We start from the raw sequence: 127,810 nt of genomic DNA on the forward strand, positions 1-127,810 counted from the left end.
CCTCCTACCATAGTGCTGGCCGCCGTCGTATAAGTGAAATATTCTTGTGTACGGCGTACAACACCAATCAATTAAATAAATAAATCATACATACTCCTTAAGCGTGGCGAGGATCTACTTGCCAGTATAAGCAACTGGGTCCAACTCAACAAAGTCAAGTTATGTTAAAAACAAAAATTTGACAAAACAAAACATTGTCATCTGAGACCAACTGAGCAAAAGCACACATGGATTGATGGAATTCAACTGGATACAGCTGCATGCTTCGAATTTCAGAAAAGTAGAACATGCTGCTGAGTCGCCAGTATAGATTGACTAAACCCAGTGTCAGATCAAATGCTCCGACTTGCTTCCGGGTGCTCTGATTTGGTTCCAGTTGCCAAAAACCCAGTTGCTCTGAGTTGCAAGGTTGATTTACCCTCCGACTTTACTGTAATCATTTTATATGTTACTATTTTACATGCAACTGCTGTCTCAATGAATGTTGTACTCATTACATGTGTTACTGTTATTACAGAGTGAAGACATAAAGACTGTGCCAAATTTGTTAACCCTGTTGCGAATGTTGTCTGCTCCAGTGTTAGGAGGCTTGGTTGTTTATGAGCAGTTCAGTTTGGCTGTGGGATTATTTGTCATGGCAGGGATTACAGACTTGGTAAATACTAATTATACAATGCTTAATCAAAGATGAACATGTGTTATAATACAAAAGACTACAGCATGGAGAGTAGAACCAGAGCAGTGACAACAAATAACTTCACACAAATGAAAACTGAAGTCAAAACTTTTTGAGTATGGTGTTTAACACCCATTAAATAAATTTAATAAATAAATTAAGTATGAAAGAAATCTAAATAAGAGTTAATGTTATGTACAAAGAAAATGTTTGGAATTTGTAAATATATGTAATATAATTTTTTTGTTCATCTGCATTGTAAAATACTGATTGATACTGTTGGTTTACCCATTCAAAAGCTGACCTGATAAAAACATCGTGTTATACGCACTACTTTATGTCCTGTTGACTTTTATATCAAATTTTCATGCATGTATCCTGTATATGGAGGGATATATCTTATTCTTTCATTTACTATTGCTTTTAATAACTAGCTAGATTGAACTGGATTGAGACCTACAACATGGCTATTGAGAGCATGTGTTAGAATTCAGCAGTTGCTAAATTGGTTGGGGCCTTAAAGGGATACAGAATTGAAGCTGATTGGTTGACAGTATAGGTAGGATTTCTGGGGTTAAATCCAGCATATTTGGTCACGCTTGAATAAAACTGCCATACCTAAAATTCACCTTACACGAGACATAGCCTTGACTTGCCTATCTCTGTCACACCAGCCAATCAGAATCAATTTTGTATCCCTTTAAGTAATGTAGTTTGTGATGTGCGGTGACTTTCTCAGGGCTCAGTTTCCTCCGCGGATAACCAGACAACTGTTACATAAGTGGAGAATCATTTTAGTATATGGAACATTGCAAGTGTGCTGTTTTAAGTTGCTCTTTTGTATTGAGACATCTTGTTATTCATTGGCTTTTTTTTATAAAACTGAAATTTATTTGGTTACCCTTTGCTGGTTTCTCTTCCAGATGGATGGCTATATTGCACGGAATTTCAAAAACCAGAAGTCTGTGTTAGGAACAATGATGGATCCATTGGCTGACAAATTGTTGGTTACTATGTTAACAGTTACCTTGGCAATGGTGGATTTAATTCCAGGTTAGAGAATCCATGTACATGTAGTCAGTATATCCATAAATTATTTTTACTCAGACCTATAATTCAGAGTTTCTTTTTACAGCATTTTTCCCCCCTATTTACCCTCTCTTTCCAATGATTATTTTCCCAAATACTAACACTGGTTCAACCAATGTATCCAAAGCTCTTGATTTGGTGACATTAATTTCCTGTGTAATTTACAGCATATTGTGCAAACTTGTACAAAAATGCACGATACAGCATCACTGTGTTTCGCCTGAAGTTTGGAAACTCAAAATGCACTTTCAGAACAACATTGAGGGACCTAAAATGGTACTGTTGAAGATAACACTTCAGTTTTTCTGTTTAGAAATTAAACAGGCTTCACAAAAAACTCTTTAAGTGAATGAATGAATGAATCGAAATGAAACAAAAGTTTGTCACCTGAAAATGCCAAAATTCAGGTGAAATACAGTATTTTGTCAGTTAACTAAGACAGTGTGCTGTTTTGCTAAACTACCTTTATTATGTGGGAAGGAAAGAGAAGCATCCTTTAAACTGCTATAGCCTGACAATTTATGATAGATTCATAATCTTGTGAAGTACAATGGATGATTGATAGCATGTTTGTACATTCATCTATTATACTCATGTCTCATGCAGCCACATGTTTCCCTTTCATGATAAATTTATATTAATCTGCCTTTCTCTGTTTCAGTTCCCTTGGTGACGCTGATCATTGCTCGGGATGTGGGACTCATAGGCGCTGCCTTCTACATCCGCTATTTATCATTACCTCCACCAGTAAGTATGCATCTATTTATCAGTATGCCCACCAGTATGTGGGCATAAAGAAAAACTGCGGACACCACACCCCCGGTAATTTTACAGCTACTAAATACCATTGGCCCATCAATAAGTACATGTCTACTTATCATTACCCCCATCAGTATTAAGTATACAACTACATGTGCTTTTCATTGCCCCCATCAGTAAGTATACAGCTACTTATCATTACCCCCATCAGTAAATATACAACTACTTATCATTACCCCCATCAGTAAGTATACAGCTACTTATCATTACCCCCATCAGTAAATATACAGCTACTTATCATTACCCCCATCAGTAAATATACAGCTACTTATAATTACCCCCATCAGTAAATATACAGCTACTTATCATTACCCCCATCAGTAAATATACAGCAACTTATCATTACCCCCATCAGTAAGTATACAGCTACTTATAATTACCCCCATCAGTAAGTATACAGCTACTTATAATTACCCGAACCAGTAAGTATATAGCTACTTATAATTACCCCCATCAGTAAGTATACAGCTACTTATCATTACCCCCACCAGTAAGTATACAGCTACTTATCATTACCCCACCAGTATTAAGTATACAGCTACATGTACTTTTCATTACCCCCATCAGTAAATATAAAACTACTTGTCATCACCCCACTACTCTTCTTTACCACACCAGTAAGTATACAGCTACTTATGACCCCCACAAGTAAGTATACAGCTACATATCATTAACCCCTTGGCCCACCCCCCACAAGCGTGTGTACATCTACTTACCAGTAACCCCACCCCACCCTCAAAGTAAGTGTACAGCCACGGATTATTACCCCACAAGTAAGTATACAGCCACTGATCATTGCCCCCAAAAGTAAGTATACAGCCACTGATCATTGTCCCCACAAGTAAGTTTACAGCCACTGATCATTGCCCCCACAAGTAAGTATACAGCCCTTGAATATCATTACCATGTAAAGTAAGTGTAAAGCTTCTAAATATCATTGGGGCCCCCGTGGCTCAGTTGATAAGCACGCTAGCGCAGTGTAATGACCCAGGAGCCTCTCACCAATGCGGTCGCTGTGAGTTCGAGTCCAGCTCATGCCGGCTTCTTATGTGGGAAGGTCCATCAGTAACCTGTGGATGGTCGTGGGTTTCCCCTGGGCTCTGCCAAGTTTCCTCCCTCCATAATGCTGGCTGCCGTTGTATAATTGAAATATTCTTGAGTACAGCGTAAAACACCAACCAGATAAGTTCTAAATATCATTATCTCCACCAGTACATATATACCTAGGCCCTACTTTTCATTACCCTCACCGGTAAGCTACTTTTTGGTAACCCCACAAATAAGTGTGTGTGCACAGATACTTATCAGTATCCTCAATGTCTTACATTTTCTTAGATGTACAGATTTTTTTTTTTTTTTTTGCAGAAAACAGTTTCCAGATATTTTGATCTGACACTACCCACAGCCAAGTTATACCCTTCAACATTAAGCAAGGTAAAGCAGTACTGTGATCCTTCAACAGTTTTACATGTTTGCAATGTGTTTATTCAAGCATATTCTAAAGGCATTTGTCTGTGTAGACTGGTATATATACTATACTTTTGGTGAAGCCTTGAAATTGTCCAATCAGACCAATGTAGTTTTGTGTAGAAAAATCAAATCAAAAAATTGATAAATTGCACTGAAAGTTGATCTCTCATATGCGAAATATGACACATATGGTGTCTTCAGCATGGCGTTGCAGTGAGGCAGCATTGAAACCAACCAACTTTTATGGGACATTAAATGATGCAAAAAGAAATATTGTAGTTCTGAGCATTTAATTTTATTTTGTGTTTTACGGGCAAGGCAACAATAAAAATCCGAAAATGGAATGAAAAGTGAAACTGACATTCCAAGTTTTATTTTGTCTGATCTAAATATTTTATGATTTTCCTGTTTCTCAAAGGTTTCCTGTCAGGTGAATATGTCGTTAACAGGAAAAATTACTTGGAAAGTTTGTGTTTGCTAGAAATTCTACAGTTTTAAAGTTTCATTTTTATTGTTATACCCTCTTCCAACACGTTTACGAAAAAATTTATTCAGCTGTAAAACAACAAATTAAATTGGTGAGGCCTTGCTCTCCCATTGACCCCATATCAATGATCATTCCAGGTGAACACAGCTCTCCAGCTCTCCCTCGTGGCTCTGACACTGGCTGCCCCTGTCTTTGGTTATGTAGACCATAATTACCTACATGCCTTGTGGTAAGACAAACAAATTTTGAATAAAGCGGGGTCTGGCTTTGCTGGTTCATTTGGCTAAAGTGTTGGGTTAAACGTCACATTGAAAAGACCCTTGGCATTACCAATGAGGTCTCAGATGCAAATCCAGCTTTTGGTTAATCATGTTTACTGGTCTCTCATTTTTGAGGTTTGTTATTTACCTGGCAAAGGGTGGTGTTTTACTTAAGGCACTATGCTTTCCTACATAAATGACCACTGTTGATTAAATGAAAAACAGTTGAATCGGCTAAAACATATCTTTGGTTGTGATTGGAGTTGTGTCCCTTTACTAGAGACATCAGAATGTGGGTAATTCACCAGAGAAATGCAGGCATGACAAGTCTTTTGTGTAGTTGTCATCACTGAAGAAGCAGATAAGTGGGTTATCCACAGATCTAGCCTTAGACTATTGAGATAATGGTTCAAATCCGGCTCCTTGCTCTGCTGCAGCTTTAGTTTGAGACTTTTGACAGGTACTTGGTGAGCTGCTATGGTTTCCTTAGGGTTCTACCTCGTTTCCTCAACCCACATATCTGACTGCTTTTGTCCTATTTGTGTTTATGAAATAGTCTTAAAGGATACATGAAGCACTTTGTTTTTATTTCTTAATGCAGGGTATAAGTGTGTGCCCTAACATGTAAAAGTATATAAAAATAAGCTTCTCGGACCTCAGTCCGTGGCTCAGTCGGTTAGCGCGCTAGTGCAGCGTAATGACCCAGGAGCCTCTCACCAATGTAGCCGCTGTGAGTTCAAGTCCAGCTCGTGCTGGCTTACTCTCCAGACGTACTTGGGAAGGTCTGCCAGCAACCTGCGGATGGTTGTGGGGTTCCCCCGGGCTCTGCCCGGTTTCCACCCACCATAATGCTGGGCGCCGTCGTATAAGTGAAATATTCTTGAGTACGGCATAAAACACCAATCAAATAAATAAATGAATTCTCGGACCTCAGCTGGCAGTCTACAAATTCAGTAGTTCACTGTTTTGACATCAATGGTGATGGGGTTAAGAGTCCAAATGTGGGGCGCTAGGCTGGTTTTGCGTTCCTAGTATGTTCTTCTTTGACGTAATTTCTGAATATTTCTGACTATTGATGGGAAATATACATAAAATAGAGGGTTACAAATATAAATTTTACCTTAAAAAATGAAAGAAATAGTGTTTTTCGTGTTTTGTTTTGTTTTTTTTGTGGACAAATTTTGTTGCAAGTTCCATAAAACCATACTCATTGTTGTAAAGTACCTTTTCACATATCCTTTAAGTACAGCATAAATTACCAGTCAGATATAATAAAATAAACAAATTATTGGTTATCACAATTATTATTATTGTTATTTTTTCAATGTTACAGGTACATTACTGCAGCGACTACCATTTCATCAGGACTTCAGTATGTGCTCAGCGCCAAAAGTTTTTTTAAAATTCTCCAGCGAAGCTCTGGTGGCGAGAAACCCTTTCAACATAAGAAGAACTGAGCACTTTCTATTGTGCTCTTGCATTATTTTGTGTACAAACTACCTTATGCATGCATGTATCTGGTGTATATTTTCTGAAAATCTCTTACATTGAAAATCATGATGAATTTTAGAATGTGTACTGAAAGACTGGAATTTGGTTTGAAATGATTGGACTTTTTATTCCTTAGCCAGCATTGACTTGTCCATCCATTTTATATGCATCTCTATTGTTTCGTTTTTTTTGTATGTTTTTTTTTTTTGTCAAGACTAGTTTTAATGTAACATTATTCATAACCATGGATTATTTTTATATCTTACACAATATTTTTTACCATTTGGCCTCTGGAATACAGCACTTAAAATGCCAGTTAATCAGTGAAAATGATGGTTTACAATGTTAAGTCAGTACCTTTTCCTGTATCTGTTAAGACCAGTGAACTTAAGACTGTTTTATTTTGATGCTGCTTTTTTTATATGTATTCTTATTGTTCAGTGCATTTGATGGCCCACAATGTTAGGGAAAAAATTTCCTTTTTATTTTATTGGGGACCTCCGTGGCTCAGTCTGTTAGCGCTCTAGCGCAGCGTAATAAGCCAGAAGCCTCTCACCAATGCGGTGGCTGTGAGTTCAAGTCCAGCTCATGCTGGCTTCCTCTCCAGCCGTAAGTGGAAAGGTCTGTCAGCAACCTGTGGATGGTTGTGGGTTTCCTCCGGGCTCTGCCCGGTTTCCTCCCACCATAATGCTGGCCGCCGTCTTATAAGTGAAATATTCTTGAGTACGGCATAAAACACCAATCAAATAAATAAAAAAATAAATGTTTATTTTATTCAGTATTTGTTGTTATTCAACATATTTTATCACTAGAACTGCCAAACATTTACATACCTTTCTTAAGTTTATTTGTAAGTATATCCATGCCTTACGGTTGAGATAAGAGATGAGACATGTAGACATGTAGCCCCATGTATATCTTACTCAAATTACGATGTTGTATATGCCACAGTTTTGCTCTAAAGAAGCAGACAAATTACATGCACAGGGTATATATCTTTTCTATATGTTTTAAATGACTGATAGAAGAAATCAATTTGAGGTTTGTGATATGTATCATGTACATGTGTGAATACAAGGAATTTGTAAATACATGTACCTGTACAACCAACTTGCCAAGTTAAAAGGAAAGAATGGTTTCAAAGACAGTTCAAATACCTTTACATATGTATGTGTTTTAACTTTTTTTTATTTTGGTTGAATAAAATGAATTCTAATGTTTGAATTCTATGGCAGGATTTTTGGACCGGGTTAATCAGACCATTTTTTTTTTTTCATTCCTGCTACAGTAGTCGTTTGTAACGTTGGAATAGCTTTCTCTCGTGCCTGAGTAAATGTCACAAGAATTTGATGAAAATATAAGTACAAAACTCAGTTTCACACCACTGGTATCAAACATTAACAGTATGGTCTGTAAAGCCAACCATAAAATTCAAGTTTTTAATTGCATTTTTTTCAGCTAAGAAAATCTTAAAAAATATAAATAAAGGTAGTTTGGGATAAGTTTCATTGTCTTTCTGCACGCTTTTACTTTGTGGGGGAATTTTTTCAGTTCAAAGCTTGTTTTAGATAGCTTTTTAGACAGCTCCATTGTTTGAAGTACCTTGTGCATGTTGTAGCCTGTTCAGTCTGGAGGTTGTATTTATTTATTTATTTGATTGGTGTTTTACGCCGTACTCAACAATATTTTACTTATACCACGGCGGCCGGCATTATGATGGGAGGAAACCGGGCGAAACCCATGACCATCCGCAGGTTGCTGACAGATCTTCCCACTTGCGTCCGGAGAGAAAGCCAGCATGAGCTGGACTTGAACTCACAGCAACCGCATTGCTGAGAGACTCCTGGGTCTTTACGCTGTGCTAGCGCACTAACTAACTGAGCCCTGGAGGTTGTAGGAATACAGTGTGTTGTTATACAAGAACATTGCCGGATACTTCCCATGATCTTAATAGCTGAAAGATGTAACTTCCATACTTCCTGTTCCAGTATGGATTAAACCATTTATCATGTCCTGTGCAAAAATCCATACATGTCTTAATTACAGTGACCTTTACTGGTAAAAATACAAATAAGGTAAATTCACTGGAATGAAGGTAGTGTACAGATAGTTTGCAGTGTTCCAAAATTAAAAGAGCGTAGAAATATTACCTGCACAACCTGTTTAAAAACAACAGAATTATGCAGCTTGGTGGTACATTGAAGTTTACAAGATTTTGGCGAACATGCCAATCAATGAAATCAGTTTTAGGAATGAGAAGTAGAAGCTAGAAAGCTGTTCTTTGAAATACTTCAAAGCATTTTTTGAAACAAATGCCAGTGATAAGTCAAGACAAATTATTTTCTCCAATTACCCTATTAAAATGACCTAAATTTCACCCACAAAAGGATATATTTAGAGGCAAATAAATTTCACTGAGTATTATTTTTGGTGCTGAAACTTAGTTTTCCCAGTAGAATATGCAAACAAGCCTCAAAACACCTTTCTAAAATCAATAAAACTCTCAGAATCAGGACAAATGAGCAAGTTTGTCATAGACGAAATTTCTGGTCATTTACAGTAATTCCCATATGAAATTTCCATGTTAACTTTTCTGCCTATGTTTTCAAGGGTGTGAAAAAGAACAGCTTTCTACTTTTAGGTTTCATATCTTTGTGCCAGATCAGTATGAAACTGTGCCACATGGCTTAGTTGTAATCTTGTGATGGTTCCAGTACCAGTATTATTGGCCCTGGGTAAAAACCCACTCTATTGTATGTGTACAATATTTATTCTGTACAGCAGAACTGCTATTCTATTGTATAAACATGTATATATAATATTTATGCTTTGTGGTTAAAAGCTCTAAGTACAGCATTTGAGCTTTGTGATGAATCAATATAAGCCCCATTGAACATAAAAAACAAACAGGATTGTGTTTTCAAATTTATTTGTCTGCCATACAAACAGAAGTTAAATAGCAATGCTGATTGCAAATCAAGCAGGACTGATCCAAAAACATGATTAATTTCAAGTAAATGTGTGTGTTTAGTTGTGTTATCTTAGCAAGAATCAGCCAACAGATCACAGTTAAAGCAAGCATTTTGGAACTATTGCAAAAGCTGTTCCCTACCAGTTGATCGGTCATAATTACAGCTACATATATGTAGCAATTCATGAAAAAAACTGCCATAATTTTGTTGAAATAGAAGAAACATCCCAAAAGTCAAGCTTAATCTGTAATCTTATCTGAGAGAAGCATTGTACAGTGTTTCAATTCAGAAAAAACATCTGTTTCAAAAAATGTAAAATAAGGTCAAAATAAAAACAAGATCTGGGAATTGCGGTAAAGCCATCTACAATGTTCAATTCATAATGATGAATTGATTCATACAAAAAAAAAATACAAGACAAACTGATGGAACAAGGAAGTTGTAAACCTTCCGTCCCCTCCACAACTGACAACCAACTAACAACACAACTGATGCATATATACTGGCAAAATTTAAATACATTTATGCAGAATTTCTTACACTGTGGCAGCTCTAAATAACTACAAATTTCCAGCAGAATTTTGTACATAAAACAATTTCATGATAAAAAATGAAGGTTGTTTCAATCTGTTTCATTCAAACAGCTCTAATTATTGCCTTTCAATAAGTATCCGACTCATACCTGTACTAATTTTGAATGGTAACATGCCCAGACAAGGCCTATATTTTGTGAAAGATGATTATATATAAAAAACTTCAACTTGATCTGCACTGATCGATTTTTATGCCAAGAATCTCCAGCAAAGCCTTTCACCTGAAAACAAAGGGGTAGAATTACAGGTGATAGTGTGTGGAGTACTGAGTCGTAAAGTATAAAGTACTGTAAAAATGTAAGTTGTAAAAGTACTTGTAAATGCTTGGCACGTTACATGCACAAGTATTTGCATAGATACCCAAATCAACAATATGCACATACTGGTGTTGTATCGGCTGTTTCCATATAATAAGGAAAAATTGATTTACAATAGTTTCTGTATGGTCTTTAGGATTTAGAAGAGCTGAGCAGTGGAATAGAATTACAGTTTACTCCACTACTCAATGGTGACATACTCCCTCGTCCACAGAAGCCTTCTGTGGACGAGGGAGTTAGTATGTCACAGTGCAATGACTCAGGGGCCTCTCACCATAAGTGAAATATTCTTGAGCATGGCGTAAAATGCCAATGAAATACATAAATCAATCACTCAATAGTCTTTAACTTTCCCATGAATCATATACAGTATGCAAATCAGCTTGGATGACACACATGTAACATGATGCAATCTTTTGGGATTTACTTTTTATATACTGTGTGCATTAATTAGTTATCTCGGGTACACTTTACTCTGAATAATGCTTCCACATTTTTAAAGTAATTTTTGTTGCCACAGCAACTTGTATCAGAGGCATTTATTAACATTTTCAAAATGTATATTTTCAATCAAGTCAAATTTATAAATTAGGACCTTCAGGTCCATCTGCAAATCTCACTTAAAATGAAAATCTGAAATATTGCCAATAAACCTCAATCAGACATTTACTATTCACAAAAAAATCACAACGTTACTTCATAAACTGATTTTCCACATGGGAACTCCATTAAAATCTTCACATTAAAATGATTAATTCAAACAACCAAATATGCATGTAAGTACATGTACCTATAATAAAGGAAGACCAGCCCCAATGGTAAATCTGCCTATCAAAGTACATACATGTATTTCCTCAACAACTGAATATGACACAAAAAAATATCACAGAGCTTGGAAATAAACAGTACATGAAGTTTATTCATATATTCAGGAGAGAACAGACTGTTAAGCAATGTCCACATAACAGATAGGGGAAACCATATTGAATGAATGAATGAATGAATGCTTCAGGTTTAATGTGGTACTTAACAATTTTTCAGTCGTGTGTAGGTGTGTTTATGTATACTGTATCTTCTTGTGGCAGAGTGAGTCCATTGGGCCACTGAAGTATAATGGTAATTCTTCAACCTTTTCGCATATTCCACAGGCATTTTTCTGAGTTGACTGATAAAATCATACTTTTTTTGTGAAACTCAATGCCAATCTAACCAATGTATTTTTGTCACCAAAATCAAATTAAAAGTATGCATAAATTGCACTGAAAGTTGCTCTTTCAAATTCGACAAGGTTGAGGAAATAGGGTATACCAAAGACACCACACATGACACCACAACCAGTCACATTATTATACCTGGCCAACCAGTCGTTTCCTTGCTCTAACCTCTTAGTGCTGAGAGCCAAGTGACACAGCAGCCAGTTCCATTTTTAAAGTCTTTGGTATGACCAGGCCTGGGTTTGATCCCAGGTCTCCTGACTCTGAGGCAGACAATCTCATGATTAGGCCACCAAAGCGGTCAAATCCCCTTTGATATGGCCTACTTATGAACCTATAGCTTATCAAGCACAAAAGTCTCCCCTGAACGAATACTGGAGTATGACCTATAGAGCAATTAGCATGCTGTTAAAGTATACAATATCACATATTATATAATAGAGGTATAAACAGATATATCTGCGTCTATTTACTTACAATATATATCAAGCTTAAAGATGGTAAAAAAAACTCAGTGTCAATTACTACTCATGATAACAAGAATCACAAAAGCCAATTCATTTCTTTTAAGCACAATTGTAAGAAATAAAAGCTTCATCAAACAGGAAATGTCTATGATTGTAACCATTTTCCAGATATGGCTGGAAAATCACATAAAACTTATACACTACACAACCTGTGTGTTTATAAGTAATCAATAATTTCCAACAATTAATAAATAATAATAATGATAATACAACAGTCCATACTTAATAGTTTTGTTTCTACTGTCTTAATAAAACATTCACCTAGCACACGCATGACTAAAACATCAAACTATGGTCACAATTTTGGTACAGTAACACGATTACCCGATTTAGATGTACGCAGACATATATGACATCAAATCACATTTTCAGACTGCTTGTCATTTTCCCAAATCATAATTCAGATCCATTCACAATGCAACTACACATTTGCTGACAAGCTACAGTGTATGTGCATTCTGATAGCTTTATTTACTGTAATGCTTCTAATTTTTAGGACACATATTAGTCAATTGTGCTGAAAGCAAAAATTTATATTTGTCCTTTGTTTTTTTTTTTTGTTTTTTTTTTTTAGGAAAAGTATAAACATGTGTATGTTACAATTACATATGTATGTATGTATGTATGTATGTATGTATGTATGTATGTTTTCATGTTACAATTACAAGTACACTGGCTAAAATGATGTCCCAAAATCACAAGAATTAACAAAAGTACATGCATTCTGTTATTTAATACAGTCATTTGATAAAGACTTCAGATAAAAATCATACTTCAACAAGCTTAAGCTTAGTAATCTGAACATGTAAGGAGTCTGTCATTATATTCCTGCCAAAATGTAGCACTTTAGCATTCAAATTTGACGCCAGTAAGACATTTGTCATGTCTACTCTGTCATTATTCATTACAAGATCGGCCACAAGTCAGTAACAAGAAATCAGCTACTCGTTTTGTACTTCACTAATTATATTTTAATCCACGTGTAATTACCATCCCTGGACATACTAATCATAATAAATTAGACTCAAGATCGTAATCTCAAATGTATTTTTTAGTCTTGATTGCAGCCTGCTGGTAAATACTGTAGTTCATTTACAGTTAATATAATGTACATGTATTTACACTCAAGGTCATGGAAGCTATGTGTGCTGACATCCCCATCTGCTTATGTATTTCACATGATCTACATACTTTAGTCCAACAAGTACAAAGTTACAGAATGAACAAAATGGAAAATTTGTCGCAAGTACTTATCAAATCATATCATCTTTGAATTCAAAAGGCATTCAAATATCAAAAAAAAATGATCATTTTTGCCAAGGATGACAATCAACCAATTTGGTTAAAAAAAATTACAGATCAGATACATCTATCACAGAAAACCAAAATCAATGTTAATAAGACATTTTATACACTTCTGATTAAATTCTATGTAGTTTTGCACCTCACTCAGAGCTAAGATACTTTTCGTATGTTTGCAAGGTGTATATTCAAGGATATTCTGTAGCCCTGAAATTGGCCAATCCAACCAGTGCAGTTTTATCCTCAAATCCAAAAAAATGCGCATAAATTGCACTGAAAGTTGCTCTTCCATATGTGAAAAGGTTGAGGAAATATGGTACTTCAGTTTTAGTTGCTGAATATTAGTGTGGCTGTTATTATCAATAAATACAAAGTGCTGCATAGGCCAGTCAGAAAAGTGTCAATTTTTTAATATTTCCACTTGGTTAAGAGCACCTTTGCTTTCATTTGCACATTTCAAACCAGTTTTTTCGCAAGCGAGTTAAAGCGCAGCTATATGGACATAACTGCTCATCAGCACAATGTCCTTCAGTAAAATATGATGCTTTAAACTTTCTGGTATCTCCAGCTCGTTCACGACTTCATGGATGTGTCTCTTGTATGTCCTCCTGAAGAATGTCTTACAGAGGTGGAGCAGGTCTGGTGGGGTGCTATGTTTACACCTGAGCGCCTCTAACAAAGTCTTGGTGGTGGTGTCAGGTTGTGGGAGAAGACTGTCTGACAGCCATTTTTCCTGCCAGATGTTATAGCCTGCAGCCAGCAAAATCCAGATCTCTTCTGCATAGCCGTTGTCAAGGGCTACCCATAATGGCGAATGTGGCTCATTGTAGATTAAGGTGACGTCATGTTGGTTGGAATGTTGGTCAATTCCGCACGACGCAACTTCCAGGTCGACATTTAAGTGCACAAGGTAGCGCACCACGGGGACATGGTTTTTGAATATGGCATTCCACAATGGTGTGGTGTCGAAACGGTTACGAACATTAGGGTCGGCACCTTCACTGACCAATCTTTTCACGCTGCGCAAACAGCCGTTGTACGAAGCATAATGAAGGGGTGTGTCTAAATCCTTGTCCATGTTATTGACGGCACAGCCAAGAGGAAGTAGCCTTTCCAACACGTTGTGATGGTTACTGTGGGCAGCCAGTGCCATGGGCGTGTTTCCATCTTGTGTTCTGTTGTCATGCTCAGCTCCAGCCTTCAAAAGAAGTTCCACACTCTCAATGTAGCCATCCCAGGCTGCAATATGCAGAGCTGAGTAATTGCAGTTGTTGGTAGCATTTACATCAACCTTGTAATCTATCAACATCTGAATGATTTCTGCACAGTCTGTATAAATGGCAATCTGGAGGAGTGTGAAACCGTCCCGAGATTCAGCATTTGGGTTAGCTCCAGCCTCCAGCAATAACCTTGTAATGGCCACATCATCTACAATGAACAACAACAATATATCTAGACAATTTTTATCTTATGCTGATTAAAATATGCAACCTGTATGCTCGGAGCAAACTTGTTTTCTAACTTTAAGCACGAGGTCACAAAATAGATCTGTACACAAAATTTTATCCAAAATGAACAGTATTTGAGAAAGCTAATGCACAGAAATCAATGACCAATGAGAATCAAAGAAATTATTAAATATAAATCCCAAGCCAGGATCCAGCTAGTCTGAGAAACTGTAAGATAAAAACATGGGAATACCTCAGTGTAAAAACACAAAAACACGGACAATAATTGCAACTACCAGCATTAATTTTCTTCTCCTAAAATGACATTTTACAACATTTTTACTACTGTACTTTTTAAGGGAATGAAAGCACAATGTAATTCAAATTCCTTAAAAATTAAAAAATCAAAAATTACCACATATGTGTGTAAACAGCTTTAAACTCATGAAGATTCTGATTTACAAAGACAACGACTTACTTTGATGAACTGCAAATAGCAAGGGGCATTGATGATTCCTATCCATCACATTAACATCGGCTCCATACTTGATCAGAGACATCATCATGTCTGTTTGTCCGTTTGTCAGTGCATCAAACAGCGCTGTTCTGCCGTGAAGGTCCATTTGATTGGGGTAGGCCCCAGCTTCCAGCAGACGTGCGACAGCTGTTGTTTCGTTGACGCCGGCTGCCAGTTTCAGGGCAGTTTCTCGGCGATTATTACATACATTCACATCACAATGAGGGCTGCTCAGCAGGATTTTGTACATCATTTCGTCACCGACTTCCACGGCCTCCATTAGGGGGGTGTGTTGACAGGAGAGCAAGTTAACATTGGCTCCATGCTTTAATAACAGTTTGACCATGTCGTAATGGCTGTGCCGTACTGCCAGGTACACTGGAGTACAGTTGGCTTTTAAGGTTGAGGTGTTTATACAACATCCTGCCTCTATTAGGAACTCCGTCAAATGTGCCATGTTTAAGGCTGCAGCCATATGGAGTAGACACTTCGAGATGCGCCTTTTTTCTGAGTTGTCAGCAGAGAAATGTGGGCATTTTCCTGAGCGCACTAGTTCCGCAAGAATATGGTTGTCTTCACTTTTGGCTACGAGCACCTCTTCAAACAACCGCCAACAGGAACATAAAGCTGCAGCCTCTGCAAACAAAAGTAACATTTAATCTGAAAGGATTCCTCTGATTTGTATTTCACCAACGCCTAAAAGTTCATCCATTTAAATGCCACTTGCATTTGCCAGTGGCCTTATGTCGAAAGAGTCCCTGTCCCAACTTCTAACTTTTCACTTCTCCTCACTACTAACCATTTACATGTACCAATGAGGTCACAAGTTCAAATCCACCATACACCAAAACTCTCATGATCATTTCATCAAAAAAGCCACCTACTACAGTACACATGTTTGCATGTATCCTCTATTTGCAGATGTACACTGTAGTTCTAATAATTTCTACTATCATTACTAATTACTAACTATCATGAATTTTATACTAACCGCAATGCTGAATTTTCCTGAAGCAAAATCCGTTCTCCAGGGACATGATAAAACTTGAATGGGAATTAAAGAAATGACTGAATGATTTTCCCTTATACAAACACGATGGCAGTCAGTCTTAGCAAAGGGGGAGAGTGAAGTGCCACTGACCTTTGGTAAATTAAGTACAAACTTTCCCATGTACGTGATGCATACAGATTCACATGCAATACTGGTGCAAGATATGTGGTCTTCAATGAACTGAAGACTGTGCGGCCTTATGAATGCCATGAAACCCTTACAGCCAGTGTGAGCTGGGGGATCTACAAACACCCTGTGGGGGCCTTCATAGCCGAGGTGGTTAGTGTGCCAGCGCAGCTCAATGACCCAGGAGCCTCTCAACAATGCGAGCACTGAGAGTTCAAGCCCAGCTCATGCTGGCTTCCTCTCCAGCCATACATGATAAGATCTATTGGCAATATGCAGGATGGTCGTGGGTTTCCGCCATGCTCTGCCTGGTTTCCTCCCACCATAATGCTGGTCACAGTGGTATAAGTGAAATATTCTTGAGTATGGTGTAAAACATCAACCAACCAAATAAATAAATAAATAAATAAAACACCCTGTCCAAGCCTTGGATTGAGCCCCGATTTCCTGTGTTCTATAGTTATTGTTAGTTGTGCGCCTTACTCACTGAGCTCACACAGCTACAGCAGTGTCTATAAGAGATACCCAAATATTTGTACATACCTACAACAATATGTTTGTTCAGCAATGGTCTATACACAGCTTTTGAGATCTCTGTGAGGATCACACTCTCCTGGTTAGTCTTGATAACCGTGTGTAACTCAGCCAGATGGGATCTCTCCTCAGGTGTTAACTCCTCTACAACTGAAAAAAAAAAAAAAAAACAGAAATATTTAAAATCTTCAAAATACATATTATATGTGTTTTTAACATGTTTTAGAGATAAACAACAAAGCTGAAAAGTCTATTTTAATGTATAGGAAATCATCAGCAATTCCTTGGAGCTGCTGGCAATGTCAATGTTTGCTTGAGAATATTTCTCATGTCCTTTAAAAACCCATTTCACATGACATGCTTGCATTAACTAAGTACAACAACATATACAAACTTGTTCCAACAGGTAGGTCTGGCTGAAGACAGCTGCTGGTCACATCATCATATGATTGCGAAAAGAAATATAGTGGATCCTGAAACAGACAACAATGGACATAATACACAATATGAAACAGACATTTTCTAATGGCAAAACATTGACAGGCATTCACAGTGAATTTAAAATTGGTACTGACCATATCAGCGTTAAGCAATGTACTAAATGTCCTTAAACTCACAGCGATTGCATAGGTGAGGCTCCTGGGTCATTGTGCCGCACTGGCGTGCTAACTACCTCAGTCACAATCATGGCTTGTACAGTGTTCATGCAGTAGGACGTACAGTACCTTGTGGAACAGAACTTGTTAAATATTTCGTGGAACAGAACTTGTACAGTACTTTGTGGAAAAGAACTTGTACAGTACTTTGTGGAATAGAGCTTGTGCAATACATTTGTGGAATAGGATTTGTACAATACTTTGTTGAAGAGAACTTGTACTGTACTTTGTGGAACAGAATGTCAACAATATTTTGTGGAATACAACATGTACAATATTTTGTGGAACACAACATGTACAGTACTTTGTTGAACAAAACTTTTACAGTACTTTGTGGAATAGAACTTGTACAATACTTGTACACAAACTTTGGCATCTATACTTACATCATCAGAAAATGCATCTTGAAGGTCATCCATTGTATGTAACTGAAAGAATTAATCAAGTACATGTATGATATCTCCATTAATTGATGGGTGCTAAACAATCTAATCGTTCATACATATATGATTCTACAAAGAGTATTCCCGGAGACCTAGACATTCATCAAATATACAGGCTGTTGCAAACTTTGCAACAAAGGTGCATATGTTACAGAACACCCACTTACTTGGGTCTGTAACTGATGAGCGTTTAGCACTTGTGATACAACACAAGTCGTTGATTGTCACACTAAGGCAGCCCGACTACTAGTTCTCTACGCTCTAAAATTAAAGAAGTTTATCACCATTAGGTAACAATGGCATCATTGGCTTATGGTTCACCAATCACATGTAGTCCATTATCTTGACCTTTGATACCTCCCCTGTTCTAACACCACACATCAGGTCGAACAGTTACTTATACCATGATAAATTCCAATTGTGATTGCTGAAGTTGTCATAATCTAGAAACACTGTATGGTCACTGTAGCAACCCTTTATTCCATATGCATTTTTAATCCATCTCCACAAACTGGGAAATGTGCCATTTCTATGAAAATACAGTGTTGGATATTGTGATAGTGTTAGTTTGATCAAACACTCGGGTAAAATAGTCAGTCATATAACTGGTCTGAAAAAAAAAAGTTTGTTGTGAGTTTCTTTCTCTCCAACTATATCTCTTTTCATTCCTTTCTTTTGCGAATGTGGATTTGTGATTCTGTGAAAACTTCTATGGGGGCAGAATAACCTCCTCAGCAAAAAATCTTTGCTGTGACTGTTTTAATTTGGACCTGTCGTCATAGTCAATAGCACTTCTATGAAAAAGGAAAAAAAAAAAAAAGAGGAAGCACATATTTAACTGCCAAAACGCTTACTTTATGTCCTTAGATTCCCTAAACAGTTATAGGCACAGCAAAATGTCAGTAAGGCAAAACACAACTTTATAATTATTCCATCTCAAACCATCACTTCCTCTACGCAGGTGATCTTGAGTTCAAACTTTTATGAGGGCATAATTCAGTGAGCTTATTCAGACATTTACCGTGTCGGTCTACCAACCGCATGAATGTTAGAAACATAAAATAAGGAGATACATCTAAGCACATTTAATGTTGTTGAATTATGTGGGCTGGGTATTCATAATGTGCATGGTAGTTCGGTGACTTGCACTTCTTCAATTCCAACATATAGGTTACATCAACTCTGACTTCAACAGGTCAACCATGTCTATGTACGACAACAAGAATGGCTCTCACTCAGCTTAGTTTCTGAAAACTATCACTTCTGACAAATTGACATTCATTCAGAAAAGTAAAGAATGCATTTAAACTTGGGTGACTGATGTACCTGCGTTTAAGTAAGTCATTTCTCCAAGTCCAGCAACCTGACTCTGTCATGAAATATTCAACCATTTGCAGTGACATTTAGTTGTTAATTGACACATTTGCCAACTCATATCGCCATCGATACACGCAAGTGATCCTGGCTACAGCTAGACTGTCACATAGAATTAAACACTTTCACGAAACTTTTTAAACCAATTTTTCGTAGCTTTCTTCGGAAAATACGTCAACATATGGCCAATGTCATTAACGAAAAAGTTATGTGAAATATGACATACCAAGTTTTATGAAAAAGGCCCCAACAGCAATCTACAGGTAACTTATCTAGATCGTTTGTTCAGGTTAAATAACCCTCATCTGGTTTCGACTGAAATGACACTGCGTAACAACCTGTCTGCTGATTTCGTTTCGTAAGTTAGTAACAGCGAACAAACTCAACACAAGCTGGGCTTGTGGTCTAGTACAACAACAACAGGCCTTACGAGTTGTCAAAAACATAATAACAGTAGAAACAGTAAATGTAGGTTTTGAGATTTTGTGAACACGCTGGATCTAGAACAACAACAACATTCTGACATTTCATTTCAGAGAACCCACAATGTATACCTGTCAAAGTGCCAGTGTCCCATGTGAAATGTACTGCAAGATACTGGATCTGAAACAATGTTTAGACACCTACTTACACAGTGCTGTTGCCAGTGTGTCTGTTTTCTAATCGAAGTTCGATGTGGTCAAATCGAAACTCGTCCTTCCTCATAGAAGCAATAAAATACCAGGGGAAGTAAATCTGCCAGTAAGCTGTCAAATCCAAGTCTCGCGGATTGCAGAATAGTAAGTTAATGTCCATTGTTCGAGTTGATCTTTAGAGTAAAATGCCCCCGACAGGTGGGTTATATGCTCATTTGTGGCCAACATTGATTGAAGAAATAAATAAATTAAAAAATTAAAAAATTACACGTGAAAAAAAGAAACAACGTTTTCTCAAACACATTTATATAGGCCTACATGTGTGCTGCAAATTCCGGTGAAACCGAATTATATTTCCTGAATTAAATTGATTGTTTCGGTTTTCATTCTTTCTCTCATATCAAGACAGTGTTTGCTAGAAACGGTTCATTTTTATGACATTTTCATATAGTGCAGCCTCACAGACTGGAACAGCAAATGGCATGTGTGCTCGAACGAGCAAATGCCCCGGGTAGGTAATACCAAAGACTTTAAAATGGTGCCTTTTCCTCTATCGGTTGGTGCCCAGCAATGGGAGGTTCGAGCAAGGAAACAGAACTGGTTGGCCCGGTGTCAGTATAATGTGACTGGGTGAGGAGTCATGTCTGGTGTCTTCGGCATGATACTTCAGTGACGGCAGCGCTTTGGTGAAATGAAAAATTATTAAGTATGACGCAAAAACATACATATATGCATATACATATATACGAACATACATACACACATACAGACAGACAGACATACTGACAGACAGACAAATATATATCGGTAAATTGGAGAGCCGGGCCGCGGTGAGTGAATGAATGATTGAATGAACACGCGTGTCTTCTTGTGGCAGGGCGAGTCAATACCACCAAAGTTCTGTCGCCACTGAAATATCATGCCAGACAGCAAGCATGATAACCCACCCAATCACATAATACTGACACCGGTCCAACCAGTCATGTTTCCTTGCTCTAACCTCTTCGCGACGAGCGCCAAGCGAGACAGCAACAAGTACCACTTTTAAAATCTTTGGTATGACCCGACTGGGGTTTGATCCCTGGTCTCCCGACGCCGAAGCCGACACTTTAACCCCATAATGGTGGGGTTTTCTCATAAATTATTTTATATATAAACAAACAATAGAATAAACTGGACAGAGGTTTACTAGCAAGATTAAAGTTTATTCAGCTGGTAGAGGACACTGGTTTACATACCACAAGTAGAAATAACACAGCACACTATTTCCTTCAAAACCACGTCGGCCCCTACAGTATCATCACAAGATAACAGGCTAGAGTTCTACTCTATGCGTTTAAACTTCTTCTATTATACTGAAATTTAAATTTCGGTGTCAAAATGATTTCTGTTGTTTAGTAAGATTAACCGCCTAAAACATAGTGTAGGTTAATTATCTTTCAGGAAAAACAATTTGTGCACCCGCAGAACAAACATTTTCCAATTTTCAACTTTAAAACTGACTAACTTTATGTTGTGATAAAGAGACTATGGTTTGGTGCCTCAGTAAAGGAATTCTCATCACCTGGGATCATAGTGGGAAGGAAACCTGAAAATACCGATTGGTCATTTAACATGCAGCCTGCAATGGGTTGGCATCGCATTTTATGGCAATGATTCAAATTAATTTTACCTCTAAATTAATTGGTACCCGTATTTGTGACAGACAAGACGTTTAATGATGATGCGGTCCAGGCCATCGTTTTCTGCAGCATATCAATGTAATGTCGCGAATGACATTTTCTAAGTCAAAGCATATGATAATGGCCACGAAAGCACATATACAGGCCACGCCGACATATCCAAGACCTTTGGCCGATGGTCGATCGTCGGGGGCGCTCGAGTGACGCCGTCTGTACGCTGACGTATTAGCGAGGTTTAATTTCAGTTTTTCCATCATCTCCTCGACGGTGGCATCCCTGGGGATAGACCAGGCCTTCTCGGTTGTCATCTCTGACGTTGTCACAGTTTTTGCATCCGATGGATTGGACACTTTGGGGGACGACACGTGACACTTGCAGTGTTTAGATGGAACTGTGGACACTACGAGAAATCAATGAATATAATTTCCAAAGGCTTCTTAAAGAAAAGCATACGGCAGAACAGAAGCTTGTTAAGCGTTAGTAATAGGATGTATCTGTGCGATGAAAATCAAGTCCCATAAAGTAATATATAACATATTGCCTACATGACATACACATACTTTTCTTTATGGCAAATTAATTTTCCGTATCTATATATAGTCTGGTGATTCGTTCTACACATACTTTACATGCGGAATAATTCAGCAAGTATAAGACTTGTGTTGTCATAATCATAACCGTTTCACTGAGTATTGATTGAAGCAGGTGTGCGTTATATAATTAAACACTCCCTAAGAATCAGTTCAAAGTATATTCGGAAAACCCATGCTATACTCATGCATGAAACTATATTGGCCTATGCCTAGTTACGATATACTCAACCGGTATTTAAATCCAACTGAACAGATGAGTCGTACGAAACCGTCGTTGGGTCGGAATCTGGAGAAGTCATCTTGGCCAAGGATCCCTTAGTTTCAGTTACAAAAGCCTCCAGAAGATTCAACGTTGACGGACTTGTGCGTCCGTTCGGCGTCGCGTCCGAGTTCAGCGTTGCCGAAGTGGTGGCTTGATCGTTGTCTTCTGGAGTCATTGTGTAATATGGTTGTACGGCGGAAGTTGTGGACGCATCGGTCATCGCACTGACAACTGAAACTGTACAAAACGATGTCTCAAGGCCTTGTTTGCTTTGCTAACATTTTACATCCTGATTCCCAAACTATATTGTCCAAAAATTGCACAACCCCTCTTGCACTCAATGGACCAGTTCAAGAGTAAAGACAACTTATCTTCTAAGAAGTGTTTATCTTTCATTGTGGACTGCTTATACGTTTCAAAACATGATAAAGCACAGTTTTTTTATGAATTGATGGCTTCAGAATTAAAAAGAAGGAGCCTCTCGTCAGCGCAATCGCTGCGTGTTTAACGAAGTTCATTTCATGTTGGCGCTCTCTCCGGTTGTACGTGGGAGCAGCAGCCTGCAGATGATTGTGGGTCTCCTCCGGACTCCTGACTGGTTTCCTCTCAGCATACTGAGATATATCCTTTGTATAAGTGAACTATTCTTGAGTATTCGGCGTAAAACACGAATCAAATAAATCAATAAATCAGAATCATAAGATATGTTCTTATATGGTATATGCCATCAAAAATCTTATGAAGAGAGTCATCAAATCATTACGATTAGCGCTATCTTGCGAAATGGCACCAAGTGACTCAGTTGTCAAAAGCAAACCAAGCTCATACATTTATACGACAGTAACGAACAGACGAAGTACCATTGTAGCATTCCTTAAATAAGAAGTCCATTATGAGCTGTGTTGTGTGGTTCTTGTTAAGAGTCTCCAGATTGGGAAGAAGGGGTGAGGCAGATCTGTAGAAGACGCACGAGCCCTGCATGTATGTCCACACCCAGCACTGCTGCCCTTCAGCCTCATAGTTAAGACACCGTTCCACGCAGAACGCTCTTGAGCCATTCTGAGTGAAGGCTGAAGTATGGTCCAACGTCACGCCGTCCGTCGCATAGAACACATTGTCCACTATGCCTTGACCGCGATATGCAGTGAATGTACAGTTGTTTTCTGTGTAGAATAGAGTTAGATAAACATGTCCCAAATATCACACAACTGCTTACAAATCGCATTGCTGGCCATAAGCAGCGTTTTTGGTGCAACTATAATGATCTGGTAAATAGCGTTGTTTATATTGAAAAGAAATGTTGTAAGCAGTTCGCTATTTATTATCTTTAAATAAAATAAAAAAAAGAATATTTGCCTCAAAGTGTTTTCTGCTCGCTCATGAATTCTACAGGGAGATGACTCATTACGTAACTCTTAATCAAAAGTTTAATCTTAATCAAAGTCGTGCGTTCGAATCCAACATCCGTGGTTTAGTTGCAGCTTTACACCAGATGTTTTTGTCGAATGCATCTAGAGTGACGGCTATATCGTGTGTATAAGTGAAATATATATAGCCTATCATAGGACTGCAATGCTTATATATATATATATATGTATAGAAGACATATGCTGTCCTTCCATATGTATTTATACTCAAACGACCGAAAAGGGAATCACGGAATGCAATTCCTACAACATACCTGTAGGAAATTCACAAATGAACGGTTTTCTGCTGGCACAGTTTTCTTGTCGCCACACTCCATTGAGGTCACCCGTCACACATAAGCCGGCACACATCAAAGGCTCAGGTAACGGTTCAACCCACCCTGTCCAGTTACCCGTCATCAGCTCACCATCCGTCCATGTGTAGTGTAACTTCAGCCCCAACCAGTAATCAAACCTTTGAGCATCACATCGGAACAAAAATTAGTATTTTAATTTCATTTTGATGGATCCGATGATGCTTTACGTTGTAGCTAACTATAAACATATTTACGACATGCAGAGACGTTAGGAAGACCATCTAAAATCACAGAGAAGCGAAATTTGTACTAATCATTTCAAATAAAATAGCGGTCCCGCCAGTGAAATGCGTGTAGGGCCTATATACCTAGCTCATATGGTATCCAAGTACAACGAATGCGTGTAACTCAATTTATTTACTTTTATTTGTTTTGGGGTTTTACGCCATGCTCAAGAATATTTCACTTATACCACCGTGACCAGCATTATGGTGGGATGAAACCAGGCAGAGCATGGCGGAAACCCACGACCATCCTGCAGATTGCTAACAGATCTTCTCATGTACCGCCGGAGAGGAAGCCAGCATGAGCTGGGCTTGAACTCTCTGTGCTCGCATTGTTGAGGGGCTCCTGGGTCATTCAGCTGCGCTGGCACACTAACCACCTTGGTTATGAAGGCCCCCACAGGGTGTTTGGAGATTCCCCAGCTCACTGGCTGTAAGCGGTTGATGGTATTTATAAGGCTGCACAGTCTTCAGTTCATTGAAGACCACATGTCTTGCACTAATATTGCATGTAATTTATTTGATATTTGGTATCCAGGTACAACGAATGCGTGTAACTCAGTTTATTTAGTTATTTGTTTGGGGGTTTTACGCCGTACTTAAAAATATTTCACTTATACGACGGCGGCCAGCATTATGGTTGGGGAAATTAGGCGGAGCAGGGGGAAACCCGGAAGAATGCACAGGTTGATGTCAGGCCTTCGCACGTATGGCCGGAACAAATCAATTAAAGGTAAACTTATATGCATAAACGTTTCAGCGGATCTATGCAAAAAACATGGTAAAATATATGTCTTCGAGAAATTATCGTGGCACCTGCACATGTTACAACCAATCCGGTCATGCAACCACAAATGCAGCCACACCTGCAACCACACCTACGACGAAAAAACTTGGGATAAGGTATGTTCCAGTAGACCTACCATATATTTGCATGTTCGGAATACGTGTACAAGCGAACTTGTTCAAAACTAACAAACTGTTCTGTTATAACAGACGAATGTTTTCCTGATTAATATCGACAGTATAGCATATCTTTATTGTGTTATCAAATCTGTAATTGTTATATATACACGACGACCATGGTGATTATTTGCTAATGTCAATATAATTAAGTTCAACCTACAGCAAAAAAAAAATCGCATGGTCAAATTATACACACGTATTCTGGGATACAGATTAGCTATCGTTTGACTTTCCATATATAAACGTTGAGACTTACATAAACTGACCAACATGACGTCCGTGGGTCAGATTGGCCGTAGCAATAGCTTTGTTCACCATTTTGGTCTTGGTGGAAGTGTCTACCTTGATCAACCGGCCACCCGTACTCTCACATACCTGTAGAGCCCGACCCCAGCTGACCATTTCTGGGTGGTACACAAGGTGGGTCAAGGAAGAGACATTTTTGGAGGTCACACAACCTATGGTCAAAATATCCACCGTTAGGTCAAAACATTTCCAAAAATCATAAAAATGCCATCTGCCACTCTTGAGGCACGACTTTATCCACTTGAAGGTGAGTAGGTACTTTAACGAACAGGACTGGTGTTCGATTTACAGGTTCCTTTACCCTGAACGTAACTTTTTAAGTGCTATATACATAAAGACGTAAATGCCGATGGCCATCAATATATACATGCAGCGTTATACCAGAAAAAAGTCCGGTTTATTGAACCACTTATTAGTACCGTATACAGCGTACAAAATGAAATACCTATGTACAAAATAAAACAAACATCTCTAACTTACCACATAAAGGAAGAAGAAAGGAAATCATTCCAAGCACTAGTACAGTCACCATGATGCATATCACACATCGGACAGCGTATATAATGAGCTGACAAAAGACCATTGAGCTCTGGATAACTGGATGTTGACATCATTCCACTAACCGAGATTCCACTGCCCATTTGATGTCAACAGTATCGTATCTCGGAAGTGTGTGCCGTATCTCGGCTGGTACTAGGGATACCAGGGGACTAACCAGAGTTTGAGATGATGACCAGGACGCCTCCAAGCGACTTGTGAACTGTTTTCTGAATTATTAATACTGTATGAAAGCATAAGGTTCTACAGAGCTGCGCAGTAAGAACCTATGACCGCTTCGGTGGCCTACGGGTTACAGCGTCGGCAATGAAGTCGGTAGGACCGGGATCAAACCCGGGTGGTGTCACACTATTGATTTTAAAAATGGTACTGTTGCCTCGCTTGGCGCCCAGCACTTAGAGTTTTGAGTAACGAAACGGGACTGGTTCACTTGGTGTCAGTATAAAGTGACTATGTGGGGTGTCAAGTCTGGTGTCCTTGACAAGATACTTCAGTGGCGCCAGCACTTTGGCGGCATGTACTCGCCCTGTCACAAGGAGGGTATATGTACACACACCTAATGACCTAAATTACATATACCAAGGGACTCAAGATCAATTATAATTTAACTTAATATGTGTGAAGACACGAATGAAGGGGAAATTTGTCCACGCCTTTCTTTCTCCAGAATTTGCTCTGATTCCGCTTTCGAACCATAAAGTTCACCTCCTCTTCGTTTCAGTTAAATATTTTTGAGTCATATGAAACCTCAGTCAAGTAATTAAATGAATAAATAAATTCAAGTCACATTTATTTTTTTAACATTTGTATCAATATCGAATTGGACTATTATCCAATACTTATAGTTCTAAACTATTGGTACCTATTGTTATGTGCACGACTGCCGTCAGTTTCTAAATATAGCTTGTCACTGTTTACATATGCTAAGTTCAGGGAGTGCAGTCTGCCTCTACCTTAGAATATTCCAGAATGCGCTCAGTTCGGTTCCTGTTTGTTTACATCAAGTGTTCAGGAATTTTCTTATCCTGGACAATTCCACCAGGCTATATAAGACGGGAGAGAACGGAGAGACGAAGAGAACGGAGAATTATAGAGAGTTTTGGATGCTTTCGCTGTGTATTACTTTAGTAGGCCTTTTGTGCTGAATTTTGGTGTCTTTATAGCCTCTGGCTTTGTTATATCCTATCTCCACCGAGCACTTGTTCAGTCTGAACTTGTATGTTTAATTTGTGCTCCTGTATACACAGTGCTTATTAGTACACGGACCCTATCTGTGGAATTTTGTGTATATTTCGTCATACACTCAGTTACACTGTGCATTTTCCCTCTTGTGAATTTGCCTCTGAGCATTTATGCCTGTGTGGTATATATTGTGGAATATATGCGTCCGTTTGGACTTGACACCGTAAGTACTTTAGTATTTGTATAGATACTGCTATCCTTTCTTGTTAAACTTAAGTACTTTAGTATTTGTATAAGTCTTATTATCTGTTCTTGTTAAGCTAATAAATTGTTGTAAAATAAAATCTGCTGGTTTTGGTTACTTTTTGTGCGGCTAAACTGTCCTGTATTTCGAACAAGCCATCTCTTTATAATACAGACAGTTTGGGTCGTAACACTATCAATACACGACCTCTGAGCATACTGTGCATCATTTTTGGCTTCCTCTCCGGCTGTACGTGGAAAGTTCTTCCAGCAACCTGCGGATGGTCGTCAGTTTCCCCCGGATTCCTCCCACCATGCTGCTGGCCGCCATCATCCAGTGCTTACTAAATCAGAGTAATGGCCTTAGAGATTAGCATCACCGGTATCCATTGAAAAAGAAATGCTTGCGTGTCCACACAAGCCCATCGGCAGAGTGGAGTCACACGTATTGAAAGGGGCAATCGTGCTTGGTTTTGGTAGACTACCGATACTGAGTGGGGCGTTCAGTGCTTAACTGCTCTCTTTGGCATGGTATTGCAGAGAAGCAACAAAATAAATAAGTTGGAAATAAGATCGGTCAGGTTCACCCAGAGGCAAGAATGAATAATACGCATGACCGAAATAATCTCATAAGCGATGTGAAAACAAAAGCCAACAAATCTCCGGGAAACAGGCTCCATACCGTCACTGCTAGGCACAATTTGAGGTATCGGGTATATGCTCAAATATTAGTCAGTTTTAATATTTATTTGTTGTTCTTTAACGCCTAACTGAATAATTTTTCTCTCATAACTGTAGAGGTGACGAAACACCGACGGCTACCTTTGGCGATTTGCTGGCTAACAAGGCCAAAAGCACATGCGACGAATATGTCAAAATGGTGGAAGTAAAGTGGTCTTATACATGAGCACACCGCCGGCTGCTTATTCCATTTTCACCCACGCCAAGAGTACAACGAATTAGGAAATCAGAAAATTGCATGTCCAAAAATGGGACTGAACCTTCGTAGGCCTCGTGTGATCTTTCGATTGGAAGGTATGCACCTTCACCACAGGATCTCTGAATTAATCCATGAACCCAAATCTGATTAAAATCAGATCGTATGTATATCGCTTCGCTAAAAACACCTTGCTATCGAAACGATCTACATACGATCTGACTTTAATCAGATTGTCCCTGAGCCAGAACTCTACAATGTATGCACTACACGCGTTAGGTATCTAATGGAGATTGCGGTATTCACATTCACTACGTATTTTCACAACTTTCGAACTTTCCAACGAGTAACATGTTAAATTAGGGGAAAACAGACTGTCTTCAGTGAACTGCATATAAGACTACACAAAACGCCGTCGCCTTCTTCTTGTCATAAATCAGGGGAATCTTGAGGGGAGTTCCTACTTCGAGAATGGGACTGCACCAATATGTCGGCTGTTCAGGCATTCACTAAACAAAACTTTTCTTTATATTTTCAAGGCAAAACTCATTTTCAACATACTAACTAATTTTGATCGCAATTCCTTTGAAAATACTAATATTGCTGAATTCCCAAATCACACAAAAACATCAATGTGCCATGTAACTCAGATAAGAAACGATCAAGTCTGTCTCCTCAGTGGGACTTGTTAGCTGCTGATCATTGCCCTACACTCTAACACTCTAAATTTATTTTAACTTGGTCTTTCACGTCGTTAACAAAGAATATTTGAATTGCCCTATTTGGCTCAAAATTTTACATGCAAAAAACCTTTTTAGATGAAAAGATAAATTATAATTTTGCCATAGGGTATATTCCTACCTTCAAAATGACCCTCAAAAAAGTTCTGACATGAATAGAACTCCTGGATTCGGGCAAATATTTTGGACGACATTTAATGTCGAATACAGCATAAGCTGTCAGGGTGTAGGAAACTGGAGTGCCCTGATTCTCAAGGTACCCGAAAAAACACTTAACAGCTCAGAGTATTTTACTGTGTTGATGCCCAGAACAAATTTTGTATCCCATGTACATGTAGCACATACAACTGTATTTATTTATTTATTTATTTGATTGGTGTTTTACGTCCAACTCAAGAATATATCACTTATATGAAGGCAGCCAGCATTTTGGTGGAAGGAAACCGGGCAGAGCCCAGGGGAAACCGACAACCATCCACAGGCTGATGGCAGACCTTCACACTTACGGCCGGAGTGGAGGCCAGCATGAGCTGGACTTGAACTTACAGCGACTGCATTAGTGAGAGGCTCATGGGTCATTACAATGTGTTAGCACACTAACCAGCTGAGCCACGGCATACAAGCGTTAGTATCTAGGTAATATCCATGTGTGTTGTTGTTTTAGTTGAGTTCAGTAAATCAGCTAGAATTTCTAAGAATTTTTCAACAAATGCTAAAAGAACTGTGTCCAGTTTCACAAAGATGTCGTACATGTACGATAATCGCACATACAGAATATGGGTAGGGTAACAGTGACGTACAAAATACTGTACAACAAATGTACGATAAAAAAATGTTGTATCTTGCTTTGTTAAACTCAGCCCTGTAGAATAGGAGGGTGATTAGTAGGTGAAAAATAACACGAAAATATACATGATTTACTGTATATCCCATATTATTTATGCTTTTTCGCCAACCTAGTACAACATGGTGATCAGTAGGTGAATAATTCCATGAAGTCCAGAGGAGTTACTGTACATCCACGTATTGTGTATATATTTGGTATCAAACAGATATCTACAGGATTGTTTTGGTGGCCTAATGGTTAGAGCCTCCCCTCAAAGTCAGAAGACCCAGAAATCAAACTCGGGGCGGGTCAGTGGGTCATACTAAAGACTTTAAAAATGGTGCTTGCTGCTGCCTTGCTTGGCTGAGGGGTTAGAGCAAGGAACATGACCAGTGTAAGAATATTGTGACTGGGTGGGGCATCATCTCTGGTGTCTTCGGCATGATATTTCAGTTGTGGCATGGACTCACCCTGCCACAAGAAGACACAGATGCATCTAATGACTCCTCGTCGTCATATAACTGAAAAATTCATAAGTACAACATTTCAACCCCAAGCATACATGCATGCGCATTCATAGATATCTACATGTATTTGCATGCATATCCCACATGTCTGGCAATACTAAATGTAACTCACTTCTAAAATCACATAAAAGCAACACTTATAATAATCACAGACTAAACACACATTGAAGACAATGTTATAGGTGTAAATTTCCTGTACATCTGAAAAAGGTCCACACCTAGGAAGGCTTCCTGTCACGTCCCAACGATAAACGGTGTAACTTCATAACTCTCATAAGCAAACTCTTCATTGTCATTTTCATCAAACATCAGTCCAACATAATCTATTTCTAGCTGAAACGGTCCGTCATTTCCATCGGCTTGCGTTAATCCAAAATATGAGACTTTGTTCAGTCGAATTTGCTCCTGTTTATCCTGTATTCGTCCTTTAGATGCCATGAAGAACTTCGAAAAAGGAATCTGCAAGTACACAATAACAACACAAACAGAACTAAGGTATTTTCTCTCTATTTATTTCATTTGTTTGTTTTGTATGATTATTGTCTTAATGTCACACTCAAGAATTTCCCACTTATACAATGGCAGTCAATTTTATGGTAAGAAAACTGGAACGCTAAGGGTAAACCCCAGACCTCTGGGAAGTATATACTGACAACCATTACCACATGACATACAGGTATGCACACGTATCTATGGAAGACAAGTTATCTTCAATGAACCCCAGTGTGATGATTCTATCTGTTGTTAAGAGCAATGATTAGTTTTGATAATCCTGGGAGTCCTTTTGCAGTATATGTTTGATGTCCCGGATGTATAACAGTGGATGCGCTAAATACAAACTGATATGTATATTAGTCTGTAGAAAACGCCCATTTAAAGTAGACAAAAAACATGTAGTCTAATGTAAAAAAAAAAACACAGGGAAAACTAATGCATTTAATTAATTTTTTAACTTCAACAGAATGATTTTATGATCATAATATGGATATTCTGTACGTTCACTGTTTACCTTGGAGGTTTGCCAATAAGGTCCACCTCTGGTGTACAAGGTGAAGTTTATACTGGTCATGCCAGGTGACATCATAGTAAGTGCTGATGCCAATGGTGAACAGGTAAGGACGTCCATCTCCCCGTACCCTCAAAACAAGGTGGGTGTACCTCGTCCAGTCATACGGCTCTTCTCGTTGGAAAGATTTCTGTACGCAAAAACAAAAATTGCAGATTAAAAAGTATGTCTATTTACCGAAACACATGCATTGATTTAGCTTTGGGTTTGAATTAGAAACACATTTCAGCACACTGTCTCCTTGTAGCAGGTCAATTTAAAGACCAACACATCTATGGTGTTGCTTCACTCAAATGCATGCTGAAGACACCAGACGTGTCACACAGTCACAGTATACTAACATGGGCCTAGCCTCTTCCAACATGTCTAATGAGTCCCAAATATTAAAGTATCAATATTAAATTTTATAATTATGGACCTGAGTCTACCTGGTCTACCAGTGGTAATTTCAAGAGAACACTTAATCTAAAATTTGGATTCTGGACCGGTAGATCCAGGATCAATCCCTGATCGAGTCACACCTAATACTTTAAAAGAGGAAGTTGTAACTTCCTTGCTTGGCATTCAGCATGAAGGGGATAGTGCAACGAATGGTTGACCCGTATCAGTATAATGGCTCGGGCGGGGTGGCTTACTTGCCTTCGGTAAGTCATCTCAGTGAAGCAGCACTAAATAAAAGAGCGGTGGAAATCCGTCCTGCAACAAGGAGGCACATTACACGTACATGCACCCTAAGGATTCCTTTGTCGTCATATGACTGAAAAATTGTTGAGTATGACGTTAAACCCCAAACACTCACTCACTCACTCTAAAATTTGGAGGGTAAATCATATGCTAAAGCATGTGTCATGTATTTAAACAACAAACATCTTCTTGCCATGATAATATGCTGCATTATTGCAGAAGTTGCAAAACTTCCAACCTGTGGCAAGTTACTGACTAGCTTTTCCACTAGTGGCATGTAGATATGCAAAACATATAGGTGGAAGACAAGTTGTCTTCAATGAACGTCAGATTGTACAAACTGCTGCACATGTGTGGTTGGTTGCTTTATGTCACCACAAGCTGTGACAGTGGAGGAAGCAGAGTCTACAAATTCCCTGCCCAACGCCGGTGAAGAAACCCCTAACTCATCTGAACCAGTGATTATTTATCTGATTGTGTTTTATGCCGTACTCAAGAGTATTTCACTTATACAACTGCGGCCAGCATTATTGTGGGAGGAAACCCTGGACACAGTAATTGAAAGGCAAGCATCTTACCAACCAAACCATGACCATTTCAAAAACATGATACTCTGATTTTTGAGTCACAATGCGATACATGACTGAATGTGTAATAGCCAATTCTGCTCAGTCAGAAAAGTTGTAGTTTAGTGTAGTACCTTGCCTGAAATGAGCTCTGCTCTTGCTGTGCAGAGGAGACGGGGATGAAAAAGAAAATAGTGTAAAGACTTTCAGAAAATGGAGAAAACGTGAGTTTATTGGTGGAATTTGTCTATAGGGTATGAAGTGTTTTGAATATAATGTTGAGTACAAGTGACAGTTGTAGATGTAGGCATGGGTTTATTTTCTTCGACAACTATGACAAGTCATTAAAAAGCATGTCATACTCTAACTCTCTTGGCTATGCCACTCGAATCTGTGTTACATATTTGCAACTATTTGCAAACCATGATGGCCCTTTCCCATCAAAACTCATCACAGTCATATTCAGAGCTCAAATTTACCAAACACCACTCTACTCTATATACCTAACACTTACCATATTTTTGGGTGACCTCAGGTGGCAATATCCAGCTTTGTTTACAATGCCGTCCTTGGGTACTTCAGTGCAAATGTTACCCGAGAACAAGGCGTGATTGTGTCTGCTGAGTGACAAGTTAACAGAACTCTTTCCTTCCAGCAGATCCTGGTCACTCGTCACAACCCAAGAATCTAAAGCCTCTTGGGAGTTAAACCTTTCAAAATACTCAAAGTCTTGGTGATAACGAGAGTAAAATCCATCACATCGCAACTTGATCACTATCTCCTCCTTAAATTTATTAAACTCCGGTTTCAGAATTTTGAATCCCTCTTTTAGCATATCCGTCAGTTTCATGGGTTCTTTAGTGTTGTAGCCACCTTTCTTGTCTTGTTCAAAGAATGTGGCTCCGCAGCATGGGATGACAGTTACTCTGTGTTTGACGCAGCATAATGTATTTCTTGCTGCCGACACTCCACGCAGTGACTTGTACATTGCTGCCATGATGGAACAGCTGATCTCCTATTTCAAATGCACCTGTGTGAAGTAAGGAAATAAAACATAATTTTACTTGCAAATTAATAAATATATAATAACGCTCATTGGCCTAATGCAGTGCTTCTTTTAAGATTTTTGGACCAAATGTAAAGTACATGACTGGATTTCTTCTTTTATTTGACTGTTGTTAAAAGCCATAATAAGAATATTTATATTTACCATGGTGGTGATTTTTATGGTTGCGGATATCAATAAGTTCGCTTTCGACCATATCTTGGCTTATACTAAACATAGCCAAATAATGAAAGACTCAAATACACATATATAAATTAAAACCACCAGAAATTAACATTAATCTAATTATGTTCAAACACAATGGCATGGGCTAAAACATGCACATCTCTTTGTATTTCTCCTATACATGATTGTCTGTTGTAACGCAACACTCATGTTTTAATGCAGGGCACCACATTTGAGATTTCTGAAAAAAAAATTATAGTTACTATCATATTAAACAGGTAAAGAAATGTAACCATACACCTTAAACTTTGGATGATTAATTTGAAACTCTTGTTGTCAGAAATTCCCAAAAATGTGGGTAGGGCACCTTAAAAGAATGCACAAGGTTTGTTTTGCGTCATGGTAAGAACGTTCTGCATGTTCATGTCCATGCCATTGTCTTACAAGATAATGCTATATCATTAGAATGAATTTAATTAGCGTAGTCTTGATATGGTCTGTATAAGGCCTATACTGTGTGCTACTGAGGAGTATTTTGATGGGCTTGTTGTGCTGTGTAGAGTAGAGACAAATGAGCAGTCAAAAATATATATTCACATTTTCTGACGAATGTCACATCTCACACTTAAATGTACTACCAGTCTACGTCCATATTTTGTATTTCTGACATTCATTCGGTCGGTAGACCGACAAGGTAAATGTCAGAATGTTAAGTAAACAGAGAGATCATTTGGGTCGCTGAATTAGGAATAACTAGTGCGCCTGGTGTAAACCATCGACTTTTGGCATGTCACGAACAAACTTTCCCATGTGTGACATACAGATATGCACACATAGGCCTATCTTTAACGCACGTTATAAAAGCAGATTTCCTCTGCATATTAGTTGACTCTAAATGTACTGCACGCTTACCAAGTTAACTCACCAAAGCATGAGCTTCCTTTTTCGTAACATGTGAGAGAATATGCATTGGTCGCGTGAAAATCTGAACTATACGTTTTATTCGGACGTCAGCGTCACGTATGAACTCGCGAACAATAAATTAGTAAACGCTTCAACAAAAAAGTTATTGGGCAAAAAATAATTTAGTCTAATAAATGGTGTAAACTACTGTAGACTTTCGCACGCCCCATAAATGTTTATTTTATTTGTTGTTGTTTTTTTTTTTTCAGAATAAATTTAAATGTGACTTTTAGAGTCTAGAGATCGATCTGGGCCGCTAGAAGGCGCTAGGTGATGACAGTTCCGTCTGCAACCGGACAAGAAAGAGGAAGTGTCTAACACATTCTCTCCCCCGTCCTTCTATTTTACAGGTTAGTGTAAAGGTTTTGTGGCGACCGTAAGGGATTGACATCATTTACTGACAAATTAAGGAGATATTTGGAGCCAACTTAATTAGTTTTAAAATGGGTAATCGGGCCGGATCAATTCAACTCCAAGAGGACGAAATCCGGGAAATTCAAGAAGAAACAGGATGTAAGTACTCACCCTTTGTCAGTTTATGTTTTGTAATAAAGTGTTGTGGTCAGTTATGGATATAAAATGCCAATTATTATGTTATGTATGAGGTTGTAAGCTCAGGCACAAGAGAGTTGGTATCTAAAAAATTAAAAGAACTTAATATTTCATTTATGTTACATTAACAGTGGACTTTCAGCTGCTTGACTGCACCGAGTTCACAATGATGTATTCTGTTATTTCAAAAAATTGTTCTGTAAACTGAAAATGAGATACACCCCACACATATGAGTAATATTTGCAGTTCAAAAGAACCTCTGGTGACAAGACAGCGTTTGAGCTCATTATAAAAAAAAATATGGGAAAACTAGCTGAAAATCCTTCATTACTCAAAATTCTACAATGATTACTACATTGTCGAGGTGTGTGAGGATTCCCAGATTTCTGGTACTTTTGGACATCCTGACAGATATTGGATGCAGAGAAGATGGGGACACATGCATGTACTTTCACAACAGTTGTGAAAAGTCATACAAAAGAAACTATTTAAAGTTATATGAAGTTTTGGAGAAACCCCTTCATATTTGGAAACATCAGATTGCTAGAAGTCACTGTCATTAATAATAACCGAAGAAGTATTTACAACAATATTACCTGAAGTACATGCATGTGTAAGTAATCAAACACACATGGGCTAACCTACCAACAACCTGATGGGAAGTTTTTGTTCCTGCAAATCCTACAACAATGAACATAAACCAAGTTACAGAAGAAAACAAACTGAACATATTTCTGGGCATAATCCACACATATTGGGAAAAGGCCAGTGGGCTGACCGTTGGGGAAATTTTAATTTAAACTGCACATTTGGAGGAAAATTGTAGCAGGGATCTGAGTATTTTATGCACTTTACAGTTGACTTGTTGACTTTCCTACATCACATACCTTAAAGGAGAAGAAAACTTAAAAACATGACACTATAGACTGAAAAGAGCACATTTTTTTCTATCTGGTGGTGCCTGCTGCATAATTTTGCGATTTTTCTGATTTTTCCTCGCCATACACGTAAAGCCTGAAAACTTCAAAGCTGGCGTAAATCACTGAGCCCATCGTGTCTTCCATCTTTAAAACCCTGTAATTTATGCTGGGGGTGTGTTTCGTCTCAGTCAATGAGAGTCCTTAAAACTGCCGGCTTGGTTTTGTAAACTCGAAACCTACGTCCAACATTCCGGTTTCCCAATCGTCAAGCGGAAAACAAACTGTACTGTTCGCTACCTTAGGGGAAGAAGAGTTCTACGGGAAATGTATGAACTGCACTTCTCCTCCTAACACAGAAAACTTCAGGACTAGTTCTTAGGCAAAATGGAGTCGCCCACAGCAGATTTTGACGCTGACCTTATTTATAATTTATCAACTTGAGGTACATATTAGAATTATTTTATGGCATACACCTGCATGCATACTTTTTTCAGTGGTATTTGATTCATATTTAAATTTTCTTCCCCTTTAAATAAAAACTTGTGAATGCATAGCTAATTTAACCAAAATCAAGTTCTCAAACCTCTAATTCTCATGTTACACATGCATCTGTCACCGATTGTCCAAACAAGGAAAATGTGTGAATATCTGAAAAGTGTATGTTTTGGGAATCGGAAACCAGTCCACAGTTGTGATATTTGTGGTTGCAAATTGGGATAAAGAATACTGTAGCAGAAGTAGATTATGCCCTGAATACAAATATTATACATGTATATTATTGGTGTGGGTAATATCAGTATGTACTGGTACAGATTTGAACCGTGCATTTGCATGTATATATTTCAGTTGAATTGTAGTCTTCCTTCATTTTCAGTTTCACACAATCAGATTGTACGACTGTACAGTAGATTTACAAGCTTGGATAAGGAAAACAATGGATCACTGAGGTGAGAGTTTTCTTTTCACTTTTATGATGATGGTCACTTACAGGCTGGAGAGCCTGATCTATACAATTTTGAACCTGTCCAAAGGGTTTGGGTGTCAGAAAAATTTTCATATCTTTGAGTGATTTGCATATGCATGTACATGTATAAAAATGGCAAAACAGTTAACTTACGGCTTTATGAATGACAGTGGTGCCCAAACTATTTAACTAGATCAATTCCCGGCCATGGAGATCTCTCCCACTACTAGTGATGTATATCATACTTGTGAAATGCCAGTTGTCTGTACTGAGTCTCATTTAGAATTATGCAGGAATGCATCGATGCCCCAAGAACAGTGAAAGCTGGAGAAATGGGGAATGAACAAAATTCTTAATTCTAGACTAAATTTGATGTTCATCTATAATGTTAATTGTGGAATGGAAAATCCGTGTACAACCCATGCATTGAAATTGTAGGTATATACAATGTATGAAGAAACACACAGAAGCAAAACCTTGATTTCTGGCAAATTCAATAAAATAAATTTGTATATTTGGGTTTTCTGCATCTTCTGTATTTTCGTAATTAAGTTTAGTGAAGAAGTGAAGATGTGTTGATTTAAACCCAGCCTTTTACAGGGAATTGTCACCATTCGTAGGGGCCTCAATGTTGACAATAAGAGATTAATAGTGTGTGTAGAGTTGTTTGTTCAGTCTTACATTCAGCTTCTTTTAACTTCCTTTAATATGGCAGTAAATTTCTTCAGTAAGCTAAAGGTCATTGATTTTCTACAGGCACTGTTCAGCCATTTGAACTAAGAAGAAAAATAAAATTCTGGAGTAAGGCATTGAAAAGCTGTCAGTCAGTGAATGAAGAAATGAATTCTAACTGGTAAATTAAATTGTGCTTAGTGTCAGGCTTTGTAGGTTTATCATGAGCTGGCGAGTTAAACTATCTGTTTTATGCGGAGAATATTATACGTCTCCTTGCCTGGGCCATAACTCACACAGGTTGAAAGATACATTTTAAATTTAGATGAATACATATGTGTGTAAGTACAACAGTTATATTGGTGGGGGGGGGGGGGGACAGTGATGATGAAATTGGTTTTTCATTTTCTATGTTTTTGAAAACTGCATAGTTGTTATTGACATATTCATGTATATAGGTAACTTCTGTAAATTGTTACATTTCCTGGTGTGTCACTCATCAAGACCTATTGTAAATACTAACATTCATTAACTGTGGTTTGTTTCAGTCGTGAGGACTTCCTGCGCATACCTGAGCTAGCCATTAATCCACTTGGGGACAGAATTGTACACGCCTTTTTCAATGAGGGGTAAGAGCTAGAGTGTTACTGTAATCAGCTTTTCAGGCAGTCCTGTACATGTAACAGTTGTGAGGCTAAAACAACATTGGCTCAAGATCCAGGTCGGGCTCCTAACTCAATATTTACTCAGCATAACCCTGCTTTCCTGGCTAAGTCACATCCTGGCCTGATAACTGATTATTGTACCTCACACAGTATACATGTATTCAAAAACATGTACATACAGGAAACTTCCTCACATGCAGGATCTAACTCTAAGTATATTTAAACATTGGCATGCTATAAATTGCCACATAATAGACTGTGACTTTGTGTATTGCAGTGCAGGTTTTAAATGCTGCAGAAAATCTGTAGAAGAATGTAACTTAATTTGTGATGTTTTCCTTCGAAACACAACTGCTTGACAGTCCGTATGTCATGTCCACCCTGGGATTAACATAAAGTTTTTTGTGTATGTGCAGGAGAGTTTAAAAAGTGGGTTGCGCTCTGTTACAACTTTGATCTTTGCCTGTGAATGATGTGTTGTAAAGACTGAACTAAATCCTGCATGAGAGAAGCTTCTTCAAAATTATAACATGACAACTTTTTCATAAACAACTAACAAAGTGGTATCAGCTAATGAATAAAAGCTTGACTTACAATTTGTATAAGTATAATCTTGTTATAAAGCAAAATTTCCTTGTTTCGTCTGTCTGTACGTAGATAAAAATGTATGTTATTGACATTAAAATTTGGATTTTAACAGTAGATGAAATGACGTGAGGACATTTGAGTAATCAGCCTGGTTGATAGTAACATATATGTGGTGGGTCACATCACAGAGCATGATGGAAAAGTACATGTGGCTGAGATATTTGGTTTCTTATAGTTGTGTGAATGTCTGAAGAAAAATCTATGTATATAATAATATCCACAGGCTTGATCATAGTTTAGAAAGTTAGTCAATATTACCACGGTATTCACCATTCAGTACTTTTATCATAATCTGATTCTTTCAGGAATATCTTGTGAGTACACTTGTTCATTGCAGTATATCGTTTCTTTCCTAGAACGGATGATTCTGTGAATTTCCGCCAGTTTTTGAGAGTCTTAGGAAGGTTTCGACCTCTGAAAGCTGCACAGGAAAAGAACAAACTGAACACAAGAGAAGAGAAACTGAAGTGTAAGACATTTTTATTTTTTGCAAAATATTTATTACACAAAAGCATCCAGGAAGACGAACTTTCAGTGTATTTCTAGATATTTTCATGCCTTAATGTTAACTTTGCATACAATACTAACTTTTGATCCAAATTATACATTTTCATAATGTGTTTCTTCATGTTTTGGTGGAACACTGTCTGTGGCTAATTCATTTTTAAGTAAATGTCCTAGACATATCCTTATTATTCAGCACAAGACCTAATATGACTTCTTTAAGAAACATTCAGACATTGATGTAAGATGACTTCCAGATTTTCATGTATAAGATTAGACGCTTTCTGACATTTAACAAGCAAGTCTTTGATAGTGTTGCCAACTAGAAAGTCAGATGCTATCCATACATGTACATGTACAGGCCCTGTGATGGGACACCTAATATGGCAAGTGAAATGTAACACATGTATCATGTATATAGGTCAATATTCTTTCCAGTTGCCTTTAAGATGTATGACTTGGATGGTGATGATAAGATCTCACGTGATGAGCTACTGGCTGTGCTGCACATGATGGTAGGAGCAAACATCTCAGAGGAACAGTTAGGGAGTATCGCTGACAGAACCATCACTGAGGCAGACAAAGATGGAGATCAGCACATCTCATTTGAAGAGTTTGTGTCGGTAGGTTGATATTCTCCATGCTAAGTGTACTAAATCAACGCTCCTCTTTCAATTTTTACAATTGCATGCCCTCAGAATAAAAAATCATAAATTTTAATTTAGTCTAATTGACGCAAACGTCCCATTTTTTTTTTTATACGAAGATCATGCATATGTTTTAACTGAGTGATTCATTATGACATGTAGTAAATAACAAGACCTGGCTCCAGTTTCATGAAGCCCACTTAGCTAAGTAAGCCCTTAATTACCATGACAGTGCATTCGACTATTAAAGGGCTACTTAGCACTAAGTAGGCTTGTATGAAACTGATGCCAGAACTATGTTGGCAAGTACGTTGTACATATATCTGTTCCATCCGGTATATCTAAACTTTCACAGGAATGGCATTGTATATACTTATTGTATTTGGCCTATATTTTGACATGAAATGTACTGTACATGAAATTCACCCATGTTTAAGTTACTCCTTTTGATTGATTCTGAGAGTTCTGTTCATGTGAAAAAGGCATTTTGAGGTGTGTTTGGATGGCAGAATGATATCCTACCAGAGAAATGTAGGTCTAAGAGTGTGAAGTAATGAAATTTATTTCCTTCAAAAATGTACTATTTTGAGCAAATGTTTAGGTCAAATACAGTAATTTCACTTGTAAGTTGCTTTTGTCCTGATATAGTTGTTTTGTGTTGTTGAAATTATCCGTTGTTAAACTTGTTTTGAGGTACCTTTGTCATTTTGTGACATTTGTGATTTTTGTACATTTGAATGTAAATACGCCCCGTTGTATATCTATTTGCAGGCCATGGAACGTGTTGATGTTGAACAGAAAATGAGCATCCGATTCCTCCACTAGCTTGACAGCCACAGGATTTTCAAATACTTTTACTTGGAAAATGTACATGACAATTCTAGATCTACTCATCTATATCATTACTTGACCTAGCACAGACAGGTCTTATAAAGTGTTAAAGTTTAGTGATAAAGAATATTGCTCAGAGATTATATGCTTACCTTGGCCACACACTATCACTTTTCTCTCGCTCTTTCCTTCTTCTTTAGAATCCTCTGAACCATAAAATACTTAGCCTTGTGAATTGAGAGATTACAGAGTAAAACCCGAGAATTATATGATTTGGTGGCTGTTTCATGTGAAACTAAACAGACACGCATAGAATGTGCTGTGCATAGGACTTTATATACCAACCTCATAAGGAATTCTAAGACTGTTATACCACCTGGACATTCATTAATAATGTAATGGAGCACTGGCAGTTGTGCTTCTCTCAGCAGATGCACGAAATAAGGATTTTATTATGAAACATGTTGCATAGATGATGGATATCGTCAACTCTCTGTAACAGACATCCTGTCAAAGCTGCAATGGGATATTCAGTATCAGTAAAAAGACTTAAAATGTACCATTTGGACTTCTACCGGTATCCCATTGGTTTGCTTAAACATATTAATCATAGGGTACCACAGTTTAGGGACACGTATATAAGAAATTTACATACTTGTATGCATTTGGTAACCTGGATTCCATAAATCAGTTACTTGGGAACAGTTAAAGGTAGTGGTACATTTGCATTTACTCACCAAACAATGCTAAATGGCATATGACTTTGGCTGTTATAACATATGTATAGTGTAAAGTTCATGTTTGTAATGGCTTCTTGAGGACTTCTTTAGCCTTGGCAATGTTCTTCCACTGCATGTCAGAATTGTAAATGCAGGTTTAGAATATTCTGAAAAGTATTGCAGAAATTTGATGGTTTAAATCTGCTGTTTAGATCATGTGGGTGGAGGAAACCCTACGACAAAGCGAGTTACACAGTGCTTGCGTGTGAAAGGAATTTACATGTACCAAGCTTTTGTATACACAATTTATCTTATGTGATTGAATATTTTGGTCATATTGAGGATCTGTATTGTTAAAACTGTGCGCAGGTGGGTGTGTGTGTGTGTAGCAAAACTTGTGTTTTACTTTATAGATGTATATTTACAGAAAAACCTATACAGTCTTTGTTGTTAATTAAAAGAATGTCCAGACAATGTGACTCATAAATGCACATGTTAAGTAACCCGATATTACAGACCTAACAATGTTTCACTACCCTAATCCAATAATTTAAGCAAAATTGTCTTAAGTGTTAATATTATCGTCTTTCACAGATATCACTTTGCAATGAAAACTTGTTTCTGATTATCTGATTATCATCTGTCTAAAATACTTCAGCATTGGATTCTTGAGATTGAATCACTTGCATATAAATGTATGTAGTACTAAATGTACGTTACCTGTAATGATAATTACTCCAGCGTATATAAGGTATATCATTACGGTGATATGTAACAGCACATGCACTCTCTTTATATTTGCCTTCAATGTAAACCATAAAAAATAACAAAAACCTGTGAAACGATAATTTGCAGGTACAATTATGTCAGAACTTCATACAGTGTAGATGATCATACAATATAGTGTAGATCTTCATAAGTTAATGCATACACATATATCCTGTTACAACAAGTTTTATCAACAGGAACCAGAAGGCACAGTCTTGAGCAAATGTAAAAATCAACCATTTGGGGGGTGGGGGGGGGGGGGTGTAGTGAATCCATATCCACATTAACTTAGCAAAGTATTATCTTGTTTAAATCGTGTGAGGCAAAAAAAATGTACAAAGGTTGTGAAAAGGAAGTGTATGGGAATGTTTTAGTGGTTTCCAATTGCTCTGTGATATGTGTTGGATGGGTCAAAAATAACTGAGATTGTTGGCTATGTTTGTGTCTATGATGTTTACATAAATCATTATAATGGGTATTTTCTATATATAAAGGTAAGGTTATTTGAAGTAGATTAACTTTAAATGTTTAAACATATTCACTTATCCCTGAACTGTTTTCTTTATGAATAACTACATGAATAATGATGGAATTAATGTTTTCCATCCTACCACCAACACCAGGATGAATCTTTTTCTTGTATGTAAAATTATAGATCAGAAATCAATGTCTGACACAAACTTTTTTATCTTGTTAGCTTGAGCGTGATTTCTGATATTCAGTCCAAAGTCACTTGGTAGATATAGTTGCATGTACTACATGTGATTTGGTGCTACATGTACTGCACAGTTTTGCCATATTATTTTTGTCACTTTACATTCAAGGAGAACATTAATAAAGAACTAGTGTATTGTTAAAATTTCCTTGTTTTTATTTTCTATTGTGGAGTGACACCATTCTGAATTGACATGACTTGAAGCTGTAGCTGTGGCTTCTTTATCAAATATGAGGGACATTGCAAAGTTCAGCACCCAGTGAAAATGGATATAAAATATTTTCTAATCAGCTTGTCAATGGCTGGTCAACTAAGCCAGGATGTAGTTAATGTAATGGGAAATCACGCTTCTCAACGGGAATTTTATTCAGAATGGGAACACGAGCCTATGCGATAACATGCAAATCTAAAACGTGATTTGGCTTTTAATGACTGATACGTCACTAAGTCAGCCTAGATCTGTATTTATTTGGTTGGTGTTGAACACTGCTGAAGAATTTTTAACTTGTGTGATGGCAGTCAAGTTTATGGATGGAGAAAACCAAACCACCACTTTCACTATGTACTTCCTGACTAAAAAGTGCTCAAGTAGTTCAGTGCTGGATGAAGTCATCCGTCAGGGGCGGACCGGCAGCAGTGAGAGGAACACTTTGGCTAAAATGAGTCGGTTTAATACGTGTGTACATAGAATCATTTCTACAATGCCAAGCACTTCATATTTTTATTGCCAAAAGTTTATCATATACTTGAAAACATGCCTTTTGGTTTAAAAATTAAAACCTATAATGCAGCCTGTAAACGGTTTTGCACCACTTGACTCGATTTCCAAGGCTTTTATGGAGTTTTCAGAGCAGTGCAGTGATGTGATGACGTGAACAAATCTTAATAAAGTAAAAAAATTGAAACAACGCAATGGTATAACATGGTATAAATAATGTTTTATGTTTCCAGCAAATGAATTATAACAATGGAGATGATACACTCTATTGAACATTGGCAACCTAGATTTATAACTTTTTTTTATTTCAACACAAGAATGAACTTACTTCAGACATGTAGTGTGACAGCTGAGAAAATCAGGAGTGTATTGAACAATAACAGATCAGCACACTAGAGCCTAACAGAGAATGAAGCATGTAGAGATTTTAGCAATAGCAGTCACACAATACATGTAAATAAAACATAACAAAGCATCTGCATGAACTCCTTAAACACACACATTGACAAATACAACAATATACATGTAACAATAGGTAACTTTCATATTTTAGAAGGTTGGGCCATTTTAGAAGGTAAATGAAGCGTTTAAATACATTATGTGGGGATGGGTGGTAAAGTACCACACATGTGAGCAGGATGGAGAGTTAATACATTTAATACTCTGTTCTGTGATGGGTCAGTTGGACTTGAATCAGGGGAGAAGAAAAGTGGCTTTTTTTAAGACACAACCAAGCCAGACATGTTACAGGTTCTGTGATGGGTCAGTTGGACTTGAATCAGGGGAGAAGAAAACTGGCTTTTTTTAAGACACAACCAAACCAGACATGTTACAGGTTCTGTGATGGGTCAGTTGGACTTGAATCAGGGGAGAAGAAAACTGGCTTTTTTTAAGACACAACCAAACCAGACATGCTACAGGTTCCTAGTTACAAGTGAGACTTACATATGCATCTGGTAACAAGATATTCTCTCAGCAGAATTTCATAATCTGAAATACCTCTACTTATATTTTTTTTTTCACTGAAGTCATAACATGAAGTCAAATATTTAAATTCTGAGACGAACTTCCTACAGCACATTGGTAATGTATGTTGCCAATAACTTTCTGTAAACTTTTCTATTCAGGTATGAATAAATTTCTTGTGAACTTTATTCATGTGCACATGTGCTTGAAAAAGCGAATATGAGGTAATTAATATGGTCCATAAAGCTCACCGTAAAATCACTTGACAGCATTTAATTCAGTGAAAACAATAAAATCTAAAAGAAAATAGTTATTTTCAGATACAGTTTTCAATTGTCTTTGTACAGGTGTCTACTGCACCCTCTATTTCCCTCTTAATGTTATGAAGGCTGCAATTAATAAGTAAGGAAGTAACCAACTTAACAACTCATATGCACAGGCCATTATTAAGTAAGCGTTAATAACTGCGTCTTATAATAGGTCAGTTTGACCATAGTGAAGGGAAGAAAAGTGGATCCAAGAATGACCAGAACTTACACAGAAAATCTGTATGTTAGTGGGAAACTGTTTTGTTGGTAGGAAGGCTGCAAACAATAGGTAAGGTCCACAAAACTTAGCTACATGTAGCATCCCAGATGCGCTTATCATTTATTTATTCGACTGGTGTTTTACACCATACTCAAGAATATTTCACTTATAGGACAGCGGCCAGCATTATGGTGGGTGGAAACCGGAGTCTGAGGGGAAACCCATGACCATCCACAGGTTGCTGACAGACCTTCCCACGTACAGATGTGCTTATTCACATACTTCAGAAATAATCAGGGAGTGGGTGCATAAACATATTCCTTTGTGACATAATACCCTCATAAATAAAATACACATATATATATCAGCGGAAATTCTCTATTTACAAGTATAGTGGACATTTGACAGTTGATCAAGGTTTTGATTACAATTGATAGATGTACTGTGTATTCATTGGTGCAATATGAACCTGCTACAACGTACGTCACTGTTATAGTCAGCTTCTAAGGATTTATCTGGTACATAGTAAGCTCCTTTATCAGGGATAAATAAAAAAGATCATTCGTCAAAAGAACGTCACATCTTAATAGCATAGTTGTCAAAATAAGTATCTGATCTAGAGCACACCAGTATATACTACAGAAGATTTGTATTGCTGACTGGCCTACACATACAGAGCAAGCCTTCCCACTTTATTACACTGCGGAACAGAAGACAAAATCTACACACAAATACCTGGCCATAGCTGTGATCTGAGGATTAAAACTGGTTCAGGTAATGATCATAATAATAACATACCCTGAAACACATGACACATAAGACTAATATATAAATACAAATAAGAAAGTATATCATTAAAACCAAAGTCCTGAAATCTTTGGAGGAATATACTATAAATGATAGTTGATAAATTAACAACTTGACATTAGCACAATGTTTTGTAGTTGATGTTAAGACTGACGATTTTGGTGTGAGCTATATAAGTGTTATGCTTTGCTCATGAGAAGTGATGTCTGGGCTGGAGGATGTGTTAACGGTTAGACTTGGAGGACCCGTGACAAGGCCTTCTGTCGCAGTGTCCGTCTGCCTGTTTGTATTGATCATGTGGGTGGGAAGGCTTGGTGATGGTCGTCATGAGGAGCTGGACACCGCTAACTTCTTCAGGTGGTCCATGAATACCTGTAAACTCACATCGTCTGTCAACACTGGTGCTCCAGCATCCTGAAATCAATGAGCAAGATAATATCAATACAATATCAACAAAGAAAAAAAAGCCAATTCAAGCGTAAATGTGATTGATAATAGCAATTATATAAAAGAATGCAGCTTTGTATATATTATATGTATATACTTGACAATTCAATCAATGCCAATATAGGGCACTTCAATGACAGAAGTCTACATTGCAGTTTACCTATGTTTTCAGGTACTGAGAGAACGAGAAATTTTACAAACATAAACACATATTGCTTTTGTTTTTTTTTTCATGTAACAACATCAAAATTTTGTCTGCACATATGCTAGTCACAAAGTCATGTGCTTCAACGGTACTTTGATGAAAGTTTACGTTATGCTTTATCTCATTTTAGGATTTTTAATAAGATTTTCATTAACAAAGTGAAAACAGCAAACCTGAAAACTAATACTGTATAATAAAAAAAATACTGATATATAAACTTAAAAGATATTAAATCTCTTCCATGTAATTGTATACAATCTGAACATGAGTCATCTTCATGCACAACTACTACAGAGAACATTACATTCATAGCTGCTTTCTTATGATGAGATAAGATGAGCAAATTAAACATATTGAGGCTTAATGGCCTAGACATTCTACATACAACCTGCACCCCTGCCCCAGGCTATTTACATATACCTGTACTGATGGACAAGACAATGGGACAAGACAAAGCTTAGACGAGATGCGTGTTTACAATTAGTTTCTGTAGAAGGAAATGTTATTTCTACTTTTCAAAAGGTATAAATGTTTTATTTTTGCTAAGCATTCTTTTGACAAAATAATGTTACATGTAAACCTAGAAGCAGTCATTTGTCCTCTTTCAAAACCTCTAAATATTTTATCCTAACTATGTACTCTTTAGATAAATTAATCTTACGATTAAACCTATTAACAGCAGTCACATTTGTACCTCTTAAATGATTAAAACATTTATTCTCCCTGTGTAACAGTTACACTGACACTAGTTAGATAAAACCGACTTAAGGCTGACTCATGGTCTTTACCACAGTTCAAGCCTTGAATGTTAATCAGTTTTGCCCTAAAGCTAGAGAAATGCTTTACCTCCCAGCCCATGACTTGTGGTTTTTACTCACGGTTACTCATGGATATACATCACTATGGAGATCTCATGACAAAGCCTTTGTTTTCTTTATAGTGAGAAGATGTATGGGCTTGTCAACATGTATAGTACAATTTGTTTTTAGCTCATGATTTTAATACTCAAAATCCCCTTTAACAAAACCTAATTACATGTGCATTGTACTTAAAAGTTTTTGAAACTGCCAATGCTACACAAACTGTACATTTTTAACATGTGTTGCTTCAGCAGTTACAACTTAGCCTATGACAGCAATGTAGAACAGGAGTCCAATTAAAGTTTTCAAATCAAATTCTTATAGCAACTCTATGTAAATCTCAGAATATGACATTATGATACAAACGGCAGAAATATCAGTTCAGCTGTGCTTTGTTGTGAACAAATCTACCTGTTCTAATTTAAAGATTTTATTTTCGAAATCAACTATTACAAGTTTTTCTACATAAAGACATCTGAAATAATGCACATTCAGAACATGTGAACTTCTTGTATACGAATTCAGTAGCATATCTAAGGCATTGCAGAAAATGGCATATGCCCAGGGCACCACTTGTGGTGGGACGTTCAGAAAGTGAAAAAAATTAATTCCCTCAAAGTTATGATCTGGCATGCGAGAAGCACTAGGATGGCCACCTATAAATTATAACGTAAAAATCGTGTGCTTGTGACATGGCTAAATACCTCACAGTAGCACTGGTAAATTAACTGAAAGTCAGACAGTTCTCCCCTGCAATCTAGGGAGAGCTTCAAAGTTAAGTAACTGACCAATCATATTTAGACCAATTCATAGCGAAAGAAGGGAAGGTGCAGTCACAATTTTCATGTCGTACCATAATTTGTTCGTTAAAAGATTAATGAGCTTGACATTAGGCTGAAGCCGCTGAAATTAAGTTATGTAAAACACGGTCTGCAGATGTCTGGACAGTGGCCAGGCTTCAGTGTTTGCCACCTGGTGTGATTTACCAATTAACATATACTCTGCAATCTCTGCATTATTTTTTTTTTCTCATTTATTTTAGTAACAGACATATACACATACACTGTACATAGACATGTAAAGCATGATTTTGCATAAAAAATTGAAACTTTCGTACAAAATGCAAGATGCATAAGCATGACATCACTGAACTAGACAGCATGAGACTTTGCCCACCATACCATGCAGTACTGGCCAACACATGCCTTTATAATCATGTTATATCAGATGTCTGCACCATCTCCTCCATGCATTCATCAGGTATTCACCATAACCATTAACAGCATAAAGTTTGATTCTATCTAAACATGTAATCTACACCACTTTCCTTTAACAAGGCTAATATTAGTACTGAGGACCACCAGGTTAAGCACTTTATCCCAGTTTATAATTCCACATTACAGGAACTAAAACTAACTATATGGCCAGTTCACATATCTAACAGTTGATGAACTTAACAGGGTGTTCCAAAGGTCAATTTTAAAAACCTTGCAGGGTATTCTACTGTGTACAAAGGTTATCAGTCGGATATACACATATGTCCATAACTATTTTAAGTGTAACATGTCTCCCGATTGGTGTCTATTAGTATCATGTGCTAGATTTGATGTCTAAGAGGAACAAGTTCCACATTTGATGTCTAAGTGTAACAAGCCAAATCTGATGTCTAAGTGTAACAATCCCCAAATCTGATGTATAAGTGTAACAAGCTACAAATCTGATGCCTAAGTGTAACAAGCTCCAGATTTGAGGACAAGGTGTGACAAGCCCCAGATCTGAAGACAAGGTGTGACAAGCCCCTGATTTGACGACAAGGTGTGACAAGCCTCGAACTTGAAGTACATGTATAACATGCTGCATAACTGGCATCTTAACAATTAGGACTCAATACATTTTGTATCCTCTGGCCATATATGAAGATTTCAAGCTAGAGACATCTCGACAAAGACAACTGTATGTGGAGTTTACTCTTCAAATCCCAGACAATCCACAGGAAACCCAGCCCATACATCAGGAAGTAACAAGGATGACACAAAACATGAAAACATAAAAAATAACTGGCTACAAACCCCTGAAGTGCTAGAAATACTCGGCTATGTGCAGAAAACGAGGAAGAAGACATAGATCATTAGCACAGTGTTAGTCTAATATCACATCAATTCACGACTGCACACAAGGGTGTGCAATTTCAAGGTCCTAGATTTAGAAATAGGACGTGAACAAGAAACAGTTTAGTACAGTGCAATTCAGCTGAATTTAAATGTCTTTAAGAAAATTTAGTAATGGACACGCTTTCTCAGGGTTTATTCATGTAAAATAGAGTGTAATAGAGTGTAAAATAGATATGAAATTGATAAATAAAAATGTGAAATATTATTAGCTTTAAATTTTTTTGCCCATAGAAAACTGAATACATTTTCTCATGTCCAAGAGGATTAAGCTCTTATGCCATGACAAATCATTATCTGTATCAATGTTTACAATCACAACACTGACAAGTGATCCTGATAAAAGAATTCCAGCATCACTTTTCATTGTAACATTTAAAGATTTCAATACCGTAATGCCAGTTGGAAATCATGACTACTGTTATTCTTCAACCTTTTCACATTGTTCATGGTATTTATTCATGCATACTAACACGGCACTACTGCATGTAGAGTGATAAATCATACTTTTTACCAAGACCTACAATTGGCCAAGCCAACCCGTGTAGTTTTGTCTAAAATATCAAATTAAAAAAGAGCATAAATCTCAATGAATGCTGCCCTCACATATGCGAAAAGGTTGAGGAATCAGGGTAGTAGAAAACAAATGAAAGGTTTACAGTACAAGCTAGGTCAAAGGCTTCCTCTGGGTAGTATGGTGGGTGCGTCACTAGTTCACCAGTGGTTTGCTTGTAGTGCGACTAATGAACACTGAATGACTGTTAATCTTGTTGCCATATTCACAGACTTCAGCAGTAAATCTGCACGCTCAGGGCATAAAGCCTGCTACTAGTGTGACAGTAGTAAACTAGTGGTATGCTAGAAGCCTGCTTCTGCTGTGCCAATGGAGAGCTAGTTAGAAGCCCACTAAGTGCTTTTAGCCTGCATGATACTGTGCACATATAGTGTGCATCTTCAACATCAAAAAAACAACAACAGCAAAATATATTACTACAGTTACACGAGCCCATGCTGTTAAATCAGGAACAGACTGACACTAGAAAAAATTTCTGACAACACTAAATGTTATTTTAATCTACTTTAACTTCACTAGTTTGAGCTAACATTAATATCATCAATCTCAAACAGAACTTGCTGATACAATGCTACTCAAAAAGGGTATTTCATCCAACTACACATTGCACACATCGATGATAAAAATGCGTTACTCGATAACAAAATTCAGTTTTAAGTGAACAAAGTAGTAATAATAAGAGTAACTCACCTGTCCATATGCATACATGTTGTTGTGCGTCTGGGATGGGTTGACCTTGGATAACAAGAAACGGGCCTAGAAAAAAAAGAAAAGAATAAAACGTTATTTTAATAATGTTTATCATAAAAATTTTTGATGAAGGGTCTGTCATATAAGTGGATTTTTAATTCTTACTGCACAACTTTAAGAATGCTTTAGTATATGGAATAACAAATTTTTAGCACATCTTTAACACCCATATGTACAAAAACCACCAATGAGTATCTATATGAAACCACTTTTACAACCCAAAAAGTACTTTTATAGCACTCATGGTATTGTACATGTACTCCTTACGTATTTTAATGGCACACCCATTAATCTTAAATCTCTACTGTCGGCAAATTTAGATTCTGTATAGATATCCACCAGGGTTTTAACTGGCATACTTGTTTTAGTGACAGCAACGAGGAGCTTACCTGTGATCCACCAGCATCTGTGTCTATGTAACGAGGCATGGGGAAACGTGTCTGTAGGATTTCCTGAGCATCATCCACAGGGGCATGCAATAACTGTTTGAAATTCTCATGCTCTGGCTGGTTCTGGTAGCCTTGTTTTCTCCATAACGATATTGTCTGTAGAATCAAAAATGATCGATGGTTAAACATGGAGAAGGAAAACAGAGTGGCTTGGCTACGCATACATATTTCATACTGCATATCTGAGAATGCACAATTTTGTAATAGACAAGGGAGTCGGTTTTTCCGGATGAACAGCAGAACACCAGTCTAAAACACACATGGCTTGTTCCAAGCTTGTGACTTTCATTCTTGTTTTACACAGCAAAAAATCTTTCTTCAGTGTCAGAGGAGGGTAAAATACAACAAAAACTTCAAGATCATCTAATCTGTGAAAAATGTGGACTATCCCAGCAATTTTTGCTGTAAAATGGCCACAAAGCCTAGAAGGACATGAAAATTATAAAAACATGAAGACTGGACAAAATAAAAAGGTGAACCTTCTGTTTTATCATTATTCAGTTTTTGGATTTGTTGGAGTAAGCAGGCTCGTAAAATAAACAGAATTGGTATTGTCGCCTGGCGCCCCAAAATACAGAATTCACATGCAAAATTGATCCATGCATGATGCTGTTAGACAGTTTCTCTAGGCAGACAATGTTGGTATTGTTGAGAGATTTATCACAAGATATTCTGGCTTACCTCTCCATGGTATATGACAATCTGGAAGAATGTATCCATGAGCAGGATGCGATCAGGCTGTATGCTGCTGGAGTCCAACAGAACCGGCTACAATAAAGATATATTTATGACATAAATACCATATTTTTCTACGTAATTCTTCTCTATTTCTGCATTACTATTCAACACCTGAAAATCTTTGACAACAAGAAAAGAACTAGTGGTGACTTGACAGAAGCTAGTGTACTTTGAGCCTTAACATGAAATGCTCTCACTATTCTACTTTATACCAGGAGGGTCTTCAGATGATATAAAGGGAGGTAATCATATTTACAATATCAATTCAGCATTCACTATTAATTACCTTGGGTAACTCAGATTCACATTTTTTTTTTTACATGCATGGTTGCTGCTTAACACCATACTGAAAAATATTTACCTCAAATGACACGCTACATACCGATGTTAACATATATATGCAGCCAAGTCCATTGTAAACAGCCACACCTTCTCAGGTACACAGCAATCAGAATTAGGTAAGTCTTCAAGATAATATAATATGTGTAGCCTACCTCTGGTGGTCCACTGAAGGAGTAGGCATACAGGATAGGCTGAATCATGATCAGGCACTGGGTCAGGTCCTCTCTGTTCAGCATATGTCTGTAACAACAACATTCGCATGGTAAGTAAGTGGATTAATGTGGAAGACGGTAGAATGGGATATCGGCACAAGTCCGATTGTGCCCCATTTACATCAACTTAGTCACACTGAACAATCAACTGTAGCCCCAACAGTTTGACATCCCAGTGAGCAGACCATATACATTTGTGTCATAGACGAAACCGCAGTATACAACATGTCTGATAATGTGCAAGTCCTGATTCAGTGCAGCATCACTGGTTGAGAGAGGAAAATCTGTTGGTACACCTACAATTTGACAACTACTCCAATGCCATCAAATCATACATGTAGTTACTTGTGAAAAATCCCAATCTTCAAAATGGTAAACCCCAAAATTGTTGAACTTCATGACACTTGAATAGGAAATATCCTGTCTGAATTTAAGCTCAGATATCAGTCATATAACAAGCTGACTGTTATTTATTTATCTCATTGGTGTTTCACGCCATATTCAAGAATATTTCACTTATACGACGGCGTACTAAGACAACACAATCCCCCACCTAGAATTCTTCAATGACACCCACTTGAGGAGACAAGCCTGAATGGTCTGGCAAGAACCTACAACTTCACCAGGGCATGAACACAGGGGCTGCAAACACACTGCTCAATAATTATCGGATATTTCTTAGAAAACTAATGAGGCTGCAAGTCCAATTTTCTCACCTGTAGTAGGATGTCTCATCAGGACTATTGTTGAACACCTGTAAAAACTGGGACCTTCTCAAATGAAACATGAACTGAGGGTACAGGGAGAAATTCTCGGAGAAGCGGAAACTGTTAGGGTCGTCCTTGTGATAGTCACCAAACTTCTGACACTGTCAAACACAGGTAAGGGCATGGCATATGTCATTGCGTCTTATTAGTTCATATTTTGGCATTTGATTTTAAACTGCATTGCAACTTAACAGTAAAAAAAAAAAAGCGTAGACCTTATTTTGAATAATAATATGCAGCCATTCGAATACTTACAAACACACATAGAGACTTCTGCCAAACATATTCTTTCATGAAATATTATATAAAGCAGTATCTTTGTAGAATTATATATTTTCTAGATACTAAATGCTGCCTACTCCATCTGAGTGATAGCATTGCAAAGTGCCTCCAACAGTGAATGATTATGACTACATCAGCAATATTTTAGCCGTCTCATGACAATGCCTGCTAAGAATTATTGTATATCTTTTCAAGTGAAAAAGTGTTTCAGTTTCCTTCGAACGTACCAGCCTGATAAGCATCCTGTCCAGCCAGCGTAACACATCAGGTCCATCGTCTGTCTCTGCCCTGAACACAGCTATCCTGGCCATGAGCACGGCAGCTGCCTCCTGGTCAAACCCAGCAGAGATGTGCTGGATGTTAGTGCTGGCATCAGCCCAGCTGAAAACAACAACAACAACACAGCTTACAGTCCCGTTAGCAGCTAAATTTCTCAGGGCAAACAAATTTACAGAAGAAACCCACTTTTTGTAGCAAGCAATCTCCCTATTACTCTTATTATTCATATATAAGTGAAATAACATAATAACATTTCCTTCAACAATAACAGTGTTATTTCACGTCAGATATAATCTTTGTTATTACATTTTGATATTTCACACCCAAACATCAGGACATCAAAAAACGGAACATTTTGTTTTATGATACTCCACAGAGTCATACATGATGTCGTGTACAACTTCATATACCTGTGAAGGCCTACAGCTAAAATATTCAACACAAAACATTCAAATACACAAAATCATCACATTATCAAAAAATATAAAGAATAATTAGAAAATACTGTAATGCCTGCTGAATGGCATAACTATTTCTCTCATGAAAGATACAAATGATAACCCCCATGTTCATTTCCACCTCCCAGAAGAGCAATATTTGTGGTACTTGACCTTCACTCTTCTATATCCCATATGTAAGTCAGTATGTTACCTATGTCAAACATGAACTTACTTCCTGGCCACAGTGGTGACCCTAACTCTCTTCTGACCACTGGAGTGCTGATACTGGGTGATAAACTGAATGTAGCCTCTACCCCCTTGTGGAATAGGGGCATTATGCTGAAATACAATAACAATCAAACATAATGAAAGTGAAACTGCAACGTACAAGATTGCCCATCATCGTTGCCTACCTACATTCTGCTAAACTGCTAATGGTTCAGGATGAAATGGCAGTGAGTGCCTTCTTATTCTTTGTGAATACCATTTCCTTGCTTGGATTAATGCTCTAATTTACAAATCATTTAAGGTCAATTATAAGTGCTGTATTGCACCTAAAGTCTGGTATGTGAAAATGCACACTCAGAGGCAAATAGGCCTTAAAATGATACGTTTTGATGTGAGAAGTTTTACTGATAAATAATTAAAGTCTAACTTCAAAAAAACTTTAAAGGTCCTATAAGGTGGATGAAGCAACACTTGCCACTTAAAAAATTCTCAACTTCAGTTGAAATACAATTAGAAACTGTAACATAAAATTATGTGTCAGCACAGACACATTAGCTGAATTCAGATTTACAGTTAGAGGACACACCAGTTGTACAGAACATCACATTAAACACAGTCCTACCACTAGATCCCGTTTAACTACAGCAAAAACAAAATTCCTTCATACATCTATAATGGCTGTACTAACCTGACTGACAACCTCAAACGCTATGGCCATGGTGGAGTTAGGGTAGATCCCGCAGAGCTTCCACTGACTGGTGCCCCCCAGGCCCAGCTCTGTGTCTGCCACACAGGGGCCCTTTATACCCAAAGAGACACATGGGCCGATAGCACCCGATACCTTCAACTCCCGGGATGTCTGGAAACAGAGATATGAGAGGATAACTGAAAGACATCGTCTGCACATCACACTAAGAAACAGGGAAGTCACTGGTCTTTTGGATAATTAGAAAGAGATTGTGTATGTAAGTTTATAGGGAAAGTCACTGATATGATTTTCTATTACATCATTTTGTACAAATTTTGTATACTGTAAAGTACTTATTATTTGCTGGAATTTATTTTCGCAGATTTTCTCACAAAATATGTTCACAGGAATTAATTTTCGTGTATTTAAGAGAATACTGAAAACAGAGCTTAAAATCTTAAAATTTTTCAAGATATAATAAGGCTAAAATTATTCAAGCAAGTCAAACAAGTTTCATCATGGGTGGCTTTAATCTTCCTTTGTTTCCTGTCGTGTCGCTTATCCTCGTGATGTGGGTCAGAGATTAAAACAATGAGAGATGGAGAGCCACAGCCAGTGGGATAGTGTGTATCAAAGCGACATTCAACAGAAGCCAGCACGTGCTCGCATATCGAAGATTGATCAAACTAAAGACAAATAAACTCTCACTTTGTTTTATATACACCAAGCCTTAGCACCAGAGTTTCTATATATTTAAACCATAATTTCCCTACCCTGGTGTTAAAAATTTAAAAAAAAAAAAAAAAAAAATTCTTAGCGCAACTCCTGTCACCCTGGCAAAGATTTCACTTCCTTATTACTACTACCTGTAGTATATGATTCAATATTAGATATTTTTTTCGCTGGAATTATTTTTTGCTGTAAAGTAATGACCTCGAAATCCGTGAAAATTAGTTCCACACAGAAATTACTTAAAAGTAATTATATAACAGATACTAATATTTTACATCCATCTGTTTTACGTTTCCCTTTGTCAAAGTTTCTTCAAGACATGCCTTTACAATTTGAAAATAAGTCAACAGTATGTTGACTGTATATGTTAGGAAATGCACGAAGAGTGTCAGGTTACCTTGACCTCCAGGTTGGCCCCAAATGCCATCCTGAACTCTCCCTTCCCATCTTTGGAGAACACTCTCTGGAAAGTCTGTTTGAACAGGGAAGTGTTAAAGGAATCTCCCATCACCATATGACCTCTGAAATGAAGAAAATTACAATTAAATACTGTACTTCCTGTCTGGAAAGCATGGCAGAGACTGCTAGAACACACACACACACTCACACACACATATATATATATATATATATATATCTACAAAAAATCATTTAGAGTAGACAGAAAATGGAGAAAATTGAGAAGCTGAATGTCTGTGAGCTTGACAAGTCCCTAAAGGAAAGAGGTGTTATTTGTGTGGAGCACAAGTAGAACACCATGAGACAGATGACTGGTGAATTAATTTAATGACAAATGAGTTCAAATTGGAAAGTCCACTATTATTATAATATGCATACACAATGTCAATCTGAATGAGTGGAAAAAGTACGCTTCACTTTTGTTGTGCAACAGATGATATAACACTTCTTACCCTGTGTAATTGGGGCAGAATTTCATCTCATGTAGGCCTGTTTGATCCAATGCACAGGAGTAGATGTCAATCACATGACCATTCTGAGCTGATCTATTGGCTAACGCCTCATAGTGCTGTGGATGAATAACATGACATGCAGGCTATGATACAAATTTTAACTGGTATTTCATGGTCGTATTTGATATATATATGGCATTCCTGAAATCAATGAAAAACAATACAGACTTCTTAAAAACTGGTGGTACTGACAACTTCTGCACTCCAGAAAACACTGCAGCCATGGCTCAGATTTAAGAGAAAAAAGTAGTGTTTTATAAAATGACAACAGTCTGTGTTAAATTCACATAATGACATTTCAAACTCCAAATATTTTCTTCATGCATTTCATAACACTGAATATAAACACAACTGCAGCCATTACAGTTACATTCAAAGCTTTTAAATGTACTAACAACATCATATAGCATTAAATCTGTAACACACCCCTTTGTAAAAAATACAAAAGAAAAAAAAACGCTATGAGAAAGATAAACAATAATCCAAGTTACTCACTTAATGATTTATAATTATTTACTTTTTGACAGTATAATCTTCCTTATCAGCTAACAGACAATGAAGATTAACATTTATGCTAAAACAATCTGTGATGTAAAGCTCTAAACGTAAAAAAAAACAAAAAAATTGGTCTGAAAATCAGCTGCAATTACCTTCATTGCTTTCTTCATGTACTTGCAGTTGTCTTTCTCAATGTCATGATGAGATCTGATTGGATGTTTCAACTCGTCTCCAACAACCATACCAGGTCCTTGGGTACATGATCCTCCAATGAACAGCATGATACGAGCACCTGTGTTAGGGTAGGTACACTGGAAAAACAAATCAAACCATATATTAAACAATTTACAGACTTAGTATCTAAGGCTCTAACAATCTAGAGACGATATATCTTATTCTATTAACAATTACCTGACTTTTGAACTCACCACAAATAAACTTTCTGAATTCCTTTAAATGTGATCCTTTTTTATTTTTATTGATGAAGTAAACAGAGCCAAATCATATTAGTGTCCAGTACAGAATTGGCAACTGACAGACATTTTCAAAACCATAAATGTCAAAATGGCCTAAGAAAAGTAGCCATACACAAAAATATTGCTTTAGTTAACCATAGTTATTGCTACAAGAAAAAAGAAACAAGGAGCAAGAAACAAAGAACTGCATCTCTGGCGTCGACACTAAATGGTTTTAATTTCGGTGTAACAGGTTTTATAAAAAAACTTCAACTATAAAAAGTCAAATGTAACATCACATTACTATTTTGCATTATTTTCTAAAGACATTATTCTGTGTAGACTGATAAAATTATACTTTTCTTATAGTCCAGAAATTGGCTGATCAAACCAATGCAGTTTTGTCCATAAAATCAAATTAAACATGTGCATAAAATGCACTGAAAGCTGCCCATACATGTGCAAAGGTTGAGGAATTAGGGTAACTAAATTCATGGCTACAACTGAAATACAAAAGAAGATTGAAACTTGATATCAAACTAATGACTACTACGCATTAAATAGTATTATGTTACCTCTAACAATCCAACAGCAATGGACAAAGCCACTCCAGTAGAGCGTAGTGGTCTCTTCCCTTGGCTGACTGGCCATGGGTCTCTTTGTAGCTCTCCCAGCAGGTCGGTTAGACTCATATCACACTTGTGCACAGGCTGCAAGAATCTGTATGGAGAACAGACAAAATGGAATGTCACATAAATAACCTAAGTACATTTTTTTTAGTATTAACAAATATGTACAAAAAGGCGTAAGAAATTCTATTCAGTATGGTTCTATATACATACACGTACTGTTTTTCACCTAGAGCACAGCATGTAAAAATGTACAAGAAGACCATAAAATGACACTTTAGATGCTAACATTTAAGTTTTTTAGAAATTAAAGAAATTAAACTTTGAGAAAAAATCGTCAGTGTGCCTATAAGGTGGATGAATAAAATAAAATGTAACATTTGAAAAATGCTGAACTTTAGGTGAAATATAGTATTTCGCAGAAACTGAAAGTGCTATTTATCTTGAGTACTGACCTATTAGCTGGGAGCTGGAACTGTTGCTGAGGGTTCTGAGGACCACGGGGCTGCTGGGGAGCCCCTCCTGTTGCTCTTCCAATGCCCAACATTTCCTAGAAAAAGAAATTCAGAATAAACCAAGTGTAATAAATAGATACATTGCCATAAATCTCCAAATATCCATGAAACATTAACTTCATACTGGGGTAATACTCTACGATGTTTTTTCCTAGTTTTTGACAGGGATGCGGGATGACTGGAGATTATCTCTGTACTGAACTTTTTGCTGTTAGTTATCATGTTTGTTTATTGCTTGATATGAAATCCTTTATTCTGGTTATATCTTGACAGTATTACATTGTAACATGCTAGATGCAGCTTCAGTGCAGATATATACTGGAATAATAATGCTCCTTATTAGATATGACATCCCAGCCAGACACAGTGTGTCAACAAATACAGTACTCAACAATTAAGTGTGATGGTGGCAAAGTTTCAGTCTTCCTGACTCAAGATTGAACCTTGCTCTCCTGCGTACAGGACGCTTGACATCATAAAGCATCATCTAAATGCATATACACACCTGAATTTGTTTTGCAGTAAGGTCCTTAGTACCCCGAAAAACATAACTTTTGGAACATCCCTCGCATCCTAATTCATGGACCTGAACCATTTTACCAAACGTGACCAATCCAATCAAGGCATTAGGAGGTAACAAGCTCAGTGACATTTGCAGAGATTCCTGAAAAGTACACGTAAGTACATGTTTTAAGATCGCAACAACAGGAGTTAGATTTTATGTACAAAATCACATACCTTGTAATACAGGTATACTTGTGTAAAAAACAAATCCACATTCCCACGAACTTACGTGAAATGCCAAATAACTATAAGGCTGAGTTCATAACAAAGGCACAGGTGGTTTAAGTTATCTGAGCAATGTTTAATGCCTTACTCAAGAAATTCTCATCTATATGATGCAAATCAGGTTACCAGATGGATAAAACCAGAGTGCCCAAAGTAAACCACTGCTCATGGTAGACTCTTACAAAAGTGATCTTGCATGCAGCCAAATTTAGGAAAACACTTTTTGCATGGTGCTCTTATTATGTCCAGGACTACGACTAAAATTTTATAAAAAACTATAATGAAACCCACCTTCACAGCCTGAAGATCCTCCTCGTCCATGCAAGTGTCCAGCACAATCAGGTAAACTGGAGGATGACAGGTGGCTCTCTGAGGACATATCACTACATTAACCATTGCTTTTAATCTTGAACTATGAATGTAGCTAGAATGAATGAATGATTATGGCTTAACGCCACACGAATGTAGCTAGAAATTCATTTTATAAGATACATATGAATTTACTTATTTATTTAATTAGAGTTTACACTTTACTCAAGAATATTTCGCTTATTCGTCGGTGGCCAGCATTAAGTTGGGGAAATCCTCGACCATCTGCTGGCTGCTGGACGGTCTTCCCATGTATGTCCAGAGAGGAAGCCATCAGGCTGGATGCTAGCATGCTAATCACTTATCTACGAAGCCCTTACACCCCATCTCAAATTTGAATTTTTATGAAATACAATTTTTTTGGTCACATAAGCTCTTAAAAGGTTTTAGCTTTCTACTGGAACTTCCAAAAGAAGGGTCTTACAACTGATATCCAACATGCCCAATGGAAAGAAGGTTCTTTCATCAATCACTATCATCACTCCAGAGCCACCCAAGAACATTTACTTACTGTTAGGGTGTATTCAATAGTGGAAAACTGTGGTATCAGCTCTGCAGGTTGATGTTGTTCAGATATGGCTGCATACTGAGGTGGAAACTGTTATTCCAAAACACACATAAAACTGTATCAGACAAAAATAACAATAACAATATCTTTCTTAACTCGGTAGTAGTATAAAATCTGTCACTTGTAAAAATGAGGGTTATGCGTTCATTACTGACTGACACACTTCTCAGATGTTCATGGAGAAAATCAGATTCTTCACAAAATTTACATCACTCTATCATGTGATAGCAACCACAGCTTAGCAAATCCCTTAAATCTTTACGCTCATGGTTAATGCATTAAATCAAGCAACAAGAAACAGTATTAACTTTCTAAAGGGCTATTTTTCTTATCAGTGGTTCATACTTACTGGATTTCTTTGATAACAAAAGTTGCAGGCCCATATTTTGGCTCTGTAATCCACTTGACTGAAAAAACAACAATTTATGATTACAACAGATCCTCAAACCTTTGACTTAAGAAAACTGGAAAAATGCATTACATATGGTTTATAGTAAAATATAGATATGTAAAACAGCACTATCCAAGTGATAACCAGTACTGTGTTACTTGAAAGAAAGATTCCATTTGAATGAATCACTGCCACAGTTTTTCAATAAAGCTGCAGAGAAAGAGAGAGAGAAACAAACTGTACCAGTATGGGTTTAACACAGCTCTGCACGTTGGTCTGGTGCACAGGACAGGGTCATATTGAATGGGCGGTAAATCTGGCCTCTCTTTAATGGGAGTAAAAAGACAGGACAACGGCACAACCATCCGAGTTGCTTCTAGTCGACTTGATGGCCAAACATTCCAGCTGAAACGCACTCCGTCTCTGTCTTCATTTTGCTGAATAAATTCTTGATAGGTGGCCATTTTTTGCACAGGTCTGAAAGAAGAAAAATACCCAAATTAGAAAATGTGTGTTCTAGACTGGATGAAAAATTAGGAAATGTTGTTGCTAAATGTAGCATGAGCAATAGCAATCAGTATGTTGTAGTCAACAGGTCAATACTTCAGTTGGTTATACGTGGTAGTGAATCGAAGTCGCAATAGGATTAAACCACGCCCTAACCCCACATAAAAAGATGAACAGAAGACTAAAATAATGATTATTCGCTGGAATGAATAAATAACTGAACGGATAGCTATGGCATGTTCACCATATTTTCGCCAAAAACGGAAAAAACTGAATGTTGTTGTTGAATCGATAGTTTGTAAGCTGTTCTGCTTGAGCAATTCACTCAAGAAATGTGACTTAAATACCTATTATAAGACCAAACATAACCACTGAAAACATACGTATCTTACCTGACTTTATTGACGGCGAATAGCCTGGCGTGGAAAAAGACACAGTCAACAAAATGACACGCTACACGACGACGTAAAATTACACCGGCTTCTTGCCACGTATGACGACTTCCGGTTCTCAAGCTCCGACGATCCTAAAATATACAACTAAGACAAGTAACGAAAAATGACCCAGTGTTTCAAATATTTTTTTCTTGACAATCTCCTAACTTACGCTTCCTTAACAAGCATTCATAAATTCGATTTACTATGATTTGTTGTTGTAAAATTAAATGGTGATTTAAAGAAAAAGTATTTATCAACTTAGACTCTTTAGTTTATACATTCTAATTTCGGATATTTTAACAACCCACAAACAGCTGGTGGAAGAAAATGTGGAGCAGAACTGTCAAAATGAATCTGGTTAAATTGAATGGTTATCACAACGCATGTTGACCAATAGTCAATGACATCCCTGGAGAGCTGATTTATACCTTTGACCCTAAAACGTTATTTATTATATCACGTGCTGCGCATGTGTTGTCTGCCTTAATTTGTAAGTGCCGTGAGATTCACTGCGCCATGGCATGGCCTAAATGTTGGCCTACATAGCCACTTGCAGTTTGAAGTTTATTTGTAAGTTTCATGAGAGGATGATTGATTAACCAGTGCCAAAGTTACCCCAGCAACCAAGACATTGTAAGGTATTAAGGAATGAATAGACTATTTTCCAGTGTGTTCAAGATCAGTTTTCATAGTTGCGGAATGTAACTGTCTGTATCGACCAACACAAAGTGTTTGGAGAGTTGCGGGCAATAGCTGCTTCTACTGTGTCGGATCGACGGTAAGCCACATTTACCGTATATTCACACATGCATTAAATCTGCCCTAGTGTAGATTGATGTCATCTGAGTGGTTCCCATGGTGTTCTGAGTCTCGCCAAACCCGAAACGATCCATGACAACCACACAAATTCACAAAATAAATACATTTTCAGACACTACACCCCAGTAATGGTAATTTATATAGCCTACCACTACAGCTAGGTAAGTGCATGTATGTAGCCATCTTAAGTACTTTGTGCTTTAGAAATGATGTCAAAATCAAACATGTTCTATGATAAAAAAAAGTTTATATGTTAAAATTATTTTACACATATGAAAGTGTAACAATATTATACCGTTGCTTCATCCCGCAATAGACAAGTAATTGGTTCGTTAATACCATAGAGGTCAAATATTGAAGAGTAGGCTATCGCAGTATAAACACCAGGGCCCGGTTGTTCAAAGCTATAATTAAGTTTCAGTTCATAATCTTGCAGTGTTAAGTAAAGAAGTGTGTAGAAAACTCATAGTAAAGAACCATTTGTACATGTATACACTACAGGTTATTTAGAGATTATAGTCTTGCAGTTTTTTTAATTTTTGTTCTTCTCAGGATGCTGATGACAGATGAATTGATAGACTTGAAATTGTTCTTGGAGCGCAATGGACATATCCAGCACAGCTGAAAGCCTCAACAAGCTAACTAATTGTATTGATAGCCTGTTACACCAGGCAAGAAGAGATTTGCAAGGTAATTAATGAATTGTCCAGAGAATTGAATTATAATTAACGAGATGTAATATAAATTTATGTCAGAGATATGACTTAACAATTATTAGTTTGCCTCTGATATCTCATGCATTAGATTGTGGTAAATATCATATCTAAACTTTACTTGACCAGTTTTGTAGCTTACATAGATATCTTCTGCAAGCATTTCCGTTGAAACAGAAAGTTCTTATGTACACTTTTATGTTTGAAAAATGATATTTACACTTTTATGTATGTTGCACAGTTTGTGAAGTGTACCGATGCCATTTATTATGTACCTGTTTTTCAGCGTAGCATTGGATGCTAAACTGAACTATCAGTTTTGTACTTTCATCCTTTTAGATGTGTCAACAGAAGATTTTGTAGAAAAGAAGATTTCCAGACTCTTTGGAGTGGTTAAAGCATATAGCACATGCTTCGAAAGGTTTCGTCTGTTTTGTATTTAATTTTGAGTACTGGTGATGGAAAAGCTGTGGAGCCTGATGTTCAGTAACATATAAACATAGATAATGTCAAAATTTACACATTCAGTCACTGGCTGAAATCACTGAAAAAGCTTATTTTTCTTGAACATAATTCCATTAAATGATCCAGTGTCTGATAACCGCCATCCTCTTTCGACTGGTGGCTGAAGTCACATGCTCAGTGGTGTGCTGTTTTGTCGTTTATGTATAATTGTGCTAAAAAATACATATACGTGTAGTTTAGTTCACATGCACTATTGTATAACATATGTTATATATGTTATATTTTTTTCCGATTTGGTAAAGTTGCAATATATAAACCAGTAATTTGTACTCTGTTGAATTTCAGTCTTAATGTGACAACACGGTCGGCAATGGACAGAAGTCTACAGAGGCAGTTCAGGTATATGAATAAATACTCTACTTATAGCAGAGTGTTCACCCCTTCTATCAGATACTAGTACTAACCATTAACCCATTAATGGGCTTGGTGGGAAATTACAACTCACAGACAGAAAGTGTTCCCATTCACAGAGTTGCCCTTGGTGAATTTGAACATTGTGGAGAAACGCATTGTATTTACATGTAGATAGATATGGCTGTTAAGCAGTTACCTTAAAATGACCTAAATACCACACACAGGAAGTAAGCAGCATGATTTCCCACCCAGGGTAAATTATGTTACTGTTAAACAATTCTCACTCAAACAAAAGCTATATACTGTAAATCTTCAACTTTTTTGACTTCTAAAGCATTTTTTTCTGTGAAATTTATGCATACAGTTATTAAGAAAATCACATCAGAAATGATTTTTTTTGTGTCACACAAGATGAAGCGTTCATAAAATTGTGCAAATTACTTCCGTACACCCCTTACTTCACTCAGAATGTTTCAAAATATTGGTGGCAGTGGTGGTTGAAAGGGGTTGAGGAATTAAGGTACCACAATTTATCACCCCCAAAAATGCTATGTGAAGTGATTTATCAACCAGAAAAGTACCCTGTATGCCATGAATTCTCACACGGGAAAAACTTGTTCTGTGATTTACTACTTAAATGCTGCACATGTAAATATGAATTTATGACCCCAAAAGTGGTAACTTGGTAACTCCATCAATGAATTTTTAATCTGGAATGCTTACAAGGCCATTGGATATGCGATATTTCAGTAACAGGAAACACTGTGTTGAATCACTAGTACCCCACACTCGTTCAACCTGAATGGCACAAAGGCATAACAGGGATTGGTGACCTCACTGTGGAAACAGATGCCTCCTCAGGCTATAGAAAAAACTCACTCTTGATTGGTTAAAAGTGATAACATGACAGTGTTTTTGATTTTATTGATGTGTGTAAATTTGCTTACTTTGAACTGTAATATCTCAGGTTATAAGTCACAAAAAGAAGTTCGCTTTTTAAACTTTGAGTGGGATACTATTTCAATACATTTGCCGTTTGTGGGAAGGTCTGTCAGCAACCTGCGGCTGGTTGTGGGTCCCCCCAGGGTTTACCCGGTTTGCTCCCACCATAATGCTGACCGCTGTCATAGAAGTGAAATATTCTTTAGTATGATGCAAAACATCAATCAAAAAAATAAATAAATAAATTTCAGTACATTTGATTTAGTGTAGTCTTTTCCTTGTACACATATATATGGTATACTTATGCAACTCTTTAGGACTTATGTAGATGAACTGACTCAGGGGACTGCTTCATTTAATAGTGAGGAGGATGGTTCTTGTGTTAAGGGAAATGTTAATCCTGCTTGTTTCTGAGAACTGGATATTTGTATGTAAATGCAAATGTGCTTCCAAGTTAATGAGATTACTTCACACTAGAGCCTTTAGTCCTTACCTGATAAAGGTGCAACTTATGATTATAGACATCAGGAGATTCAAGAGAGAGTGCAGCACTTGGAAGAAATAGAGGTATGTAAAATACATGTACATGTAGATTAAACTGTTATCTTTGTGGTGTTTTTAATTCATTTCATTAATTGTTATCTTTGCTAATTGTCTGGTATTTCAACATAGTCCAACATGGTGGAATTTTTTCTTTCTAGTAGTAATGGCATTTTCTGGGAGTAAATAGCAAAGTGCTGAAGTACATGTACATAGGGGTGCTCAGTTTTGGGTGAAGGGAAAGGAAGATTTGTTTTAACTGTACCAGAATATTCAGCCACTCAATACAGGAAATTGCTGACTAGGACTATTTTAGAAAGCTTAATGTAAAATTAGCAAAAAGTAGTTGTCTGCATTTGGACAGTTACATGTTGTTTGATTTCCAGCATTCACAAGTCATACTGTACAATATACCTGTTTGTACATGCATAGCATGAAAAGCTTAAATTTCTTTACATATAATTGAATACATTATTTTCATTTATAATATTGCCTATCCCAGAAGATGCATCAAGACCAAAATTATTCATTTGCAATAATGCTTCCTGTATGTTAAAGTAGCTTTAAAGCAACTGCATACATTTGTAATAGGTTACAGGTAATCTAATTTTGTAATAGGTGACAGAAAATCTAATTTTGATTTTAAGCGAGACTGGGACACTTTCTTGAAAGACATAGACTCAAGTTTATATCGGGATGAAAAGGCAGCAGTGACATCTGGTGAACCAGGTCCCATCTCCCTCTCCCTGGAGAATGCTAGATCAGGGGAGAAAACCTCACTAGCAGACTACCTTGGGTCATCTGCTTTGATACTGATACTGCTGCGTCATTTTGCCTGACTACCGTGACGAAACCATGTGGCACAGGTCCAACAGAATGAGGTAAATAGTTAATAGGTATATTCTCTGAGTCTGATACAGTGCCGAATTCAAGAGAGGTATGTGGCAAGAGTAGGGGTCTGCAGATATTTAATATACTGGTGAATTGTTTGTCCTTATGACCTCTTCCCATTAAATTTATCATGAAAAAATCGTGAACATTAGTTTTAAGTACCTGACAGTGAGATAAAAGTGACCACATTGCTGGTGATGCTTTTATTAAATGTTTGAGGGCTTGTATCGTGAAAAAAAGTTCTTCTTTAGTATATGTACAAACAGTACACAATTTACCACAATTTGGCTGGAATATTGCCGAAGTGGCGATAAGTTGTAATCATTCATTTATTCTTCTGAGATAAATGCAAATTATAATATGGTATCCTGCCAGCCTTCTGCTAATCACCACGTGAAATGTATAAATGTATTTATTATGACGGGTATTAATGTGGAGTTGAGCTTACATATGTATACTCTGTGTCTGCTGTATTGATGTGGAGTTGAGCTTACATATATGTACTCTGTGTCTGCTGTATTGATGTGGAATTGAGCTTACATATATGTACTCTGTGTCTGCTGTATTAATGTGGAATTGAGCTTACATATATGTACTCTGTGTCTGCCGTATTGATGTGTAGTAGAGCTTACATATATGTACTCTGTGTCTGCTATATTGATGTTGAGTTGAGCTTACATATATGTACTCTGTGTCTGCTGTAATGATGTGGAGTTGAGCTTACATATATGTACTCTGTGTCTGCTGTATTGATGTGGAGTTGAGCTTACATATATGTACTCTGTGTCTGCTGTATTGATGTGGAGTTGAGCTTACATATATGTACTCTGTGTCTGCTATATTGATGTGGAGTTGCGCTTACATATATGTACTCTGTGTCTGTTGTATTGATGTGGAATTGAGCTTACATATATGTACTCTGTGTCTGCTGTATTGATGTGGAGTTGAGCTTACATATGTATACTCTGTGTCTGCTGTATTGATGTGGAATTGAGCTTACATATATGTACTTTGTGTCTGCTGTATTGATGTGGAGTTGAGCTTACATATATGTACTCTGTGTCTGCTGTATTGATGTGGAATTGAGCTTACATATATGTACTCTGTGTCTGCTGTATTAATGTGGAGTTGAGCTTACATATATGTACTCTGTGTCTGCTATATTGATGTGTAGTAGAGCTAACATATATGTACTCTGTGTCTGCTATATTGATGTGGAGTTGAGCTTACATATATGTACTCTGTGTCTGCTATATTGATGTGGAGTTGAGCTTACATATATGTACTCTGTGTCTGCTGTATTGATGTGGAGTTGAGCTTACATATATGTACTCTGTGTCTGCTGTATTGGTGTGGAGTTGAGCTTACATATATGTACTCTGTGTCTGCTGTATTGATGTGGAGTTGAGCTTACATATATGTACTCTGTGTCTGCTATATTGATGTGGAGTTGCGCTTACATATATGTACTCTGTGTCTGTTGTATTGATGTGGAATTGAGCTTACATATATGTACTCTGTGTCTGCTGTATTGATGTGGAGTTGAGCTTACATATGTATACTCTGTGTCTGCTGTATTGATGTGGAATTGAGCTTACATATATGTACTTTGTGTCTGCTGTATTGATGTGGAGTTGAGCTTACATATATGTACTCTGTGTCTGCTGTATTGATGTAGAATTGAGCTTACATATATGTACTCTGTGTCTGCTGTATTAATGTGGAGTTGAGCTTACATATATGTACTCTGTGTCTGCCGTATTGATGTGTAGTAGAGCTTACATATATGTACTTTGTGTCTGCTATATTGATGTGGAATTGAGCTTACATATATGTACTCTGTGTCTGCTGTATTGATGTGGAATTGAGCTTACATATATGTACTCTGTGTCTGCTGTATTAATGTGGAGTTGAGCTTACATATATGTACTCTGTGTCTGCCGTATTGATGTGTAGTAGAGCTTACATATATGTACTCTGTGTCTGCTATATTGATGTGGAGTTGAGCTTACATATATGTACTCTGTGTCTGCTATATTGATGTGGAGTTGAGCTTACATATGTGTACTCTGTGTCTGCTGTATTGATGTGGAGTTGAGCTTACATATATGTACTCTGTGTCTGCTGTATTGATGTGGAGTTGAGCTTACATATATGTACTCTGTGTCTGCTATATTGATGTGGGATTGAGCTTACATATATGTACTCTGTGTCTGCTGTATTGATGTGGAGTTGAGCTTACATATATGTACTCTGTGTCTGCTGTATTGATGTGGAGTAGAGCTTACATATATGTACTCTGTGTCTGCTGTATTGATGTGGAGTTGAGCTAACATATATGTACTCTGTGTCTGCTGTATTGTAGCACCTCCTGGAGGAGGCTGGTGGACGTGTGCTCGTGGTGTCATTTGGCTCTCAGACTGGGGCTAAACATTGGCTGGAGGATACAGGCTGTCCCTTTGACATGCTGCTGGATCAGAACCGAGAGGTGAGGCAACTAGTGTCAAATTTTTTTTTTTTATCACAGTATGCGGAAAATGTAACAGATATTTGGGTCGGCCGGTTCGTCTTTGTCATGCTTTGGTTTCCAGGCTGTAATTTTCTCCAACATTGTCATATTTTCATAAAATTTTTTGTGCAGTTTCGTTTTTTCTTTCTGTGCATAAATTTGTATTTTTAACAATACCCTTAAATTAACAATAATTGCATGAAATTTTGCCTGATTTTGATAAAAAGTGGTGGCTACCCAGATCAAGTTTGATAACCAGCTACAACGTAGACCCATGCATAGTTTTGGTGTATATTTATAAACATGGAATATTAATTTATAACTTTTCTTTTCATAGTTGAGAAATTTGTGATATCATAAGCTGTAAAGAAGGCAAACACACCAGTAACTGTAACAATTTTATATTTGTTGTTACAAAGTTGTAATGAATGTTTGAACTCTTCAAACTTTTTTTTCATGAATTTGTGCAAGTCAAGGCTAAGGGAGTTATGGCCCTTGATGCACCTTCTTTCTCATATACACTTATACTGATGTGTATATAAATTGTCACTTCAGGTTTATAAATCATTTGGATTGAGAAGATCTATCTTCAAGGTAAATATTTAGACAAAAACGTGTATTTATGAAAAATAAATAATTTTTCAGAAAATTTTAGTCCTGAAACTCTCTAGTAGTTGAAATAAAAGAAAAATGCTGAAATATGCCAGAATTGAATTTCTTACATATACTTGTAATAGCAATATAAATAAAAGTGAATTATATTTATTAAAATCAGTATTTGCAAACAAATTAATCCTTGTCCTCCAACCATTGGTATCTCAATGACAGATTTAAAAGTAAAAACTGACTCATAACTGGGAGGGGTAGGGTTAATTCACATTCTAGCCACAACCGGCATGTCTTGCATTGAACACAGGTATGGTGTATCTCCGCGCTGGTGTACTACGCCGAGCAGATGGCTGCTGGGAAGCCTCCCATCAAGCCATACGAGGATGTGGAAGACGACCCTCACCAGATGGGAGGAGACTTCATCCTAGACAAGGACGGCATGGTCAGACTTCTGTACTGCTCTAAAAACAGCTCTGACAGACCCTCTGTAGAAACTCTCCTCGATGTCCTTAAGGTGAGCAATAACATCCAGCTGTGAGGACCTGATAGTTAGTGAAAATAGGGAGATAATAATTGTTCTTCACCTAAAGTTTGAACTGTAAACATGCACTTTCAAAACACATAAAGGCCTTTAAATAATAATCTTAATGCCAATACTCATCAAGAGGCCCTAAAGGTGTATGAGTAAGTCAGAATAAGGTAAAATGAGTCATATGTGAAAAAGACTGAACTTTAGATGTCTATTAATTTGTCCTGTAATCTGATTATCTTTTGGGCCTTAAAAATTTAATCCAAACTTTTCATCAATCAAATCACATCATTGTGAGCCATAATAAGCTGGTTGTTATGGGATGACATTTGCACATCTACAGCAAAGAATTCACATACTGATACACTATTTATCAAATGATTTGTGAGATGTCTCGAGGCCCTGCTGACCTTCACCATGTCATCAGTTCTCCAATGAGGTTGCCCAGTTTCCTCCCACCATAATGCAAGTCGCAGTTGTATAAATGAAATATTCAGGAGTACAGTGTAAAACACCAAATAAACATCAAAAAACAACAAATATCAAATAAATAAATTCAGTGAGGTTGTGGGTAATCATTCTGCTCCCTCTTGATTAGTTTCTGTTCATGTCAGGAGATTTATCAGATGACATGTGGCACTGGTTTTCTCTAGTCTTCCTCATCTCCTCAAAATATGTGTGAAAATTTTCTTGTGCTTGGCATCAAATAGCAATCAGATAAAGAAAAAAATAAACAAAAGATTGAAACCAGGTCATTTAGGTCACATTGGAGCAGACTTGCAAGAAATACATGTAATGTAAGCCGGCAATAGTTTTTCTAAACATATCTATAAATTGTGAAGCGTGAATGCATGTATAAGGTATCTCTTTCATTCATATTCTTTATAAAGTATAGCTATGAATTGAAGAAACTTGATTATGTTTTACAGGATTGCCATGGAAAGTCCAACACCGCAGAGCCACCCAAGACAGAATAATAATGGACATGGTCATCTTGTGTTTTGATCACAGTGAACTTCAATCAGAATTAATGAATGCTGATGAGGAAACTTTTCTAGACTGTCAGCTGGATGCTTTCTTGGTTAAGTTCACTAGTGCATGTCAACAGCTAAGAAGTGGCTTGTTCAAATGTTGTTGGTAAAACAGCTTTTGAATCTTTTATCTTCCCATGTATCCTAGACAGCTTTTCAGGCAGATTCTGTACATGTGTAATTAAAACCATAGAAAATTTGTAAGGGGTAAAAAATGTCATTAGATTTGTAAAATGTGTAATTACCAGGTGAACTGAAACACACCTCTAGTGCAGGTAGGGTAATTAATATATGTAGGATGGGAAAGAAAGACAGACAAAATTTATAAATAAATAAAAGTAATGATATTGCGCATGGTCCTAAACTCCCAGTACATGTGCCACAAATAAACCTAGGTAACACTTGCTGTGAAATCAGAATTTTACGAAAGCGATAGCTGAGCAAATGTTAAATTATTTTGTTGTACAATCCTGACACTCAGCTTGCATATTCTGCTGGGAGTGTGAAATAGAATGACCCATGATATGATTAAATTTATCTATGTGGCAGCGAATAAAACTTGCATGAAGCATACTATCGTCTACCTGAAAGTCCATGGTACATTTGGTTAATATTAAAGAAACAGGTATCATTGATAACACTGCTGATTTAGAACATGTTTGTCCTATTTTGAAAGTTATTAACTTTTGGCTGATAAGTCAGATCAAGTTAATTTGCATTGGAAAGGAATGTATAATATGTAAATATCCACCGATGAATGTATCATTTGTTGTGTGTGTAGTATAGGTTGTACATGATAATATACAAGAGGATCAGTCAGAGTAATGAAATGTTGATATTTTTATATAATGCCATTCATGAATAAATTGAATTCCCAATTCATCTGTGAAGTCAAGTCTTGTGATTCATGCCAGTAATTTACTCCATTTGGCTAGCATAGCATTCCAGTTAGGCAGCACTATATGTAGGCCTGCCGTCTATCAACAGTGAGGCCTGTCTGCTTCATGGAGACACCACGAGTGTTGAAATAAGTCAGTAAATCCCCAAGCAAACAAAAAGTTCAGGTAACTGATAAGAAAATTGTTCATAGATTAACAAAATGCTGATTTACACCATTTGTGAACAGATTGATTTCCCAAGGCACCTTACAAGTCAATGTTGTGCCACTCTTTTTACCATACTTGATTGGCCTTTAAAGCTGTGCTCAAGAATTTTTCACTTCCATGTAACCTCTGGCAAGAAGCCAGTGTGCCCAGAATAAACCATTGCCCTTCACCAGGAACTTAACAAACCTCCAGTTGCAGAAAAAGTAGTGAGAGGTGGATTTGAACACCTGACCACATTGTAGACATTATAAGTGCTGAAAAGAGACTGATTAATTGGTGTTTAATTATTGCAGTACCCAAGAATTTTTCACCTGTATTATCCATACATATGATTTGTGTGCTTTGGTGTTATGTCAAACTTAGCAATTTTTTAGTATTATGACAATGAAGGGTCATTAGGTGTGCAAACATACTGCATCCTCTCCTGGCAGGACATGTCCATGCCGCCAAAGTGATTCTACCACGGAAGTATCATACCAAAGACACCAGACAGGACACCCCACCCAGTCACAGTATACTGACACCAGGCCAATTAGTCCTGCTTCCTTGCTCTAAACTCTCAGTGGGGCAGCAACAAGTGCCATTTTATCTTTGATATGACCTGACCTGGGTCTCTGAATTATTACTTGATGCAGTCATGGCAGTCTTGTTTTGGAGTAGATGGATGTTCTAGGCAAAGATTGTCATGATAGTTGGATAAAATGATTCCTGTCCAAGACTCTACTCAGTGGAAGTCAACACCTACTGAGCCAGCAAAAGCCATTAAAGCATCCCCATATTTATTTATTTCATTAGTGTTTAACGCCGTAATCGAGAATATTTCACCTAATATACAACAGCAGCCATCATTATAGTGGAAGCAGGCCTGGCAGATACTGGGGGAAACCATGTCCATCCAGAGGTTGCTGGCAGACCTTCCCACTCACAATGAAGAGAAAGCCAGCATGAGATGGACTTGAACTCATAGTGACGACATTCATGAGAGGTTCCTGGGTCACTGCGCCATGCTGGCACACTAAGCATCTCGGCCATGAAGCACCCAAACATCATGTTGAAAGTTGTAATAATGCCAATGTAGCGTAAAGCTATAATCAGCAATTTCAGTTCAAAAATACAGGATATACATATATTTATTTGGGCTTTGATAACACATTCATTTAATCTGTACAACAGCTGTAAGATTACTGGGTGTGTGAACTTGGTTTCTCATGAGGATATTACTGCTTTCTGCCAAACTTTGGTCGAGGTGTGATCAGCAACAGTGAGAATGTTACTTCAGTAGTATTTGCTATTTGACCGGAGCATTGTTTAATGCCATACTCAAGAATTTTCACTCATATGGTGGCCGGCAGTTTTTTAGTTGAAGAATGCCGGAGTGCCTGGGATAAACCACCGACATTTGACAAGATACTGACAGATTTTCCCTTTGGGGACATCTGCACATGTACACCACACTGATGGACGAAAAGTTATCTTGGAAGCATTTTGGCCACTTACTGTCACCAAAACCCCATGATCAGTAGGACTGGAGGAATCTACGAAATTCCCTGTCCAAGATAGGGTTTAAACTCACAAAATGCGAACTGGTCTGGAACTCAGTAACCGGGGAGGAAAAACTGGCAAAAACCTCCAATGCCAATTTGAAAGCATACCTATTTCATAAAAACAGATTCACCTAAAAGGTACAAGCAATTTAACAAATGCTAAACTTTAAGTCTGTCAAGGGTTGTGGGATGATTACTGACCTATTAGATACACGTGTACATGCAGCTAATCAACAAATGAAGTATCATTAACATATACAGAACTACTAGTGCTCTGAAACAGCTTACGAGGATCGTCTGGGTTAATCTATAAACAAATATAATTTTTATCCCGTTTACAAAGTAGGCTTTGACCATTAGACATGAGTGGAAAGAGAGAGTGAAAATGTACCCTGAAGTAAATGCTTCATGCCATGCCCTAAAAAAAGTTAAGGTACACAACATGCCCAGTGATTAAGTGGACAATTCCAAATGGTTATAGATGAGTACAAAGTCACAGCTTAAAGTGTGAAAAACCCCAAACCAAATTCTTGTTGCTTAAGTTACTGTACTGAAACCAGTTTCACAAGGTAAATGTAGCTATATGTACTACTTTATAGTAGTACCATCTCAAGTGGATACTACAAGAACTGTGAAACTGTTTCCTGGTGTACCCTATGTTTTTCTTATAGTCATAGTTGTATAATCCAGATTATTTTTTTTGCAGGCACTATGACGGATGTTCAACTTATAACTTCTCATTTATAAAATACATACAGGAAATTACTGTTTTCTGTGAACAGTTTTTACAACATAAAAACAACTATTACAATATGGTGGATTACATTCCTTTGCCTAAACATTAAATTGTTTTTAACATAAATACAAGTACCATTCTTATCCAAGAGATAGAGCTTTGCTTAAAATAGTATAATAGTAACAGAAACAAATATCAACATCAGACAAACACAAGCAGAAGAGTACTACTTTTGAAGAGTACTTCAAAAATACAACCAATCATCATGATATGAACCCAGCCCTTTCTGTAGCCCAGTTTGTAAGAGTTTCACACTTCCTGCTGCCTGTCTGATTGTGGGCCTGTAACCCAATGGGGAGTTTTGGGGAGAGACCATCAAAGATGTTAACAAAATAAATAGACTAAAACATCTTTCTCTTAAATTAATCGTAGGTATATCTTTCCAGGTTTGTTTCACATTCAGGATACATTACACTGACGTTATCATCTCAAAGGACATCCATTTGCCCAGTGGCCTAGGCTACCTGTAACAAACAAAAATGGTAGCCATGTAAATACATTTTTTCCTTTCTTAGTATTAAACAGTTTGAATCTAAATTCAACGCCTGTCCTAAATATTATCCTTAAAAATGCTTTGTAAGGAGTAACCAAATTCTCTCTGTATCAGTATAAAGAGGATAAGTCTCTAGCAAATTTTTTTTTTAATTCTGACCTACTGAAAAAGATAGAGATTTTACAAAAATTAACACTGCAGAAAATACAAATCAAGAAATTCTATCAAATGCCCAATAAAAACTTTAAGAGCATGGTTCTTTTCTAGAGGGTTTGTTGGGTTACCCTAACGAACATATATGTATTTATAAACATGGTCAAAACATCAGCTGGCACATAAACAGGAAGCTGGACAGCATCACACAAACATTGACATTTGCCAATACATTTTAAGGCCAACTCTGACTCTCTGACACTTACCACAAATAAAACATCTGCCGTATCCTCCATAGTATGCGTCGGGGTCCCCTTCAATGTCAGAATCTGGGCTTGTAAAGCCACCATCAACGCTATCCTCATCAGTGTCCTGACTAATCTCACTGTCGCTACTGAGAACTATTGGTGCCATAGATCGTGTGCGAGTCTGAGTTGCTCCCCTTGCAGCTCCCGTGGCTGTACTAGAAGACCCTCGTCCACGCCGTCTGCCACGCCCCCTTCTGCTGCCTGCCCTTCCACGGCCAGATGTGGACGACGATGACTGATTGTTCTCCTCATCAAACTTTTTCTGCTCAGCTATGAATGGATACAGAAGAAGTGAGAAAGTTATTGTGTGTCATCTGTATAGTGGACACGACTGTGCAATTTAACAGTTATGGTTTACTGTAAGGTATCAAACACTGACTTAAAGGAAATGTTAACCTTGTCACGACCTTTATGTGTGAAATCCACGCAGAATCATGAGATCACAGGTTTATGGGTGGAAGAAACCAGGCAGAGTCTGAAGATGACAGGTTTATGCGTGGAACACAGGCAGGATCTGGAGATCACATGTTTATGGGTGGAGGAAACCAGGCATGGTCTGAAGATGACAAATTTATGGGTGATGGAAAATAGGCCATAGAGTCTGGAGAAGACCACTAACCACGCCTCCAGCCACAGCAGAATAACAGAGAGTTACTTTTTCCTTAACAGTACTATAAAATGTTTACCCTCTCTAGATTTGGTCATTTCTTTCCTCCTCTCTTTTAGCTCTTCACTCAGCTGATCTACCATCTTCTCTATGTAACTGTCCAGAACAATTGACCGAGTGAAAGACGTGAATGGGGCACGGCAGATTGGGCATTCCTTCTTCCTCTTCATCCATTGACTAATACACAGCTGACAGAATGAGTGGGAGCAGTTTAAAGAAGCGGCCTAAAATGTTTAAAAGTTTAAATGTTAGAACATTTGTGCATGAACATAATATGTATACATAACACACCCTAGTATATAACTACATGTTGCCCTATAAAAACATTCTTAAAGTCATAATCACTTTGTATAAATGGGCCAAAAAATGTCTCAAAATCTGAGTTTGATATGAAATTATGAACTGATTTTGTGGACTGACATAGATACATGTATTTACATTCAAGATCCAAATTAAAGATCATTTCATTTTGTTCTCAAGAAAACAAAAAAAAAGAAGTCTCACATATACGTATTTTCAACTTTATTACATTATATTTAGTGAATTAGGTTTAGCTAGACCTATTCATGTTTCTACCTTTATAAACAATTCACTGCAGATACTACACTGCAGTTCTGTCTCCATCAGGTCTGTAAAATTGGCCAGGACATCTTCTCTAGCTCTTAGTGCAGCCTCTTTTTGCTTAGCATTCTCTGACTGAGTATCCTTTAACTGACTTTCTAGAACTTTCTGTTCTAATTCTTTATTAGCTATAACTTTAGTCAGATTCTCCCTCTGGCTCACAAGCTCCTTTTCTAGCTGTTTATCTTTCTCCTCCAGAGCACGGTCCATTTCTTCCTGTAACTTATGCTCCACTTTCACTTTCTCTGCGATTAATGCTTCCCGCTGTGCAGTAAGTTGCCTCAAAAGCGCAGCCTCCTTTTCTTTCAGCTTTGCCTCTAGCGCCGCTTGGAATTCTTGTACTTTTCTACTGATCTTCTCTTTCTCATCTTCAAACTTTCTCTGGAAATTGAAGACATTGCATACATTATGAGGTTTAGTACAAACATAAACTATCAAACCACCTATACAGGAAACAATAATCAGGACAAAGAAAATAAAACTACACTGTGGCCATCACATAAACTCATATTTCACTTATTAGCTACAGCAAGCAGCTCTATTCATCACTCTGTATGTCTGTCTGGCAGTCAGTCAATCTGTAGGTCAGTAAAATTTTTGACATATGTCTTTTAACAAAGACATAATTTTTGCAGCATGTTGCAGCTATTGTGAATTTGCACCCCTATCAAGCTTGATCGTTTTTTCTCTCACCCACTCACAGTATATTTTAACCCCTGCATCCAAACTGCTTTTTTTACCAGAAATTGTCCCAAAAGGTGTCTTTATCATGATAAAAGGAAAACTAAAAATTGTTGCCCTATCCACACCAATTTTCTAAAATATTCAGCCCTTTCTCTGTCCGCCATATATAGCATGTATTTGTATATTTCTATCGGGACAGATCAAGCTCCTTGGAGCTTTACTCCCGCCATATGTCTTTTTAATCTTGTATTAGCCTTATCGCATTCTAATATTCGTGTGTCCCGAGTAATATTTATAGCATGGTTCTGTGAGTGTCTGTTCGGGTGATCCCCGTGCTTTGATAAGAAAATTACAGAGCAGACACGAACAGACGAAATTGTGTTTCCTTTTTTTCTTCACATACATCTAATATATCCTGTATATTTGTAGTTACTATAAGCTAAAGCGATAAGGCAAGATTTATGTATATGTATATATAGATATGGTGAATAAAGAAATCTGAAATCTGAATCTGAAATCTAAACAATGACTCAGAAATGTCAGAAGACTTACAAGAAAAAAAAACAACAAATAATATAACTTTTGCTATTTCAGAAGCGGTGCTTGGTCACTCAATAAATCAACTCTTAATCAGGAATTCTAATGAGACTGTGAGAAACGCCATGTTAGGCAGACCAAAAAAAAAATGTTGCTTCACTCGTACTTTATGTGTATCTGACTAAAATGCAAAAGAGAGTTAGGCTGATGTCAGTTTTGAGTAACAGAAATAACTAGGGCCTGGTTGGTTAAAATTGATAACATGGTGGCACTTTCATTTTTTTCAATGTGCATGATATTGCTTATCTCAGTAATGCAACATTGCCAAAAAATAAAAAAATGAAAAACAAGCATGCATGTTTGTACATTAGGTCTAGCGTTAAACATTTGCTCCAAGCAGTGTTATGAATATATCTCTTTTTTGAACAGACAACAGCAAGAAACGGTGCTATGAATGGTCATGTACTTTAATCGACACAAAAAAGCAGCGGAAAGTCACTCACTGACTCACTCGGTGATAGCATAAGAGGTAGTGTAATCTATGTTGTTGTTGTTTCGCCACTAATTTCTAGCCACAAAATGACAGTTCCTCTGATAGTCCTTAACAAGTCGATGCGCAGGGAGTTATTTTTTTTTTGCTGGCACTTTTTCTGCTTTTTTCACTACTGTGAAATAAATTTATTCCACCTACATCTCATAGTTATCAATACAGCCACTTTCCAATGACATGTTTTGAACTCCTGTCAGTATAAGTAACTAAGATACCTGGTTGAGCTGTCAATCATGCATATTTATAAAGGAAAGTTTAAGACTTTGAAAATTTAAACTTAATGACTCGGTAAATCAAGGTAAATGCTGGACATCGCTAGCTTGATTAAATGAAGATGACTAAATGGTGACAACAAAAACTTCCTGAATACCTTCATAAAAAAAAAAAATCATACCTCTTTTTCCTCCATTTCAGATTTCATTTCTTCCTCTTTTTGAAGCAGCTCTTCCACAATCTTCTCCTGTTCTTCAGCTTTGTTCTTTTCTTCCTCTAGCTCCTGTTTTATAACTGCCTCAGCAGCTTCCTTCTCCTTAAGGAGCCTCTGCATCTCGGCTAACTTCTCCTCATATTCCTTTAGCTTCTGCTTGGCAAGTTTGTCCTGTTCACTAAGCTGCTCTTTATACTCTCGAAACGGGGACCAGTTCTGCTTTATTCCACTTCTGCCCGCTGCATTAATATCCTGCGAGCTTGATACATTATCATCCTGATCCGTTAAACTCTGGCTGTCAATGGAGCTTTTAGAGCACCCAGCAAGGCGAGACTTTTTCAGATGAGAACTACCTGTGGTAGAGTCCACTTTGTCTGATGATCGCTTTACTGGTCGTTTGATACGGGCAGCAGGGAAGTATTTGTACACGAACTCTGAAGGCATGTCTGAACTTGGATTGATTCCAAACTGAACGAGATCCCCCTCTCGCAGAGGTACACCCACATTGGCCTGCAGTCTTTCTCCATTGACAGCTACTCCATTCAAACTCTGAAAAACCATAAATGAAGATCACACCAAAAGCTGGAATAATAAGGGCAGCAGGCACCTTTTGAGGCAAAGCAACTGAATATTCAGTGGTTAAATGGTTATCTGACACTACAAATATTGGTTTATGATACAATGTCAACTGATCACCATAACCCATTCCCTTTCTTCCCCTTTCACAGGATCTATAATAAATTCATTTATTTATTTGAGTTGTGTTTTACACGAAATATTTCATTTATACAATGGTGGCCAGCATTAAGGTGGGAGAGAACCGAGCAGAGCCCGTCGGAAACCAACGACCACCATTATGGTGGAAGGATGCCTAGCAGAGCTGGGGCAAACCCACGACAGTAATAAATGAACCATCTCTAGCACATGCACAGCAGATGAGTATAAAATTGACTTGCCACATTTAAAACTGAACAAGGTTGAACAGTTAGTTTAGAAATACTCTAACCTCTTGTCATAAATAACTACCTGCAGATCTACAGTGATCGGTTTAAATGAAATTGCATAAATCTTCAGATATTGTTGATCTTCTGTAAACCTTCAACCTTTTTGACCTCCAAAGCACTTTTTTCAGTGAAATTGATGCATATAATAATTTTGCCAATGTTAAAAAAACAAAATGTTAGTTTGCGTCAATAAAAATGCAACCTTCATTAAACTGTGCGGATTATTTCTCTACACTCCACAGTTCTCTCAGAACAGTGGTGGCTGAAAAGGTTGAAAAATTAGAGTAAACACACAACCACTGTATCAAAACAACTGGAATATTTCTCTGAATAAAGGCCAGTAAGACTTGTGGGCTGGCTAGCCTGGTGAAAGAAACTTTTTCCTATGACAGAAAGGCCTGTGTGTGAAAACCACATACAACCACATTGTGCCCATGATTAAGCTCAAGTCCCGCTTGTATGAAGCCTTCTTAACGTTATAAGCACATACTGACCATGGCAACCAGCTATGTAGGCATTACGTCGGCATGGCTGTTACATGCTCGTAACATTAAGTCGGCCTTGTACAAGTTCTTGCCGGATTTTGAGAGCTGTATTACTCTTACCACAGTGTTTGAAGGTGTATTACTGACGGTTGTTTGGAAAGTAGAATGACATCCTAATGAAAAAAAAGTTTCAGCACCTGAAGTTATATTTCATGACCTTTACTAATTTGCCTCTAAAAGTGCTGTACTGGGGGAAAAATCAATATTTCTGAAGAACTTCTTGCCCACCTTGTTGTCTTGTATGAACCAATTTCCATCTTCTTTCCTCTGGAGAATGGCATGACATCTTGATATCATGTTGCTCAAAAGGCAAACTGTGACATCTGCTGATCGTCCGATCGTAATCTGCAACATAAAAATTGTGACATCACACAGTCACTTGTGATTTCTTTTTATCTAGTGTTATTAAATTGTGTAGCCTCAATGTACATGGGCCACATCTCCTTTAATCATTCCCCATCCTATTCCTACATCAATCAGAGGTTTCTTCACACACACTTTTCAGAGTAGAATATTGGTAGACCCAGTGTGTTGTCAGAATCTAAATATCTATGAGTAATTTTGTATATAGAAGTTTCACAAGGCTGTACACACATTAATTTCGTTATGAATACAATAACCATTACCATTTGTGCTTACACAATTCAGATAATTTGGTTGGCTATTTCTCACATAATTTTAGTAGGTACATGTATATGCTGCTGGCATCTCTATTAATCTTTTTTACACAATTCTACTTTCTGCCTATTTTTCAGGCAAAAATTAGGCCCAAGCTTACCAACCAAAACAGCAGCTGAATAGTATTGAGTCTTGGAATATTAGTTTTTGACACTAGGCTCTAGATTACTAATAATAAATGACAATGGCAGTGACTGGTTCGCAGTTAGAACTTGGAAGGACATTTACCAGCAACTAATGCCAAGAATAGAGTATTCAGCGATGTTGAATATCAAACGGAAACAATAAACCGTGTTTCTTTAAATTTTAATCTAAGACTAGCAAGAGAACCTGACAGCGCCAAGCACTGAGTCAGTGAGTGAGTGGAAGACTGCTCTTGTTGATGAGCGTTTAATAGCTGTGGCAATCAAACCTTCGTCGAGAGCGCAGAACAGGCAAATTCGACAGATCTGTATATACATTATACACACGATGCCCACCTTTCCCTCTCCATCTAATGGGATAAACCGAGGCTTTTTGTGATTTTCTCCCACTCGAATGAGACAAGGTATAACTTTAGTTTCCATTTTGACGTTACTAAATTCGATGATACTGTTAAAAGTCACGTCTGATCCTAAAACCCGAACAAGGATTTCAATTAAATTATAAAATCTCAATATTCTGGCATATAATACAAACGTAAAGAACTTAAAAACTGAATAAAAGATTTTTCACATCAGGCAATTGCAATTCTGATCCTTATGTAAGCAAATAGAACTGCCTGAAATACAGTTAAAGTCGGAAAATACTTAAGAGCGATATTTAAAAGAACCCAATCTGTTGAAATCATGTGACCTCCAGCTATTTCTTGACTTCGCAGGCATTTGACGTTTGGTAGGATAAAATTTACAAAAACTAGTGTAAAATGTCTGGTAAAGAAAGGATAAACGTGTTCCCTTCACGAATGTAAGTATGATTATTTTTCCTGCCATTTAAATTTGACGTAATCATGGTATTTTGCTCTACAACTGTTTGATTTGTCTGACTGGCAGTGTGACACTGACACTATCTGATCGACACTAACAGTACTACAGTAACAAGTACCACAACAGAAAAATATTATAAATCAGAAAAATGAAATTAAAAAAAAAATGAATGTGTCAGATATTACCAGACTGTCATCTCTTCGGTTTATTGACGGTGTGTGATTTTATTGAAGAACTTCAGGTTGTGTGCACTTGCATGTGTTGTATCTTAATTATGACACATATATTTCAGCTACACTTACTACTGTGAACGTAATAATAATTTAATTGTTCAGACCATTTAAGTGAAAAGTGAAATGAATATTATCGATATGAATGCATACGCCAGTTTGTAATCATGAGCACCTTCTGTGATTTAATGTAACTTGGAAGAGAAAAGGAGGTATTTCATAGCAGTCAGTAGGCCCTGATTATTACATTGTATCAACGCTTAATGTTTTAGTATCCAGAACTTTTGACAGATGGAGGATTATGTCATGTTTTAAGCTGCTACTTGAAGCTCTATAAGTTGCCCTGTCTGTGAGTCAATCAGTTTTTGACATCCAGTCTTTAAACACCTGCCATTTACACACATGTAAATCTACAGTGCCTGTATAGAGGTATTGAGTGGAAGACAACATCAGCTCATGCCAATTTTGTTTCTCATTAGTTATATGAATTTTTACAACTGCTCATCAAAGGAAGCTGGATTAACACATTAATTTAGGCCAAATTAAGCAGATGCACATGTAAGTCACTAGCAAAGGTGATACATATGCGGGTGGTCTGTCCAACATATACATGTAGAGTCAGTTTTTAATTACAGTTTCAAGTTTACCTTTCAACCATTTCTTATGGGCAGGTGGCAGGGATTTCTAATTTCAGCAAAAACCCACATTAGCACTGTGAGGTCACATGTTTGACACCAGTGATCCGTTGATTTTAAATCAGGAGAAATGTCAGATACACGTACCTGGCAAGATTTTCTAATCTTCGGCTCTGTTTCACAAACAAATCTGATATTAAGTTGTATTTTTCAGAATTCTGTATTTTTGATTTGAAAATGTGCGCTGGCTGATAACTAATGTCGTTATTCTTGATGCAGGGCTATGGCCATCATGAAGGCAAGACTGAAGGGGGCTCAGAAAGGTCATAGCCTGTTGAAGAAGAAAGCAGATGCCTTGACCATGCGTTTTCGACAAATTCTCAAAAAGATCATTGAGGTAACCACAGACAATAAAAGTAACATGTAGATGATTTAAAGCCAAGCAAACTGTTCCTGTAACAGGAAAGATTGCTGGAAAGAGAGAGGAGAGTGAGCTCTGTGTTGTCTTACATAAGGCCTTGTAGCAGCTGTTCTAAGTACAACTATTAAACTGGATTCTTATGAGTAGAATCTCATATTACAAAGTTGACCTGCCACCGTCTGAGACATCTGATTGCCTCAAATTGTTATATATTTATATATAGGCTGAGGTATACAATAATTGCAAGGTTGTATACAGGGTCTCATTGTGTTGTTCAAGGATTCTTCTAAAAAATAAATAATAACCAGATGGGAACTTTTTTAGGAACTTTTTCACATATATACATGCATGAATTTGACATGTTTTCTTGTTTGGTTGCATAGTACATAATTTCCCAAAAAATCATGTAAGAATATGGTATGGTAGCTCTTTGTCAATGCCTTTTTAATTTAGCAACATTAAAGGACAGCAAATTCATTATTTGGTGTAAATGCCATATTGCTTTTCAGACAAAAGTGATGATGGGTGATGTGATGAAAGAGGCATCATTTTCATTGGCCGAGGCAAAGTTCACAACTGGAGACTTCAATCATATGGTTCTGCAAAATGTAGCCAGAGCTCAGATAAAAATCAGATCTAAGAAGGACAATGTTGCAGGTACAGAGTATATACATTACCCTATTTCATCTAATTTTTTTGGACACCTGGTATGCACATTTCAACCAATATACATGTATATGTAATTGTAGTAGGAATTTTGACTTTCTTTTTTCTCACATGGTTAGACCATGTAATGAACAACCTGCTCATATCTTTACTGTTCCAAAAGGAGGGTAAAGAAACTTAATATTGTACTTTCCACACAACTAATATCTGTCCGCAAAATTGGGATAATTAGGGTAACCTACCATCCGTATACGGTAGACATTGTAAATGTACTTTGTCACATGGACACACCATAAGATGAAATTGCATGAAAAGTATAATTTTTCAAATGCATGCTATAATGCACTGATAATCACCTAAATTATTGACCTGTTTAGGCCTCTAATCTGATGCTTCAGAATAAAGTTTGTTTAAGCGCAGTTTTACAATGTTCAGATCTATCAGATACAGATAATTTCAGCGGCTGGGAAATTCAGTGGAGATAACCTGTGTTTGCCTTAAAATAATCCTGTATAACTAAGCTACTCATTTTACCTGATTCTAAAAGTTCAGACTGTTCTGTTAATCTTATTCACATATAGGAAAAATTTTCAACGTCAAAAGAAACACTTTATGATGTTTATTTGCCTTTTAAATAAACATGGAATTTTTAGATTCCTCCTAGAAATATCTCCTCTCTTATGCTCTAGTAGACTTTGTGGCAATAAGCGACTGACAGCCACAAATATGGCATACAAGGCTGTACATCATGTGAGAAAGTTTGTTAGTAACTGTGGTTTCCTCCACCCATTGCTAGGATATGGTTGCAATATTGCTGACATGGCATTTAGCTATACCCATTCATTCACAAGTAAAACTGACAGCTATAGTACATGTGAAACTGTTTGAGTATGGCGAGCAGTGTCATTCAGATGTGCTCATCGGAAGTAGACATGACAGATACCTTTTTTTTTTTTAAATGGCTAATTTTAAAGATAGGGATTTAAAAAAATTAACCTTTCGAAAACAATTTTTTCAAAATTCCATTAAAAATTAAAGTGGGTCCCTTTTGTGGAGGGTTTGTCAGGTTGCAAGAGCATATTTTTACTGATATCCCAGTCCCGCTGCATGTACATGTGATTGGAAAATCTCTGTTGAATGTTTAACTGATGAGAAACTCATCTAATTTACAAATAGATGCTTTTTCTTTGTTTTAGGTGTGACCTTACCAGTATTTGAACACTATATGGATGGATCTGACAGTAAGTGCACCAATATATGCTTTTCAGGAGCCACTTTAACAACTTTTCCTACTCATATTTTCATGTATAAATAATATCATAGATGTCTTATGGCATTGTTTTATCTATGCAGTTGCGTCTTATGAAGTTTCCTGACCTACATGTATACATCACTATAACATTGCATGTATCAGACTAGTACTTTTTCTGTAGTTAAATTTTAAGGCTTTTCATACCTTATACTGATAATCATAGATACATCATATATTATTATGCAGTACCTATGACTTCCTCTTCAGTCGTATGTGGAAGGTCTGCCAGCAACCTGTGGACTGTTGTGAGTTTCCCCCATGTCTGCTCGGTTTCCTCCCACCATAATGCTGGCCACCATTGTATAAGTGAAATATTCTTGAGTACGGTGGAAAACACCAGTCAAACAAATAAATAAATAAACAGTACCTATGAATTTTAAATTATTATTATTATTATTCTCTGCCTTAATATATTTATAATCATCCTACCCATGTACTGTGTTACAGGCTATGAGCTGACAGGCTTATCCAGGGGTGGTCAACAGATTGACAAACTAAAGAAGAATTATCAAAAAGCGGTCCAACTGCTAGTAGAACTTGCTTCCTTACAGACGTCTTTTGTAACTCTTGATGAGGTCATCAAAATCACCAACCGCAGAGTTAATGCCATAGAACACGGTATGTTCTAATGATTTTTTTGTCGATAAGACCAAACCCAATTTAAATTATTGTTTTACAGGAAAAATAAATCTTTATTAAGAGGACGGTGTAAAAATAAGACTTGAAAATCATCTAATTTGTGAGAATTGTGGACTATCCCAGCAATGTGTCTTGTGGTGGACATATTTACGTGAAAAACCTGAAAAATTGGAAAATATTAAAAATACCAAGATCAGACAAATTGAAAAGACAGATTTTCAGTTTATTTTTATTTTAGTTTTGGGTTTTTTAGTGTCATCTGCCCTGTAAAACACAAAATACTGAAAGTTAATGTTGCCTAAGTACATACATGTATACACATGTAGCTGTAAATTATATCTACTTACAGAAGAAAACACACCGGTACTTGTACATATAACTGCGAGTGTAATGAATGGCTGATTATAGCTTTGTCATAATCAGACTATACTGTGAACATTATTACCAAGGAACTGTTTTAAAATACATGTCACTTCAAGAGTATCATGTTTTCGTAAACTTTTTGAAAGCCGCGACAATAAACTTCTGAAGAAGTCGGCGTGGAAGCCATGGAAGGCAAATGGGGTAATCCTGTTCGCGTATGACTCACTACGGGCACTCCAGGAGGTCTGTGACATGTGTAAACTTTCGTTTGCATAGACTGTGTACAACAACAACAATACTGTCTGTCAGCCAGAATAGCCGTGTATGCTTCACCATGCCTGTATGTTTGTAGAGGACAAGTTCTGAATAATATTTATCAGAAATATTAAGTCCAAACCATTAAAGACAACAGGTGCGTGCCATGTGCAGGACTGTATTTGTATTCTCGCGAGAGCATTTATATACTGTATATGTGTACTTTCTCTATGACTGGGAATTTGATCAGGGCAGTGTTCCACAGATAGCAACTGAGCTTAATTTGTTTTGATCATATAGTTAATATATATATATCTTAATATGCTTAGACACCTTTAGTAGCTCTTCCCTTCTGCAGGTGGCACGGTCATGGCAATGCGAGATGTTTGTCTTAATTTGAATTCTTTGACACACAAGGGGTTGATTCAATCCTAGTCTCAGACAGAATTGTTTAGATTCCCCATCCAATAAGTGATGAACAGAGGATTTGGTTGAAATACTTGTTAGCAGTGAACAGCGCCAATATTGCCTTTTGAGTGTCTTCCTTGGCTGAGGTGGGTAGCATGCTAGAAGGTCGCAATGATGCTGGAGCCTCTCACTGATGCAGTGACTGTGAGGTCAAGTCCAGCTCATTCTGGCTTCCTCTCTGGCCATGATGGGAGGTCTTGCAGCAACCTGCGGATGGTTATGGGTTTCTTAATAGGGAAATATTCTTGAGTACCATGTGAAACACCAATCAAAAAATAAGAAAAAGAAATAAGATCCAGTTTCCACCACCACTGGCAGATTTCTTGTGAATGAAATATTGTTGAGTAAGGCTTTGAGCATGAATCAGTGAATCAGTCAATGAGTAAATCCTTTTCTGCCGTTCTCTGCAACTTCATTGACTTGCGCTTCTGTTTCAGTGATCATTCCCAGGATTGAGCGTACCTTGTCGTACATCACAACAGAGTTGGATGAGAGGGAGAGAGAAGAGTTTTATAGGTAATCGCTTTCAGCTCATTCAGGAACATTTTACTTCACGTAATTTTATTTAATTGACACACATGTAATGTATTCATGGCGATTTCTCTCTGGAGATTGGCTAAACATGCATCGTTCACAGGTTTCCAAAACTTATTCTTTGGTGCAGAGGCCCAGACTGGCTCAGACAGATAAAGGGCTGCAACTGTCAGGCTCATGACTTTTAAGGTTGCATGTTCTAATGCAGGCTTTGCTTTTTCGAGTGGAACTTAAGGTTCAAGTACCTGACAAATATTGGTGATTTACTTAAGGCACTCAAGTTTCCTTTGCCCATAAACCTTATAGCGTTCATATAAGGGCAAAATTCTTGAGCTTGTCATTAAACACCAAGTGAACCTGTGGATTGTTGTGGGTTCCTCTAAGCTCTGCCCGGTTTCGACCCAACATAACGCTAGCTACCATCATATAAGCGAAATATTCTTAAATGTAAAACACCAGTCAAATAAATAAATCAAATAAACACCAAATGAATCAGTAATTTTTTTTTTTTGGTGAATAATGATGACAATACTTTAAAAAAAAAGATAGAAGTTGGTTTGGCACATCATGTGAAAAGTTTTATAGAAGTGGAACGAGACAGAATTTTGCTGTGACTATTAAGGGTTACAACGTGTGCTGTTCGTCCTTAGGTTAAAGAAAGTTCAGGAGAAGAAAAAGAAGGTGAGAAAGGAGAAGGAAGCTGCAGCTTTGGAATTAAAGATGCAGGGGATACAGATGGAGGAAGCTGCCAACTTGTTAGAAGATGACAAAGATGAAGACTTACTTTTTAATGATTGATAACATATATCAGTTATTTAGCACACTTACATGTGAAGTTCACACCAGACCTGTAATACTGAGTATTGCTGTCATAATGCACTGATGTAGTATCTGCTGTAAACAATACTAGTATGTCTAATCAAAGGAAGTAGGTTTTTATGTATACTATGGGTGATGTAGTCCAAGGACGAGAGTTGATAGAAAACAGTAACTGAATTAGAAATACCCAAGATATAACACATATAATATCAGTTGAAAGACATTTTAGTGTCTGACAGTAAGATCTCTGGTTGAAAGATGTATATTTAATGTAAATGGGAGCGTTTTTGCGATGTCATGATACCACATGATATTCACAGGAAGAAATTAGCCCCCTAAGTTATGCTGATATATACTATAATGTAAAAGTTAAGCTGTACATTTTTTCTCCTACATTTTCAGTGTTACATTATAATCATTGCACTTTTCCAATTCCATACAAAATATGTTGTATGACGTATTTAAAGATCAATTGATTCTAGTCATAATTAATCCATGTCATTTGTACTGGTAGGTTCCACAGCAATTTGAACACTGTGCTATGAGCTAATGGTGAAGCAAGAATTTAGTAGTCTTGAACACCTTGGCATTAGACTTACATGTATGCAATGTTGAATGCTGGCTATGCAACAAAGCGTTATGGCAAAGGTGAGGATGAACAATATACTACACAGCTTGGGACCGAAATAACTTGAGGGCTATAAGGTTCTCTATTGCAATGAAGTGAGGATGTCACAATGCCAGCAGTAATCTTCTCTAGCAAATTAAGTCACATATTCTGATGTCATATCGCAGTGGTTTGCTTAATCCTGTCTGTGAATGCTTCTCTAGGCTAAGAGTCACAGTGTTAGCTGTAAGTTCTTGCTGTAAAACATTTTACCATCAAAAATTATTTAATTAAATGAAGGTGCCATTTCATGAACCACAAGTGGTATGCGAGCTGTTGCAAGGGCATAATCATTTTTGTACACTGTACTTCCTGGTTAATAAAGTGCAGCATGTCGAATCGGCCATAGGTATTGTGTCGCCATGACCTGTATGTGCTCATAGTGCTACATGCGCTTTGCCAAACAGGGCCTCTGGTTGGCAGTGTACAATAAAACACAACTTGACCAGACAAGTAAATTGTTATATTCAAGTATATCAGGCAATTGTCAACTGTATTTATCATCAGATAGCAAAGAAAACACATCCACAGGTTGTCCACATGTTATCTACATTTACTTTGTTTGTTTGGCAATAAAAGGAATTGCATATGAGTGAAAGCCTGTCATTATTATGCATACATCAGTGTGTGCAATATAAACGCACAGTATTACAAAATAGATATGTGACCTAGAGATTACTTTGCAATTTAGAAACAGATTTATTCAGGCATTTTCTTACTACTATGGATATCTTTGAAGTTATTAAGGTTTCTTTTATGTAGACCTACATGTTTACACATAAATGGGAAAGGCACTGCCACAGAATAGAGTTTCGAGTTCCAAATCTTTTTGTTGGTTAAGGTAAAAACAGCCCTACTCTATCACCTGAAAAATGTTGGGCAACTGTTGTTAACATTAATTTACTGATCACTTATCTCGCCATGTTCCAGAGGCACAAATCCAGAGACATCTCTTTCCTTTAGGAACTTTGCAGATTCACAAACATTAAGCTTCTCAATTTTCTGCGTCGTTTGTAACTGTGATCAGTAATACTGGCCTAACATTTTTCACAGGTCAAATGATATAGTAGGGCCCTTTCTACCTTTGGCCATTAAAGAATTAGAACTTGAAACCGCCGTCCTTAGGGAAGATATTTCCAACTTGCTGTGAGCCTGCTTCCTTATGTGAGGGCAAAGTGATTAAAAATTATACTGGTCACGGACTTAATTCAAAACGTAAAATCCCCATTGAAAGCTCTACAAGATGACACTTATCTGTGAATTTAATGTCAAATTTAACAGCAAAGATTCCATCATTACATCTAGTGTTAATTTTTGTACTGTGTGGAATCAACCCTGAATTCCTTTGTGTGGGAACCTGCGAAGCTCCAATTACTTCAAGATTGAGCACCAGTTAAGATGGGGCCTAGTGGTTAGTCTCCTAGAGCAAACATGATGACCAAAAAGTCACTGACCAACGTGGTTGCTGTCAGCTCAACTCCAGCTCGGGCTGGCTTCCTGACTGCTGGTACCTGGAAAGGTTTGTCAGCCACCTGAGGGTTTCTAACCCTGGATCCCACCATAATGCTGCCTGAAGGCACAGGAGTGATATATTCTTCAAATAAATCACCAGTCAAACAAACACAACACTGAACAAACCCATTAAGATCATTTTACAAGTCAACCATACATATTAGAAAAAGCAGTGTTAATGGGAGACTCGAGGACGAGCTACACATAAGTCCAAATGACAGTAGAATGCATTGCTTTCTTCTGTGAAGTCGCAGTGCGTGTGTACTTCATGTATGTTTATGATAACTCTGATCTAATAAAGGAAAGAACAAATGGGTTCACAGCTTTGGACGGTCTTGATACAGACGGGAAGGAGTTTACAAGCTCCCCCATTATTGCACGGGTCCAACCTTTTTTGGCTGAGCAAACTAATGGATTTTGACAAGAGTGCGCTTGCCCTGAACCAATGGTTCAACTGCTCATAAAGTCAAATATTCTTGAATACAGCAATAAACAACCATTAAAAGCGGCCTCCGAGGCTCAGTTGGTTAGCGCGCTAGCGCAGCGTAATAACCCAGAAGCCTCTCACCAATGCGAGCGCTGTGAGTTCAAGTCCAGCTCATTCTGACTTCTTGAGCATGGCGTTGAACACCAATCAAATAAATAAATAACAACCATTAGATATATATATATATATATATAAAAGTGATTTCACACACACAAATATTTCAAAAGTATAGTTTCGTGCTCCATCAGGTTTACCTAATGGAAAAAAAATGCCCTCTTAAATTTTCCACAAACACATTTTTAGTCTACAAACTTCAACCCTTTTATGTGATACACATGCTTATATAAAAACCATTAAATACATGTTACAATGGTAATACAATCTGTCATACATGTAAAACTGGCAACTGACTGGGCAAGACAGTTTACATTTCAAGATGCCAAGGTATCCAGGGTAAACAAATCTAACTATAATTATATAAGCATCTCATGTACCTGATCATGAAAGATAAATATTAAGATTATCTTCATTATGAAGTCAAATTATGTGACACATAGATGACGATTCATCTCATGCCTAAAATAATATTTCCAATTTTCCACAATGATATATATATACATGTTATATAAAAATGAAACGAATTATTACGATTATTTATGAATTATTATTATTACTATTATGGCCATCAAGATCTTCCTTCCATCAATCCATCAACACTAGCAGTATGTTGGGCACTTCTCTTCAAGACTGCCTTAATCCCCCTGAAATGGAAAAAATATAGCTACTCTTAAAACAAATAAAGAGAACTCCCAATCAGGATACTTCAACCATTGATACAAATTTGTTTTATTTATCTGAGTTTTGTTAATTAAAAAAATTCAAGATGCTTTGACTTATACTATGACAATCAGTTTTATTTGTGGAGGAATCCAAAGTGCCTTAAATGACCTAAATTTTCCACTTTTTCTTGATTGTGAGAGTTGTATTGACTTGAGAAAGATGTTTTGAGCTTTGTTTTGGAAGGTAGGATGATACTCTACTTGAAAAAGCGCAGAGAATAATATTTTAAGACATTTATTATTTAACCAAAAAAGCATTTTTATGGGCAACATTTTAGGTCATTTGTCTGAGTGCTAAAGTCACTTGCAAATGTCACTGTTACCAATTCCATTCATTCCAATGCTTACTGGTACATTAAACGTGAGAAAAAGCATTATAACATTATTTAGTATAACAACATTTAACACAAATGTCTGTAATGTTGTGAAAAGTATTATGCACTACAGTTGTTATACTGAACATACCCATTCATCTTCATCAGCACCCTCATTGTCCGCCTGAGAGGATGGGTTATCCCCCCCTGCTCCACCCTTCATTGACATGATCTTGTCAGTCCACGAACCCCCACAGCTTCACCTCCAGCATAGTTTGACACCGTCACAGATTGAGTATCTACCTTTGCTATGTTATCTACAAAAACATCAAGCATTTTTTTTTAAATGGGACGTATTCAGAAATATAAGGTTACACACAAAACTGAGAGTCCTTGAAATGTTACATTCATCCAACACTACATGTATATCAAAAATTTTAAATCATTACTTGTTAATATGTCCCAAAAATTCAATATCTTCCGACATTATTAAGTTCAAGGTTTTTAAGCAGACAATTTATTATAATAAAATGAAGCAAATGACAACATAGCTTACAGATAAATGGTGAATTTCCATCTGTTTTGACCCTAACTTCGTCATCCACATCAAGTTCAATGTTCTGAAGAGCAGACTCCTCAATCCACAGTGACACACAATTTGATGGACAGTATGACGTTGTGACAAATGTCAGGTCGCCTGATGTCAGCAGTTTTTCTGCTTCCTTGTTTGACACCTTGTCTGTTTCACCTTTAGACTCCACCTCTGGTTGAATATAAGAGATAACATCAACTACATGTATCGCATCTATCCTGATGTCTTATAAATGAAAATTTCAAAACTTCTTGAGCACGGTCAAATCAAAGTCAAATGAGCCAGAAAGAGTGCTTTCATTGAATAATCAGACCACTGTGGGGTTGAGTATTAAAAAAATTACCTTCCCTTTATGACAGTTTTAAGTGACACTCATGCCATGATGTGTGTTATATGCCTAAGCAGTGGGCCTCTGTGGCATAGGAGGTTAGCATGCCATTATTGGGGAATGACCTAGGAACCTCCCGCCAATGTGGTCACTGTGAGTTAAAGCCTAGCTCATACTGGTTTCCTCCCACTATAATGCTGGCCACCATCGTGTAAGTGAAATATTCTTGAGTACGACATAAAACAACCATCAAATAAATGAATAAATAAATCAAAAATCATTACTCAGCGTGACTTAAGAGAAAAATTTGGTTTGTGAAAGTTGGCCTTTGTAGATGGCTAACATCTACACCGATCAAGTAAATAAATAAATAAATAAATAAATAATAAATACACGCCACCTACAAATACAAGGACATTTTGATACCTTTTAGAGGTATCCAAATTATATCATACATTCAAAAAGCCCAAATTATGATGAATTTAACTTGAATGTCTGAAAGAATTTCCCTGTATTTAGGGTTACTGATTCTACAAATAATTACAAGTAACTTTAATGCTATAATAAGACATTTATATTAGTTTCAAGTTTCAAAATCAATGAAACTGTTTCAGCACAAATTAACCTTCTAAAGCCACCCAAATTAGCAAAGCTGAATTTGGCATTCTATACATTCACGTAAATGCACACATAAACGCACCAAATGTGCAACTTAACTATTTCATCCACCCATCCAAGTGGATGGTTGAAATAGAAAAGTAGTGCCATTTCGACTTTTCAAAATTTGTTACATGAGAGACACAGAAAGAAATGAACTGTTTACACCCTGTTCAAACAAAACAGCATCAAAAGAGCTATTTGGGCACCCTCTTACAGACTTTACCAGGATTAATAAATCATGAAGTTGACCAAAATATTTATTTTCAAATCTAGCTTTTTCAGATCATTACAAAATGAATAATTTTAGCACTTAATTTTAACTTCTGACCTACTACTAACATCTTCATACTTACTGTACGAAGAGGGTAAGTAACCAGTTGATATTTTTTGCGTTTGGCTGAAGTTTGGTTCAATCTCTTTCCCTGAGGAATCAAACTGTCTTCGATGGGCTTTGCTGATTTCCACATGGAACACAAAGTACCTGAACTGAGAATACAAGCAAAGATGTTAGCAACCTAAAAGGCACAACTTTCACAAACTTTGTATATTAATCAATTTTTCCATAATTTTCCTCTGAAGTCATGCTGAATAATGATGTTATTGATTTATTTATTGATTTGATTGGTGTTTTACGCTGTGTTCAAGAATATTTTTTCAAATGAAATTTCAAGTACACATTTATGTTGATAATAATATTGTCTTGGAGGTAAGTGTATAAAGAACTTATATATGCTGCAATGTCAATGTTTAAAACAAACCTTATTTTTAGCCGAGTCTGTTAAACAAAAACGAGATCTCTGTCTGATAACGGCTTCAAGAAGTAGGCCATTTCCTCTGAAACCAAACAAAATTTGTTATGAGGAGTGGGCCTTCAAAAAGTGATCAAAACTGCCTGTGTACAAATCAGAAATTATCAAACCATATATTATGCACTACTGATCACCTGTCGTGCTTGTGCTAAATGGGGAGATAAAAGATGACTTTTATATAGGCTGATTGTTCATGGTTGTTCTCTAGAGCTAACTTACAGTTTAAAACAAAAGTATACAGCCTAGATACAAGTTCAACAGCAAAGGTTTTATGACCAAATTCTACAGATTCAAGTTATTAGTACTTGTGCTGTGGGGAGCAGGTTATGACCAAGATTTTATTTGATTCATTTTTTTGACGTGTTTTATGCTGTACTCAAGAATATTTCACTTATACGAAGGCAGCCACCAATATGGTGTGCCGCACTTGATTAGTCTAGCATTTCATCCCGTTTTCTTTTACAGTCTTTGCGTGTGTGGGCGAGTTGAGAGGTAAGACCCAAAGTTGACACCACTTTTGGACTGCAGCCATTATTTGGAGAGGAGTTATTGGGCATGGCGTGAATGGATGTATGGTTAACCATTGGTTCCTCCTGTGGCTTTGACACTCTGCCAGCCCAATATAAAGAAAAGAGTTGAAGTAGCCACCTGGGCCTATGCTCCACATGCTTTAGTCCATGACATTGTCTTACAGAATAATCAGACAAAACTAGAGAGGTTATGATTAGTTTGTATTCTGGATAATTTCTGTATATTCTACATATACTGATGGCTGTTATGATGGGCTGGTTGTTGTGCTGTGTAAAATATTAAATATAGATGTAACCCATGAGCCTCTCACCAATAAGTCACTTTTGCAATTCAGATGGCCGCCATTTTTTTAACAGAAATGTTGCAGGGTCTCACGATACGTGGGAGCTGGATGCTAACTTTCACTCAACGGCCTATGTTTTAACATAGGCGCAGCATGTTTGCTACATTAAATACCTGTTTCGTTGAAATTCTGCATTGGAAGTCGTGTCCCCATTTGCAGTAACTTATAGTCAAAACAATGGAGAAACTGACAACGCCAAGTAAAAAGTGTCACTTTGAAAGCCTGCCGTTTCATTTGCCATGAAAAGCAGAAATTTCAAAGGCAACTGTCCACGAATGGGTACCCATTTGATCACGGCTGCTTTCTTGTTGTGAGTATAGTGGCGTATGTCCCGAAATGCACATGTCGCTGTGAGTTAAGTCCAGCTCATGCTGGCTTCCTCTCCGGCAGTACTTGGGAAGGTCTTCCAGCAACCTGCAAATGGTTGTGGGTTTTCCCCAGGCTCTGCCCAGTTTCCTCCCACCATAATGATGGCTGCCGTCCTATAAGTGAAATATTCTTGAGTACGGCATAAATCACCAATCAAAAAAAAATAAATAAATATAGACGTAGACCTACTGCTCGCTCTCTTGGACTGTGATTACGTATACTATCCGTAATGACCCAGGAGCCTCTCACAAATGCCATCAATGTAAGTTCAAGATAATGGTTCCCTCCAGGTCATTACTGGTAAGACTGATCCTAAACAATTATCCAGTATGCATGTCAAAAGGTCTAACTTGCCTAATAGTGGCAGTGGTAATTGTATACAGGATTCCCCTCACCGTGAGGACTATGTATTCAAACATGGCGGTTGGAGTTGGAATTTATCCAGTTTCTATCACAGTTTCATGCTTGTGTGGGTGTCACTAGTAATGACACATGGGAATTATTTGGTGCCCAGCAGTAGTATACTGAAGCCAGCAAGGGAAGTACAGAGGTGTTCAAGGTAAGCTTATAGGACAAGACAGGGCTGTGATAGTATACGTAATCACAGCCCTACAGCGCCAGCCTAGCTGGATCTTAATTACTTTCTAAACGAGGCCACGTTCCACACAGACGGCCAGTTGACATTATTGACGGGTACACTCCGTAGAGGTTTGTTATCATAAATCCGACTCATCTCTCAAAATCTTCTCTTCTTCGTTTTCATCACTCACTTCCTGACATCTGCTTGGCTGCTGTTAGACACGGCCTCTTTGATTGGCTAGACCTGAGGGCCTCAACAAATCAGCCAAGGCTTTACATATGCGAGGTTATATTCAAATAACAACAAACGCACGTGTTTTCGTCGACAGCCAGAAGACGTTTACCACCCTACTGGTCCTTTCCCCGTCTTCCCTAGAAATACGGTTTGAGTTCTCTGTGCTGTTGGTTGAGAATTCCAAGTATGCGAACGTAACTGATGACAGGGTATTGTATTTATCTTACCTGAAAATCGGACACAGACATGGGGTTAGGCCTATATTTTTATATACGTAATACCGGTACAGTAGGTACGTTGACTTGTAGGCCTATATTGGCCGACTCCAGAATTAATAAGCTATTCCATTAGTTACACATCAGTCATCTTTCCAAACTTAATTAATTAAAATAATTTCTTTTTAAAAAATGTCTCAAAGATGAATAAAAAAAGTTTCAGATTGTGGGCTTTTAAACTTTCTTCATTCATCGTAATACCATAATCCCCAGTTTATGGTTCCTTTTAAGGCATCACATAAAAAATTCAGGTGCTTTTTTATTTCCTTTCAGTCGCTCACACACACAAGGTGCGAGTTCAAACCCGATCGTGGACAGCCTCTCATGTCCGTGAACCTATAGGTGACCTCAGTTGACGACATCTAAATGTTAGAATTCAGATTGTTAGGGTAGGCTACTGTAGTTGCGTAAACCAGATCTGCAGCCAAACGCTTCCGTGGTTCTGTTTTCTTGTAAAAACATGGGCGTACAACTAAAGCTTGAGCAGATTTTGTTTCGTGGTTGTTTTTCAGCTGCGTCACAAAATTGTGGTTAATAATCCTGAAAAAAAAAAGAAAAGAAAACAATCTGTGGCATCGCCCAGAGGACCGATCCCCAAGATGTACATCGAGGTGAACATTTATATATCGCTGTTATTTATCCTTAATCATGCCTGGCTGAGGCGCAGTGACACAGAGCATTGAGGTCTCACTCACTGTGAGTTCGAGTCCAGCTCATGCTGGGTTCCCCTTCGGCGGTAAGTGTGAAAGTCTGACAGCAACCTGAGGATGGTCGTGGGTTTCTCTCGGGCTCTGCCCTGTTTCCTCCCACCATAATGCTGGCCGACCGCGCATGAAATATTTTATAAAATATTCTTGAGTACGACATAAAACATCAATCAAATAAATAAATAAATAAAATATACCAGTATATTAAAGACAACAAATTATTTATCTAAGGGTGAAAATTCAATTGATGTCGAATGTATTATTGGGGTGTTTAATTCATACCTTTCTTCAGCAGCCAGCTGCAGTCTTTCAAAAATGATTCCAGATAGTACATATAATCCTGTGGACTATCTTTCTGAACCCATATGACATTTGACTTTGATCTATAGATGAAGTTATGTAGTTACATAGTACCGGTAGTTCAAATATCACAGGCACTTTGAAGTTATCCTTGTCGGGCATTGACGGCATTAACATGTCAGCCTTAAAATTTGTTGCCATTTATATTACTGAACCTCTTAACCAGTTTATAAATATATTCCTCACATCAAGACTTGCCTCGTTACAACGCACTATAATAAATCTAGAATTACCTCCATTTATAGTGCCGGAGACAGTAATAGATTTAAACATTATATAAACCAATTTATGGTCTGCCTTCGTTTTAAAAAAAAAACTACAAGTTTAGGGAAAAGAGTAGGTTTATTTCAGTACCTAATGCCTCAATACGAATGACATCATTTCATCTTGTCAACAGGGATTTTGATGCATTTTTCTGTCTGTTCTCTTTAAAGTGTACATAAGATCAAAAATAATGCTTCAGCTGACAGGCGGAGAACTGTGTGTAAAAATACTTCAAATGATTTTTTTCAGCAAGGAATTCCTCAAAAGCAATTATTTTGCAAGGTGAGTATTTGAGACTGTATTTTCCAAAGGTTTTTCACATCATTCTGAGCACCTAAAATCCAATTAAATTTATTAGAATGATCCTGAGGAAGTTCATGACTTCCTGTGTTTTTACAGGAAATATAATTATTTTAAAAATTTTCCGCAGACAAATACGGGAAACTCTCCATAAATTTACACAAATTATGATGGAATTATTTCTTCTTTTTAACTTTGTGCTTTCTTGCTAACAACACCGGCACTTCATATTTATCAAGTAATTGCAACGAAACTATAAAATGACTCGTGATATTAAAACAATAGTTATATATACAGATAAGCTGTCATTAAATATCGAGAAAACGAAAGTATAAATATAGTTGTAAAACCTTTCCGAAAAGCGCTTAATTCAAACGATCTTCCCAACGTAACTCTTCAGTTATACTACTGAAGTCGAATTCAACGTCAAGTTTCTTTGACAAACGAAAACTGTACACAAAGATGGGAAACTGAACAACTGTCTTTAGAATATTTTAATATAACGTATAAATTTAGAAAACGATCTATCAACAAAAAAGCTCAAACTGGATGTTCTGCAAAGGCGCTCAAACGCAACTAGAGATAAACGTTATATAGCTACACACGCACATAGCTTTCACTGATTGTTATTTTGAACAGAACAGTCATATAATTGTGCCAGGGATACTCCATCAAAAGCATTCACTGAAAGTTTCTTAAATTCTACAATGAGTATCTGGTTGGCAGATACGGGACACCGCATTCAGTACTTCGGACTATCTGTTTTATAGCTGGGTCATATTCCGTTTGAAGCAGCGTTCGCACAGTGCGATTTGTTGCCTCGACCCGTCGAATTTGTCAAACGGAGTGAAAATAGAACATGTCTATAATTCCTTAGCCGTGGTCAGACAATGCAGTTTGTCGAATGCTACAATCGCATCAATTTCATTTACAGTAACCGGTCATTTTTTCAGATTCTAGCTGTAAACATGGGTTCAAGGCTTGACTGATCTTTATATATTTATTTATTTATTTGATTGGTGTTTTACGCCGTACTCAAGATTATTTCAATTGTACGACGGCAGCCAGCATTATGGTGGGAGCATTTGACTGGTCGAGAGTTGCACTGTTTGCATGCGGCTTTAATGTACGCAATGGACTAGCTCAAGGTTGTCTAAGCATTCATGTTTCTTACATTGACCTGCTACAGTTTCACTCAAAGCGGGACTGAGATGTCTAAAGATTTTTATTCGACTTATAAATTATTAACGGACTTATAGAGTTGGAAGTTTATGAATTGGATGATGTAATACCTAGAATATCGAATCATTGGAAACTGGTGACTGCTTCTCTCCGTTACCAGCTTCATTTACTATTTATTCACCATGTCTTACATATCTCTGTGGATATTCGTGTTTTAAGTTGTTTTTGGAAGTGTCTTGCGAACGTCTATACTTGGAACGCCCCCCCCCCCCCCGTTCAAGGTTCACGAATGGTGTACTAATGTCGCTGTTGACACATAGTTTCAGTTTCTCCAGAATTGATAATAAATGTGAAAAATATAAAAAAATAAATTGTAAACCCATATAACGCACCGCAGTTGGTAGGCCTATACAGGCCTACTCTATTTTACCCTCAGGTTGGGACGTAAAAATGCACTTTCAGAAGCACACAGTAAAGACATGAAAATGATACCTTTGATACCAACACTTAAGATTTTCTGGAAGAAATTAACCAACCTTCACAAAAAAAACTTCTAACGTGGTCTTATAAGGTGGATGAATCAGCCCGAATCAAGCAAAATGAAAAGTACTAAACTTTAGGGGAAATGCTGTAGTCGTCATATATCCGACCAAAATTAGTCATCACTCGTAGGCCCAATGTCACAGTTTTTTAACACATTCAGCATGTTGCCCTGACTACCACCTAAGTCCTGCAACGCATTTCCCCCGAGATGTATATAGTTAGTGACGTCAATGTGCTTAGTTCAGGTTTGTTTGTTGATTTTCGTGAATACGTTCTCGTGCTATACCATACCTTTGTTTCAAAATTCACATTTCACATCCCATCGCCTCTTACTTCTAAAACACGTCTGATCTATACACCTACAGCGCTATAGTACAAAGTGCATCAGAACAATACCTTCAGAAGCTGCAATTTCCTACACGTGACTTTCGTTCGTTTTCGTCGGTGGGATTTTGGGCACATCTAGATGCGTACAGAGGATCGTTTGTTCGCATTGCCCTTAGAATACTTGTGAGCACCTCTAAAATGTGTTCATTTTTACGCAGACTCTACGTAGACAAGCAAGTCATTAGGCCTACGTCTGTAGAAGAAGTTGGAAAACCCAGCAGGCGTTTGTGACCACACCAGAACAATTGTTATGTTAACAGCTCTCTTAGCCCACTCAACTCTACACGTCTAAGTATGACATTATACTGTGCAACAAATAGTGGAGGGCACTTGACACAGTGCATGAGACACGACTTATTTCCTGGGTGGTTTAACAAGCCTGGTAAAACCAGATCCACGCGGGCGTTGAAGACAAACTTATACTGTCTTTACATCTATTGTGAGAGTGTGTCACATGTGGATCACACTGACACAGCAGATTTGAAAAAAAATTGAAACAAAGGTTTTCTAATCAGTTTTTCTCGCCCACCTGTAATCGTTTCGACATACATACATGAACACAATGGGACATGCGGTAATTATACTATCTAATATAAAGTATTCTCTGCTACTTAACTTCTAAGGAATCAATGTAAGCAACCAACTAAAATCCTGTAATACAATGTACACTCATAAAATTATTTTTGTTAATTTTAACAGCAAGTATGTTATCTGAGTGATGCTGGAATGTTCCATGTTATTATAACACAATATTCTGTCATACAGACCATAATGTCCTGTTAGTCTAATAGACTCTTAATCTTGAATTAACAGAATATGTGTGTTGTATTGAACAGAACTATCTGCTGCCTTAGTTGACTAGATTTAGATTCTAGCATCACTCACACAACAGACTTCTTAAAAGTTAAAATCAATAAATTAATTTTTTGAGGATACATATTGTATGTACTGTTTATATGCACAATCTGTAACGAGATGACTCTATCGTTGTACAAGTCAAGCAATGTGAAGCAAATCAGATTGTAAGTGGGAATTAACAAAAAGTAAACTATAAATAGTCCTCGACGCAACGTTGACAGCATTGCAAAACGAGCCATACTATTGACTTGGCAGAATATGCCTTTTACAGTTCATTAGATTAGTGAATAGTTTGTAGTACCAGCTTAATATACTTTTAATTTACAATCACAGATATATATATATATATATATATATACTTGCCAACCGGCCTCAAGACATGCAGTCGAATTTTCGAGATGAGGTGGTCCGCGATCGTCGTGCGTAGACTGTGGTTACATAACGCTTTTTCTTGTTGCATGGCAACTTTATTCACTCTGGAATGCAATCTACCTGTTTTTTGAAGTATATATAAATACATAAAAAATTGATCACACTATTTACCGACCTTGGAAATTGTCAACATTTTGTAAGTTTTTTAACAGGCATTTCTTCATATAATTAACTACATGCTTATCAAATGGTGGGAAAAAGTGACGGTAACCATGCTTACAGTAGTTCAGGTAGTGAGCATTCAAACCATTACTCTTTTAGTGACTCACTGTATACAGTTGTGGTTTACCTCTTTTTACGTTTGCACATACATTACGTCAAATTCTGCAACAGCATGCATCACTGTACATACAGGTGCCAGAAACTGATAATGCTGGCGCCGTGGGCGGTTAATGAACATCAACCAATCAAAACTTCTCGTATTACGTATTCGTTCCACTTGGACAAAGCATCTGCTTGAAGGTTAAAAAAAATGGGGGTGACCTCATGAAATGCTATATAAGTGTTAACTGGATGAAATGAAAGTCAAAAGCCTGCTGTTCACCTTTGGATATATTCTATCTGATCTATCAGAGTAACAGTTACACACACACTAGGTGAGTATAGTTTTAGGTTCTATTTAGTTTAATGGTCTGTCAATATGTACACGAGTTGTGGGCCTATACATGTGTCCTCAAGACATGATTTTATTGAGGTATACAGACTTAAAACATACGTCAGCATATAGCGATACAATGGATAGAAAAGATTAGCAAATACTGCATTTGTCAGACATAAGCGTGCGTCTATCGACATGTGTCTTCTGTAGTTAATAATATGTTTTAGTGTACAGGAAGCATGGTTTTATGAAAAGATCAGAAGAATCTTGAATTCATGTTTACAGCTAGGATCTGGAAAATGACCGGTTACTGTAAATTTAACGGTGTATCATGGAAGCATGGTTTTGTATAAAGATCGGGGACCGCTATGGCTCAGTGGGTTAGCGCTCTAGCGCAGCGCAATGACCCGGGAACCTCTCACCAATGCGGTCGCTATGAGTTCAAGTCCAACTCATGCTGGCTTCCTCTCCGGCCATACGTGGGAAGGCCTGCCATCAACCTGCGCATGGTCGTGTGTTTCCTCCGGGCTCTGTCTGGTTTCCTCCCACCATAATGCTGGCTGCCGTCGTACAATTGAAATAATCTTGAGTACGGCGTAAAACACCAATCAAATAAATAAATAAATATACAAAGATCAGTCAAGCCTTGAACCCATGTTTACAGCTAGAATCTGAAAAAATGACAGGTTACTGTAAATCTAACGGTGTATGAAAAAAGCATGGTTTTATGAAAATATCAGAAGAGCCTTGAACTCATGTTTACAGCTAGGATCTGGAAAATGACCGATTACTGTAAATTTAACGGTGTACGAAGGAAGCATGATTTTATAAAAAGATCAGAAGAGCATTGAACTCATGTATACAGTTAGGATCTTGAAAATGACCGGTTTTTTGTAAATTTAACTGTGTACGAAGGAAGCTTGGTTTTGTAAACAGATCAGAAGAGTCTTGAACTCATGTTTACGGTAATTTAGCCATTCGTGAATGTATGGGTGAACAAGACATGTATATGATGTATATATAATATTAAAAATTGTACAGTTTCAATCAATCCATCGGCATTTTGGCGTAAAAGTTAAAAACCGTGTACTTTTGTGCACCTATACTGAATACATGTTTTAAAAGTGCTTCTTCTCGACGTTAGTGTAGGCGACTTTTTGAATTTTTTAATTCTGTGCATCACAGTTCATGTTTTTCCTTAATGCCTCATGGTCATCATTAGTACTAAATCGTATTTCCTTCGGGTTGTTTAATTGATTTTGTATATTTATTGATAGATGTTCGACGCCGCGTTCTAGAGAGAAAACAACACATATGCCTTCTCTTATAGGAGTAGCGCAAATGGATGGTAGCCAAAAATACTTTCATCAACGGCGATTAGCACACGCAAGGATTTCCTACGAAATTCCCAAGACCAGAGATTGTGAGAATAAAACAGAGACAGAGGAATATAAACTAAATGTTTCTTAGTGCCTCTGAACGCTAGTGTAAATATTGGGACAGGGTAGATGTCAAGCTACCATTTGCAAAAAATTCAACTTGCACTTTTTCAGAACTTTTTGTGAGTACGGGAATGATGGACGTCGTCCGTTTATTTGTACGTCTGTCTCTCCGTATAAGATGCCTATGCCTTTTTTTGTATAAGCAACCCCTGCAGCAAACAAAGAACCCTTATGTAACTCACATATCTGACAGTCGGAACTTTCAAGATGTACCCAGTCTCTTTGTATTCCACATCATTTGTGTTCCACTTACTTTTAATGAAGCTGGACCTAGCGAATTTCTAAACTTTTTGGTTATTCATATTTGAGCCACGTTTCTGTGTAATTATTTATCTCCTCTTATAAAGTTTGTGAAGTCATATATTTTGTAGTGAACATTCTTAAATCACAGTCGGTTTCATACCTGACTCTTATCAAATATAGCCCCATGCAAGGGACATGGACACTTCTACTTTTTTGTGTGATAAAATAAATAAATAAATAAATAAATAAATAACATATACAGGATAAATTGCTAAACCAACGTTTTTAGCTTGTTTTTTTTTTTAATTATTTTTGTTTATTTTTAATGAGACCCTGACTGGTAATTGGTTGGTCAAAACATATCTATCGTGATATCCGTAACTGTAAAGCGCGTCGTGATTGCAGTATTGTCTGGGAGAGGCTTTTCTTAGTAGACCAACACAGCTTCATGGCCCACTTTTCACACTTAATTCAGGGCAACCTACAAATTGCATGTCATTTCCGATCAGCTGCCCCATATTCAACTTGTCCTTCCACTGCCTATTCGGTTCGTTTAGTACCTGCACCGGATCCAAAACATTATAGTGAAGTTATTATATAGGACAGGACATTAATGATCAAAACTGGTACCGTACTCAACACCTACCTATCCCTTGGTAACCCCTTTATCTCTGTCGTAGTGTTGTGTCGATTGATTATTTCTTAGGCCCATATAAACCTTGATGTTGATCACGTTGGTGAAAGTTTACATATTTTAACTTTTGCATTCTAATTCAGAAACGGTTGCGAATTTTATTTTCCACAAGATTTCTCTATGAGTATTTGTTTTCCAGTCGAGCTGCGTTATTAAGTGTGTCATTAAGCCTGTAGATAACACCGACACTGTATATGCCATCAGACAACTTAGCAGCAATTGGCTATAGCACCGCAAAGACACCCCCCCCCCCACTCCCACCCCTTGACAAATGCAGCCCGAGGTATATAGTAACCTATAAATATCACTTGTTTTCAGTTCGAATACAAATCCAAATTTCAGGACGACTTTTATGAACTGGCTTTGTATGCAAAGCAGGATGTTTCTAGATTAAAGATCCGACTTAAGAGTACATCTGTTCTCTAAACCCGGATATGAAACCTTCCTTATTTTAAGACAGAGGCACACAGTGACAACACCGAGCGCTGTGACTGGCTTCTGCGTCATACCTCTATAGGCTATATAAGCACGATTGTTGTACGTTACGGTCAGTCATTTATACTGCCAGTCTCATTGAGTACGGTTGAACACATATGCGCCTGTCAGCCGAAACATACATATACCAGGTAATTCATTTAATTAACTTCCATATTGTGTTTCAGAGTAGTCTTTTGTTGATGTATCAGTATTTCATCTTTTCATATTTTGTTTTCGTTAGTACAGTTTAGCTTAAATACGTCATAAAACCGGCCTTGTTTGCTGCTTGCTATTGCTTAGCTCACGAAAACTTACGGTAGTACATTATTGCGGGTGGGTAGTGGTAATGTTTAGGGAGTTGAAGTTACATGCTTTTTAGTGAGTTTTGAGATGGTTTTAGGCAGTTATAATTACATGCTTGCGGCCGAGTACTGGTACAATTTTTGGGCAGTTATAGTTACATGCTTTTTGGTGGATTTTGATACAGTTTTAGGCATTATAAATACATGCTTGCGGCTTGGTCGTGATACAATATTTTGTAATAATTGCATGCTTGCAGATGCAGTACCGCAACTTTTGTATATAGGCACTTACAGTGACAAGCATTTATGTCTTAAGCCACGATCCCTCCACCTCTTCGAGGGAAATCACATCTAGGTCAAAATCTTCATCATATCAAGCGCACTAAACAGGCCCATTTATACGGACGTGGCTCTATATATCTTCATGAGACAAATAGAATACCTACTGGTATATACTGTCAACCATAGTCGCTTAATTCACGACCTTATCTCCATGCCACTGTCGGCTCCATTAAACTATCTTGTTGGCCCTAAAATCGCGAGTTCGACCTCAAAGACATGGCAAAAAAATTTTCATCTGTATTCAACACAGCGGGGTTTACTTTAGAATTTTCACGTACTTATACCTATTGCGGAGACGTTTACACGTGAACGTCTTTGAAGGTGTATAACGATATTATAATAAGTTAAAGTAGGTCACCGCGAACTTAGCTTAATGGAAAACATAAGAACTAAAATATAGTGTATCCCATAACTGTCTTAGGATATAGCACGCGGCGAGTTACCAAATTGTCGTCAGCACTGCATGGCTATCAAATTTATGTAAGGAAGACTTACATGTATGTCTTCGTTGTTAATGCATTTATCTTATTTTGACATATAGTTCCTCTCTATTGTATTACTATGCCAGGAAGATTTGTCTAATATTTACATGAAATTGGAGCGCTTTTTAACATGTAAAATTTAATTGGTTATTTATTTGATTACTGTTTAACGCCATACCCAATAATTTTTCGCTTATACGATTTTAACATTTGATAATGGTAAGTTTTCCCTCTATCTGGTATCGGCATGCTACCCGGATATCCATTTTACTGCACTAATTTTACTAAATACGATCTACTCGGCATTATTTGTAGAGCATGATGCAATAACTACAGTAATTAACATCATATTGCATCGATGTGTCAGCATGCTGTACCCATGCCATTGTCAGATATGCAATGTGTACTACAGGGTTTGACCGCTATTAGACGCTATAATAAGGCGCTATTCGAGTTTGGTCACGCAAGCGTCCAAACATGAGTCGCGAGTTCGTAACGCATTTCTGTTTGTTCTTCTTCCTAGCTTTTAAAACAGTCCTGTTTTCTCTATTAACTGACAGATTGCTTTTCTCGCGTGCCTGTTTCAGACATGTTGAAGTTACACTGTTTGCTGGCCGTGTTCCTGGTGCTGGTGGTAGCCAGGTCCACTTCTGCCTGGTGGTGGGGGCGCAGAGGTAAGAGATCTTTTACATCACCTGTAAATATACATTTATATGTGTTTAATCAGTATACATGTTTGTAATAGTCAATGAAATCGTTTAGAACATATAGAATAAAGTACACTGTATGCTGAGGTCAAGTGTTGAGCAATCACATAAACTCTAATATATCTAACCCATCTGAACCATATAATGGTGAGACAAACTCATCTTCAAGGTAGACCACTGAGCAATGAAATAAATTCTGATATATTCACGGTAAGCCATCGATATATCGCAGTGCGATAAACCCCAGTATGTACATGGTAAACCATTGAGCAGCGAGATGAAGTCCGGTATCTAAACGGTAAGCCATTGGGCAGTGCGATAAACTCTGGTATCTACACAGTACAACATTTGTGATATGAGATGAAGTCAGGTATCTACACGGTAAACGTTTGAGCAGTGAAATAAACTCCGGTGTCTATACGGTAAACGTTTGAGCAGTGAAATAAACTCCTGTGCCTATAAGGTAAACTCCGATGTCTATACGTAAACTGTTGAACAGTGAGGTAAATTTCGGTATCAGCACGGTATACCATTAGGATTAAGTACGGTATCCACAAGGTAAACCGTTGAACTGTGAGATAAAATCCTGTGTTTATAGACAGTAAACAATTGAGCTGAAGAATAAACCTCGATATCTACACGACTACATATATACTATGGGCAAGTGGGCTTATAGTATTATAATGTTTCTGGATTGGATACATTATTTAATATTTCTGCTCACAATAGTATTTTAAAACTATAATTCCTAAATAAATTCAAAATCGTCAAAGACATCTGTGTGTAAATGTAGGACTAAATATGATTAAAGACATCAGTAAACTTGATAAAATGTTACTCAAATAGCATGCATAGCCCTTATGCAATAAACAACTTCACGCGCGAAACGGATTCACAATGGAGTCTGTAAGTATAGAGGTAGAGATTAATGGTGTTAACTGTTCCTTGGGAATTATTTTTGTATGGCAGTTTTCTCCAAACAGAAAAGCTTTAAAATTCTTCCATTTGTTTTGCGAACAAGGCCGTTCTAAAGAATGCACATATTCGACAGGGTTAGTTCAACAGTTGCTTGTGTCGATGCAACTCATTTGTTAAAATTAGCCTCAGTTTGTTTAAACAATCAGAGGCATTGTATAAATTCAATTTAGAGCCATGCACTGGGTCATTTAGACCCACTTGTGTGAAGGCTGATAGCATAGCACGGCGGCGTAAACAATGGGAGCATATGAACCACAAGCCTGCCTGTCTTTCTGTCCGTGTATGTATGTACGTATTTATGTAGGGGTGTGTCGTCCAGCCAGTCTATGCTGGGCGAAGTTATGCGCTATTATTTCTTAGCATGATATACAGTATAATTTAGCACAAACTTTTTAAAAATTATTTCTACGTGAAATCTTTTATTGCATGTTAAAACATGCAATTAAAAAGAATTTTACTGAACAGCTATGAAAACGGTCTGGCACGTGACTTGACTCACGTACATGTATGCGTATATATATTAGAGGCCATGATACTATGAAAAGTTAAGACAAAGTGAGATTTCTCTAGTACAGGGGGTAAAAGGAACATCCTGAGAAAGTTATATAAGAGCCAACACGATATTGTCACGGATTCGTGGATAATGTCATCGGTGGCGTTCAAAATGCATATCGGTGATGTCTCCATGGAGTGGCAGTACAGCTGCTTCAACCTGCCAGACTTCACGTGTCTCTAACGGTACTAAGCGTGCCTTATGTAAGAGGGCTGCCCCGGCATCGCCGCAGCTCCAGCTGAATCTGTCAAATGCCAAGGGTTTGTCAGTCAGCGCCCAGTCTCACTTCTACAGCTTGGTACTGGGTAAATCTTTTCCGGGCTGGAATTTCTAAAGCTGTTTGTTAACTCCGCCCGTCCTCAATCCGGTACAAGGCACTGCTGTGTTTGTTTTAGCATATTCCGTTCACGCTGCAACAACCCTTTTGTGTACACCAGCTTGCCAGGGACAGCTGATTCTTTTTACTTCGTTGTATAATGGTCGTGTGACGAGTTTGAAAGTCATATTTCTTAATTAATGCTGGAACAGTGCAAAGACATCATTTGAAAATAGTTTTTTAAATGCCAGTGTGAGCAGACACATAAAATAATATATTTTTGAATAACGGGCAAGAAGCTGATATATTCACCTCGTCTTAACATTGACATTACATTGTCGTTTAAAGCAGCCTTAATAAATTGCAGCCTAAATCACTGCATTCTTTCTTACTTAATTCTGCTTAAGCCATGGCGCTAGGGGGTGTTTATGTTGCTACGTTTTAAACATATTCACGAACAGTTGGAATAAAACCCTAACTGGAGTAAACCAGCAAGAGACCGGGTTTCACCGGTAATATGTGTGACTGTTTGCAACCTCTCACACTGTCGTCACTGCACTGGTTTTACTCTCTATGGTATAGTCTTTATTTTGTTTTTATTTATTTGATTGGTGTTTTACGCCGTAGCCTACACAAGAATATTTCATTTTATACGACAGCGGCCAGCATTATGGTGGGAGGAAACCGGGCCGAGGCCGGGGGATACCCACGACCATCCGCAGGCTGCTGGCTAGTCTTTAATTATATTTTATTGGAGCGTTAATATGGTTAAGTTACCTGTTGTGATCGGATCGGCAATTTTGTTGCTGCTTACTGTAAATTTTTCTCCATTTGATATGTTTCATTTAGCATGCAATGTGCGATTTATGAGGTGACACGAACACGCCCTTTAAATGCTTCGAATACCATTCTTATTTTTAATAAAGCTAAACGTTCCATATCAGTGAATTCACGCCTTGTGGTTGAAAAGGAAATGGGGACTGTAAAGATGACATCATATTCGAATCGAGAAGGATATAGAAGCCTTTGCTACAACCGCAAAGTGTCGTGCACTGGCTAAAACAGTGCGTTGGGCTGATAATAATAGGTATTGGTAATATAATCATGATACAACTCATCATCCTGAAACTGAAGCCTTATTTGCTTATTAGTCTGTCTCTGACTCTGTGAAATCGGTTCACACACACACATATATCGTTGTTTTCACCTTGTTTTGTGATTTCTTCATTTGCCCAGATTGCCCCCAGTTACCGCATTGCCCCATGACATGTGAGAGTGGATATGTGAGCTCTACTGACTACAACGGTTGTACCAAGCAGCTCTGCAAATGTAAAGATGTCTGTGAGGTAATGGAAATGTTTTAAAAGAATTTCAGACGCTTGAAACAATTTATGTCGAGGTTAGCGAAAATAATTATGCGAGCGAGACTCGAACTCACTAGTCCCGGTGTCCAGCCCCACTGATCCAATAAATGAACCGACTACGGTATTCAAAGTGAAATACTTTACTGTATTATGTAAAGGCGATGTTAGATACCCAGAGTTGTGTGTTCGAATCTCGCTCTAACACGTTTGGAGAAAAGTTCTTCCAATATCGGAATTCAAATATATCAAATTCAAACAATTCCACACACATGTACCATCCCTTTGTATTTATAATTCCAACGTTTAAGCATTCATGACCATTACAAGTATATATTACTTTTTGTTGACTGACCTTACTGCATAAAAAGTTGTTTCCAGACACAAGTGAAGATGTACTAGGGGAATAATAAATCATGTATACAGAGATAATGATATTTGTGAATGTGCTCGATTATGCTCATACTTTAGCCAATGTTTTCACAGTAAAAAATCATTTTAGTGGTATATGCCTATATCGTCTTATTTTTAAAGTCATACAGTTAAATATTTTTTGGTTTTGCAGCGTTTTAATTGCCCCACTAATTACGAGATGCCAGAAAAAATTCCACTGCAAGAAATGGGGTGGATGTTCCGTCTATCAACATGTGTCGGTCAGTATCCTTAAAGTAAATTGATGTATTGATTTGATTTATATTTATGCCGTGCCTCAGAAATTTACAACTCAAATTGACGGCAGTCGGGTTTATGGGTAGAGCAAACCTGAGTGCCCGAACTATTGCCAGGTGCCTGACAAATTTCGCGAAAAGCAGAAAAGCTGGATTCTAGTCTGCGACCCCATTGCCCAATATAAAAGTCAAGTCCGACATTTGTGTACCACTGGCAAACCCATGAAAGCGCGACCAACAGGTGCCTGTCATTGATATGTGACCCCGTCCCTATTTTACAGTACTGTACTGTACGAAAAGAAAAAAACACGCATATATTACAGCTAGCTAGGATACATGCTTCAAGGTGCAGGCGCTTGTGCGCGGTCCAAGACGATAACTGGGCAAGACCCCCGTCCCCCTAACAACTTCAAACCAATTCCCAAATAAGGAATATGTAAGAAATAACGTATAAGTAGGAAATAAAGCAGGCAACATTTAAGAGAGAAGCAGTCATCAGTTTCCACTGATGTCAATATTTTAGGCATTGTATGAAGCTATATCCAATTCAAATTTCAGATTCCTATTCCTTGAAAGTTTCCAGGTCAAGTTGATTGTAACTGTTCATAGAAGCACCAGGTCGATGTTACAAGATGGATGCGTATGTGCCCCTACAGGTTACAACTTGGCACTAGAGAGAGGGCCATAGATTTAAATCTGGGGATTCATGGGTCATTCAGCGGTGACCCAAAACCATCATTTGCAATGAGAAATAACCTTTGCAATAGCAAACGTCAAAGTAATCAGAGACTAGAGCTGCTTAACAAACCTCCTGATGTAACTGTACTCTTGACAGTAACAAAAACTCCAGATATTTATGTAAATTTTGTTTTGGACTTTTCCAGCTGTACTTGTGTTGAACCCCAAAAAGGGTCTGAATGCAGACACTACTATGCCATCAACAACTACAACGTCCACAACAACAACTACAGTTTCCACGACAACCAAACTCACAGTTAAGCAAACAAAGCACAGACAGATGCCCCGGTGAAAGTCTCATCACCCAGCAAAACAGCGGCACCCAGCCCTGTGCCAGAGCGGGGGTCAGCATCTACCTAGATGGCGCTGTGGTGCTCAAGATGTCGGATCAAGACCTTGCCCAGAGTCCTACCAATGTGAATTCGCTGGTAGAGGAAGGTCATTGTGTTGTCCCATTCCCGAGACCTCGACAACCACGCTGGGCACCCACCACCTACCACCAAGCAGCACCACAGCGGCCCCTGACACAGCACAGGTGGAGTCCGTCACCCGGAAGCCGTTGACTAATACCCTGTGTCGCGATGGAGCAAGCCCCACCTGGCGGGCTGGTACTGCGGCAGGGGTGGAGAACCCTGTCCCAGCTCCCACAAATGCCTCATCCACCCCCGCCGACCGGTTCGCTGTCTGCTGTCCCATACCAGTTCCCGATGACGAACCTACCCAGGTGCCCGTATCACAAAAGAGACTCCCAAGTATGTCCATTCTATGCATTTTTTGATATACAAACTCCGTCGCACAGTATCGGAAATGATTAAATTGCTGTTAGATAAATGTCATGCAGCGATGTTAATCGCAATTTATTAGACGTAACTAGTCTTGAATTACTCAACATGCCATGAGGAACAATTCCAACCTGGACAAGCTGTGTAAATCACATGATTCCCTGCTGTTACGTTGTGCAGTGCTCGTCTGTGATGTATTATACAGGGTGTCCCAGAAGTCGCCATATTGAGGTTGTATGCTTGGGCTACAGAGCGGTGTGTTGCCCCATCTCTTCCAAACATAAAAACCAATTCAACTCTTTCTGGTACTGTTAGTTTATTAGCCATAATTAACGATGAAAGAGAGAAACAATTTAAAATCAGTATTAAATCTGAAACACAGAAAAAAAAATGAAAATTATGATGGAGCACGACTTCTGTGACACCCTGTACAGAAAATGAAGAATCATGCACTTTTGTAGTATTTAGATCTATGCCATTTACTCTTTCATCTGATCTTCAGAATGATCAGAGTCTTTACAAAATGTGATATGCCGAAAGATAAACCTTTTCAAGCTTAACAGTATATAGGATCAAGGGAAATAATATGCTATTGGTGAACATTTCACATACTTTTTGGGGTGTTTTCATGGGAATTGGTTATAGTACAGTTTAGGTCAGTACTTTTGTTTATGTCCCCGGTATGCAGTGATCAGTTGATTTGCTTCTCTCTTACAGTGTGCGAACAGCCCGCGAAAGTCGGTATGTGCAAAGCCAGTCTGCCAAGATGGCACTTCAATTCCAAATCAGGGAAGTGTGAGTTTTTTCGGTATGGAGGATGTGAGGGTAACGCCAACAACTTCAGTTCGCTAGAATCCTGCGAAAATGCATGTGGTAAGTTTATAGAATACTCAACCAATTACCATCAAAACATATAAGACTTTGTGTATATATATATATATATATATATATATATATATATATATATATATATATATATAAACTGCTTTATGTTTCATTCATACGTGCATGATCAGTCCTTTTCATCTGTTTTGCAAACACTCTATTCGGCAATACCGACGTATGTCTACATGCATTTCTAATATCCATGGTCAATCAAAAAGGGCTTTCTCATTGATCGCATCACATATAGCTTTACATATGGCGGCAAAATGAAGCGAACATGGGTTTGGAAGAGACCCAGTCAGCATGTCTTAAGTGGCAACCACGCATCAGACTAAAAATTCAAATCAGAGTTAAGCCGTAATCGGAACTCGAGCCAAAGATAAAAAACAAATGTACCTGATTCACGATTTATCTGCCACTGACCGTGCATGTGTAGCATAGCTTGGATGTAAGCAGTAACCCATAGAATATAAGGACGACAATGCAATTTCTGTTGATAGTAGGCATGTGGGCATAAGCGACATTTAATGCGGTCGCTGTGAATTCAAGTCCAGCTTATGCTGGCTTCCTCTCCGGCCGTACGTGGGATGGTCGTGGGTTTCCCCCGGGCTTTGCCCGGTTTCGACCCACCATAATTCTGGCTGCCGTCGTATAAGTGAAAAATTCTTGAGTACGGCGTAAAACACCAATCAAATAAATAAATAAATAAGCGACATTTACAGTTTACTGGTGTTTTCAAAAAGGATTTTGGACGACAATGTCAAAGTTGATAATATCGCGTTTGCAGCAAAGTTCATGTAAGAGGGAACTATTCTCAGGTTTTTCAGCCCAACGATCATTGAAACATACACTATTTCACGAATTGACCATTATGATCAAATTGTGTGTTCATTACACAATGCTTATATGTACACGTATTCTGTTAAACAGGAAAACCTGGTGTCAGCTATTGCTCTCTCCCTCCAGTAGTCGGCAGATGTCGTGCAGCGTTCCACAGGTTCTATTACGACTCCAATGCTGGTGCTTGTAAAGAGTTCACTTACGGTGGATGTGAAGGAAACGGCAACAATTTTGTCTCACCTGCACAATGCGAACAGTTCTGTCGGCCAAAAACTATCTACGTATAAGAGTATTTATATACTTGTCATGGTTTGGGGGACTGGATACATGTGACAGGAAAGGAAATTTACGACTATCAGTGCGATGGACTGAAATTATGGCGTTTTATTGTTTTGGTAAGCTAACCTCAACGTCCGCCATCAACTTTAAACCGATGAAAATATGAATGAAATGAAAATGTCATAGATACAGGAAATAGGCTACTGGGCACCTGTGAAAATGTCTAACATTGGTCAATGGGGTGGCATAAATTCACAGAATCCAGACTTCCAAATGCTATATTAATATGCAAACACCCGAAATTGCTTTTAAAAGCATCTGTATACTTATGAATCTGTTTTCTGTACGCTGTTAGGCCGTATTTTCTTATTCCTCTTCTAGGATTTTTTTTATGTCTGATAATCACCACTAGTCTGACGCCACCAATTAAGGTGATATCGAATGCATTTTTTGTAGTGTTCTAATTTTCGTTTGTGTGCTTTTTGCAGTGTCCTCAGATATTTATCATGCAACTTGTATAACTATTATCAGTTAAGCATGTAAATTATCGCATACCAGCATATAACATTTAATAATGAGGTGAACTTCGTGAGACAAAATCAACATGCTGGATGACCTAACTCATATTTATTTATGATCATGTGTACATTTACATAAATGCAGATATACATTTGTCTTGTTAAATCCGGTGGAGCGTGCATAATAGTAAGCTTCTGAATTTGTTGCTAAGCTCGTATGTATACATAGATAACGTCATAATCAGTGCTCCGCGGGTCGGATGTACACCATTGCACATGTGTAAAAAGAAAAGTACTTGAGTGTTAGGATACATTGATCTATGTTTTTCATGTATATTTGTAAAAACAATAAATGCGTAAAAAAAACTTAAATTCTTCATGTCCTTGCGACAAATAGTTGAATTTATTTATTATGTATTTTTTCAGTTGCATTCAGACTTGTCATTGGTTTGTCACTGGTTTACTAGGTGCATGGTTGATAAGAGTTTACGAATTAGAACCAACTGGAGGGAATGGGGTGGATAGAACAGGGGATATAGAAAAGAGTAGACTGCGTAATTTAGGATAATTTCGTTCCGGTTGACATGCTGGGGTCTCATCAACATCTGCTTTTATCCGTCAATTCCTCAACAATCAAACATATGTTTGTGCGTAATAACTAATATAACCCTTTGAACTGTATAGGCAGATAGTCAGTGTATATGAATTCATCGGAGAAGGCAAGTCAACCACATCCTGAATTGCTGTTCTCAGGGCCGGACATAGCCCTTTATGCTTAACTCCGTAATGCAATATGGGCCTGGTTAAGTTAACCCCATGTATGTGTTACAATAGGAGCACTGACGTTTACGAAATTCTGGACCTACAGCACGTGACTGAGTGAGAACCTTCAGGAGCGGCGGCATCACGTGCATAGAGTGACTCTAAACCCGGATGCATATATACGCACAACGCCTGAAGTTTAACTGTATTAACCAGTTTATGGGTCCTGACAAAATCACTGTAATTGCTTCGTTTTCCCCCAGGGACAATCCCTAGCGTGACACCTGATTTGACACACATGTATTAACCAATGAACTTGCCATTTTTTCTCACTTCCTTTCTCATCTGGCATTACGGAGTAAAATGAACTGAACAGAGATTTGGTGACCTTGAGCCTCAATACATTCAACAGGCCCAAGGTTGTATGTGTGCTGTGTGCAAACGCGGATATAAATTTAAATTTATATATTAACTAAATATATACAGAATATATAGACTATATATACACATATCCATTATTAAGTTATAACAACATGTTGCAAGACGTCCTTTTTGACAAACTGAATTTTGTCCAATGGGTGCCTTCTTCGTGGAATTTGCTGTATCACTTCCGGTGTAACAATTGTCTGGGTGGGGCAAGTTGTGATCAAGCTTGTAAGATCAATCGCCACAAGGCACACGGGACATTGGTTCATTCCAGTCCCCGGACAAGAAATCGATATTCCTGACCCATTGGCCTATGAGCTCTCAAAGGAAAATGAGCAGTCAACAGCTCCTATATAATGCCGTTTAGCTAAACCTCTAAGTGTACAAAGGAAACGTCGGATATCATTCACCTCCACCGTGCAATATATGGAATACGATTTGAATGAGGTCGCGCTGCGGCGAAAATCTGCCACATGCTAAAAAAGTTAGGTTAGTTATTTGTTCTGGAGTATACACGTGGTTAAGTCACCAGGTAATCAAATAAGTAAATATGTAATCTGAATAAGACTCATGCTGTATGTTTTCGTTATCGATTTTGATTTTAAACCAAGTTCTCGCAGTCACTGTATAAAATCTCACATTCTTTTGCTCAAAAATGTTGATATCATATGTATAAAGTTTCCAGCGAAAACTTCCACACAAGGAATTTACAAATACACAAAACTATTTACTCCCGGAGGCATCGCCCCTAGACCCCCATGAGAAAATTTCTTTGGGCAAGATTCGAGGCATGCAACCAATCGACCCCAGCTGTTTGAGTTCCTCACTTCTTTGGTCCTGTCTGGATTGACATGATGCTTTGTAAGTTCGGACTTGCATCACATATACCCAATACTGCTATTAATTAACCTCATCGCATTAAAAGTATTTGTATATGTGAACTTACGTGCTAACATGAATTAATAACCCATCATTCATGTACATCATCATCAAGATTGCCTAAAGACTCTTCGTCATCATATGACTGAAAAATTGTCAAGTATACGACGTAAATCCTCAAGCATGCATACATACATACATATATACATATACACACCCCTACAAACAGACAATAAAGATTGCGGTTGCATCTTTTTCTGTCATTCGTTCAGGCACCGTCTGTTTTCTGCGGTTTAAAGCCTATTAGTGTCAAGGCGAAAAAAAGTGGGAACAAAAAACGAAGTTTCGAGATAAGAAAGCCGAAATATTTTTTTCTTCGAAATTTCGACATTCTTATCTTGAAATTTTGGGTTTTCTTTCTGTTACATGAACCTGGATTTATCATATCAATGAGCAGGTACACAGTAAAAGAATATTTAAAAATTTAACACTGATTTCCTATATGTTGCACTCTATAAAGAAAATCTCGCTGTCATACGACTGAAAAATTGTAAAGTATCAGGTAAAACCAAGAGCATACTTATACGTACATAGAACATAAATTTTTCTTCGTCAAGACATAAGAGAGATACAAGTGGGTGCACAAGTGTCTTGAGATTTTTTGAGCGTCCAGAATCTGTGACTCTCTGCTTCATGGTTGTGTTTAATTCCTCTTAATCCAGAGCTAGGGGCTGCCTATTCATCATGTTGAATTCATCAAAGCGCATCTGAGATACAAATTTTTCACAATACATTAGGCAGGTATACATGTAACTCAAGGCATGTACAAAACAGAGAAAAAAAAAAGGATTCATTCGTTGTTAGTGTATACATTATAATATCTACCGGAAACATATGTGGACTGACTACCAGCAAACTTATATACTAGCATGGCTCACGATTTGAACACTGATTTCACTCAGTCGCCTGGAGCACACCTTGCGTCTTTTCAACATCACTGAAAACTGATGACTGCATGACTCCGTCACAATTTCGTTCTTTATATACATTCTTAGTTCTTTGGTAGTTTGTGTTGTACGTCGTTTTGGGAATTGGCCTTGCGACCTGGAAAGTCCATATTGGTTGACGGCTGGAATACGAATATCTGTTTCGACGCATAGATTCTATGTTGCATGCATGTTCACATTGATGCTTAAATATAAACATATGCAAGTTCGCACAATATAAAGCTACATACCAAATATTAAATACATTTATTTATTTGATTGGTACTTTACGCCGCGCTCAAGAATATTTCACTTATACGACGGCCGCTAACATTATGGTGGGAGGAAACTGGGCATAACCAACAGGAAAGCGACGACCATCTGGAGGCAGACAATCTTAGGTGCAACCGAAGAGGATGTCAGCACGAGCAGGATTTGGACTCACAGCGACCATATTGGTCACAGGTTCCTGGGTCATTGCACGCGTTAACCATTAGGGAACGGAGCTCCTCTACCAACTAAAACCCTATCTAAAGCGGTTTTCGTTCTTTTCTGATGTTAGTATCATGAACTAGTTATATGTGATCCACAAAACAGCAAATCCGACTCGAATGAACCTGGTACTCTGAGCGAAAAGTCTGGGCCAACTGACCCCAAAATTTGAGTTATACCCTTGAGCTAATTCAGCTCAGAAAACTGAGCCATACGACCACATCAGCTGAGTTGTGAAACTCATCTGGATATATTGCTGACTCAGATGGTTAATCGGAAATCTCACAGGAGTCTCGTGACTCAGCTAATTTGGTCATATGACTCAATTTTCTGAGTTGAATTCGCTCAACTGTATAACTTTGATTTTGTAGTCAGTTTTGACCCAAACTTTTTTTTTAGTGTATAAACAGAAATACGGGAAAAGGTTTATCGGCATTAAAAGCCGCATCACTGAAAGCTGATTTCTGCTTCTCTCTACATGAAACCGTCATATAATTTCGTTTTGTTGGTTCTTTAGAGGTTTGTGCTGAACGTTGTTTTGGAAAATGATCTTGCTGCTATTGAACCGGAACGTCCATCCATTGTTGTTGACGATTGGTATGGCTTCCGGATATCTGTTTCTTCGCTTAGATTCAAATCAAATCTGAAATCTCTATATGCTTTGCCGAACATTTTCTCCTAAACCTGTTCGTGCCTAAGCTGTGCAATATTTTGTTCGTTTCCACCTTTTTGCATGATTTTTTTATGATGGGAAAATTGGGGATCTAGCACACATGGTATAGCAAAAGGACAATGATTAGTCCAGCTTTGACCCAAGTCAACATTTCGCCAGAAAAGGTATTCTTTTCAGTAAGCATGACTTTCTATTTGCCAGACATTGTCATCGCTGCTCTGGTTCTACTCTCTTTGCTGTACGTCTTTATTTATTTATTTATTTATTTGGTGTTTTACGCCGTACACAAGAATATTTCACTTATACGAAGGTGGTCGACATTATGGTGGGTGGAAACCGGGCAGGGCCCAGGGGAAATCCACGACCATCCGCAGGTTGCTGACAGACCTTCCCACGTACGGCCGGAAAGGAAGCCTGTACGCCTTTAATTATATTTCATCTTGTGTCCATCGTCTCTAGATGACTTGAACTCGTGGCCATGTTGGATATCTTACAGCAGATGGTATCTTAGTGAGTACATTTCTCCAAGATCATGAAATTCCTTCTAAAGAGAAAAAAAACATGGCGGCGAGTGCAAGTTATCTTCACAGGCGGAGGGACGGAGGTCATGCTGATATATTCTCTTCCGCATATTGTGCCCCTGGGATGAAATTACAGAAAAAAAGAAAGAAAAATAATATAATTAAAGACGTACAAGTATAGAGAGTAAGGCCAGAGAAGCATGGCATTCAAAGTACTTTTAAGGGCGTGTTCGTTTCGTGAAGGAAGAGTCATCTGATAAATCGCACATTGCATGTTGAATCTCGATTAGATAAATATGAAACATATTAAATGGAGAAAAATTTGCTCCCAGCAAGCAGTGACAATATTGCTGATCTCATCACAACAGGCAACTTAATCATATTAACGTTCCTCCCTGGAAAAGAAATTCAATACAATCTAAGTAAAGGCGTACAACATAGAGAGTAAAACCAGGTCAGCAACGACAGTATGATAGCTGGCAAATAACCCGTGAAATACAGCCTCTTGCCTATGTACCTCAGTCAGGTGTTTATGTAAATGCATAAACAGTAGCAATTTACACGCCTCCTAACACCACGGCTTAAGCAGAATTAGGTAAAGAAATGCAGCGATGTTAATTGCAATTTATTGGACGTCACTGGTCTAGAATTACTCAAAATCCTGTGTTGTCATCACACACATGCACATTAAAACACTAAAAGAATGCAAAGGGACCAGGCCTCGGGGATGCTTAATGCACCAGCAGAATTCTGTTTTCTGCAGAAAGGCCTGCCTCACTTAGGCAGCATGTCAGGATTAACAAAGCGTGACTTTGCCTTTTATTTTGATATTTTGATTGGCGGAAAGTATACAACAAACCTTAGTCCTGTGCAACAGACAATGTCTATATCAAATGTACACCAATATGTATCAAACCCCAAAGTCTGCCCATCCTGACACATTAAACATATGTCTTATTGTGTCAGACGTACAAAGTATGTTATTTTCGAATTTTCAATGATATGTCAATTTTAGTTGCTTTACTAGGCGTCTGTTTCCTGTTAGTTCTGATTTTGAATGTTGCTATTCCCATGTATAAAAACAAATATTTCCTGGTTCTTACATGTTCTGGCTACTATATGAATGAAATACTGCCATGCAATGCAGCGTTAAACAATGGTTATTCATCAGTCTATACGCACAGGTCTATGCTGACGACCTTATCCCATATGCCTGTGGGGCGGATTTAAAAAAAAATGACATACTACGCCCTTCCTTTTATTAATGGCTTTCATACAAGACCAGCAGAGCGTGTATTTCCCCACTGACTTAAACCTTTTGATTGGTTGAAAATTGTGCGACAGATCATATCAGTATCAGATTTACAGCAATAAGTATCAAACCTCTAGATCTGTAATATGTTTGTCTCAGCCTGCTTAAGTCCATACATTAAGATCTTCCCTTAAAACACAATAGCATTAAATGAATTACCGGATGCCAAAATTTTCCGTCCGTATATTCTAATATGAAAATAATCGCCTAATTGGCTTATTCAATGGATACACTGTTTAGCCGTTGCTTCACGCGTTTACAGTTTATTTGCAGCATAACACCTGTACTTTCATCATGAATAAATCACATATATTAAAAACCCGGAGTGTTACATACAACTTTAATAATGTCCAACATTTTGCCAGTGGTGAAGGAGACAAAGCATGCACAATGTTAGGTTAACGCTTTTTAAAGTGCTTAGAAAATGCTGCAATTCAACAATATATCCACTTCCCAAAACAACGTTCAATACAAACCACCATGGAACTAAGAAATTGTATAAAGTAGGAAATAAGGTAGGAAGGAGTCAGGTAAAAAGAAGCAGGCAGCAGTTTTCAATGAAGGTGGCAATTTGTTATGAGTTGTTATTAATATAAAAAAAATATGTATTTTAGTTGCGCTTTGATTGCGACTCCAACACATGTAGAGTTAAGCGCAATTAGGCACAACTGCGAAACAGCACGTTCAGGACATAATATTGTTTTCGTATTAATAACCACTATAGTTGCATCTACTGAAATAATCCCACAACACAAGAAAATGATACTGGTCCTAGGTTCATTCCAGAATCGAGTCACGCTGATTTTTAAGTGGAATGAGTAATAAAACAGGTCGACACGGTGTAATTATAATGTGACTGAGTAGGGAGTTGTGCCTGGAATCTTCGGCATTGCGATCCAGTAAGACAGCAACATAACTATGTCGGCAATGGGCCAAGTCTGCTCCATGGGAACGCCTTCGTGATATGACCCAAATAATGTAGAAAACGACGTTAAATCATAAACAAACAAGACATAAGAATTGCTACATTGTGAAATGTGTACACGACGTATGTATACAGGACCTTTCGGTGCACTGCTGTATATCCACGTTGGGAGTCAGAATTGCATGACACTGTGTGCTTCTTGTCGTAAAGGAGGCATGACAGGAAATCTTTGTCGTCTTCGTACAGACACAAGTATATGTATAGGCATACGAGGTAGCTTCAAATGGCAGTCGTTAAATCATCGATCTCAAAGAGACGGACCTGATTCCACTGCTTCCTAGATAGCTGACTTTGCTACTCCATAGACAGTAAATATGCACATTTCCTTCCAGTCAGTTTCCTAGTAACGTAGAGGGGACAGTCATGTCCAGTGAAAGCAAACAGGAAAGACTGTGTATCGGTATCGCTATTTTTTTAAAAATCGGTATCGACAAGTCATTTAGCGACATCGATAAATGAATTACCGATATCAATAAATCCATGCCAATTATACCTCGCAATTAAGTCAACAGAAAGAAATTTTATCCTTGAACTATACAAACTTTACTTGCATATAGATGACATGTAGGCTCTATGTGGGGTCGAAGATTCGTAGGCCTATCCATGTGACTTTTTGTGACATGAATAAAATACGATATGATTTATTACTGAGCTTAAAGCCGAAATAATTTAAATTAAACTATTTAATAACGGGAAATAAATATACCCGCAAAGTGAAGCAATAACCGGTCTCAATTTCAGTGAAGGAAGTGTCTCAGTAGAGGACGCCAGTTTTCTTAATCATGTAATGAATCATCTTTACCTTACATTACACAGCGTTTGTATGTGTGGGAAATATTATAATCGCAATTGCAGTGTATGTACGCATGCAATTATTGCATTTTTGTCTCATAACAAGCATGCATTGAAAAGAAATAAAGTCACCAAGTGCACCACTCCCTTCATGTGTTTTCACAGAGGTTGCAAAACATGTAAACATGTAAACAAAACTAAGATAAAGTGTATGAAGATGTATAAACAAAGGGGGAATACTCCGACTGCCAAAATCTACAGAAAACTTTTTCCTACAATTTAAAGTCTTTACAAGTGTGCTGCCTTGGTGCCTTGTGTAATTTGTAACAGTTATGTCCACGTAATGGTAATGGTTTACTCATGAAATCACATATAACAGCCAACCGTAGGTTATACCACTGTGTATGATTTGCGCCACGGCACGGCGATTAAATTAAAGGCCAAGTCTAAATTAAAGCTCAGTTAAGTGTGACCAGGCCCTTGGGTCAGGAAGTAATGTCAGACTTAAGTCAAAGTTTCAAATCAGTTAGAATATACATTTCTTACGTAACAAGGTCCAAACACTGCATGACATTGTAAATTCTGGATAAGTTATTGTAAAGCAAATTTCAGCTAAAATAATGGAAAGGAACATATTAATGATTTTAATGATTGAAATTTTGCCTAGAGGTACACGCGTACTATGCCGATATACATTTGTTGAAATGGGCGAGAATTTGATACTCTAGCTATTTTCATGAATTGTCATAGGATGAACATATGTGTATTTAACTGACAACACGATGAGACCTGTCATGCAGAGGGAAAATGACATCCAACTAAGCAAATCACCTGAACATAAAAATATGATAAGGACTCCAGCATATTAATTGGTATTTAACACCGTATACTCAAGAATATTTCACTAGTACGACGGCGGTCAGTATCAAGCCTGGGCGGAGGAACCAGAGGCTCTAGACATACCCCTTATACATACTTAAACACAGATATATCTGGCTTACACACCCACAGTGCTGTACAGTGTAAAGTAATGTAGCTTGACCACAAACGTAAATGTATACACACTAATCGAAATTTATAAATACATGGCAATTCAGTGCTGTCATGTACTTAGTTATAGGGTCTAAATCTGTCGAACAAACACATTTACTGACTAACAAATAAGGACAATTGATACAAATAAGGACAGTATGTCTTAGCAATTAATTAAGAAAGGGCACAACAGAGTGATTGCGTGATGTGCCCACTTTAAAATGCGTGATAAAATGTACTGTATATGTTAATTTGCATCGAATGATAAGAATCATTCATGGCATACTACGCAGATATGTTGTCGAATGTTTCCGGTACCATGGTGGCATATCCCTTTAATGCATGGTGTTGATCAGTACAGGCGATAGAGGAATAAACAGTCAAATGAAAACTGTGTTACCGGCTGACCAATGAGATTGACGGTTACAATCCAGTTCCAGAGCATCTGTCAAGAGCCTGCCTGACGAAGGTCGATGGTTTATTTCTGTTTCTTCCACTCGTAAACCTGACAGCTTAAGCACTATGGGCAAAAGATCTGGAGTACGCTGCGTAAACACGAATCTGATGACAATCAAAACTCGTGTTGTCTTGATTTTGATGCACTTAAAACTCAGCAATTCGTTTTGATGATAATTATACCTGAAATTAAATGTCTTTCATGGCTATGGTCGCTGGTATCCTAGTGATGGAAAGAAGGAACCTATTCCAATGCTGCTCAATGTAAAACAACGAATTCTAACCTTCTACGTTAAAGGCAGTTGAATAAGGCATTTAAATTATCTGAACAATGAATATGTAGGAGCGATTGAACAATGGAGCCAATCAAAATAGGCTGTAGCCTGTTTCTCATGGGGTGGTCAATTAAAAACCCCAACGGTTCAGGTAAAATATCAGAGAAGTAGTTATCTTTTCATCATGCCACTTTACCACACCACACACCTTCCTAGTGAAAATAAAGCCACATTTACTTAGAAAATCTTACAAGTACAGAATGATAACACTTATAAAATGCAATGTTGAATAGGATCATGGTCGCCGTTTTATTCATCGAATAACATAGTATATATGGAGGAAATTTCGTGGCCGTTCACCAACATAATCATAACAAAGGTCGTTTAAGATCAATTCATCGTTGATTCCCATGATCCCATGAATACTTAAACACATAAATTGGAAATAAAATGTATAGTGCTGTGAACAGTAGGGTCTTCTGGGATAATTATATCTAGTCTACTTTACATTATGAAAGGCAATGATCCCGAAAGAACACCATTTGCTTGTGCCGTGGGTTAATTAAAAATTCTCTCATTTATCACGCTGTGTAACCAATCACATTCAACAACATCTATAACCAATTTTCTGTCAAACATAACACACATAAACAGCAATATATAATTAACTGACAATTAAACTGTTGTATACCTTTGCACCCTGGATGGTAAACTCATTGGTTGACAAGTTAAAATGATTTAAAAAACGCAGTGTACGTCAGCCTTTGTGGTCTTCTACAGCGAAACTTGGAAGGCAATAACTCATCTCATCTAGTGCATACAACTAAATCCTATTTCTAAACATTTTCCCATCCCAATTTTAACTCTACTTAACCATTTGGCAGATTTCTTCCACGTTAAAATTCAACAAGTGAAATCCTTCGATGGTTGAATGATATCACCTTATAACTTTTATTCTATTTTTTTTTCAGCAAAAAGAACTCATTTCTTTGCCTCATGCTTATGGACAGAATAATAAATACATCCTCAGCACTGTTTCACAAAACTGTTGTACATTAATTTGGCTGTAATTACTGCCTCACCACGGTAGTTACATTTAAACTTTGTGAAACACTGACCCACTTTCCACATTTTGCAAAATTTACGAAGCTGATGCTACATGTACAATCCACAGAAATTGAAACAAGGCATCTTCAAAATTTGTTTAAATGTTAAAATATGGAGATATAATATATATAAAACAA

At 37.5% G+C, this 127,810-nt stretch overlaps 10 protein-coding genes and 1 long non-coding RNA gene across 12 annotated transcripts in view; 6 read left to right on the forward strand and 5 right to left on the reverse strand.

Annotated features, from left to right (window-relative positions):
- Positions 1-9,174, forward strand: part of LOC135468374 (cardiolipin synthase (CMP-forming)-like) — an 11,276-nt gene extending 2,102 nt beyond the window's left edge. Inside the window, exons 3-8 of the mRNA XM_064746591.1 lie at positions 518-655; positions 1,600-1,729; positions 2,427-2,512; positions 3,950-4,018; positions 4,679-4,770; positions 6,135-9,174. Coding sequence (XP_064602661.1) covers positions 518-655; positions 1,600-1,729; positions 2,427-2,512; positions 3,950-4,018; positions 4,679-4,770; positions 6,135-6,258 — 639 coding nt within the window. The 3' untranslated portion in view covers positions 6,259-9,174. The remainder of the gene's footprint in view (positions 1-517; positions 656-1,599; positions 1,730-2,426; positions 2,513-3,949; positions 4,019-4,678; positions 4,771-6,134) is intronic.
- A 3,385-nt stretch (positions 9,175-12,559) lies between these two features.
- Positions 12,560-20,071, reverse strand: LOC135468435 (ankyrin repeat domain-containing protein 50-like). Of its 2 annotated transcripts, none has more exons than XM_064746696.1 (6): positions 19,998-20,071; positions 17,936-17,977; positions 17,288-17,366; positions 16,903-17,043; positions 15,144-15,818; positions 12,560-14,645 (listed from the first exon to the last, which is right to left on the reverse strand). In XM_064746696.1, the coding sequence occupies exons 2-6, from the start codon at positions 17,966-17,968 to the stop codon at positions 13,699-13,701; spliced, it is 1,875 nt and encodes a 624-aa protein (XP_064602766.1). In that variant the 5' UTR covers positions 17,969-17,977; positions 19,998-20,071; the 3' UTR covers positions 12,560-13,698. The 2 variants fall into 2 exon arrangements, with proteins under 2 accessions (XP_064602766.1, XP_064602767.1); XM_064746697.1 differs by having other exon boundaries at positions 19,994-20,060.
- A 10,722-nt stretch (positions 20,072-30,793) lies between these two features.
- On the reverse strand, positions 30,794-35,336 carry LOC135468683 (complex I intermediate-associated protein 30, mitochondrial-like). Its single transcript, XM_064747067.1, is given in 5 exon segments — positions 30,794-31,289; positions 31,840-31,887; positions 31,889-32,026; positions 33,661-34,176; positions 35,290-35,336. Coding segments are annotated over 4 exon segments (894 nt in total). The 5' UTR covers positions 34,144-34,176; positions 35,290-35,336; the 3' UTR covers positions 30,794-31,064.
- Positions 35,337-35,623: 287 nt separating this feature from the next.
- LOC135466799 (calcineurin B homologous protein 1-like) lies at positions 35,624-44,103 on the forward strand. Its single transcript, XM_064744491.1, has 6 exons — positions 35,624-35,853; positions 37,688-37,760; positions 38,998-39,078; positions 40,119-40,231; positions 40,705-40,889; positions 41,685-44,103. Exons 1-6 carry the CDS (start codon positions 35,784-35,786, stop codon positions 41,736-41,738), a joined length of 576 nt encoding a protein of 191 aa, XP_064600561.1. The 5' UTR covers positions 35,624-35,783; the 3' UTR covers positions 41,739-44,103.
- A 768-nt stretch (positions 44,104-44,871) lies between these two features.
- On the reverse strand, positions 44,872-63,318 carry LOC135466246 (protein transport protein Sec23A-like). Its single transcript, XM_064743655.1, has 20 exons — positions 63,211-63,318; positions 62,555-62,788; positions 62,270-62,327; positions 61,864-61,950; positions 61,275-61,352; positions 60,700-60,858; positions 60,135-60,229; positions 59,626-59,770; positions 58,748-58,906; positions 58,038-58,153; positions 57,524-57,647; positions 56,395-56,565; positions 55,711-55,817; positions 54,987-55,140; positions 54,427-54,578; positions 53,651-53,738; positions 53,100-53,186; positions 52,359-52,514; positions 51,910-51,975; positions 44,872-47,379 (listed from the first exon to the last, which is right to left on the reverse strand). Exons 2-20 carry the CDS (start codon positions 62,773-62,775, stop codon positions 47,290-47,292), a joined length of 2,313 nt encoding a protein of 770 aa, XP_064599725.1. The 5' UTR covers positions 62,776-62,788; positions 63,211-63,318; the 3' UTR covers positions 44,872-47,289.
- Positions 63,319-63,583: 265 nt separating this feature from the next.
- On the forward strand, positions 63,584-73,573 carry LOC135468146 (uncharacterized). The gene is made up of 10 exons (XM_064746231.1): positions 63,584-64,033; positions 64,627-64,764; positions 65,127-65,208; positions 65,598-65,651; positions 67,130-67,175; positions 67,796-68,029; positions 70,405-70,527; positions 71,104-71,142; positions 71,465-71,671; positions 72,616-73,573. The coding sequence occupies exons 2-10, from the start codon at positions 64,677-64,679 to the stop codon at positions 72,661-72,663; spliced, it is 921 nt and encodes a 306-aa protein (XP_064602301.1). The 5' UTR covers positions 63,584-64,033; positions 64,627-64,676; the 3' UTR covers positions 72,664-73,573.
- Positions 73,574-74,935: 1,362 nt separating this feature from the next.
- LOC135467440 (E3 ubiquitin-protein ligase RNF8-like) lies at positions 74,936-83,396 on the reverse strand. Its single transcript, XM_064745213.1, has 7 exons — positions 83,310-83,396; positions 82,381-82,497; positions 80,571-81,152; positions 78,361-78,786; positions 77,804-78,008; positions 77,076-77,387; positions 74,936-76,627 (listed from the first exon to the last, which is right to left on the reverse strand). Exons 1-7 carry the CDS (start codon positions 83,394-83,396, stop codon positions 76,587-76,589), a joined length of 1,770 nt encoding a protein of 589 aa, XP_064601283.1. The 3' UTR covers positions 74,936-76,586.
- A 252-nt stretch (positions 83,397-83,648) lies between these two features.
- Positions 83,649-93,559, forward strand: LOC135467766 (V-type proton ATPase subunit D-like). Its single transcript, XM_064745607.1, has 7 exons — positions 83,649-83,775; positions 84,940-85,057; positions 85,591-85,738; positions 86,944-86,988; positions 87,507-87,677; positions 89,222-89,300; positions 89,969-93,559. Exons 1-7 carry the CDS (start codon positions 83,735-83,737, stop codon positions 90,114-90,116), a joined length of 750 nt encoding a protein of 249 aa, XP_064601677.1. The 5' UTR covers positions 83,649-83,734; the 3' UTR covers positions 90,117-93,559.
- LOC135467441 (arpin-like) lies at positions 93,556-98,367 on the reverse strand. Its single transcript, XM_064745214.1, is given in 7 exon segments — positions 93,556-93,564; positions 94,108-94,214; positions 94,217-94,273; positions 94,513-94,719; positions 95,890-96,022; positions 96,295-96,370; positions 98,230-98,367. Coding segments are annotated over 7 exon segments (681 nt in total). The 5' UTR covers positions 98,322-98,367.
- An 8,901-nt stretch (positions 98,368-107,268) lies between these two features.
- On the forward strand, positions 107,269-113,973 carry LOC135466517 (uncharacterized). Its single transcript, XR_010444124.1, has 5 exons — positions 107,269-107,373; positions 108,938-109,024; positions 112,141-112,250; positions 112,831-112,933; positions 113,818-113,973. It is a non-coding gene; the product is annotated as an uncharacterized LOC135466517 (long non-coding RNA).
- A 78-nt stretch (positions 113,974-114,051) lies between these two features.
- LOC135467442 (BPTI/Kunitz domain-containing protein-like) lies at positions 114,052-117,354 on the forward strand. The gene is made up of 4 exons (XM_064745215.1): positions 114,052-114,087; positions 114,135-114,423; positions 115,171-115,326; positions 116,269-117,354. Exons 1-4 carry the CDS (start codon positions 114,052-114,054, stop codon positions 116,463-116,465), a joined length of 678 nt encoding a protein of 225 aa, XP_064601285.1. The 3' UTR covers positions 116,466-117,354.
- Positions 117,355-127,810: the final 10,456 nt, after the last annotated feature.

Source organism: Liolophura sinensis, chromosome 6 (assembly GCF_032854445.1).
Source record: "Liolophura sinensis isolate JHLJ2023 chromosome 6, CUHK_Ljap_v2, whole genome shotgun sequence".
In the NCBI taxonomy this organism is placed as follows: Eukaryota; Metazoa; Mollusca; class Polyplacophora; order Chitonida; family Chitonidae; genus Liolophura; species Liolophura sinensis.

Coding starts and splice junctions, on each gene's coding strand:
- LOC135468435 (XM_064746696.1), bottom strand. CDS start 17,968: ATGGATGACCTTCAAGATGCATTTTCTGATGAT. Junction 17,044..17,287: donor AGACCTACCTGTTGGAACAA/GTTTGTATATGT, acceptor TTTTTTTTTCAG/TTGTAGAGGAGTTAACACCT. Junction 15,819..16,902: donor GAACAAACATATTGTTGTAG/GTATGTACAAAT, acceptor TTTTGTTTGCAG/AGGCTGCAGCTTTATGTTCC.
- LOC135466799 (XM_064744491.1), top strand. CDS start 35,784: ATGGGTAATCGGGCCGGATCAATTCAACTCCAAGAGGACGAAATCCGG. Junction 37,761..38,997: donor GAAAACAATGGATCACTGAG/GTGAGAGTTTTC, acceptor GGTTTGTTTCAG/TCGTGAGGACTTCCTGCGCA. Junction 39,079..40,118: donor CACGCCTTTTTCAATGAGGG/GTAAGAGCTAGA, acceptor TTTCTTTCCTAG/AACGGATGATTCTGTGAATT.
- LOC135466246 (XM_064743655.1), bottom strand. CDS start 62,775: ATGGCCACCTATCAAGAATTTATTCAGCAAAATGAAGACAGAGACGGA. Junction 60,230..60,699: donor TTACTGCAAAACAAATTCAG/GTGTGTATATGC, acceptor TTCTTTTTCTAG/GAAATGTTGGGCATTGGAAG. Junction 57,648..58,037: donor TTCTGCCCCAATTACACAGG/GTAAGAAGTGTT, acceptor TCTTCATTTCAG/AGGTCATATGGTGATGGGAG.
- LOC135467440 (XM_064745213.1), bottom strand. CDS start 83,396: ATGGAAACTAAAGTTATACCTTGTCTCATTCGAGTGGGAGAAAATCAC. Junction 82,498..83,309: donor CATTAGATGGAGAGGGAAAG/GTGGGCATCGTG, acceptor TTTATGTTGCAG/ATTACGATCGGACGATCAGC. Junction 76,628..77,075: donor CGGCAGATGTTTTATTTGTG/GTAAGTGTCAGA, acceptor TGTTTGTTACAG/GTAGCCTAGGCCACTGGGCA.
- LOC135467766 (XM_064745607.1), top strand. CDS start 83,735: ATGTCTGGTAAAGAAAGGATAAACGTGTTCCCTTCACGAAT. Junction 86,989..87,506: donor CTATATGGATGGATCTGACA/GTAAGTGCACCA, acceptor ACTGTGTTACAG/GCTATGAGCTGACAGGCTTA. Junction 89,301..89,968: donor GAGAGAGAAGAGTTTTATAG/GTAATCGCTTTC, acceptor GTTCGTCCTTAG/GTTAAAGAAAGTTCAGGAGA.
- LOC135467442 (XM_064745215.1), top strand. CDS start 114,052: ATGTCGGATCAAGACCTTGCCCAGAGTCCTACCAAT. Junction 114,424..115,170: donor ATCACAAAAGAGACTCCCAA/GTATGTCCATTC, acceptor TCTCTCTTACAG/TGTGCGAACAGCCCGCGAAA. Junction 115,327..116,268: donor ATCCTGCGAAAATGCATGTG/GTAAGTTTATAG, acceptor TCTGTTAAACAG/GAAAACCTGGTGTCAGCTAT.